The sequence below is a fragment of the Schistocerca serialis genome, chromosome 3 (genome assembly GCF_023864345.2).
Source record: "Schistocerca serialis cubense isolate TAMUIC-IGC-003099 chromosome 3, iqSchSeri2.2, whole genome shotgun sequence".
Taxonomy (NCBI): Eukaryota; Metazoa; Arthropoda; class Insecta; order Orthoptera; family Acrididae; genus Schistocerca; species Schistocerca serialis.
Window position 1 is genome coordinate 220,035,779 of NC_064640.1, and position 144,179 is coordinate 220,179,957.

The 144,179-nt window shown below is 44.3% G+C and overlaps 1 protein-coding gene across 1 annotated transcript; it reads left to right on the forward strand.

Annotated features, from left to right (window-relative positions):
• The first annotated feature begins 9,061 nt into the window (after positions 1 to 9,061).
• LOC126470755 (proline-rich protein 2-like) lies at positions 9,062 to 76,071 on the forward strand. Its single transcript, XM_050098762.1, has 3 exons — positions 9,062 to 9,134; positions 12,255 to 12,640; positions 75,997 to 76,071. The coding sequence occupies exons 1-3, from the start codon at positions 9,062 to 9,064 to the stop codon at positions 76,069 to 76,071; spliced, it is 534 nt and encodes a 177-aa protein (XP_049954719.1).
• Positions 76,072 to 144,179: the final 68,108 nt, after the last annotated feature.

The window sequence follows — 144,179 nt, forward strand, 5'->3', positions numbered from 1 at the left end:
TCCCGTGTATACGTACATTTACAGACGCCCGCACCTATAACTTTGACGCTCTGTAGTCTCGCTGGGTGACGCTTCCGGACATGGATTCCTATTCAAAATACGATGTACTCACTCCCCTCTACAAGCCCTAGAAGTCAGTAACGGGAATTTCCGACCACCTTGTACAGGCTGATTATAATTAAACTTTCGCTACTTAAACCTGTGAAGATGGAAAATTATTTAACGTATGGATACCCAACTTTAGAGGAACGGTTTTCAGACTGTGTGCTGCTGGATGTGCATTATTGGTAGTGTTAGTGTCATGACTTTCCGTTGGGCGCCGGTACTGGTGTGGCAACGTTGGGTTGAAACGCAAGCATCAGTTTACATTACAGCTGCAGACAATCAACATGGGTCCGGACAAGGTGAGCAGGGCTATACTCGTTGACTGTTTATAAAAGAGCAGCAACAGTGCTGCTATTCTTCGCGAGTATCGACGTATTGAAGTAATAAGGAGAGGTCCTTTTTCTACGACCAATTGCGCCACAAAATGTTGTGAAGTTACTGTTGACATGGTTGATAACGCTGGATGCAATGTGCGATCTTCAAGCGGCGCGTGAGCTGTGTCGCGGCAGCTGAACGTCCCATGGTCCACCATTTGAAAAGTTCTGCGAACAATCTCTGGTGTGGTGTGGTTCCAGGCTTCCGTGGATGCAGACGGTAGTTACATTGAACAACGCTTGTAACCTGGAACGTAAACGTGGTTCGCAATTCACAGATGTTACCCTCTCATGTTGAAATTAATATGTGTTTTTTCGATAGTTTATTCGCTATTTCTCTTCCGCACCTCCTTTCCAGAAAGCTTCACTGTCCTGAAATCAATAGTTCTCCATGGAGGCTCTCTCAGGTAGGGGAAGCTCAGTTATAACCACCCTGTGCGTTGGCCATTACCCCCGCCGAGACTCCGTTACTGTCGCTGCCGCGCAACCGGCGTGTTTCGCTGGAGGGCTGCGAACTGTGGCTCACACTCTTCGTGCTATCGCCGCCGGCGTACATCACTGTACGGGGACGGTTTGCTTTTTTGTTTGTTCACTGTACGATTTCATGTCTGTAGGCCACTGTCTTCGTTAATTAGACTATCTTCGACGCTAATTTCAATGACCTCTCCAATCATGCAATCGCAGAAGGAAGCAGATTAAGTATCTTGATTTTGTTGTATTCTGTACTACGGCCACTACTTATACTTCGGTCGGTCATGGCTGATTTGGTGATCTTGCTTGATTCTGTGTGGCGTCGCAGAAAGATAGTGCCTTACTTCGATTTGAAATATTTTAGTTAGTTAATATTGACGTATGGAATACATCGTAAGAGTCTAAATAGTAACGACTTAGAGCAGTAATCCTGTATGATGATTAAGGGGAACTGGGGTGAAGGAACGACCACTAGGAACTTCTTCAACTCCATAGGATTATGGTAGCTTAAGATGTAGTGAAAGCTACAACTACATTCAAAAACAGCTTACTAAATACACAAGTAAATTTAGCCATTGACTTAGATTTCAACAGCTATGAAACGAACAGTCGTGGGAAAAATGGGTTAGGCCAGCAAGCAAAATACTCAGCCTTTAAACGAATACCGTTAAGTGACAATACGGCAGATTAGACAATGCAGCAGATGACGTGTGTGAGGCAATGAGAAAATAAAAAAGGTAGACGGGCATGACTGAAATACGTGGAACAGAGAAACGAGCAGAATATGGATCTGAAAAAGGACTACAGAGACTCACTAAACAGAATACAAGACCCTACTATTCACTGAAAGAATGAAAACTGCAATATGAAGTATGCACATAATATAGCATTGCGCAATCGTTTCATAGAAATACGCCAAAATTAATGGAATGGATTGGATTCGGAGTGTTACACCAGTAGAAAAAAGTGGACCAAAGGTGGACGCTGGAAGGCCTAACGGGGGAAACAGGGAAGTGCACTCACAGATACTGAAAAATCACCAGTAAAAACCAGATAAAGGGTGGTCAGGAACAGTATGAAAAGCTTGTATGTGTGTTGAAAGGTAGCTTGTGCTGAAAAATACCTGCTCAGAAAATAATTCGAAATCTTGCGCCGTTTCTGAGTTAAACTGAAGTTAGCCAGTCAGATAGTTGCGCACGAAAATTCAAACGGCCCGCCAAATACAATTAAAGTTAGTTTTTTTTATAGCGTAGATGATAGCTCACGGGACTGCTGGGCCCTTGGGTCGGGTTCAATCCTTACTACGGTCCCATGTCCAAATTTTGTGTCGCTCTCTTCCTCGGTTTTAAGAAAGCAAAAGAAGAACACCTCTGGCGACACCGTCTCTGGCGGGCCGCTTGAATTTGCGCGCACAAATGCCTGCTTGGCTAATTTCGATGCTAATTAACTCGGAAACAGCGCAACGTATCGATTTTTTTCTCAACAATTATTTCCCAGCACAAGTTATCCTGAACACCCTTAAAAGCTGTTTACACAATTTCTGACCATCCTATATACACTCATGCTCATAAATGAAGGATAATTGCAGAATGTGGTGCCACACATCGTGGCACCACACAAAACTGGGGTTAATAGCATAGGCGCATAGGGAACACGCACGACACTGATCTGTAAGTCCACGGTATTGGTAATAAGTTGAGAAAAACCGTCCCGAAACACATGTGCTACAAAACGCCACTGCTTCCTGCGCATGTACCCCGACATTAGTATGGGATATGATCACCATGCACACGTACACAGGCCGCACAACGGGTTGGCATACTCTGGATCAGGTGGTCGAGCAGCTGCTGGGGTATAGCCTCCCATTCTTACACCAGTGCCTGTCGGAGTTCCTAAAGTGTCGTAGGGGTTTGAAGACGTGCAGCGATACGTCGACCGAGAGCATCCCAGACGTGCTCGATGGGGTTTAGGTCTGGAGAACAGGCAGGCCACTCCAATCGCCTGATATCTTCTGTTTCAAGGTACTCCTCCACGATGGCAGCTCGAGGGGTCCGTGCGTTATCATCCATCAGGAAAAAGATGGGACCCACTGCACCCCTGAAAAGGCGGACATACTGGTGCAAAATGACGTCCCGATACACCTGACCTGTTACAGTTCCTCTGTCAAAGACATGCAGGAGTGTACGTGCACCAACCATAATCCCACCCCACACCATCAAACCACGACCTCCATACAGCTCCCTTTCAAGGACATTAAGGGGTTGGTATCTGGTTCCTGGTTCACGCCATAAGAAAACCCAGCGAGAATCACTGTTCAGACTATACCTGGACTCGTCCGTGAACATAACCTGGGACCACTATTACAATGACCATGCACTGTGTTCCTGACACCAGGCTTTCCGGGCTCTCCTGTGACCAGGGGTCAGTGGAATGCACCTTGCAGGTCTCTGGACGAATAAAACATGTCTGTTCAGTCGTCTGTAGACTGTGTGCCTGGAGTCAACTGTTCCAGTGGCTGCGGTAAGGTTCCGAGCAAGGCTACCTGCAGACCTCCGTGGCCGCCTGCGGGCACTGATAGTGAGATATCGGTCTTCATGTGGTGTTTTACACTGTGAACATCCGGTACTGTAACGCCTGGACACGTTTCCTCTCTGCTGGAATCGTTGCCATAATCTTGAGATCACACTTTGTGGCACACGGAGGGCCCGTGCTATGACCTGCTATGTTTGACCAGCCTCTAGTCGCCCTAGTATTCTACCCCTCATAACGTCATCAATATGTGTTCTATGAGCTATTTTCAACACACAGTCATTATTAGCACGGCTGAAAACGTCTGCACACTTACTCGCTGCACCGTACTCTGACATGCACCAACACACATCTTCGTATGTGGACTGCTGCCAGCGTCACTGTACGACGACCATAGGTCAAATGCACCGCATGGTTATACCCCGAGGTGATTTAAACCCGCAAACCGCCCACCAGAGCGTTGTTTCACCATGTATCAGCATTATCCTTAATTTATGAGCATGCGTGTGGTCAACAAACTAATGTAGGAAAAAGGAGTGATATGTCAAATAGGGATAATCCAGGAGTAGGTTTAATAATGAATAAAAAAAATAGGAGTACGGGTAAGCTACTACAAACAGCATAGTGAACGCATTGTTGTGGCCAAGATAGATACGAAGCCCACGTCTACTACAGTAGCACAAGTTTATATGCCAACTAGCTCTGCAGATGATGAAGAAATTGATGAAATGTATGATGAGATAAAAGAAATTATTCAGGTAGTGAAGGGAGACGAAAATTTAATAGTCATAGGTGCCTGGAATTCGACAGTAGGAAAAGGGAGAGAAGGAAACATAGTAGGTGAATATGGATTGGGGCTAAGAAATGAAAGAGGAAGCCGCCTGGCAGAATTTTGCTCAGAGCATAACTTAATCATAGCTAACACTGGGTTCAAGAATCATGAAAGAAGATTGTATACATGGAAGAACCCTGGAGGTACTAAAATGTTTCAGATATATTATATGATTGTAAGACAGAGATTTAGGAACCAGGTTTTAATTTGTAAGACATTTCCAGGGGCAGATGTGGAGTCTGACCACAATCTATTGCTTATGAACTGTAGATTAAAACTGAAGAAACTGCAAAAAGGTGGGAATTTAAGGAGATGGGACCTGGATAAACTGACTAAACCAGAGGTTGCACAGAGTTTCAGGGAGAGCATAAGGGAACAATTGACAGGAATGGGGGAAAGAAATACAGTAGAAGAAGAATTGGTAGCTTTGAGCGATGAAATAGTGAAGGCAGCAGAGAATCAAATAGGTAAAAAGACGAGGGCTAGTAGAAACCCTTGGGTAACAGAAGAAATATTCAATTTAATTGATGAAAGGAGAATATATAAAAATGCAATAAATGAAGCAGTCAAAAAGGAATACAACCTTCTCAAAAATGAGATCGACAGGAAGTGCAAAATGGCTAAGCAGGGATGGCTAGAGGACAAATGTAAGGAAGTAGAGGCTTATCTCACTAGGAGTAAGATAGATACTGCCTACAGGAAAATTAAAGACCTTTGGAGGAAAGAGAACCACTTGTATGAATATCAAGAGCTTTGATGGAAACCCAGTTCTAAGCAAAGAAGGGAAAGCAGAAAGGTGGAAGGAGTATATAGAGGGTGTATACAAGGGCGATGTACTTGAGGACAATATTATGGAAATGGAAGAGGATGTAGATGAAGGTGAAATGGGAGATACGATAGTGAGTGAAGAGTTTGACAGAGCACTGAAAGACCTGAGTCGAAACAAGGCCCCCGGAGTAGACAACATTCCATTAGAACTACTAACAGCCTTGGGAGAGCCAGTCCTGACAAAACTCTACTATCTGGTGAGGAAGATCTATGAGACAGGCGAAATTCCCTCAGACTTCAAGAAGAATATAATAATTCCCATCCCAAAGAAAGCAGGTGTCGACAGATGTGAAAATTACCGAACTATCAGTTTAATAAGTCACAGCTGCAAAATACTAACGCGAATTCTTTACAGACGAATGGAAAAACTGATAGAAGGCGACCTCGGGGAAGATCAGTTTGGATTCCGTAGAAATGTTGGAACACGTGAGGCAATACTGACCCTACGACTTATCTTAGAAAATAGATTAAGGAAAGGCAAACCTACATTTCTAGCATTTGTAGACTTAGAGAAAGCTTTTGACAATGTTGACTGGAATACCCTCTTTCAAATTCTAAAGGTGGCAGGGGTAAAATACAGGGAGCGAAAGGCTATTTACAATTTGTACAGAAAGCAGATGGCAGTTATAAGAGGCGAGGGTTATGAAAGGGAAGCAGTGGTTGGGAAGGGAGTGAGACAGGGTTGTAGCCTCTCCCCGATGTTATTCAATCTGTATATTGAGCAAGCAATAAAGGAAACAAAAGAAAAGTTCGGAGTAGGTATTAAAATCCATGGAGAAGAAATAAAACTTTGAGGTTCGCCGATGACATTGTAATTATGTCAGAAACAGCAAAGGACTTGGAAGAGCAGTTGAACGGAATGGACAGTGTCTTGAAAGGAGGGTATAAGATGAACATCAACAAAAGCAAAACGAGGATAATGGAATGTAGTCGAATTAAGTCGGGTGATTCTGAGGGAATTAGATTAGGAAATGAGATACTTAAAGTAGTAAAGAAGTTTTGCTATTTGGGGAGCAAAATAACTGATGATGGTCAAAGTAGAGAGGATATCAAAAGTAGACTGGCAATGGCAAGGAAAGCGTTTCTGAAGAAGAGAAATTTGTTAACATCGAGTATAGATTTAAGCGTCAGGAAGTCGTTTCTGAAAGTATTTGTATGGAAGTGAAACGTGGACGATAAATAGTTTTTACAAGAAGAGAATAGAAGCTTTCGAAATGTGGTGCTACAGAAGAATGCTGAAGATTAGATGGGTCGACCACATAAATAATGAGGAGGTACTGAATAGAATTGAGGAGAAGAGAAGTTTGTAGCACAACTTGACTAGAAGAAGGGATCGGTTGGTAGGACATGATCTGTGACATCGGGGGATCACCAATTTAGTATCGGAGGGCAGCGTGGATGGTAAAAATCGTAGAGGGAGACCAAGAGATGAATACATTAAGCAGATTCAGAAGGATGTAGGCTGCAGTAGGTATTGGGAGATGAAGAAGCTTGCACAGGATAGTGTAGCATGGAGAGCTGCATCAAACCAGTCTCTGGACTGAAGACCACAACAAAACGACATGAACACTGTTTACAGCACTGTGTACTGTGTACAGTAGGGGAAGATTCCCGAGATGATAATTGTTTGAAACACCATGACAATGCACGTTGTCGTAAGGCAACGTCTGTGAGGCAATTGTTTGTAGACGATTACATTTCTGAAAAGGACAGCCTGCTCAGATTTCGGACCTGAACGCGATGGAACATCTCTGGGGTGACTATTTCACTCCATACTCCCTCGTCCAAAATCACTACCTCTTGCCTTATGACAACGTGCATTGTCATGCTGTTTCAAACAATTATCATCTCGGAACTCTTCCCCTACTGTTCACAGTACACAGTGCTGTAAAGAGTGTTCATGGTGTTTTGTTGTGGTCTTCAGTCCAGAGACTGGTTTGATGCAGCTCTCCATGCTACTCTATCCTGTGCAAGCTTCTTCATCTCCCAGTACCTACTGCAGCCTACATCCTTCTGAATCTGCTTAATGTATTCATCTCTTGGTCTCCCTCTACGATTTTTACCCTCCACGCTGCCATCCAATACTAAATTGGTGATCCTTTGATGCCTCAGAACATGTTCTACCAACTGATTCCGTCTTCTAGACAAGTTGTGCCAAAAATTCCTCTGCCCCCCCCCCCCCCAACTCTGTTCAGTATCTCCTCATTAGTTACGTGATCTACCCATATAATCTTTAGCATTCTTCTGTAGCACCACATTTCCAATGCTTCTATTCTCTTCTTGTCTAAACTATTTATCGTCCATGTTTCACACCCACACATGGCTACACTCCTTGCAAATACTTTGAGGAAAGACTTCCTGACACTTATATCTGTTATATCCTAGCCAGTAATGCCACCCGAGCCCGCTGCCAAAAGGTTGGCAGCATCAAAGTCCGGACGCCGTCCGCATAAGCAGCGCCAGCGAGACAGGAAATCGCCGCAAGTCTGCGCGCGCCACCGCTGGCTTCTGGTTCTTAAGCGCTGGAGTCGGGAGCGCTAGGACAGTTCTGTATTCGCCGCTCAGTTGTATACTCGCCACCGAATTGTGTACTTGCAAGTCAGTTGTGTGTTCATCGCAGCAGAGTTGTTGTTTGTCGTCAGCCGACGTTGACCTCGCCGCTCCGACTCGAACTAGACAGATTTCTGTAGACACGGAGTTCACTACTGTGTTTCTGTATCTTCGTTAATAAAGATAAGTACCGACTTTTATTTAATCAGAGTGTTTGGGTTTTCATCTTTCTGTTCACTGTTCCAGCGGACCGGTCGGCCCGCTATTAAAAGTGTGGCGGTGACTTCGTAAGCCGTTTCTACAGCGAATGGTTTGTCGCTACGAACGCCGCCACAAAACTGGCGACGAGGGCTTCCGAACTCGTGTGCAGGGCTGGTTCAACTTGTTTCTGGTTATACTAATTATAGCAATAAAATTTTGGGGGCTGGTTTAATTTGTGTTCACAATGTCTGCCGAATTACAACAGTTGATCTTGTTACAGAGTCAGCAAATACAAAGTTTGGTGGAAGCAATCGCCAAACAAGCGGCTAATCCTCCAATACAAAAGAAACAAGCACAGGCAGCTCCACCTTTCCGTGCTTTTGATGCATCAAGAGAAGAATGGCGAGAATATTTCGCGCAGTTGCAGGCGCACATGACAGTCTACAAAATCACGGGTACTGAGCGGCAGCTTTATTTAATTTCCACTGCAGGCGTGGAAGTCTATCGACTACTTTGTAAGTTGTTCCCGGAATCCAAGCCAGAAGCTTTAGACTATGACGTTGTTGTTAACAAGCTTGCTGAGTATTTCGAGTCGCGAGTTCATGTGGCAGCAGCCAGATTCAAGTTCTTCAGATTGAAGAAACTGCCACATCAATCTAATAAGCAGTGGTTAACAGATTTACGGGGCCTCACCCGTCAGTGCCGATTTAATTGTGTGTGTGGAGCTTCCTACAGTGATGTCATGTTTCGAGACGCTATTACTCAAAACATTGCAGATTCTCGTATTCGTGCTGCTATCTTAAAGTTGCCTGACCCGTCATTAGAGACTGTGATGAATATCATTGAAGCCCGAGATACTTTTGACTATGCTGAGTGTGAGTTAGATCAGCCATGTATTTCTCAAATTGCCTGTGCTAAGCAAGTTATGTCACGCCCGCGGCCCCACCGGCAGAGTCAGACTGTAAACACTAGCCGGCCGCGTCATGTTAAACACATTCGTCAGCCGCGTGTGCAAAATGATAGAGTTAAGTCTTGCCCTAAGTGTGTTCTTGCTCATCCTCGTGAGCGTTGCCCGTTGAGAAACGCGGTTTGTCACTTTTGTCAAAGGAAAGGACACATCCAGACTGTTTGTTTGCGTAAACGCAGGAACGATTCTAGTGTTGCCCAGCCCATGGATATTCAGGTTCTTCAAAGCCAGCCCGCCCAGAAGGTCGCGTTTAAAGACTCTTCCACGGTTCGTGTGGGTAATAAACTTGTTCGCAATAAGCCACCCACCCAGCCCTCTGCTATGCGACCCCGGCGTAATTCAAACGCTGTAAAAAGTAATGTACAGACTGCAAGTGAAGCGGGAGTTGTTGTTCCACCCGCCCAACCCACGAGTTGTCGTAAGCAGCGAACACGCGCTAAACGCGCTGATTTTGTGTCTTCCGCCTCCACTGCACCGATCCAGAGACAGTGTAATAAACTATTTGTGAAGCTATGCATCCAGGATAAGACCCTCAATTTTCAATTAGACACTGGTGCGTCTGTGACTCTCATAAATAGTGCTACGTATGCGGCTATCGACCGCCCTAAACTTTCAGCGGCAAAACATTCTTTGGCTACTTATAGTGGAGAACAAATTCCTGTGTTAGGTGTATGTAGCGTGCCAGCCACATTTCGTGGCAATACAAAAACAGTTTCATTCACAGTGCTCCGCGCTACAGACAGTGTAAACATTTTCGGATTAGACTGTTTTGACTTGTTTGGCCTGTCTATCCAAGACAATGTGTTGCAAATTAATTCTGTTGTTGTTCCTCAAGACAGCATAACCGATTTGTGTAAACAATACAGTGACATATTTAAAGACGAACTAGGTTGTGCTGCGAACTTTGCCGCTCATATTACGTTAAAAGATAATGCTCAGCCTCGATTTTTTCGTGCTCGTCCAGTGCCTCACGCCCTCCGGGCACCTGTAGCAGATGAACTTCGTCGTTGGCAAAACAACGGTGTTATTCAACCCGTTTCAGCGAGCCAGTGGGCTTCTCCCTTAGTTATTATAAAGAAACCGTCTGGCAAGTTACGTTTGTGTGCTGATTTTAAGTCGACAGTTAATCCTCAGACTGTCATTGATTCTTTTCCTTTGCCTAGACCGGACGAGCTGATGGATAAGTTAGGGGAAGCTCGTTTCTTTTCCAAAATTGATCTCCGTGAAGCATATTTGCAATTGCCCCTCGACGAGCAATCACAACAGTATTTTGTCATAAACACGTCGTTGGGGTTGTTCCGTTTTCTGCGTTTGCCTTTTGGTTGTGCGTCAGCTCCAGCTGTTTTTCAGCGTTTTTTGTCACAACTTCTGGCTAATGTGCCATCGTGTTGCAACTATTTAGACGATATTGTTGTGTCCGGTCGGACGCCTGCTGAACATTTCCGTAATTTGGAGTGTTTGTTTACAGTGTTGTCTCAGGCAGGCCTACGTTGCAACATCGATAAATGTTCATTTTTTCTTACGGAGATGGAGTATCTGGGACATGTTATTAATGCTCAAGGCATTCATCCCTCCCAGTCACATTTAGCAGCTATTCGTGATTTGCCCGCCCCTCGCAATCTGCATGAATTGCAAGCAGTTCTTGGCAAATTGACATATTATATTAGGTTTATACCTAATGCATCACAGATTGCTGCACCGTTGCATCGTCTCCGCCGTAAGAATGTTCCGTTTGTGTGGTCAGCTGATTGCCAATCAGCCTTTCAGCAGCTTAAAGAGGCTTTATTGAATGATCGTTGTCTGGTCCATTACGACCCTAACAAGCCTCTGGTGTTGGCTTGTGATGCCTCTTCTTTCGGCCTCGGTGCTGTGTTGTCTCACCGAGTCGGTAACACCGAACGTCCTATTGCGTTCGCATCTAAATTGCTAAACAAAGCTCAGTGTAATTATAGCCAATTGGACAAGGAAGCGTTGGCTATTGTGTTCGGTGTCACAAAATTCCATCACTACCTCTATGGTAGACCATTCTATTTAGTAACCGATCACAAGCCCCTGACGTCACTGTTTCATCCGTCTAAACCAGTTCCTCAGCGGACAGCTCAGAGACTACAACGTTGGGCTCTTTTGTTATCACAATACCAGTATGAGATACTGTATCGCCCTACAGCTCAGCATGCAAACGCTGACGCGCTTTCTAGATTGCCGATTGCTGCGGATGATGTCTTCGATTCCTCTGACGACTCTTGCCATCAGATTGACGCCGATGAGCATCAATCCCTCCGGGATTTTCCGATTGATTATCGTCAGGTGGCACGTGAGGCAGCTACGGATCCTCATCTGAGTTTACTATTACGTTTTGTTCAACGTGGTTGGCCGTCCAAGGCAAAGGACATATCGGATCCTGTGGTTCGTCGCTATTATCCGCAACGTCATCTGTTGTCTGTTTCGCACGGAGTTTTGCTGTTACGCACCGAGAATGACCAGCTTCGTGTAGTGGTTCCCCAAGTGGTCCAATCCAAGGTCCTCGACTTGTTGCATCAAGGTCATTGGGGAGTGGTCCGCACCAAGCAGCTTGCCCGCCGTCGTTGTACATGGATCGGCATTGATAAGCAGATTACGCAGATGTCTACAGATTGTTCGACGTGTGCCGAACACCAATCTGCTCCGCCTCAACGCTATTTTGAGTGGGCACGCCCTGCCGGTCCCTGGCAGCGGGTACATATTGATTTCGCTGGTCCATATTGGAATTATCGTTGGCTCATCGTGATAGATGCATTTAGTAATTTTCCGTTTGTTGTGCCCATGCAGTCTGCAACGTCTGCACAAACTATACAGGCGTTGACTTCAATTTTTTGTATTGAGGGTCTTCCAGAAGTTTTAGTGTCTGACAATGATCCACAATTTACCTCTGCTGAATTTGAAAGTTTTTGTTCTGCCAATGGCATTCGCCATGTTCTTACTCCACCGTTCCACCCTCAATCGAATGGTGCAGCGGAACGTTTTGTACGCACATTCAAGGATCATATGGACCGCCTTCGTGCTACGCACTCTCGTCAGCAGGCCCTCATCACGTTCCTGTCATCGTACCGGACTACGCCACGCGACGGCCCTTCGCCTTCGGAGCTTCTCCACGGCCGTCGTCATCGCACCCTACTACGGTTGTTGCACCCCCCGGATCGACCCGCCGCTTCTGAGCATCGCACGCGTTTTCAGCGCAACGACGCCGTTTTTTTCAGAGTTTATCACGGTCGCCGTCGTTGGGAACGTGGTTCCGTGATAAGTGTCCAGGGTCGCGGTTTTTATACTGTTCAAGGTGCTACTGGGGTGCACAGGAGGCATCAGAACCAGTTGCGCCGCGCTGGCCGCCCGGATTCTGCCGCTCGTTCTTTGTCCACAGATTTGGTCCGCGGCGGGTTCCAGCCGCGCCTTCCGACTTCGCTGCCGCCCCCAGGGCAGCAGCAGCAGCCGTCGCCGCTACCACGCCGACGGCCCGTCCCGTTGATGCCTCCCGCGCAGCTTCATCCGGGAGCGCCCCAGGTGGTCGCTCCGGCGCCTGCGGTCCCTCTTCAGTCGCCACCGCCTTCGGAGCTGATGGACGTCGACCCCTCAGCCGGGCCGCCTTCCCAAGCGGTGGCTGTGCAGCCTGTCCTGCAGCCGCTTTCCTTGGGCGCCCCCAAGGAGTCTGACACCGCAGCGCCTTGTCCGGCGCCCACTCAGCAGCTGTCGACGCAGCGTCAGGAGACGCTGCCTCTCTTCGTGGGTCCCGACGCCCCGTCGCGTCCAGTACCAGAAGCTGCGCCCGTGGTCACAGGCGTGCACCCTGACCTCGGTTTTCAGTCGGTGTTTCCCGAGGCCCCGCGCAGCCAATGCTGGGGTGCGGACCGGGGACTGCCACCGACAACAGTCTCCGCCGCGGTCTCGTCCGCTACGCCTGCGGCCAGACCCCTCCCCCGCCGTCGACGCTCGCCACGTCATTATTCAACGACGGTGCGGCGATTTGGGGGGGAGGAGTGTTATATCCTAGCCAGTAATGCCACCCGAGCCCGCTGCCAAAAGGTTGGCAGCATCAAAGTCCGGACGCCGTCCGCATAAGCAGCGCCAGCGAGACAGGAAATCGCCGCAAGTCTGCGCGCGCTACCGTTGGCTTCTGGTTCTTAAGCGCTGGAGTCGCGAGCGCTAGGACAGTTCTGTATTCGCCGCTCAGTTGTATACTCGCCACCGAATTGTGTACTTGTAAGTCAGTTGTGTGTTCATCGCAGCAGAGTTGTTGTTTGTCGTCAGCCGACGTTGACCTCGCCGCTCCGACTCGAACTAGACAGATTTCTGTAGACACGGAGTTCACTACTGTGTTTCTGTATCTTCGTTAGTAAAGATAAGTACCGACTTTTATTTAATCAGAGTGTTTGGGTTTTCATCTTTCTGTTCACTGTTCCAGCGGACCGGTCGGCCCGCTATTAAAAGTGTGGCGGTGACTTCGTAAGCCGTTTCTACAGCGAATGGTTTGTCGCTACGAACGCCTCCACAAAACTATCTATACTCGATGTTAACAAATTTCTCTTCTTCAGAAACGCTTCCCTTGCCATTGCCAGTCTACATGTTGTATCCTCTCTACTTCGACCATCATGATTCATTTTGCTCCCCAAATAGTAAAACTCATCTACTACTTTAAGTGTCTCATTTCCAAATCCAATTGCCTCAGCATCACCTGATTTAATTTAACTACACTACTGGCCATTAAAACTGCTACACCACGAAGATGACGTGCTACAGACGCGAAATTTAACTGACAGGAAGAAGATGCTGTGATATGCAAATGATTAGCTTTTCAGAGCATTCACACAAAGTTGGCGTCGGTGGCGACACCTACAACGTGCTGACATGAGAAAACTTTCCAACCGATTTCTTATACACAAACAGCAGTTGACCGGCGTTGCCTGGTCAAACGTTGTTGTGATGCCTCGTGTAAGGAGGAGAAATGCGTACCATCACGTTTCGACTTTGATAAAGGTCGGATTGTAGCTTATCGCGATTGCGGTTTATCGTATCGCGACTCTGCTGCTAGCGTTGGTCGAGATCCAATGACTGTTAGTAGAATATGGAATCGGTGGGCTCAGGAGGGTAATACGGAACGCCGTGCTGGATCCCAACGGCCACGTATCACTAGCAGTCGAGATGACAGGTAATCTTATCCGCAAGGCTGTAACGGATCGTGCAGCCACGTCTAGATCCCTGAGTCAACAGATGGGGACCTTTGCAAGACAACAACCATATTCACGAACAGTTCGACGACGTTTGCAGCAGCATGGACTATCAGCTTTGAGACGATGGCTGCGGTTACCCCTGACGCTGCATCACATACAGGAGCGCCTGCGATGATGTACTCAACGATGACCCTGGGTGCACGAATGGCAAAACGTCATTTTTTCGGATGAATCCAGGTTCTGTTTACAGCATCATGATGGTCGCATCCGTGTTTGGCGACTTCGCGGTGAACGCACATCGGAAGCGTGTATTCGTCATCGCCATACAGGCCTATCACCCGGCGTGATGGTATGGGGTGGCATTCGTTACACGTCTCAGTCACCTCTTGTTCGCACTGACGGCACTTTGAACAGTGGACGTTACATTTCAGATGTGTTACGACACGTGGCTCTACCTTTCATGCGATCCCTGCGAAACCATATATTTCAGCAGGATAATGCACGACCGCATGTTGCAGGTCCTGTAAGGGCCTTTCTGGATACAGAAAATGTTCGACTGCTGCCCTGGCCAGCACATTCTCCAGATGTCTCATCAATTGAAAACGTCTAGTCAATGATGGCCGAGCAACTGCCTCGTCACAATATGCCAGTCACTGCTCTTGATGAATGTGGTATCGTGTTGAAGCTCCATGGGCAGCTGTACCTGTACACGCCATCCAAGCTCTGTTTGACTCAATGCCCAGGCGTATCAAGGCCGCTATTACGGTCAGAGGTGGTTCTTCTGGGTACTGATTTCTCAGGATCTATGCACCCAAATTCCGTGAAAATGTAATCACATGTCAGTTCTAGTATAATATAATTGTCCAATGAATACCCGTTTATCATCTGCATTTCTTCTTGGTGTAGCAATTTTAATGGCCAGTAGTGTACATTCCATTATCCTCTTTTTGCTTTTGTTGATGTTCCTTCTAAGACACTGTCCATTCCGTTCAAATGCTTTTCCAGGTCTTTTGCTGTCTCTGATGGAACTACAATGACGTCGGCAAACCTCAAAGTTTTTATTTCTTCTCCATGGATTTTAATTTCTACTCCCAATTTTTCATTTGTTTCCTTTACTGCTTGCTCAATATACAGACTGAATAACATCGGAGATAGGCTACAACCCCGTCTCACTCCCTTCTCAACCGCTGCCTCCCTTTCGTGCCCCTCGACTCTTATAACTGCCATCTGGTTTCTGGTACAAATTGTCAGTAGCCTTTCGTCCCTGTATTTGAACCCTGCCACCTTCAGAATTTGAAAGAGTATATTCCAGTCAACTTTGTCAAAAGCTTTCGCAATGTCTACAAGTGCTAGAACCGTAGGTTTGCCTTTGCTTGCTCTACCTTCTAAGGTAAGTCGTAGGGTCAGTATTGCCTCACGTGTTCCAACGTTTCTACGGATTCCAAACAGGTCTTCCCCGAGGTCGGCTTCTACCAGTTTTTCCATTCGTCTGTAAAGAATCCGTGTTAGTATTTTGCGGCCGTGACTAATTAAACTGAGCGTGTTCTCGGCATACAGCGTTTTCTTAAGCGCAATAACCACGAAAAATATACTGTAACGTAACCTCTTTCACTGTTGGCACTACACATGATGTCAGGTAACGTTCTCCGGGCATTCGCAAAACCCATACCCTTTCATCGGATTGTCACATGGTATAGCGTAATTCATTACCCCAAATCACTCTTTTCCAGTCACACAGTTTCCAGTGGCGTTGCTGTTTACACCCGCTTAAGCGTCGCTTTACATTGACTACAGAAATACTTGGCTTATCAGGAGCTGCTCAACCATTTTGCCTCATTCTTTTTAACTTCCTGCACACAGTCATTGTGCTAGCTGAACTGTTGGTGGCACTTTGGAACTCATGTGTGATTCCTTCAGTTAATTGCATGTGATTTTTTACAGTTACCATCGGCAGTGCTCTATGGTCCCTGTGAGGCAGTACCTGAGTCTGCCTGGTCTTTGCTAACCTATGGGTGTTCTTTAGGGTTTCCACTTCATAATTACATCTCCAACAGCCGACTTGGGCAGAACTGGAAGGGTTGAAATGCCCATGATGCATTTGTTACTCAGATGACATCCAATGACAAGTTCTCTTTGAAGTCACTGAGCTTACCTGATCGACTCATTCTGCTGTTATTGATTCTCTATTGACAACACAGTACTCCCCGCCTCCTTTCATACTGGATGATTCGCCTCTCGAGACACCTAGTGGTCATATACGCATTACTTGGGATGTCTCGATACTCTTGATCAGATAGTGTAATTACGTTATATTAAACCACATTTTAGTGTTAAAAATTGGCACACTAGTAATTTTATGTGTTCTGTCATTCTATGGCCTACAGCGCTTCATTCCGTAATTACGCAACAATATTGTCGAAGCAGATTTTTTTTACATCGTTAACAAAGCTGTTTCAAAGTAGTGTGGTGATATACCCTCAGACCAAACAACGCAAGCCACTGGGCGAAACAATCGGACAACCAGGACACACTTAAAATCTGGCCGCTATTCGTTTGATTAATGTTGGTTATAATCTAGCTCATTTAGTACTGTTTTTGCAAGTCTTTCTTACGTTCCTTTCACTGTTTTAGAGAACAGACACAATGTATGCAGTATCTTTGTCTACTACTCTATAGTGTTCCAAAGCATTTGTGTAAAGTTTTCAAGAGCGCTTTAATGTTTAATCCATACAGACAGGCCAGTGATCTCATTCTCTTTTGCAGAGTGTCGTAGTGTTGGGTTTCCTGCCTCAGTCAGTAAGGACGACATTGATAAGGCGATGTTTTAGTGTGGAACAGAACTATCGAGCGTATTGCGGAATTTTGTTCTATTCAGAGCTCTAATTTTTATAAGTTGAGTGAACGTCCCGACGTGAGCCCATTTTGAGATATTCTACGCTTCCACAAGAAAGCATTATAGACCCTGTGCGGTTCCTAAGCTATAATAACAATTTAGGAAACAATCTGAGCAGACGTATTTGATTGTTTTTAGGTGATGCTATCATTTACCACCTAGTAAAGTGATCAGAAGATCAAAACAATTGCAAAATGATTTAGATATGATATCTGTATGATGCGAAAACTGTCATTTGTCTCTGAATAATGAAAAGTGTGATGTCATCCACATGAGTACTAAAAGAAATCCGTTGAATTTCTTATACGATAAATCGCACAGATCTAAATGCTGTCAGTTCAACTAAATACCTAGGAATTACAATTACGAACAGCTTAATCCTAGAAAACTAAATGGGGAAAATGTTACATTGTTACTAAACCGTCGAAAATTTTAGTATTTAGTATTTTATGCAATGTAAGTCATAATTTCTAGTTTATGGGCTAGTTAATTACAATGATAAAGTCTCGTATGGAATGATTGAAGTGTTCCTTTTCCCTACGCGCTGTTAAAATGTGTAACAATAGACAAATAGTGTGAAGGTAGTTCGAAGAACCCACAGCCAGGCAGTGTAGTGTGAAATGCAGAGTGGTCATGTAGATGCAGAAGTCATGTCCAGAATCTGTGGGATATCAGCAATTTTGCTTTCCATTAGCCATGTTAAAAATCTGTAACAGTGGATTCCTTAGTCTCCAGACTTCAGTGTATGCACGGAATAAGTAGGCAGTGGTCAAACATTTTTATTTTAATGTTATAGAGAGACGTTAAAATATAACTTTCCTTGTTGTGTAAATGGAACAAATAATTCAACTGCAGCGGGTAGTGTCTTGAGCAATGATCATGTTGCCCAAATATTGGTTGAAAAATTAAGGCGGTTAGCATTTCTTAGTGCTTAAGTTATTAAAATAAAATACTATCAAAATTTATCTTCGCATATTATTTGGAAGCAAAATAAAAAGTTTAAAACGATACATATTGGTGTATAGCGGTCTCGCAGTTGATCAGTGTTACGAACCCTGCGTACCATAAATCGACTGTGGAAGTATTCCCTTCGTCGTCAGCAGATGAACAGCTGCATTCATGGAAGCAGGAAGCGCCAGAATGCACGGCGCTGTTATCAAAATCTGGCAGCTCGCTAGGCGGAAGGCATAAACCAACTAAGCGGCCGAATTCTGTGAATTACGATAAACTATGCCAAGGACGTTCAGCGAAACTTATCGGGAGCGCCGAGCCGTCAGACAGAGTGAGGGACGAGAGAGGCAGGAAGAGCACCGGCCAACATGCATTCCCAGCCGTCAGCACAAAGCGGACAAAGCGAGTAGCAGTCCCACAAAACCAAAGACTTTTAATTCCGTATGAGAAACTGCAAAAAGGTGGGAATTTAAGGAGATGGGAGCTGGATAAACTGAGTAAACCAGAGGTTGCACAGAGTTTCAGGGAGAGCATAAGGGAACAATTGACAACAATGGGGGAAAGAAATACAGTAGAAGAAGAATGGGTAGCTCTGAGGGATGAAGTACTGAAGGCAGCAGAGGATCAAGTAGGTAAAAAGACGACGGCTAGTAGAAATCCTTGGGTAACAGAAGAAATATTCAATTTAATTGATGAAAGGAGAAAATATAAAAACGCAGTAAATGAAGCAGGCAAAAAGGAATACAAACGTCTCAAAGATGAGATCGATAGGAAGTGCAAAATGGCTAAGCAGGCATGGCTAGAGGACAAATGTAAGGATGTAGAGGCTTATCTCACTAGGGGTAAGATAGATACTGCCTACAGGAAAATTAAAGAGACCTTTGGAGAAAAGAGATCCACCTGTATGAATATCAAGAGCTCAGATGGTAACCCAGTTCTAAGCAAAGAAGGGAAAGCAGAAAGGTGGAAGGAGTATATAGAGGGTATATACAAGGGCGATGTACTTGAGGACAATATTATGGAAATGGAAGAGGATGTAGATGAATATGAAATGGGAGATACGATACTGCGTGAAGAGTTTGACAGAGCACTGAAAGACCTAAGTGGAAACAAGGCCCCGGGAGTAGACAACATTCCACTGGAACTACTGACGGCCTTGGGAGAGCCAGTCCTGACAAAACTCTACTATCTGGTGAGCAAGATGTATGACACAGGCGAAATACCCTCAGACTTCAAGAAGAATATAATAATTCCCATCCCAAAGAAAGCAGGTGTTGACAGGTGTGAAAATTGCAGAACTATCAGTTTAATAAGTCACAGCTGCAAAATACTAACGCGAATTCTTTACAGACGAATGGAAAAACTGGTAGAAGCCGACCTCGGGGAAGATCAGTTTGGATTCCGCAGAAATGTTGGAACACGTGAGACAATACTGACCCTACGACTTATCTTAGAAAATAGATTAAGAAAAGGCAAACTTACGTTTCTAGCATTTGTAGACTTAAAGAAAGTTTTCGACAGTGTTGACTGGAATACTCTCTTTCAAATTCTAAAGGTGGCAGGGGTAAAATACAGGGAGCGAAAGGCTATTTACAATTCGTACAGAGACCAGATGGCAGTTATAAGTCGAGGGGCATGAAAGGGAAGCAGTGGTTGGGAAAGGAGTGAGACAGGGTTGTAGCCTGTCCCCAATGTTATTCAATCTGTATATTGAGTAAGCAGTAAAGGAAACAAAAGAAAAACTATGAGTAGATATTAAAATCCATGGAGAAGAAATAAAAACGTTGAGGTTCGCTGATGACATTGTAATTCTGTCAGAGACAGCAAAGGACTCGGAAGAGCAGTTGAACGGAATGGACAGTGTCTTGAAAGTAGGATATAAGATGAACATCAATGAAAGCAAAACGAGGATAATGGAAAGTAGTCGAATTAAGTCGTGTGATGCTGAGGGAATTAGATTAGGAAATGAGACACTTAAAGTAGTAAAGGAGTTTTGCTATTTGGGGAGCAAAATAACTGATGATGGTCGAAGTAGGGAGGATATAAAATGTAGACTAGCAATGGCAAGGAAAGCGTTTCCGAAGAAGAGGAATTTGTTAACATCGAGTATAGATTTAAGTGTCAGGAATTCATTTCTGGAAGTATTTATATGGAGTGTAGCCATGTACGTAAGTGAAACTTGGACGATAAATAGTTTTTACAAGAAGAGAACAGAAGCTTTCGAAATGTGGTGCTACAGAAGAATGCTGAAGATTAGGTGGGTAGATCACATAACTAATGAGGAGGTACTGAATAGAATTGGGGAGAAGAGGAGTCTGTGGCACAACTTGACAAGAAGAGTGGACCGGTTGGTAGGGTATGCTCTGAGGCATCAAGGGATCACAAATTTAGCATTGGAGGGCAGTGTGGAGGGTAAAAATCGTAGAGGGAGACCAAGAGATGAATACACTAAGCAGATTCAGAAGGATGTAGGTTGGAGTAGGTACTGGGAGATAAAGAAGCTTGCACGGGATAGAGTAGCATGGAGAGCTGCATCAAACCAGTCTCAGGACTGCTATCATCACACGAAGCTGTTACAGAACAAGAATTATTTGGTTTTCTTGTCTAAGATGTATCACGAATTATCGCTAGAGCGCTACAGGGGGAAAAACGTTACATTGCTACTACAGCGTCGTAAATTTTACTATCCAGATTTTATTCAGAGGAAGTCTTAATTTTTTAGGATACGCACTAGTTAATTACAGTTATTAGATCTCCAGTGGTATGCAACATACAAAACAAGCACAAAAGGTCTTGTTATATACCATATAATGGCAATTTTACTGCCCAAAATGTTATTGGAAAAGTAGTTGTAATTTGTTAGGCACTGATTACAAGTTGTAATGAAGCGCCAAAGAAATTCGCATAGGCATGCGTATTCAAATACAGAGATGTGAAAACAGGCAGAATATGGCTCTGCGGTCGGCAACGCCTATATAAGAGAACAAGTGTCTGCCGCAGTTGTTAGATCGGTTACTGCTGCTACAATGGCAGGTTGTCAATATTTAAGTGAGTTTGAACGTGGTGTTATACTTGGCGCACGAGCGATGGGACACAGTATCTCCGAGGCAGCGATGAACTGGGGATTTTCCCGTACGATCATTTCATGAGTGTACCGTAAATATTAGGAATCCGGTAAAATATCAAATCTCCGATATCACTGCGGCCGCAGAAAGATCCTACAAGAACGAGACCGACGGCGACTGAAGAGAATCGTTTAACGTGACAGATATGGAAGCCGCCCGCAAATTGCTGCAAATTTCAATGCTCGGCCATCAACAAGCGTCAGCGTGCTAACCATTCAACGAAACAGCATCGATATGGGCTTTTGTAGCCCAAGGCCCAATCGTGTACCCTTGATGACTGCGCGTCACAAAGATTTACGCCTCGCCTAGGCCCGTCAGCACCGACATTGGACTTTTGATGACTGGAAACATATTGTCTGGTCCCATTTCAGATGGTATAGAGCGGATGGACGTGTACGGCTATCGAGACAACCTCATGAATCCATGGACCCTGCATGTTAGCAGGGGACTGTTCAAGCTGGTGGAGGCTCTGTATTGGTGTGGGAGGTGTGCAGTTGGAGTGATGTGGGACCCGTGATACGACTAGGTGTGACTCTGACAGGTGAAACGTACGTAAAATCCTGTCTGATCACCTCTCGCCGGAGGTCGAGTTTAAGTAGTGTATAAGTCTAGGGACCGATGACCTCAGCAATTTGATCCCTTAGGAATTCACACACAATCAACCTGCCTGATCACCTGCATCCATTCATGTCCGTTGTGCATTCCGACGGACTTGGACAATTCCAGCAGGACAATGCCATACCGCACACCTGCAGAATTGTTACAGAGTGGCTCCAGGAACACTCTTCTGAGTTTAAACACTTCCGCTGGCCATTAATCTCCCCAGACATGAATATTATTGAGAATATCTCTGATGGCTTGCAACCTGCCGTTCAGAAGAGATCTTCACCCTTTCGTACTCTTACGAATTTATAGATGGCCTTTCAGGATTCATGGAGTCAGTTACCCCTAGCACTACTTCAGACATTAGTCGAGTACATGGCACGTCTTGTTGCGGCACTTCCGCGTGTTCGCGGGGCCCTACACGATACTAGGCAGGTATACCAGTTTCTTTGGCTCTTCAGTGTGTTATAATTATTATACCTCCACTAGTATTTTACATACGAAATAAGTAAAGAATCTTCTGGTTTCTTCTACGGTCGCCTAGCGATTCTTTTTCTGATTCCTCGATTTCCTCATTTGCTGTTTCAAAGTTTGGTTTTACACACCGTCATTTGTATAGACAATATAAAGTTCTTCAAGAAAATCTTGCTTTTCACTAACTTCTCCATTGACCATGCCTTAATCAGGTTATTCAAACAAATCACCCAGCAGGTTAGTGTTAAAATCAAAGTCAATACACTTTCATATTGCGCTAATTTTAGCATCAAAAGATGGGATTAGCAATGAAAAGGACCAGTGCAATACAAAATAACTCTTTGCCAACTGTGAGTGTTCGATATTTCACGTAAGATGTCGCACTAAGACCGAGCGAGGTGGCGCAGTGGTTAGCACACTGGACTCGCATTCGGGAGGACGACGGTTCAATCCCGTCTCCGGCCATCCTGATTTAGGTTTTCCGTGACTTCCCTAAATCGTTTCAGGCAAATGTCGGGATGGTTCCTTTGAAAGGGCACGGCCGATTTCCTTCCCAATCCTTCCCTAACCCGAGCTTGCGCTCCGTCTCTAATGACTTCGTTGTCGACGGGACGTTAAACACTAACCACCACCACCACCACCACCACACTAGATAAATTCTAAGGGATAAAATAAATATGCCGATTATTAGAAAAAAGCCACACCATTACTAAACATTCGTAATATTTACGACAGGAGCTCGAGTGTCGTCAAGCCCATTGGAGTCAGGCAATAAATATTTCAGTCACTGCTAACAACAATGCCATGAAGGTACTCAAGAAAAGGGGTCGCTCATATGTCCAGCTTGACGGAAACCAACGTCCGCCCACGGTAGCTGAGTGGTCAGCGCGACAGAATGTCAATACGACCCCCTGGTAGCACACAATCAGCACCCCACAAACATTGAAACTGACTTACATATCCTACAAACTAGTAGCAGCCTATACCAAAAATTAACTAAAGAAGAAAACTATCACATTCAAGAATCAGTAGCCCAAGGAAAGAAAGTACTCAATGAATACACATCACTGTGCAACGAAACCCTCTTCGCCACAATAGAAGAACTATACAAATAACACCCACAATAAAACTAGTCACGAAAAAAAACCAAATAAATAAATAAATAAAAATAAAAATCATTCTACCTCTCCCTCTCTCTCTCTCTATCTCTCTCTCTCTCTCTCTATCTATATCTTTCTCTCTCTATCCATCTCTCTCTCTCTCTCTCTCTCTCTCTCTCTCTATCTATCTCTCTCTCTGCGACACTACTGAACACACACACGCAAACCCACACAAACCATACACCACTGGCGCCAAATACAATTCAAGCTCGCGCGCCTCACCCAGCAAAACACGCTACGAAACAAATGAACTCCACACAGCCACAACACGTAATGGCAGCGAAAACTCCGCCTATGTTTTGAGAAATCGAAAAAAGTGCAGTGCCAAGCGACCATAGGTTAAGAAGTAAGCCTATTTACTTCGCCAACAACACAGGAGAAAGCACCACAACTTCATAACTGTAAGTTACACACAAAAAACGTGATACAGGCTCATTTCCGTTCGTAAATGCATAACAAACAGAAAAATAAATTACGTTTTGCTGTTTGCATATGACAAGTTGTGTATTGTGTAGCAGAATAGCTACCTAAATACACTCCTGGAAATTGAAATAAGAACACCGTGAATTCATTGTCCCAGGAAGGGGAAACTTTATTGACACATTCCTGGGGTCAGATACATCACATGATCACACTGACAGAACCACAGGCACATAGACACAGGCAACAGAGCATGCACAATGTCGGCACTAGTACAGTGTATATCCACCTTTCGCAGCAATGCAGGCTGCTATTCTCCCATAGAGACGATCGTAGAGATGCTGGATGTAGTCCTGTGGAACGGCTTCCCATGCCGTTTCCACCTGGCGCCTCAGTTGGACCAGCGTTCGTGCTGGACGTGCAGACCGCGTGAGACGACGCTTCATCCAGTCCCAAACATGCTCAATGGGGGACAGATCCGGAGATCTTGCTGGCCAGGGTAGTTGACTTACACCTTCTAGAGCACGTTGGGTGGCACGGGATACATGCGGACGTGCATTGTCCTGTTGGAACAGCAAGTTCCCTTGCCGGTCTAGGAATGGTAGAACGATGGGTTCGACGACGGTTTGGATGTACCGTGGACTATTCAGTGTCCCCTCGACGATCACCAGTGGTGTACGGCCAGTGTAGGAGATCGCTCCCCACACCATGATGCCGGGTGTTGGCCCTGTGTGCCTCGGTCGTATGCAGTCCTGATTGTGGCGCTCACCTGCACGGCGCCAAACACGCATACGACCATCATTGGCACCAAGGCAGAAGCGACTCTCATCGCTGAAGACGACACGTCTCCATTCGTCCCTCCATTCACGCCTGTCGCGACACCACTGGAGGCGGGCTGCACGATGTTGGGGCGTGAGCGGAAGACGGCCTAACGGTGTGCGGGACCGTAGCCCAGCTTCATGGAGACGGTTGCGAATGGTCCTCGCCGATACCCCAGGAGCAACAGTGTCCCTAGTTTGCTGGGAAGTGGCGGTGCGGTCCCCTACGGCACTGCGTAGGATCCTACGGTCTTGGCGTGCATCCGTGCGTCGCTGCGGTCCGGTCCCAGGTCGACGGGCACGTGCACCTTCCGCCGACCACTGGCGACAACATCGATGTACTGTGGAGACCTCACGCCCCACGTGTTGCGCAATTCGGCGGTACGTCGACCCGGCCTCCCGCATGCCCACTATACGCCCTCGCTCAAAGTCCGTCAACTGCACATACGGTTCACGTCCACGCTGTCGCGGCATGCTACCAGTGTTAAAGACTGCGATGGAGCTCCGTATGCCACGGCAAACTGGCTGACACTGACGGCGGCGGTGCACAAATGCTGCGCAGCTAGCGCCATTCGACGGCCAACACCGCGGTTCCTGGTGTGTCCGCTGTGCCGTGCGTGTGATCATTGCTTGTACAGCCCTCTCGCAGTGTCCGGAGCAAGTATGGTGGGTCTGACACACCGGTGTCAATGTGTTCTTTTTTCCATTTCCAGGAGTGTATATGGACAATAACATCATGTGAGGTACGTTAACTAAAGCTTACATCCACTTTTCGGCAATTAAGCTATAAATGGAACTTTTACATAATGTTGTAAGCAACACGAATGTTAATATGTAACACCAATTTTACAGTTAAAAATAAAAACTATACCCACTGATAATAGTACAAAAGTGCTGAAACGTATATGGGTGAAACAACACAAAAAACGGTGTCTTGCATAAGGCGGAACTTCTCATCCCACTTATACCAATGCGTGATGTCTGTTCCTTCGCAGCTGTGATACATATAACGTAAACTGAAAGTGGAAGGGGTTGTAGGAATGGAAAGGAAAGGAAAGGAAAGGAAAGGAAAGGAAAGGAAAGGAAATGAAAGGAAAGGAAAGGGAAGAAAGGGAAGGCACTGATGATGTCAGCTGCATCGGGACTTAAGGAGGAAATTGGTTGCGACTGGTGAAAATGTGTGCTGGACCGGGACTCGAACCCGGGATCTCCAGCTTTTTTTTTTTTTTTTAGACACTAAATCTTTTTATTTAATTTTTCAATTTTATCTTCTGTTGTTTTTATTTTTTAAATTTCTTTATCCCTCACTTCCTGATTATAAAGGAAGCCACTCAGAAATGAATATTTGATACAGCCACTTTGACCCTTAAAATCCGCGCCGCTTCAGACGTGGTCTCCAAATTACGTAAATCCCAATGACTCTATCTAAACTAAGAAAAAAAGCGTGAGGAGATGGGTGGGGGCGAGGGGTATCACATGTACGTAACAGAAAAGCAGCTTTTTTTCTTCGAGTAATCTCATTGTGTTTGATTTATTTTAAAATTGTTTCCTTTTTTTTTTTCTTTTTTTATTAAAAACCTTGTGGAGTGAAGTCCGTGAAGCCGCCTGTAGCCGTGAGAAATCTAGGCAGGTCTTCTCGAGAAGAAAGGGGAATACCGTTGGGAATCATAGTATGAAAAATCCAAAAATAGTGCATCAGATCAGATCAACTGCTCATTGCAGGGACATTCCAACTACTTGGCGGGTCGTAGAAAGCACTTCAAAGGAAGTAGGCAAAGTATTGGCTTTATTTCGGATTACGGACAATGGAGCAATGTCGTTCGTTCACGTAAGTCCAAAAATCGAGAATACTCTCCTCATCAGTTGCAAAAAAATTCAAACTACAAGGTCACGGAACCAATTCACAGAGTGAGTCTTCGTCTGCGGGTAGTACACGTCATCTGGGAACAATATCACATTCGGTGTTATTCGGTCAGGAGCGTCACTTGTGTGGAAGGGCAGAATTCGCTGGAGCAGGTGCCAAAAAATGGCTCTGACTACTATGGGACTTAACATCTGTGGTCATCAGTCCCCTAGAACTTAGAACTACTTAAACCTAACTAACCTAAGGACATCACGCACATCCATGCCCGAGGCATGGATGTGTAGCGGTCACGCGGTCACGTGACCGTAGCGGTCACGCGGTTCCAGACTGAAGCGCCTAGAACCGCACAGCCACACCGGCCGGCAGCAGGTGCCAGACAACTATTGCCGGGACATGAAAGATGCGATGATCATCCGTGTCCGGCATCCCGCACGTGGCGCAAAGCCGAGAGTCGGCTAGGTGTACCTGATGGAGACGAGATTGGGTTGTTTCACGTTGACGGTAACATACCACGCAGAGCGTGCAGTAGTGTCAAGAAAAGGGGCGTCCACTGCCCGCTATATATAGAGCCACCTGCAGTGAGGGTACTTCTGTTCTGTCACACTGGGGGGCGGACCAGTTGCATTTCAGTATAAGCCGCCTTCGTCGACAACAAGCGCATAGGCGGCAAAGAGGCAGAAAGATAGCAATACTACAGAAAAAGAGCCCGATGTGATAGAAGGGCGCTAGGGTGTCTGACACCGTCACCTAAGGGGCCAACGAGGCGGGGCATATGCATCAAGCTGTAAGCTGGTGAGGCACACCGGGCAACGCTAACACATCATCGACTGTGAGCTAACAAGAAGGTCCCGAGCTTTATCCGGAACATGGTAAAAACCCACATCCCCTCGAACCTGAGGAAGGATGAGGGACTCATAGCAGACTTTGAAGATCATCCCATCGAAGCTAACATGTGGCGAGATAGGGTGTGCGGTACTGGAAGAGTTTGTGCCACTGAGGGATCTGCGACGCTACATGGGTGTTGGCATAGCGCGTACCTTGCAACGAGGCCCTCTGGAAAGACATTGGGAATCCTCACCGCAGGGGACACCAGTTCTCGGCAGATAATAGTCCACGTGTTCGCTAAGAGATGTCGGAGAGCACGATAAATTCGAGGAGGATTCCGTCAGGGCCAGGTGACCTGTTAGCAACTCCCGCATAGATAGCATCGAGGACTTCGTCTTCTGTGACTGGTACCTCCAATTCCATTACCACGTCCTCCGATATCGCGCCGACGTGAGCTGGGAGACTTCTTCGGTAACAACCGGTGAATGAGGATGGTAGGCGTGCATCCTAGCATAATGACGTGAAAAGCGCGTCCAAGGCCGCACTGGGTGTCGTGTTGCCTGTCTTCGTCATCAGTGATGGTGCGGAACAGTGCCCAGCGCCGTCGTCGCTTGTCGACTAGAGGTTGGTACATCGACGGAGCTTCCAAAGTCATAAGGTCACAGGTGTGGGCTTGAACCACCGTCCCTTCAAGGTGGGGAACCGTGTGGGCTGTGATATATGCTTTGACGCTGTTCACTATTGTACATCGTTCGGTCGAAAACGGAATCTTAGAGCAGTCCCTCAACACTCTGTAATAAAAGTCCAAGGATCGCCTCCTCCAAGCTGCCGAGTGTCTGCCTACACCATCAAGTCCCGGCAGAGGGCAGGTTTTGCGCAGGACAGCCACCACGACAACGTAGACGGGTAGGCGCCACGACGGCGGCATCGTGAATCCCAAGTCACCCCGATAAGCTGCCGATAGCGAGGAGTCTCCGTAGAGCCACATTCAGCTTCCAAACACCCCTTTAGTGCCACACCCTCTGGTGGTCGACGGTGATGATGGAGACATACGACACGTGGTCACTGTGACTTAGGAAGTCGGGATTAGCATGGAAGGTCAAGGCCCCTATAATGTCACTCCTTAAACACAACAACTAGCTGATCAATAAATTAACAATTTATTCGAGACCACATTTATAGAACAGCTAACACACAATCAACGTGTGGCCGTCTTAAAAACAATATCCAAAATGACAAATAGCTTCCTTCTCAAGCAAGCAGCAAATTAGAATTACTTAACGAACAATAAATTACAATCTGAAGTAATTTAAAATGATGGCTCAGATAAAATTTTTTTTTAGAAATAACACAACCAGCACAACACATTACACTTAATATAATTCATTGACAAGTAATTTTTTTTTTAAATATACATGAGAGATGTTAAATGTTTATGAAATGGGCCGTGACGCCAGGCTGCCTTGGGCAAAAGGTGACTTAGCTTAAAATGCCCGAAGGAGCAACCAGGCGTCCAATACAACACCTAAACGCCGGGCCCCAACCGTAAGTCACTTCCCATTAGACGACACGTCACAGCTTCTGTGCACCGAAGCGGAACGTGGTGCCGCTCCCACACACCCCAACTCGTAGAAAACTGGAACACCAGCAGACCGCAGAAAACACGGCAAACACCAAGCAAACATAAGTAAATATAAGTTAAGAGATCAATAAACAATATAAGTCAAAAAACCCAATAGAAACGACTTAACTTTTGCAGCAATATCAATGGTGTAAAACACTTAAACTAAGACTTGTACACAAATGCAATGCTGTAAAATAGTATCAGACTTTTACACCCTCATTGTTTACCCAACAATATTTGCACATATGATTAAGGCCAACAATGTGTACAAAGATGAAATGGGAATCATTTCAAGATAATATCACATTATTGAAATGCACAACTTCACAACAAACTAGGTTTTGTGCACTTTAATTTCGTTGCATAGGTCTGCAATGTAACTGCCAATTGTGTAAGCTTGGTATGCAGAAAATTACAACTAGACTATGACCTAATATCTCCAATACCTTACAGTTACTACGTCTTTTGGGGACGCTGACTTCCTTAAAGGAAGTAGTGACTGCTGGTCTCCATGCGATCACACACCTTGCAGGCTGCTCTTACTTCAACAACACATACGAGGGCAGTTCAATAAGTAATGCAACACATTTTTTTTCCGAAACAGGGGTTGTTTTATTCAGCATTGAAATACACCAGGTTATTCCCGAATCTTTTAGCTACACAACACTATTTTTCAACGTAATCTCCATTCAATGCTACAGCCTTACGCCACCTTGAAATGAGGGCCTGCATGCCTGCACGGTACCATTCCACTGGTCGATGTCGGAGCCAACGTCGTACTGCATCAATAACTTCTTCATCATCCGCGTAGTGCCTCCCACGGATTGCGTCCTTCATTGGGCCAAACATATGGAAATCCGTCGGTGCGAGATCGGGGCTGTAGGGTGCATGAGGAAGAACAGTCCACCGAAGTTTTGTGAGCTCCTCTCGGGTGCGAAGACTTGTGTGAGGTCTTGCGTTGTCATGAAGAAGGAGAAGTTCGTTCAGATTTTTGTGCCTACGAACACGCTGAAGTCGTTTCTTCAATTTCTGAAGAGTAGCACAATACACTTCAGAGTTGATCGTTTGACCATGGGGAAGGACATCGAACAGAATAACCCCCTTCAGCGTCCCAGAAAACTGTAACCATGACTTTACCGGCTGAGGGTATGGCTTTAAACTTTTTCTTGGTAGGGGAGTGGGTGTGGCGCCACTCCATTGATTGCCGGTTTGTTTCAGGTTCGAAGTGATGAACCCATGTTTCATCGCCTGCAACAATCTTTGACAAGAAATTGTCACCCTCAGCCACATGACGAGCAAGCAATTCCGCACAGATGGTTCTCCTTTGCTCTTTATGGTGTTCGGTTAGACAACGAGGGACCCAGCGGGAACAAACCTTTGAATATCCCAACTGGTGAACAATTGTGACAGCACTACCAACAGAGATGTCAAGTTGAGCACTGAGTTGTTTGATGGTGATCCGTCGATCATCTCGAACGAGTGTGTTCGCACGCTCCGCCATTGCAGGAGTCACAGCTGTGCACGGCCGGCCCGCACGCGGGAGATCAGACAGTCTTGCTTGACCTTGCGGCGATGATGACACACACTTTGCCCAACGACTCACCGTGCTTTTGTCCACTGCCAGATCACCGTACACATTCTACAAGCGCCTATGAATATCTGAGATGCCCTGGTTTTCCGCCAAAAGAAACTCGATCACTGCCCGTTGTTTGCAACGCACGTCCGTTACAGGCGCCATTTTAACAGCTCCGTACAGCGCTGCCACCTGTCGGAAGTCAATGAAACTATACGAGACGAAGCGGGAATGTTTGAAAATATTCCACAAGAAATTTTCGGTTTTTTCAACCAAAATTGGCCGAGAAAAAAAAAGTGTTGCATTACTTATTGAACTGCCCTCGTACATTAGGGCAACCAACCAACAAGTGACAGTCGCTAAAACGCAAAGAGTTCCACGGAAGAAGGCACCAAAACCGCTTACACCTTCGATGGAAAGCGTCGTTCGAGGTGGTCTCGAGGGATGGGTCTGTCCTAGAAAACAGGCACCAAAGCAATGCGACGAGCAACGCCCGGAGTCGACATCAGGCAGGTGCACCACAAACCCGAGACCGTCCTGCAAGGCAGACCGGCCGCGCCGCTGCTGGCCGAGCCCGCGTGTTTTGCTCCTTCGTCCCCTCAAGAGCGTCGTAGTGCTTCGTAGCGAGTCCGGCGACCAACTCGCCGTCCGCAAATACCCGCCGCCAGATCACAACAGGGGCAAAGATCTTAGTACAGCCGGGTAATTGATAGTTGTGCCAAAGAGCTGGTGTGCCAGAAAAGGCGCACCACGGCACAGTCACAAATCTCCGCCAGTCGGGTTTCTCCCACCAGCGAGCGCGAGGTATAAAAAGCAGTCAAGGCGACTGGAAGAATGGGCGTTGTAGTGCGTGAAACTGGGGCGGTCACCATGAGCGTGTTCCCACGTGCCCACAATGTGGACACGGTCGACAATCCTGGCAAGGTTTGCGCAAGGCGAATGTGATTTTTGGGGTGGAGTGTGGAATTAAAGTCACGGCGCAGCACCAATGCATCTTTCCGCCACACAAAAAGAGGAAAGACCACCTCCGCAAAGAAGGCAGAGCGTTTCCTTCGCCTCGCTGATCCTGAAGGAACGTAGACGTCAATAGTTCGGGGCCATGGCCCTCGCATCCGGAAGATATTGGACGTCGTCGACATGTAACACTTCACGGATGAGGATTGCCACATTGCTACCGATATCCGACGCATAGGAGACAAAAGGGATGTACCCGAATGGGTTAAGGAACCCCACAACATGTACTCCTTGTAAGGGGGCCACGTCTAACATGGGAACCTCCCCATCGCACCCCCCTCAGATTTAGTTATAAGTTGGCACAGTGGATAGGCCTTGAAAAACTGAACACAGATCAATCGAGAAAACAGGAAGAAGTTGTGTGGAACTCTGAAAAAAATTAATAAAATATACAAACTGAGTAGTCCATGCGCAACATAAACAACATCAAGGTAACTGTGAGCTCAGGAGCGCCGTGGTCCCGTGGTTAGCGTAAGTAGCTGCGGAACGAGTGGTCCTTGGTTGAAGCCTTACTTCGACTGAAAATTTTACTTTCTTTATTTTCGCAAAGTTATGATCTGTCCGTTCGTTCACTGACGTCTCTGTTCACTGTAATAAGTTTAATGTCTGTGTTTTGCGACCGCACCGCAAAACCGTGCGATTAGTAGACGAAAGGACGTGCCTCTCCAATGGGAACCGAAAAAATTTGATCGCAAGGTCATAGGTCAACCGATTCCTCCACAGGAAAACACGTCTGATATATTCTATACGACACTGGTGACGGCATGTGCGTCACCAGACAGGAATATGTTGTCGGCCCACCTAACTTGCACACTTAGCGAATGGTTATAAAGATTCTTCTACCTTGCCCGATTTAGGTTCTCTTGTGGATGTGATAATCACTGCCAAAAAACTGATGAAACCATAAGAGTTTGTCACATAAACTGAAAATAAAAAAAATAAACTCTTCAATCGAGGGAAGACTTGAATCTAGAACCTCTCGTTCCGTATCTGCTCTCGCTAACCACGGGACCACGGCGCTCCTGTGCTCAGAGCTTCCGTGATGTTGCCTATGTTGCGCATGGACTACTCAGTTTGTAAATTTTACTAATTTTTTTCGTAGTTCCACACAACTTCTTCCTGTTTTCTCGATTGATCTGTGTTCAGTTTTTCAAGGCCTATCCACTGTGCCAACTTATAACTAAATCTGAGGGGAGTGCGATGGGGAGGTTGTCTTGTAAGACCACCACGCGAAGTTTATCGTGGACCATCGCCAGTTTAATGGCGCACGGATATCGATGACATTAATCAAAGGTAGACAGTATGTCTGTTCCGGCGCTCTTGCTATCGAGACGTAGAGTCCACCAGTTGCATCCGGCTTAAACACACCGCGCAAAACGGTCAAAGCCGCGGCGTTTACTGTGATGAGACAGCGAGTGGCATAACCGGTGGACCGCGCCCGCCAACGGTATTCATAGGCGTTCCGATTCCTCCTGTGTGTCGTCCGCCCGAGAAACAGAAACAACTACAGTGCGTTGTTCAGGGGTAGAATCATCGAGTCACCGCTGCGTGTCGGCGTCTTCCAGAGACGCCTTGATAACAGAGGGCGCAGGCGGCGGAGGGGAAGGCGTCACGGGCCGCGGAGGACGAACTGCCGAGGTAGGTGGGGAAGGGCACGCCTTCCGAGATCGATGCGTCGCCCGACACCAGTTCGACATCCCGTGCGGCCGTCCTGAGGATACAACCGTCAGTTTGCGTACGAATACGTTTCTTCGGTGAGTTCTGTTTCCGAATGTGTTGTTCCGTGCCGCGCGGAGTAGCCGCGCGGTTTGAGGCGCTATTTCACGGACTGCGTGGCCCCTCCCGCGGAAGGTTCGAGTCCTCTCTCGAGCCATCGGTGTGTGTGTTGTTCTTACAAGGGAACATCCCCATCGCACGCCCCTCAGATTTAGTTATAAGTTGGCACAGTGGATAGGCCTTGAAAAACTGAACACAGATCAATCGAGAAAACAGGAAGAAGTTGTGTGGAACTACGAAAAAGTAAGCAAAATATACAAACTGGGTCGTCCATGCGTAAGATAGGCAACATTATGGGCATTATGAGTTGTGGAGCGCCGTGGTCCCGTGGTTAGCGTGAACAGCTGCGGAACGAGAGGTCCTTGGTTCGAAACTGCCCTCGACCGAAAATTTTAACTTTTTATTTTCAGTTTATGTGAAAAACACTTATGTTTTCCTCACTTTTTTGGAGTGATTATTACATCCGCAAGAAAACCTAAATCGGGCAAGGTAGAAGAATCTTTTCACCCATTCGCCAAGTGTACTAGTTAGGTGGGTCGTCAACATATTCCTGTCATGTGACGCACATGCTGTCACCAGTGTCGTATACAAAATATCAGACGTGTTTTCCTGTGGAGGAATCGGTTGACCTATGACCTTGCGATCAAATGTTTTCGGTTCCCATTGGAGAGGCACGTCCTTTCGTAAACTAATCACACGGTTTTGCGGTGCGGTCGCAAAACACAGACACTAAACTTATTACAGTGAACAGAGACGTCAATGAACGAACGGACAGATCATAACTTTGCGAAAATAAAGAAAGCAAGATTTTCAGTCGAGGGCAGATTTGAACCAAGGCCTCTCGTTCCGCAGCTGTTCACGCTAACCACGGGACCACGGCACTCCTAGCCGCACATTGCCCTTAATGTTGCGTATCTTACGCATGGACGACCCAGTTTGTATATTTTGCTTATTTTTTCATAGTTCCACACAGCTTCTTCCTGTTTTCTCGATTGATCTGTGTTCAGTTTTTCAAGGCCTATCCACTGTGCCAACTTATAACTAAATCTGAGGGGGGTGCGATGGGGATGTTCCCTTGTTAGCATAAGTTAGTTTAAGTAATGTGTAAGTCTAGGGACTGATGACCTCAGACGTTTGGTCCTTTAGGAATTGACACACATTTGAACATTTGTTGTTCCGTATCGGAATGGGTTCGGCCGTCATCTGACGCCGCCCCAGCTGGGAGGAAAGCAGAGGTTGGTCCGACGCCCGAGTCGATGTCCATCGCTACTGTAACATCTCTTTTAGGATTCTTATGGGCGTCCGAGGGGGTCGTTTCCGTCGCAGGCGATGAAGAGGTAATCTGAAGACTCACCACCCCGTCAGTGTCAGGCAACGATAGCTGATCGGAAGCAATGTGGGCTGGTGCATCCGACACCTTCGCAACAGGGACATAGGTGACAGGGAGCTCTGTAGGCGCCACGGGTGGACATCTCCTACCGGCGTCTGAATTAGACGGCTGCGGTTGCAATCCGACCGGACATGGCCTTCCTGACCACAACCCGCACAAGTTCGCGGCTGATCGTCGTATATGACTGTCGCTCGCACGCCACCAATCATCAAATACGATGACACATGCTTTGTGAGTTCAAGTTTTATCTGCCTCACGCCTTTTAAGACGTGGTAGGCCTCGAAGGTCTGCCACTTCTCTGCGATGTGGCTGACGAAACGTAATGAAATTGCAATGAAATCCAAACCTTTAGCTGCTTACAGGCATTGATAAATATCAACGGGGACAGTTGAAAATGTGTGCCCCAACCGGGACTCGAACCCGGGATCTCCTGCTTACATGACAGACGCTCTAACCGTTTTTTTTATCTCATTTTGTTATATATTGTTCGTTGAATTTGTTCGTGGCGAACGCCCGATGACACTCGTTCAGGTTGTTCGTTGATACGTTTACTCAGTTTTTTATTACAGTTGGTAGCTATACTCTGACCGAACGCTGAGCTACCGTGCCTGCAAACCTTTAGCTGCTTACAGGCGTTGATAAATATTAGCGGGGACAGAGGATAGTGTGACTGCAGGGACTTATCTCTGGCACGTTTCCCGTGAGACCCACATTCCCAACTTACTGTCCACAAACTACATTTGTAGTGCCCTTGCCGACTATACTCGTTACTCGCGGCAGTCAATCTATCGATTCCCGTAAGAGTTCGGGCAATGTGAGGGCATCCGCACTAAAGAAGATCATTGGCCGGTAAGCCTTATCTTATCATGTCTGAAAGAACAGATACCATCTTCATACATTTCCGTAAGGTCGAAAGGCAGAAACGGCAACGTTGAGCTGTGGTACTGCTAACCACAGCTACTCGAAGCTCCTAGGAGGCTAGGGATCTGTGTTGATCGACAACTTGTGGTTGGTACATAATTTCAATTTCAACTAAAGAACAAATTTCAGAATCTTAAAAACTTTGATTTAAATCAGTTGCTACTTGCATCAACAAATGATAAGGTCAGCTCTTAAAAACGACTGGATGAAGTTGCCTTGTAAACATATTCATGAGAAAGGTTAACAACACCAACTGAAATACAGCAATAATACAATGTTTAAGCGAATTGCTTAGTTAGCCAAGGCTCCACATGGACCCACGATGAGGTTGTTGTCAAGTAGGACGCAAGGGGAAGCAAGGGCCGCGTCCGCACGGCAAGGCATACTGACAGCCGGCCAGACCAGAAAGAGCGCTTCCGAAATCTATAAAAAACTAAAACTTAAATTGGGATACACAATGACAGACCAAATACACACAAAGGAATACTACATTAGTACAGGACCCAAAGAGGGCGTGAGAGTAAAACGGGCAGGCTCAAGTGACAATGTCTACTCCTACAAAAGGCCCTTTAAAGCTTATCAGTGGTCACAATGAAACTGACTTAACAAAAGCTCTGCCCTTCATATCAAAGAGAGTCCACAACCAAAACTGGGCGAAGAGCGCACTAACATACTTCATTAAATTGCTACTGCAAGGAACCTTCAAAACAAGCACTAAAACTCTAATTAGACTCCGCTGCGCGGAAGCAACACTTCGAAGCACTTAGACTTCGTAAGTTCCGTATAACACACTCTTATTCAGAACTATCCCTAGCGGATCTCCGGTATATGCACGGTGTTTCAAAAATGACCGGTATATTTGAAACGGCAATAAAAACTAAACGAGCAGCGATAGAAATACACCGTTTGTTGCAATATGCTTGGGACAACAGTACATTTTCAGGCGGACAAACAGATGGCGCTGCAAGTGATGTGAAAGATATAGAAGACAACGCAGTCTGTGAGTGCGCCATTCTGTACGTCGTCTTTCTGCTGTAAGCGTGTGCTGTTCACAACGTGCAAGTGTGCTGTAGACAACATGGTTTATTCCTTAGAACAGAGGATTTTTCTGGTGTTGGAATTCCACCGCCTAGAACACAGTGTTGTTGCAACAAGACGAAGTTTTCAACGGAGGTTTAATGTAACCAAAGGACCGAAAAGCGATACAATAAAGGATCTGTTTGAAAAATTTCAACGGACTGGGAACGTGACGGATGAATGTGCTGGAAAGGTAGGGCGACCGCGTACGGCAACCACAGAGGGCAACGCGCAGCTAGTACAGCAAGTGATCCAACAGCGGCCTCGGGTTTCCGTTCGCCGTGTTGCAGCTGCGGTCCAAATGACGTTAACGTCCACGTATCGTCTCATGCGCCAGAGTTTACACCTCTATCCATACAAAATTCAAACGCGGCAACCCCTCAGCGCCGCTACCATTGCTGCACGAGAGACATTCGCTAACGATATAGTGCACAGGATTGATGACGGCGATATGCATGTGGGCAGCATTTGGTTTACTGACGAAGCTTATTTTTACCTGGACGGCTTCGTCAATAAACAGAACTGGCGCATATGGGGAACCGAAAAGCCCCATGTTGCAGTCCCATCGTCCCTGCATCCTCAAAAAGTACTGGTCTGGGCCGCCATTTCTTCCAAAGGAATCATTGGCCCATTTTTCAGATCCGAAACGATTACTGCATCACGCTATCTGGACATTCTTCGTGAATTTGTGGCGGTACAAACTGCCTTAGACGACACTGCGAACACCTCGTGGTTTATGCAAGATGGTGCCCGGACACATCGCACGGCCGACGTCTTTAATTTCCTGAATGAATATTTCGATGATCGTGTGATTGCTTTGGGCTATCCGAAACATACAGGAGGCGGCGTGGATTGGCCTCCCTATTCGCCAGACATGAACCCCTGTGACTTCTTTCTGTGGGGACACTTGAAAGACCAGGTGTACCGCCAGAATCCAGAAACAATTGAACAGCTGAAGCAGTACATCTCATCTGCATGTGAAGCCATTCCGCCAGACACGTTGTCAAAGGTTTCGGGTAATTTCATTCAGAGACTACGCCATATTATTGCTACGCATGGTGGATATGTGGAAAATATCGTACTATAGAGTTTCCCAGACCGCAGCGCCATCTGTTGTTGAAAATTGTAACTACTGTAATTTCGAAAGTTTGTCCGCCTGAAAATGTACTGTTGTCCCAAGCATATTGCAACAAACGGTGTATTTCTATCGCTGCTCGTTTAGTTTTTATTGCCGTTTCAAATATACCGGTCAATTTTGAAACACCCTGTATATAACATGTCACCATAAGTTCCACAAATCTCCACAGGTTAACAGCAGAATACGAATCATACGTAACTTAATGCTTCCAGTTACGCGATGAAAAGATGTCTAGCAAGAGATGACGGACCTGCCACCGTTTCGAACGCAAAAGCGCCGACTAGTCACGCCGTCCATCCGGCGCACGGCAAAACTTCGAGGACGGCGAGGCCCAGGCACAGCGGGTAGAGACGAAGGCGTCCTTCAGAACATGCTGCCTCGTTGAACGCCGACCGGAGAGAGACCTCAGCCACACGCCAAGCCGGTAAACCAAAGACGGAACAGTCAGAGATAAAAGACCAGACGAGTGGAGCATAACTAGCGCCAGTCGCCACGGCTCAAACGTATTGCAGTACCTCAAAAAGAAATTTGTAAAGAGGCAGGTAGTGGAGGCCCAACCTTATAAACTGAAACAGTTCCGACGTGGCCATCAGGATTTTTAAATTTCAGTTCCTGGATGAAACGTCACACAACATCAGCGTAAATTTCTTCGATCTGCAGTCTTACGTACACGACGCTGATCGTGATGGAGAAGTTAATTCCTACAACATCTAAGGCGCGAGTTGAAGTTCGTCACTTATGAATAGTTCCATTTCGTGTGCTCGAGGTCGTGCATGTGTTGAAAGGTGATCCTTATATAATCGCACGGCGGTAAGAGGACGTCATTGCAGGTCAGAACGTGAACGAATATAGTGACTTAGCACTGCGCGCTAACATGTATACAACAACAAGCCCGCGGACGCGCTGCTCGGAGCGCCGAGCACGTCCGCCTCGTATCACGGCTATGAGCCGACTGCTTACTAAGCAGTTGCGCTAACCACTGCGCCTTCTGGTCACATGTTTTCCGCAAATGCACGGACTATCTCGGTGGTTACACGTTCCCACCTAGCGGCACATATTCGCAGTCGTCGTCCATGTCCACCAAGTACCCCAATTTTAGATTCCCGCCGGAGGTCGAACGATATTGTGCATCCTCATTGAAGGTTGTGAATTTATTGTCCATCGAGGTGAATCAATTATACACTGAAGCACCAAACATACTGATATAGGCATGCGTATTCAAATACACAGATATGTCAACAGGCAGAATACGGCGCTGCTGTTGGCAACGCCTATGTAAGGCAACAAGTGTCTGGCGCAGTTGTCGATCGATTATTGCTGCTACAATGGCAGGTTATCAAGATTTAAGTGAGTTTTAGCGTGATGTTACAGTCGGCGCACGAGCGATGGAATACAGCATCTCCAAGGTGGGGATTGTCCCGTACGACCATTTTACGAATGTTCCATGAATATCAGGAATTCGGTAAGACATCAAATCTCCACCATCTGCGACCGGAAAAAGATCCTGAAAGAACGGGACCATCGACGACTGAAGAGAATCGTTCAACGTGACAGAAGTGCAACCCTTCCACAAATTGCTGTAGATTTAGTGCTAGGCCATCAAGAAGTATCAACGTGCGAACCATTCAACGAAACATCATCGATATTGGCTTTCGGAGCTGAAGGCCCAGTCGTGTGCCCTTGATGACTGCACGACACAAATCTTTACGCCTCTCCTGGGCCTATCAACGGCGACATTGGACTGTTGATGACTGGAAACGTGTTGCCTGGTCGGAGGACTCTCTTTGAAATTCTATCGAGTGAAGGGATGTGTACGGGTATGGAGACAACCTCATGAATCCGTGGGCTCTGGAACCGCGCGACCGCTACGGTCGCAGGTTCGAATCCTGCCTCGGGCATGGATGTCTGTGTTGTCCTTAGGTTAGTTAGGTTTAAGTAGTCCTAAGTTCTAGGGGACTGATGACCACAGCAGTTAAGTCCCATAGTGCTCAGAGCCCTTTGAACCATGGGCTCTGCATGTTAGTAGGAGACTATTCAAGCTGGTAGAGGCTCTGTAGTGGCGCGGGTCGAGTGCAGTTGGAGTGATATGGGACCCCTGATACGTCCAGAGACGACTCTGACAGGTGACACGTACGTAAGCATCCCGTCTGATCATCTGCATCCATTCATGTCAGTTGTGCATTGCGACGAACTTGGGCAGTTCCAGCAGGACAATGCGACATGCCACACGACCAGAGTTACTACAGAGTGGCTCCAGGAACACTCTTCTGAGATTAAACACTTTCGCTTCCCACCAAACTCCCCAGACATGAACATTATTGAGCACATCTGGGATGCCTTGCAACGTGCTGTTCAGAAAAGTTCTCCACCCCCTCGTACTCTTACGGTTTTATGGACAGTCCTGCAGGATTCATGATGTCAATTTCCTCCAGCACTACTTGCGACGTTAGCCGAGTCGATGCCACGCCGTGTTGCGGCACTTCTGCGTGCTCGCGGGGGCCGCACACGGTATTAGGCAGGTGTACCAGTTCCTTTGGCTCTTCAGTGTATGAAAAGCGTAGGTAAGCGCGAGAACTATTGCGCCATGAACATATAATGTATCCGGTTTACTGACAAGAATAACGTACATAAGAATGAAAAAGGAAATTGAGTGTTTGTATCAGGACAGTCAGTTTGGCTTTAGTAAAGGTATGGGCACCAGAGAGGTATTTTCTGATGCTGCACTTGAATTTGGAAGAAATACTTACGAAACATCAAGATACGGTCTTAAGAATTTTCGATATAGAAAAAGCGTTCGACAGTGTAAAACTTGGCAGGATTCTTAATAACGTAGGTGTTAGCTATAACAAAAGACGAGTAATATACAGTACGTACAAAGGCCAAGAGAGAACAAAAAGGATGGATTACCAAAAACGAAGTGCTCGCATTAGAGCGTTCATAAGGCATGGATGTAGCAATGTGTTCCTACTGTGCGATCTACAGACCGAGGAAAAAATGACGCAAATAAAGGAAAGGTGTGCTCGCATTAGAGTGTTCATAAGGCATGGATGTAGCAGTCTGTTCCTACTGTGCGATCTACAGACCGAGGAAAAAATGACGCAAATAAAGGAAAGGTTCAGGAGTGGGATTAAAGTCCAGGGTGGATGGATGTTAACATTCGCTGGTGACATTTATATCCACATTGAAAGTGGAGAGGTATCACAGGACCTGCTGAATAGAATGAAAGGTCTAACGAGCGCACACTACCGTTTGCGAGTATTAAACATGGGCTTCATTTCAGGAGGAAATTTCTGAGAATGTGTATTTCGAGTATAGAATTGTATGGAAGTGAATCGCGGACTGTATGAAAACCGGAAGAGAGATGAATCGAAGCGTTTGAGATGTGATGCTATACGATGAAACTGAAAATTATGTGGAGTGATAAGATAAGAAAGTAGGAAGTTCCCCGCAGAGTCGGCTAGGGGAGCAACATATGAAAAACATTGTCAAGAACAAGGGGCAGGGTGATACGATATGTGTTAAGACATCAGAGAATAACTTCCATGGTGCCTGAAGGAGATATACAGGGTAAAAAATGTAGAGGACGATAGAAATTGGAAATATATTGAACAAATACGAAGGGGTGCTGAAAAGCAATGCCTTGGTAATTTCCTCAGTTCAGCGAGGAAGACAGTTGACACCTTAATTTGGGTATGCCATATCCAGCTGAAGCTATTCATTGTTGATTGGTCCCCGTTAGGCTACCACATTGTGGGGCTATTGATACACTGTTCCAAATAGTCCTAGACATTTTCTATAGGGCTAAGATCCCGTGACTTAGCGGGGCAGTCAAGGTGCTATAGAATGCATGTGTGCTCGTAAAACCAGGAACTTATACAATCAACCTTGTGAACACGGCTGTTGTCATCTTAGAAGACTGAAGTGTCCATAGCATACTCATCATGAACATGTAGAAGAAAGGAAAAATTACTTTTGACCTCAGCGCCTGTGAGGCAAACTGAGGAGCCACTTGATTGAGAAGCAGCGGCTCTGGTCTCGTTAATTGACATAACGGCCGGGAGAGCGGTGTGCTGACCACATGCCCCTCCTCATCCGCATCCAGTGGCGCCTGTGATTTGAGGATGAGACGGTGGCCGGTCGGTAACGTTGGGCCTTCATGGCCTGTTCGGGAGGAGTTTAGTTTAGTTTTAGTCTAAAACCAAAATCTTGTACACGAAACGTGTTTGGTAACTTCAAGACTTCTCCATTTTCTCCTCTTTCCCAGAAGAACTTGGAGTTCTCTGTGAAGTTATTCTCGCTTCTTCAGCCTTCGACTTATTCATCTTCTGTGAGTTCTGATACAAGACTTTTGATCATTATTGAATCGTTTTAGTTTTTGCAGCGTTGCACACAGTGAAACATTTGCCACTGATATTTCTCGCTACACGAGCATGTAAAATTTGCGAGCATAAAATGAACACCATCATGGAAGCTAAAACTTAAACAAAACCTTCTTTCTTTATATTGATGGTATTTTAAGAATTATATTCCTGTGTTTAAATGATATTCGGGCAAGTACAGTTAAGAGCCCCAGTCTTGAACAAATTTTCAGTAGTAACCATATATTCAATAGAATGCAGCTCCAATATAGCTGGACGGTTTGCACTCTCATTTCATGTCACTGCATCTTCACTGATTTCATCTCAATCAACCAGTTCATTTAATTTCAGAACATTAAATTCTCGTCATTCAATACGACTCTTTCTTCGACAGATTAAAATGGAACAAGCTGACGGTCATTTTGAAGAGAAAAGGAGTAGATTAGAAGGAGAGCCAATTGCTACAGAAAGTATATTTACAACAGAAAGTAAGAAACGCCGGAAGAACGCAGGATTGGAAGGGACGTTAGACAAGGCTGTTGTATTTCCTTTTTATTGTTCAGCTTATATCTGGGAGAGATTATTGAGCAAGGCAGAGATGGAAAAAGAGGAGAGTGTGGTGGGGAAAAAGAATATACTGTATAAGATTTGCTGATGACATGGTATTGCTGGCAGAAAGTGAACGAACTGAAAATAAAATTCTAAAAGATCTGAATGAAGCTCGTGTGAAATATGGGCTGAGAATCAATACAACAAAAACAAAAAATTTCGTGATCGGTAAAGGATTTAGACTGGCAAATATTAAGATAGGACAAAGATGGAAAAAGAGGTGAGTGTGTTGGGGAAAGAGAATAGACTGTATAAGATTTGCTGATGACATGGTATTGCTGGCAGAAAATGAACGAACTGTAACTAAAATTCTAAAAGATTTGAATGAAGCTTGTGTGAAATTGGGCTGAGAGTCAATACAACAAAAACAAAAAGTATCGTAATCGGCAAAGGTTCAGACTGGCAAATATTAAGATAGGACAATTTATTATTTGCCAGGTAAGAGCATTTAGATACTTGGAAGTACGATCACTGAAGACCTGGGATGCCTTCAAGAGGTGAAAACTCGCTCTGCCATACCGAAGAAGACATTCGATAGAAGGAGAAGTATATCATGTGACCAACTAGATAAAGGTATGAGTAAAAGAACTGGGAAATATGTTGTCTGGAATGTGGTACTCTATGGAGGAAAATGTACAATGAGACGAGAGGATGAAGAAAAGGGTAGAAGCATCTGAGATGTGGATGTAGAGGAGAATGGAGAGGATAAGCTGGAGGGAAAGAGTAAGTAACGAAAGAATGTTGAAAAGGGTTGCTGAGGGAAGAAGGCTGCTGCAGGTTATAAGAGAAAGGAAGAAGTACTGCACGGGATATTCGTTGAGACGGGAATGCTTGCTAACAGACGCCTTGGAAGGTAATTTGCCGGCGGAGATTGAGAGGAAGGAAGAGATACAAGATGGCAGACAACATAAAGGGAAGGGGAAATTACGGGGACCTGAAATGAAGATGTTCGCCTAGCAATTATGAACAGTAACCATACGAATTTTGTTATGTGCGATTGTGGCCCCTCTATTTCATCTACTAATCAGTCTTTTCCTTTCAGTTAAGATGTAGGCCACGCTTTGTGCGTTCTCGCCTTTCAGCAGAACTGGCTGGCAGAACGCCAACGTGAACTGTCTCTGGAGCCCGCCTTAACCTGTTCACGACGAGTTAACTCGTTGAACAGCTTTGTTAACCCAAGGCTAACTATGCCACTGCAGAACCTCGAAAAGTCTCGATTGCGAGTGCAGTTGCAGCACTTAATATCTACCTGGCCTTCCTCATTCAAATCCCCAGTTAATGTCTCGATGGCATCTACGGCCTGGAGAACCTAGAACTTGGCTATTCTCGAACCCTGACCCTAACTTTTCCTGCAGTTGATGGTCTACATCCCACACGATTGCTACCTAGCAGACTTCCCTTCCGATCCAGCTGAAACATTCTTCCTTGCAGTCTGCTACACTGCATTCTCTCCGACGACGGTTCAAATCCGAGTCTGGACATCCAGATTTTGGTTTTCCTTGATTCCTCTTAATCGCCCCAGGTAAACGCCAGGTTGGTTCCTTTGAAAGAGCACGGCAGATTTCCTTCCAAAGCCTTGGATCATTCCGAACGTATGCTCCATGTCTAATGATCTCGATGTCGACGGGGCGTTAAACCTTAACCTTTCTTTTATCTCGTAGTTGCAGACTCTCTTTTACCGCTCGTAACATATATATATATATATATATATATATATATATATATATATATATATATATATATATATATATCAAGTTAAAGTAAAAAGTGCTCTGCAATGTGTACATAAAGCCAAAACGTTGCTTTGTGTAGCAGTTGTTATTATTGTGACTTTATTTTCATTGGCTATAGACCTATTTCGGCTCAAAGGCCATTTTCAAGCACTCTGCAATAGATAGTACGGTATTTAGATTTAAAACATAAAAACTATTTTGATAACTTTATTGAAATCATTGATCACGGATAATTTCATAAAACGAACACCAATATACAGCTGCAAAGATTTTACTATCACACAACTCCATAGATTTATAAAAACAAATCTCTAACCATGTAACATCGCTGACATAACTCGATGCTGTCAAACTTATAAAATGTTAACAAGATCTTAACGATATTGGCGGAAAAAGAAAAATTCCACTGCTGAGACATTACTTAGCGAGTAATTTATAATTTCGCCAGTGCTTTGCTTAAAAACGCACCAAGTAAGATATGGAAGTAAGTCTTACGCCGAATGTACAAAATAATTATTTATTACGAAAACTTACAGATATGTGATCTAAATACCGCACTATATGTTGCAGAGTGCCTGAAAATGGCCTTTGAGCTGAAATAGGCCTATAGCCAATGAAAATAAAGTCACAATAATAACAACTGCTACACAAAGCAGCGTTTTGGCTTAAGGTACATATAATGTCCTTATAAGACATATATAACGCTGCAGGCCCAGAAGACTTTAAAATAGAGCTCTGCAAGTTTTTACATTTTCGTCTTATGAGTGTTGTCTTTTCCGGTCTCGAATTTTATCCTGCCCCCTTCCTTGCCCCAATACTAATTTCGCGGACTCAAGTTCTGGCTGAAGACACAAATTCTAACCTCCTATACAACAGTTTTACTGTCTGTGCTATAACGTCTACATGTATACGGTAGGACTTCATTAGTTACGTATGAAACCAAGCAAAGAAGGAACTCATGTGGCTAACTGTCGACCTACCTCATTACTCAGCATGACAGATAAATAACTAGACGATAATTCTCAACCCCATCCAAGAGGCCATTGATAAGATAATCCCAGTTCAGCACGACGGCTTTATAAAAAATCAGAGCTGAGGATCAAGTTTTTTGATGTTATTCCTTGCCAGACCCTAGTCAGTTTGTTCAACAACATTCTCTCTAATTGAAAGTCTCCAATTTTTCTTAATGGAAAAGCTAGCAGCGGAGAACTCTGATAAGTGGTCTGCCTCAAGGATCATTCGTGGCTCAATTTCTATTTAATGCGCTTGTCCATAACATTCCAGCAGATGGCCTGGCGTTCATATGTCAGATAAAAGACATCAGTGATTTTCGGTTTCATAAAGAGACACACAGGAAGTTATAATGTTACTTGACGGGATTGAAGTTTCCTACAAGTACGTCCCTAACCGTAATTTAAGCACCACTACACGAACCTGTCAAAGCAGCTTGGCCCATGGTGAATCTGTTCTACAAAATAGCCATAATCAATTGGGGAGCAATTTCACTTGTGTATTCTGCTGCTGAATATTGTGCCCCTGCATCAGAAAACAGTGCAAGTACCACTAAGATAGACGAATGCTCGAGTGAGACCATGAGGACTATTACTGGCAGTGTCAGATCTGCTCCTATTCGATGGTTGCTTGTCCAGTCCAATATTGACCCTCCGGATCTCAGAACAGCTGACAAGGTGCAACTTCTTAAGAAGATAGAGTCACATATGAATTCATTTCTAAGTAGCACTTTCCAGAATCACCTGGTGTCATTCAAGCCACCATGGATCGATCTTCGGCCCACGGACGTTTTCGATGTAACCGAGAAGTCGAAAGAAGCTGGAATAAACATCTATCCCAGAAAGCCCACCTAATTCAAAACCTAACGACGAAGGCTGCAGTATTTGATCCTCGCCCCCGAGACTGGTCGAGACTACCGCATCCGAACGGGAGAAGGGAGCTGTGGCCACATCATGAAGAAGTGGAGTTATTGTGAAAGTGCTATGTATGGCTTTTTGGTGTGGAGAGAAAGACAGTAGGAGGTATTGTTTTTGAAAGGGCTGTGTAAGACTTGAATGAAGTGCATATGAATGCTGCGATCTGGTTTCAACATTAACCTGAAAATTCGTTGTGTGCCTATTTTTATATACGGCGTAAAAAAAGTATCACCTTTTCGAAACTCAGAAATCGTCTCCCATTGCGACGCATAAGTTTGAAATTTAGCTCAAAGGTGGCTAAAAGCTTCCCTAGTGCAAACGCTTGACGCCCTGCGGCGTCATCCTCGGGGGACGCTTCGAACAACAAAGTGTCGACACATGCGAGAGAAAGGCCACAGCTCGCAAGATTATGTGACGTGTAAGGCGGGTCAGTGATGTCATTTCGGCACCAAATTTCACCGCAGTTCTGCCCAACGCCACCGTGCACGTGTCAAACGATGGGACGCTGCTCACTCCCGCTCTTACCCACATTTCGCCCCTTCATTTGACGCATCAGCAATGGAGGTCAGCCGGCCGCTGTGACCGAGCGGTTGTGGGCGCTTCAGTCCGGAACCGCGCGACCGCTACGGTCGCAGGTTCGAATCCTGCCTCGGGAATGGATGTGTGTGTGATGTCCTTAGGTTAGTTAGGTTTAAGTGGTTCTAAGTTCTAGGGGACTGCTGACCTCAGAAGTTAAGTCCCATAGTGCTCAGAGCCATTTGAACCATTTTTTAAAAGCCAGGATATTTCTATGTCGTTTTCTGGTCTTTCTACACATGAAAGTGGAAAAAAATGTTTTGAGAACTCTTGAGAATAACGGCTCCAACGCTCAAATGTCAATAACAGCAAAAACACAACAGGTACCTAAAAAAGCCTGATAGCTGCTACTACCGTTCAGTGTCAATGCAGCAAAAGTAACTAACAATTTCATTAGCTTAATAAATAGTGCAAGAGGAAATGGTACAAAATTGAAGATCGACAATGAAACTATCGTTTGGCTGGTAACAAGAATTATAATTCTTCAAGAATTATAACGTAGACTGAATGACCACCTCGGAGGTAAGTACACAATAATTTTTATTTGCACCATATTGTTTGAAACTGAGATATAATGTACGTTTGTAACTGTTTCCGCGAAGTTTTGTGATTTATTTAATGTATGTCCACAAGCCAAAACAAATATTGTATGTGTCTGTGAAGAACAAATAAATCATGGTATAAATAAAGTGTTATTATACGTCTTCTGTTATAAGTTACTATTTTTCGCTAGTAATCCGTTCGCAGAAATGCAACTGCACAGGTAATTTTCTCTCTTGGAAAGAAATCGCCGGTTGACTACCAAATGGGCAGGAAATCACTCTGCTAAGGGACGAATTGGAAGGGGAAAGGGGATGGGGAAGGGAAGGGGGGAGAGGGAGGACTTGTGACTCAATCAGTACGAAGGGTGGCCACAAAGCACGAAGCAGCTCGCAGAGCTGCTTGCTAACCTTAAGTCCTAACCTGATCTTATAAACACCAACTCTGAAATACTCCTTCAGTAGCTAGATTGCAAACATATTATTCCTAATTCAGTCTCCATTGTTAAATATTTAATTTCATGTAATTCAAATTATGTTTCGGACTCTTGGAAAATTAAAACAATCTAAAAGTTCACTGGACTTAGTAAAAATCCATCTTCTTTCCAAATTACGTAGAATATTGAGTAAGCAGTAGCACTACGTAATGAGAAGATCACGAAACCTATCAGAAACATCTTTGCTACTTTGTTCATGTAGCCATCTCATTCACTGTCCACATACGAAGTTTTCCCACAAAATATCCCAACGTGATTGGGAGCAGACATTTGAAAAGAAGCTGGCGTACCACTCGTTCAACAAACAGCCGGTCCCATATCCACTGAAGTGACAAAAGCCAAAAGTATATGTATGCACATATACACATGGCGGTAGTATCACCCGCACAAAGAATAAAAAGGTAGTGCGTTGGTGGAGCTATCATTTGTACTCGGGTGATTCGTGTGAAAAGGTTGCCTACCTAATCATGGCCGCAGGACATGAATTAACAGACGCTGAACGCGGAATAGTAGTTGGAGCTAGACGCGTGAAACGTCCCATGTCGCAAATCTTTAGGGAATTCAATATTACATTACCTCTCTCCACACACAACTTAGTAGCCGACGGTCTTCACTTAACGACCGAGAACAGTGGCGTTGGCGTAGAGTTGTCAGTGCTAACAGACAAGCAACACTGCGTGAAATAACCCCAGATGTCAATGTGGGACGTACTATGAACGCATCCGTTAGGGCAGTGCGGCGAAATTTGGCGTTAATGCGCTTATGGTAACAGACGACCAACGAGAGTGCCTTTACTAACAGCACGACATCGCCTGCAGCGCCTCCCCTGGGCTCGTGACCATATCAGTTTGACATTAGACCATGGCCATGACCATGACCTGCTGAGATGCGTCTCGATTTCAGTTGGTAAAAGCTGATGGTAGGTTTCGAGAGTGGCGCAGACGCCTCGAAGCTATGGATCCAGGTTATCAACAAGGCACTGGGCAAGCTGGTGGTGGCTCCATCTTGGTGTAGCTGTCTTTATATGGAATGGACTTGGTCCTGTGGTTCAACGTAAGCGATCATTGACTGGAAATTGTTATGTTCAGCCACCTGGAGACCATCTGCAGCCATTCACACTTCATGTTCCCAAAAAGTGATGGAATTTTTATGGATGATAATGCGCCATGTCACAATGTCATAATTGTTCGTGATTGCTTTGAAAAACATTCTGAACAATTCAAGGGAGTGATTTGTCCACCCAGACCGCCCGAAATGAATCCCATCAAGCATTTCATGGAGAGGTCACTTTGTGCACAAAATCCTGCACCGGAAAAACTTTCCCAAGTATACGAGTCATCTGCTGGTTATGGTTTTTATCGACTATAGGGCAGTGAGTATTGAGGTTAGGGTCATTATAGTACATGGGTTTGGACTGAGAGCAAGTTTGTAGATACCTAATGGTATATTGATTGATTGATTATTGGTTGAGCGACTGATCAATTGAACAGTTGTTTGGTAATTTCCTATTTTTCCTCTTCACCTCTTCTTCCTCCTCCTCGTAATATTATGCTGATGCAGTTGCTAACAGCAAGTACTGTAGAGCGCTGTAGTATCAGTGTATGCATGATCTGTGGTGCATGGTGTTTTATTCTGCTTCAATAAGTTATATTCGGCGTGTATCACATCCAGAGCTATGGAGACAATAATACATCTCGGTATCCCATTCATTAATTCAACTTTTATCTATTTAATACATATGAATGATAGTAACTGACTTGGGCACTGTGTGGATGCATAAATTTATACACTGCTCTAAGTCATCTACATGCACACTTTGTTCATGCAGGTAACACACTAAGTCATTGAATACAGCTTTAGCAGATGTCTGTGGGAGAACAAGATGAGTAATACTTTAGTGTCATATGAGCAGTGATGTATGACATCGCATCCTACTCTGTGTCCATAAATTGCTCTATGTTTAAAATTCTGAATTTCCATTGCTACATCATAGTCACTGTCTGCTTACATACAGGTTATTACAAATGATTGAAGCGATTTCACAGCTCTACAATAACTTTATTATTTGAGATATTTTCACAATGCTTTGCACACACATACAAAAACTCAAAAAGTTTTTTTTAGGCATTCACAAATGTTCGATATGTGCCCCTTTAGTGATTCGGCAGACATCAAGCCGATAATCAAGTTCCTCCCACACTCAGCGCAGCATGTCCCCATCAATGAGTTCGAAAGCATCGTTGATGCGAGGTCGCAGTTCTGGCACGTTTCTTGGTAGATGAGGTTTAAGCACTGAATCTTTCACATAACCCCACAGAAAGAAATCGCATGGGGTTAAGTCGGGAGAGCGTGGAGGTCATGACATGAATTGCTGATCATGATCTCCACCACGACCGATCCATCGGTTTTCCAATCTCCTGTTTAAGAAATGCCGAACATCATGATGGAAGTGCGGTGGAGCACCATCCTGTTGAAAGATGAAGTCGGCGCTGTCAGTCTCCAGTTGTGGCATGAGCCAATTTTCCAGCATGTCCAGATACACGTGTCGTGTAACGTCTTTTTCGCAGAAGAAAAAGGGGCCGTAAACTTTAAACCGTGAGATTGCACAAAACACGTTAACTTTTGGTGAATTGCGAATTTGCTGCGCGAATACGTGAGGATTCTCTACCGCCCATATTCCCACATTGTGTCTGTTCACTTCACCATTAAGAAAAAAATGTTGCTTCATCACTGAAAACAAGTTTCGCACTGAACGCGCCGGCCGAAGTGGCCGTGCGGTTAAAGGCGCTGCAGTCTGGAACCGCAAGACCGCTACGGTCGCAGGTTCGAAACCTGCCTCGGGCATGGATGTTTGTGATGTCCTTAGGTTAGTTAGGTTTAACTAGTTCTAAGTTCTAGGGGACTAATGACCGCAGCAGTTGAGTCCCATAGTGCTCAGAGCCATTTGAACCATTTTGAACCACTGAACGCATCCTCTTCCATGAGCTGTTGCAACCGCGCCGAAAATTCAAAGTGTTTGACTTTGTCACCGGGTGTCAGGGCTTGTAGCAATTGTAAACGGTAAGGCTTCTGCTTTAGCCTTTTCCGTAAGATTTTCCAAACCGTCGGCTGTGGTACGTTTAGCTCCCTGCTTGCTTTATTCGTCGACTTCCGCGGGCTACGCGTGAAACTTGCCCGCACGCGTTCAACCGTTTCTTCGCTCACTGCAGGCCGACTAGTTGATTTCCCCTTACAGAGGCGTCCAGAAGCTTTAAACTGCGCATACCATCGCCGAACGCAGTTAGCAGTTGGTGGATCTTTGTTGAACTTCGTCCTGAACTGTCGTTGCACTGTTATGACTGACTGATGTGAGTGCATTTCAAGCACGACATACGCTTTCTCGGCTCCTGTCGCCATTTTGTCTCACTGCGCTCTCGAGCGCTCTGGGGGCAGAAACGTGAAGTGCGGCTTCAGCCGAACAAAACTTTATGAGGTTTTCTACGTATCTGTAGTGTGTCGTGACCATATGTCAATTAATGGAGCTACAGTGAATTTATGAAATCGCTTCAATCATTTGTAATAGCCCTGTACATATTCACTCATTTGAAGCTACTGGCAGTCAAATTATAAGTAGTGCTGAACAGTAGTACACTGGGACCATGTAACTGCAGCTCTATAAGCGGTATTGCAGCAAACGATTATGTGTCCTACTCTGAAGCATCAGGTAACCTACAGTGTGGTGCCGCACCTCAACGAGTGACAATGCAGCGAACGTGTGTATGTCCTGCTCCAATGTATTAAGCAGTGCTGCGTCAGAGGGCTATTGAACTGTTGAAAAAATAAGTACATCGTAAGTACTCCTGAAATTATACATGCATACACAGTGAGAGACAGGATTATACTGTATTCATACTTATATTCAAATGGAGTCCTTTTATTCCGCGTGGGGGCCATCCTGATCTTTGATGATGCTTCATGATGCTGAATTCTCAATACAGCGAACACAAGTGACGAGACTCACAGAACTGGTTTAGACAGAGAAGAGGGAAGGGAAGGGGAAGATAAATCTGGTTGCCCTCGTACCACCTGCCAATATGAATAAGAATTTCCCACCATACTGAAGCCACATGATTGATTTTGAGGTATGTGGGAGGGGAGAGAAAGGATAACTCTGGTGTCCTCATTTCCCCTGCCAATAGGAAGAATATCCCAGGTTGACCCAAGCAATTTGTCTAGAGATATGTAAGAGAGAAGCGGGAGATAGGAAGGGGAAGAGATGATCTTGGACAGTTTCCTGATGAGTGACCTTCATTTTCTCGCAGTTTTTAAGTCATACATTTACCCTGCAGGTGTGGACAGTGACCTTGACATGCGTCATGGTGGGTGATCTTGAATTTACCCTACTCAGTTACATGGGAGACCTAGATACGTACCTGGGGTATCAGGTTACGTGGTCACCTTAATCTTGTTGCCTGAATGCCTATTGATCCACTACTAACATATATTTTGTGTTTTGTAGTTTCATTATGTGCAAGGAACCAGATATTGGAATCCTGCTTATTATTTTGTTTCTCCTATTTAACAAATTTTGAAAATTTCAGTTGATCACTTTGCTACACATCTTTTTTATAAAACTGATTTCTGTTTACTAGTTCTAACATAATACCAACTTTAAATTTAGATTGATGAGAATCAATAAGCTGACTTTTCTATAAATGGTGGATAAAGGCTTGTTATCTTTTACATCTACTGGTCGTATTTTTATCATTCTATATTTCATAAAATTATTTGATTCACTCCTTTCTTTGTCACATCAATCTGTTTATAAGTACCTAACATCAAGAAGCTTTCGAACATTTTTCTTTGAGAGACCTCTCAGAACGATCAATAAATGTAGCTGTCATACTAGAATTCATTGAATTGTGATTGTATTTATGTAATTACATCACTAATTGAACGAAGCATTCTAAAATTTATTTCCTAAGGAAGTTTGCAAATGTTCTACTTTTTAGATGTATAGCGTCTTTGCCACTTCATATTCAATTTTTGCTTTTAAATACTGCAACCCTACCCATGCATATTTAGAGTAAGTTGCACAAATAACAACAAATAGTTGTATCCTGAATTTTTTGTCGGATATTCAGTTGTATAAATTAAATATGCGTGATATAGATGGACAATTCATTTCTCAATATCAACTATGTTTATGTACTATACATACAGGGTGACGTAATTCTTCAGCAAGCGGGTATGTGCAACTAAAACAGTTGAAGAGTTCTGATTTAAATGAGATATTACAAAATAAATGTTTATATTGTTAAGTGTAAGACGCTTAAACTGGCGACTTTAATAAAACTGGTAATTATCATGAAACGTGGTTACCTAACAAGACTAGAGGAAGTTACTTTTCAACACAGGTCTACAGTGAAACTGTCCACTGTCCTGTTTTATGTTGAGACCTCTAAAGTGATGGATGTGGCATTCAAGTGATAATTTTCGATTCAAATTTTATGTCATAGACAGTGCCATTATCGGTGATGAATGGTTATGTCAAGTGTTTCGTTGTTATTGCTCACATGTTTAACTAGTAAAGTGATACATTCTTCTAAAAATGATTATGTCGAAAAACACAACATAATATATGACCTGAGAAATGCAGTCTGTACCATCAGATTGATATAACCTCTTCCATATTGTTTTCCTATCGTGTCTACAATCACACAGAGTTATGTATTCTGTTTAATGAAATTAGGATATATCAAGTATTTGCAAATTGTTATTCACATTTCGGATGTGATTTACGATCAGAGCTATGTAATACTTAAACAAGAGTAGACTTCATCTTAAACTGCTGAATGAGACACTGTCAATTCTCACAACCCTACCACAACAAAGATCAAAATTTATTAATGATTGTGGTGTTGCTCACGCTGCTAAATACTGCATTTTCGGGCAACAACAAAGTTATTATGTGGCAGGTGTCATTAGAGCACAGTTAATAAAGTCATTTCATGTAATAATGAATAAACTAGGCACCCATCTTTTCGTGTTTCCCACGCTGGTCACGTTGTAAAATCATGGCTCAATCGCTAGGTGGTGACGATTCCAAGCTCGGATACAAAGAGGCCTAGGTTTTATTCTGCGATATTCAAAAGTTTTATAGATGTGTTTTACAAACCATTCTTGAAGATTAAGCCTTTGAAAGTTTGCACAATGGTGATGTAAAAAAGTAATCAGCACTCCGAATTTAAGTTACACTTCTTTTTTATTGCTTTTGTTGCAGTATCACGTAACACACAAAACATCACTTCACAATACAAAACATACTTGAAAACATCTTCCTCACTGTTAAATTTCACATTTTATAAGCTGACTACAATATGCGTCTTTCCAACATGACGTCCAAGACTTGACTTTCTCAAGGTCCGACTCTCTAACTAACTGCTTACGCTCCCAAAAAATCTGAGTTACAAGTACGACAAAGATCATAGTCACAAAAGAAAGAATACACATAAGAATAATATCATAGCAATATAAAGATATCGATGTATCAAAAATGAAATCAAATCGGAATGTTGTCACAGACATATGTTAACTATTCTACAGAAACACAGTAGAATATTGCTGGTATCGAGAGATTCAAGTGAGCTGCCGTAATGGTTACGTAATTCAAGTACCATTACACAATGCAATGTATCTTTGTATTATTAAGAAAATATATGAGAATTTATTGAAGTGTTATGTGTTTAATGAAAATGTGTGTACTACTGTTCGCATCTTAGATACGTTTAACGCGCATGGCGACATAGCTCTTCGGCAAGAGTAGCTTTCAAAGTTAATGTGCTGAATGAGACATTATCAAAGAAATATTTCTTCATATTATTACCAATAAGACGCTTGAAGATTATTACGACACGTTATTGTACTGACTTTATAGAGACCTCTAATGGTTTTATAGAGGTATCATCATGGTTTATAGAGACACCAACAGGCTTCATAGAGACATTCTGTGGTTTTATAGACGTATCAACTGGCTTTATACAGACATCTCAACTGGATAAACTACCAAAGTACAAAGGGCAACTAAACAACTAAAAAGATTTACATGTTCAGCGGAGTAGATAAAGAGGCACTAGAGCCATATCTCAACGAGGAACTCGAAACGATCAGCGTTGTATGTAGAGGAATTGTGGCTGAGGTTCAGAAGAATAGTTAACCAAGAACTAAATGGATATTTACCTGATAGAACAGTTCATGATGGGAGTGACCCTTCAAAGTGTAGAGTCGGAGTAAAGAAACTTCTACAGAAACAGAGACTACTGAATAATAGGTGCAAAACAAAGCATAGCACTATGGATAGGGAGATGCTAGGTGACTATCAAAAAAGCATTGCGTGATGTCTTCTACGACTACCCTAGCATAATCTCATCGAAAGACCTCACGCAGAATTCAAGAAACCTCTTCTGATATGTAGGGACTGTCAGCAGGACAGTCGCTCAAATATGACGCAGAAATTTAAGCTGAAGGTAACAAAGCAGATACGATGAACTCCGTTTTCAAATATTCCTTTGCAATGAAAGATATAGAAATTTTGCTTCAGTTTTATCTTGCTCCACTACAAAAATGAGTGATACTGACATTATCGTTAGTGACGTTGAGGAACAGCTAAGATCAATCAAACTGAGCAAAGCCTCCCACCCAATGGAATCCCTACCACATTCTACACAGAAGTTATGACTCAGTTAGTCACTCTTTTTACCATGCTCCACCGTAGACTTTGCCGATAAAAACTTTTCCCAGTAGTTAGTAGATCCCCTACTTCGGCCAAACCCTTTGTGATATCCTCGTACCTTAGTCGAACACGTTAAAAATGTACCTGTCAGAGACTTCAGCATCCATTCATCTGAATAGTGCTCTGCTGCTGCTCTAGAGCATGAGGGCAAGCAACCCCTCTAACACCCCTTATGTGGGGTTGCCTGCCCTCAGGCAGTAGAGCAGCAGCGAAGCACCACTCAGCTGAATGGTTGTCGAAGTCTCTGACAGGTACATTTTACCGCGCTCAGCAGAGGTGCGTGAGTGGCACTGTCATGTTTTATTCATACACATATCAACTTTGCACCTCTCGGTGATCACGCAGCAGCAGGATGTGAAACAGAGGGGGTGAAAAAGCATACACATACTTTTCTGCTTGTAATAACTCTAAAATTTCGTAGAATGGTTTTGAATAGTCCCTCGTGATACCACCCTGTATACCAGAGCAAAAATTGCAGTCGCACTGCACTCCAGAACAGTCAGATCACATTCAATGGGGTTGCAGCCCCCCATTGTCCTTACAGCGGGGTTGAATCGTCTGGTGGGTGTTAGCAGTGTCGAACGTTGTCAAGAACCTCGTCCTATAGCACCTTGCCCTGTGAACTGTCGTTTCCGACCTCTAAACGTGTGAGAATCAATTCCCCAGGGAAATGGGTAGTTTATTAACGCTCTTTATCCCACTCCCTGAGGGTTTTTCGTGTCGGTTCTGAGCGGCGGTGTGTCTGAAATGTTTACCTCGGCCACGAATAATAAAACTGCGTGATTTCAACAACGCACGACGTGGTTCTGACCTCCATCGAAAAATGGCTCTGAGCACTATGGGACTTAACATCTGAGGTCATCAGTCCCCTAGACCTTAGAACTACCTAAACCTAACTAACCTAAGGACATCACACACATCCATGCCCGAGGCAGGATTCAAATCTGCGACCGTAACAATCACGCGGTTCCGGACTGAAGCGCCCAGAACCGCTCTGTCCCAGCGGCCGGCTGACTGTAGCGCCTAAAACCGCTCGGCCACTCCGGCCGGCGGCTTTTAAAATTCTCTGCTTTGCAAGTGAGCATAACAGTAGGATCGTTTTGGCTATTTTTCTTCATCAACTTTCATCCATGTTTCTGTCTCTGTTATTTAATTGAATGATATGGTGTTACGGGATTTGAAACTGATCATTGGACAGTTATGCTGACTCTACTCCTAAAGGTGTATCTCATGTACATTAGGTATTAGACACTAGAAATGATAACATTCGTTCTCCCTAACAGGAACAAACATTGGGAATTCCGAAGACTTGTCATAAACTCACTTTCAGCGAAAGCTATAGCAATCTATTGCGTGATTTGTTCGCTCCTCCTTTCACGTTTGGACACGGTTCTTCGCCCAGGGACACAGCGTAAATTAATATTTTCTATCCGTATAGTGTTAATTATTTTTTGACATCGATTTTGCAAATCACAAATTACTCACCTCTCTTATTTTTATCTCACTGTCATTATCTGCCTTCAAAGTATTTTACACTTATTTCACATTTTCAAATTCTGCTATTCCATTCGAGAGGTTCCCATTTGACATTGAGATCGTTAGCTTTTTATGTTTTTTGGTTTTCGTTTGAGTTTCGAGCAGTCTCTTTATAAACAGCTGCTGAGATTAATCTGAGGGTCTATTCTGCTTGAAGTTTATTTATTTCTAAATCTGTTTTTGAGAGAGGTGCCGTGCAGAAGAAAAGAGAGAGAGAGAGAGGTATAAGAGAGCTCCCTCTTCGACTTGATCGCACTAGGCACCGCATTATTATAACTATTTTTTGCCCTTTAGTGGTGACAAATAAGTCCCCAGTTCTCTCTCTTCTCCTCTACCTTGTTGATTGGTTCGTTGGTTGATTTGTGGGAGGGACCAAACAGTGAGGTCATATTTCCCGTCGGATTAGGGAAGAATGGGGATGGAAGTCGGCCGTGCCCTTTCAAAGGAACAATCCCGGCATTTGCCAGAAGCTATTTAGAGAAATCACTGAAAACCTAAATCAGGATGGACGGATGCGGGTTTCAACCGTCGTCCTCCCGAATCCGAGTCCAGTGTGTTAACCGCTGCGCCACCTCGCTCGATTCTACCTTGTTATTGGCAGTTTAAAAGAGCTTCAATATCAGGAAATGTTTAGTCTGCCACTACTTTGGCGACAGATAAAAGAGGGTTTATACTACTGGTACGCAGACAGAAAATTTTTTGCGGTTTTCGCGTCGTGACGGCGGCGAAGTCATTTGAGAGAAGCTCGGTTTGAATAAGGATGGAACAGTAAATCGACCGCTGAATGTTTGAAGGAACCGTCGCAGTATTCGCCCGAAAACCGTCGTTCTAGGTGACCAGAAGGAGAGATGAAGGCCGCTCTTCTCCAGAAGGAGCCCTGTGAGCTAACCTTACTATGGCACAGAAATAGGCATATAATGCAACCATAAAAATATTCAACAGCCTTCACAGTGAATTAATGGGATCGAAAGACAATAAGAATAAATTTAAAGACAAACCGAAATCTATTAGATCAAACATGCCAACTCCGGGCCACTACAACGACAACAGTTTCCTCACATACTAGCTCCTTATTGATGACTACGTTAAATATATTTGTTGCTAAAATTTATTTATATACTGCACTATGCGGAAATGACCTCTGGCATGGAAGATATCCCATATAACCCTGTCGTGTAGTTATCCACTGGAGTCGACAGCTTTTAATGTCGCTTTTTTGGCGTTTTTAATCAGATCTGAGGCTGCAAAGACACACAGGCCACTCCAGTGGATAGACTATTCCCTACTGGTCCTGTGCCCTGGGTGTATTTGCGGCCTCAGAACTGATTAAAAACGCCAAAAAGCGACATTAACAGCTGTCAGAAGCAGTGTACAGCTGCACAACGGGATTAAATATTTCACCTCATTTTTGCTTTATTTGTTAAAAATGTTGGTCGCTCTGTTTTCATCCAGACGAAAAGCCACAAGGAGCACAAAAGTAGTGCTAAATATTCCACTGTAGTTTTACTAGCCACAAGGCATCACTTTTTAAATAGACCCAGGATTAAGCTAGTTTTTTTCTTAATCTGGAACAACATTTCTCGATAAAACATACGCAGTGATGTAAGTATTTCGTTAGAGATGTCCGCATACAAAATTGGTATTACTCTGGCATATTAGAGATAAGTTGAGTGGCAGCCTCGCAGAAAATTTCATCACTCTTAATGAAATAAGAAATATTGTGTATTGTCCTTCGGAGGATTTGTATGATGTATGTACGTAGATCTAGTTTGTTGCCAGGTACGCCCAAGTTCATTTACCGTACGGTCTTCGTAGAACATTACACGTCAAATCGTTACGAATTTGTAAATCCTCTTCAATGACCGCCTATCACGAGCACTCAACATGCAGTTTCGTCCACGTTGTGATTTAGTGGATAATTATTTTCCGTTTTCCCTGCACGCAGTATAAATCTTCTGCACGATGCATCTTCAAAGAGCAAACACTTCGGCTCCCTCGGTTACGGAAGCATCCACCATACGAGTAGCAACGATTTTCCTACATTAGAATTCACTTCGCTCCGACATAACGCACTCAAAACTACACATAACACTATTCTAACCACAACTGATACCTGAAACTTATTGAGGATATTGCATAGGTAATGTTCGTGGTCAAATAGAACAGCGCAACCTGCAGGCCTGGTCAGCATTTTTGTTTATGTTCAAGGATGTCTTTCTTGCTGTGTTTCCATATTTTTGTGCAATCCCTGTGACGGACGAGGCGTTCCGGGTTCATTTCGATTCAGATTCAAATTGATCACATTACAAATGTATCCTCCACAAGAGTTAGTGGTATCATCGACGGAAAGCGAAATGGAGGCATCGGCAATGTCGTGCCTGATGTTCTAGATAACTTGCAGAGTGTAAGAAACCAGTGAGAAGAGAAGCTAGAATTCAGATAACTTTTTCCCAACATACATATTCAGGATATTCTATACATATTTCTGTCACATTTATGCACTCACCTCCGAACGAAAGTGGACCAAGGTACTTCTGTATTAATGTTGATTCGCTGCAAATGTTCATGTCATATATGGACTAAGTAGTGCGTAACCAACATATCGAAAAAGTATAAACGTAGTGAAAACAGAGAACCATACGATGTGCTTTTGTATTCAGAGCAATTGAAGACAAGTAACTGTAATGAGACCTATCCCGACAAGAAAAGCCAGCCGGCCGCGGTGGTCTAGCGGTTCTAGGCGCTCAGTCCGGAACCGCGCGACTGCTACGGTCGCAGGTTCGAATCCTGCCTCGGGCATGGATGTGTGTGATGTCCCTTAGGTTAGTTAGGTTTAAGTAGTTCTAAGTTCTAGGGGACTGATGACCACGGATGTTAAGTCCCATAGTGCTCAGAGCCATTTGAACCATTTGAATGAAAAGCCAAGTACAGCGTGTCTGCTATTGCATATTTACTGTTTTTAAGTTTCAAGGGTTAATTTTTAAGTGTTTATTTGTGCAGCATACATTGTATTTGTTCATATGATCTGATATGGCTACAATGAAATGTTAGTGAGAGACTCTGTGACATGCAAACTTTAATCTTGATCATTGAAATTCCAGAGCCTTTATCATGAAACAGTGTTAAAAAATGGTTCAAATGGCTCTGAGCACTATGGGCCTTAACTACTGAGGTCATCAGTCCCCTAGAACTTAGAACTACTTAAACCTAACTAACCTAAGGACATCACACACATCCATGCCCGAGGCAGGATTCGAACCTGCGAGCGCAGCGATCGCGCGGTTCCAGGCTGTAGCACCTAGAACCACTCGGCCACTCCAGCCGGCAAACAGTGTTCCTATGTATCTTCTACTTTTAAGATGTTTTCTGTTACACATGCGTATAATCTGCCCTGTGTTACCTTCAAGATGACGATGAGCTCCGCTTCATTGCGTCTTCTTTTCTTGACATTGATTCGTAGGTAAATGATTAAATGAAATCATATACGCACAGTTATTCCTTGTGAGATAACACTTACCATTTCCAGTTTGTTTTACAGCACCATCTGCTATTATATTTAACTACATTATCACTGATTGCGCCACATGTTCGCCACTTAGTTGAAATAACAATTGTTTGGTAATTTCTTATTCAGTTGTCATACCGACTTTCTGTCCTCGGTACTTTGTTATAATTGTTGATTATCTTAATATTTCTACAGCACTTTCATATCATACACCGTCGTTCAGTCTTACGTCCACCTTTCTCGATGTTTTCGGCGCCTCTGTCACCGCTGTGACGCTACCTTCGCACCACTAACAACGGTTTAGTGTCGCTGCGTTGCACGCTGTTATTTTTACCGATTGTACCACGTGGCTTCACGTGATTTTCCGATGAGTACAACAATCTTCCAAACAATTTCCTTTTATTATCGGTGCTTTTTCTTGTTAAACTTCCATATAAAATTTTTGGCGGAGCTTAAGTTGATATAACTATTCACTTACCTATACAGAAGCTTTGATTATTTTTCAATTAATAGAATGTGAGATGACACTGAAGTTCTCTGAGATGTGCTCACGTTACATAATGGATGTCCGCCTCTGTAGCTCGGTGTGCAGCGTGTCTGGCTGCTACGCGGAGGTCCCGGATTCGATTTTCGGTACAGCCAGGAAAGTTTTCTTGGTGGGAAAACGAACAGGATGCTCTCAGCCTCATGATGCGAACTTTAATTAGAAACATCGACTCCAGGATCAAAAAAGGAGACAGCGCCCTGGAGAGTAGTGTACTGATCGCATGCTCCTCCGTATCACATCTGATGACGCCACTGGCAGAGGATGACATGACAGCCGGTTGGTTCCACCTGGGGTATCAATCCAGAACGCAGAGTTGCGCTTTATTTTTCTTACACAATGGATGAACAGTGAAAGAAATAAGCGAAATAAAAAAAATTGTCATGAGTGCTATTAGTAAAGTAGAAAGAGTCTTCCAAGCTAAGCCTCCAGTGTTCCTGTAGAGGAAAAAAGTTTACAATGAATGTGAGTTATAAGTTTTGACTTACAGCGGTGAGAAATGGACTTCAGGTGCAAAAACCAATCAAAATATAAAGGTCGTTAAGCGACGGCTGGAGAAAATGAAATGGAAGATTAGCGTTTGACGCCCCGTCGACAACGAAGTCATTAGAGACGGATCACAAGCTCAGATAGTTTTAATAGGACAGGAAATCAGCTGTGTTCTTCCCAAGGAACCAACACGACACTTACCTGAGCGAGATAAGGAAATCGTCGAAAACCTAAATCGTAATCGTCCGACGCGGATTTAAACCATCGACCTCCCGAATGCAAGTCCAGGGCGCTAACAACTGCACCACCTCGCTCGGTAGCAATACTGAGAACGATCTGGGCCCTGTGGAGTTAGCCGTGGTTAAACAGTTATTTGTAAGATAATTCGCGGGTATGTATTTATTCCAAACTTCTATTACTCTATCTCCTCCTTCCATCTCTCTCTATCCACTATCGTTCCCCTTCTCTGTTTGGCTCCTCCTCTCACCTCTTCCTACCCATCTAGTCCTCCCTCTAGCTGAGGTGTTTCCACACCACAACGAGACTGCCACGCCAGAAGATCAAAGATAACCATAGCATTTATGAAAAGACTATGTAACATTAGTATAATCCTATCGTGAAATTGTTTTTGTAATGCCATTTACCATGAAGGTGAGGTATTCCCTCGAAACTTGTAGAAAAATAAATAAATAATACAATAGTTAACAAAGTTTGTGACTGGTAGTGGTAATTTAAAAAACCTTTACAGATTGTTGTAAGATATATATATGGTGTCCGAGGAGGAATGCTCAATTTTCAGGGATATGAAAGGAACGATAATTCAAAGCAAAAATATGTAGTAAACATGGTCTCTAAAATGCATACCTTAAAGTTATGAGCACTTTTTCATCTTAGATACTGTGAAATAAATGTCTTCTATTGCAAGTTCTTTGCTTTCCATATTTTCAGAGGAGGCGAACGGACCAAAACAATCGAAAGTTGTCTGCCAGACATGTGCTCTAAAATGCATAGCTCAAGACCTGTGAGCACGTGTTCAATAGAAGAGGTGTGTTTCATAGTAGTGAAGATGAACAAGTGCTCATAGCTCTTATGCCTCATTCCTGCCATCCCTGAGTATTGATCACTCCCCCTGGGACACCCAGTGCAGATTCAAGCATTACTTGCATTCCAGGGCGATTTCTTGAAGTTCAGTGGTGACAGGAATGCTGTATCAAATTTTTTTTTTCTTTTTGAGACGTCTGAATGTTCCACGTAATCTGGACTCGCTCTTTACCAGATATCTGCTGCTAATAAAACCAAAAACTATAGAATGCATAATATCCCTTAAATTACTATTTAATTTTAACAACTAAATACCTGTCGTCGATGCAAAAGTGCTCCACCCGTCACGAAAGCTGTGTCTGAATTTACCTAATGTAGCAACCAATTTCCCTTCATTACCTTTATCTTAAACATGACGCTACAGACCGTAACTGAATGTACAATGCCTTACAAATGAAAGTGGATCTCTCAGAAGATGTAGTCGGATGTCAATGTAACTTCGTATACGTACACACCATCGGTGCGTACGGAAATGATTAGAGTTGCAGTTCTCTATGACAAGAAGAGCTGGGCATCGTGTGAGACAGTGTCATTGAGGGTATAAATTTGGGCGTCTGGCTAAAGACCACAAAATCCACATTTGTGGGACATCTGGATGTGACAGTAGCTCAATGTTGGACTGCATGACAGCGTGAGGGCATGCATACTCGTTGTCAAGGTTTCGGTGGACCACGTCTGATCTCCACAAAGAAGTATCGCTGTACTGTGCACCAAACACATTGTTACTCCCTCACATCTGTGCTTCCCCTGTGGACTCCTTACAAGATTCTGGGATAACCCGCACCATTGGTAGGAGACTAGCAGCAGATGACCGTCCCATGTTTAATCTGCCACCACACAAACAGCCGGCCGCGGTGGCCCAGCCGTTCTAGGTGCTTCAGTCTGGAACCGCGCGACTGCCGGTCGCAGGTTCGAATCCTGCCTCGGGCATGGATGTGTGTGATGTCCTTAGGTTAGTTAGGTTTAAGTAGTTCTATGTTCTAGGGGCCTGATGACCTCAGATATTAAGTCCCATAATCCTTAAATGAAGCAGGCAAAAAGGAATACAAACGTCTCAAAAATGAGATCGACAGGAAGTGCAAAATGGCTAAGCAGGGATGGCTAGTGGACAAATGTAAGGATGTAGAGGCTTGTTTCAGTAGGGGTAAGATAGACACTGCCTACAGGAAAATTAAAGAGACCTTTGGAGAGAAGAGAACCACTTGTATGAATATCAAGAGCTCAGATGGCAACCCAGTTCTAAGCAAAGAAGGGAAGGCAGAAAGGTGGAAGGAGTATATAGAGGGTTTATACAAGGGCGATGTACTTGAGGACAATATTATGGAAATGGAAGAGGATGTAGATGAAGATGAAATGGGAGATAAGATACTGCGTGAAGAGTTTGACAGAGCACTGAAAGACCTGAGTCGAAACAAGGCCCCGGGAGTAGACAACATTCCATTAAAACTACTGATGGCCTTGGGAGATCCAGTCATGACAAAACTCTACCATCTGGTGAGCAAGATGTATGAGACAGGCGAAATACCCTCAGACTTCAAGAAGAATATAATTATTCCAATCCCAAAGAAATCAGGTGTTGACAGATGTGAAAATTACCGAACTATCAGTTTAATAAGTCACAGCTGCAAAATACTAACGCGAATTCTTTACAGTCGAATGGAAAAACTGGTAGAAGCGGACGTCGGGGAAGATCAGTTTGGATTCCGTAGAAATGTTGGAACACGTGAGGCAATACTAACCTTACGACTTATCTTAGAAGAAAGATTAAGAAAAGGCAAACCTACGTTTCTAGCATTTGTAGACTTAGAGAAAGCTTTTGGCAATGTTAACTGGAATACTGTCTTTCAAATTCTGAAGGTGGCAGGTATAAAATACAAGGAGCGAAAGGCTATTTACAATTTGTACAGAAATCAGATGGCAGTTATAAGAGTCGAGGGGCATGAAAGGGAAGCAGTGGTTGGGAAAGGAGTGAGACAGGGTTGTAGCCTCTCCCCGATGTTATTCAATCTGTATATTGAGCAAGCAGTAAAGGAAACAAAAGAAAAATTCGGAGTAGGTATTAAAATTAATGGAGAAGAAGTAAGAACTTTGAGGTTCGCCGATGACATTGTAATTCTGTCAGAGACAGCAAAGGACTTGGAAGAGCAGTTGAACGGAATGGACAGTGTCTTGAAAGGAGGATATAAGATGAACATCAACAAAAGCAAAACGAGGATAATGGAATGTAGTCAAATTAAATCGGGTGATGCTGAGCGAATTAGATTAGGAAATGAGACACTTGAAGTAGTTAAGGAGTTTTGCTATTTAGGGAGTAAAATAATTGATGATGGTCGAAGTAGAGAGGATATAAAAATGTAGATTGGCAATTGCAAGGAAATCGTTTCTGAAGAAGAGAAATTTGTTAACATCGAGTATAGATTTAAGTATCAGGAAGTCGTTTCTGAAAGTATTTGTATGGAGTGTAGCCATGTATGGAAGTGAAACATGGACGATAACTAGTTTGGACAAGAAGAGAATAGAAGCTTTCGAAATGTGGTGCTACAGAAGAATGCTGAAGATAAGGTGGGTAGATCACGTAACTAATGAGGAGGTATTGAATAGGATTGGGGAGAAGAGAAGTTTGTGGCACAACTTGACTAGAAGAAGGGATCGGTTGGTAGGACATGTTTTGAGGCATCAAGGGATCACAAATTTAGCATTGGAGGGCAGCATGGAGGGTAAAAATTCTAGAGGGAGACCAAGAGATGAATACACTAAACAGATTCAGAAGGATGTAGGTTGCAGTAGGTACTGGGAGATGAAGAAGCTTGCACAGGAAAGAGTAGCATGGAAAGCTGCATCAAACCAGTCTCAGGACTGAAGACCACAACAACAACAACAGTCCTTAAACAGCTGCGTTTGGAGTGGTGCTGTGACGGGGAACCATAGACGGCTGATGAATAGCATTGTATTGAATTCAGCGATGAATCGGGGTTCTAGACTACCCGGGACGACCATCTTTGGGCAGTATCTACATCCGCATCTAAATACATAATCCAAAGTCAACATACGATGCGTGGCAGAGGTCTCCCTGTACCATTACGAGTCAATTCCTTTCCTGTTCCACTCGCTAATAGAGCGAGGGAAAACAACTGTTTGTATGTCTCCGTATGAACCCTAATTTCTCGTGACTTATATTCGCGGTTCTTACGCGAGATCCATGAAAGTTGCCTCTAACTGGAAAGAAGTCGCGTTCTTAGCGTGTTTTAGTGGGCCGTTATTTCTGGCGTCATGGTGTCGAGTCATTGGCTATTTCTTTAGGTTACGGCGGGTAGTTATTGAGGGAACGCTTTACATCGCAACTGTATTTTACGCACATCATGCGATCTCATGTGTTACTTCTTCTGTGACTACATATGAGTAGGACAGCATTCCATTCTTATCACCGATAGGATAAGGGAGGTATCAGGTTACACACCTGGTGTCAAGTTACCCACTTGATTAATTTATATTCAAGGCCACTCCAACTCCCCTGCCACTGGGAAACCATCGGGAATTGATCGAGGTCAGACATAGTAGCGCCCACTCACTTCACACAGTTGTGCTATATATGTGCGAAAAGAGGGTCGCTATGTTTCCAACTACCTAATTTTAACTATTCTTCAAGTACATGCACTTACCCACGTCTCATGCATATACATCATCGTAAATAGGCGTCTTTTATGATTTTTGGCACGGCAGCAAATAATAGAGTGTAATATATTCTCGTACAAGAACTTTATTAGTTCCTGCGTATACATTTGCACACGGAAAACAACAACTTTTTTTTATTCTGCGTACTTTTAATAACATCCAGCTTAATTTTTAACTTATAATTTAAATCTACACCTGAATCAACCATTTCCTTCTCTAGCAAGTAATTTGACAAATATAAAGCAAGAAAATTTTCAAATTCTAGTACATATCTAATTTTCTTCCTGTAAAATATTTGTTGTATGGATTTAAAAATTATCTCTGTTCCTTTTTGCAGTTCTTCTAGGTAAGAGCATTTGGAGATTTTAATTTTGCCTCTTATCTAATGCGTAATACTATTGTTAAAACCCTCCACATCTTCCTGGTTGTACACTGGCAACTGTTCTGTTCTATATTCTTGTGAAATTTATGTACAGAACTTAACGTTTACAGTTTTTACAAACAAGTACTCATAAAAGTTGTTATTACATCGATTTCAGAATCTGCAAATGGCTGTTCTGTTGCTAACCCTTTATAAGCAGACCTGAATGGTAGCTGAAGTTTATAAAAAAATTTTGTGTATCTTTTGATGGAATAAACGTTCTCGATTCCATTGATTTCGGCCACTACTCGGACACGTGAGCAATTTGCATTGCTGTTTATTGTAAATGCATATTTTTATGTTCCCCAGTCGTTGGCAGATTTTGCCATGCACTGTCCTTAAAGCAATGTGTAAACCTTTCTTGCACATCCAATAGCTTCTTCCTATTCCAACTGCAGTTCGAAAAAGAACACCGAAGGGCAGCTTGTTTTGTATCATTATTAATTAGGGAGGAGAGTGTCACGAATATGATAAGCGAACTGGGATAGCAATTATTAAAACAAAGGCATTCATGGTTGTGTCGAGATCTTTTCACTAAATTTCAGTCACCAACTTTCTCCTCTGAATGTGAAAAAAAATTTATTGTCGCCAATCTACACAGGCAGATTTAATCATTATAATAAAATAAGGGAAATCAGAGCTCGAACGGAAAGACTAAAGTGTTCATTTTTCCAACATACTGTTAGAGATTGGAACGTCAGAGAAATAGTCTCAGTGTGGTTCGAAGAACCCTCTGCCAGGCTCTTAATTGTGACTTGTAGAGTAGTCGTGTGGATGTAGATATTCGTCTTCGCCATAGATTCCAGTTTTCGTTTTTTGACTTTGATCTCTTCCATCTACAGTTTTCTTTTTCATACACATAACACATTACTGCACTTAAAGATGTAATTTCTTTAACGAGGAACAGTTTAAGTGTGTTTCATACACTTACTGTTACTCTTGGGACTTGTGGGTTAACATTATTTATGCGTAATTCGGAGATACCGTTATCTGACGGTTTTATGGAGAACAATGTCCTGGTCTAAGAGAAATATGCTTTTCCTTCTTTAATATAGTACTTCTGCATAATGCGTAACACTTATGTCGTCTTTGTTGGAGTCAATATTAAGAATCTACACGTAGTATACAGGTAGATAATTAAAATTGTATGTTCTAGAATTAGATAATATTTCTATACTGTATTTGTCAAATTACTGGAGAAGGAAATGGCTGATTTAGCAGTAGATTTAAATTTTAAGTTAAAAATTAAGATGGATTGTATTAAAACTACACAAAATAAAAATAAAATTTATATGCAAGACTTAATGAGATCTTCTACAAGAATGTACAATGCTTTCTTACTCGCTAGTAGTAGGGCAAAGAGAACATCAGCGCATTTTGTTAGTGCAGGTTGCCTACATCAGGGTCCTGTATACAATCAGGGGCAAACCTATTGTTCTCCTTTGACTGATAGGTCATTAACCAATTGCTCTCCTTTAACTGACAGGTACTTAGCTTTTGTTCTGCTAAAAGGATCCTTCCTTTTGATTGACAGTTCCTTAACCTATTGTGCACCCCTCCCCACCTCCGGAAACCCCCACGCATCCCCTTGCCCTCCCAGCTACAGGTACACCTTCAGATCTAAGGTAATTGAATAGCCCCTCTCACTCTTATCAATTTGATTAACTATTTAATTAAAGTCATCAATTAAATAACCCCCCAGTAACCTCCCCTCCCAGAAATTGGTGGGAAAAGACTCAGTTGATCAGTCATTAGGAGGGAATTGATTGCAGCATATGGAATATTCTTTAAACAGTTTAGGCAATGTATAGAACATTGATTAATTATTTATGGCAGTGTATGGAATATATTCTATTTTTTAGTTAAAGAACTTGTCTAGAAATCGATTGCAGTGTATGGAATATTGTTTAACAATTTAGACAATGTGTGGAATATTGTTTGTTTAAACAATTTATGGGGTTCAAGGCAGTGTATGGAATATATCAAAATTGGTGGCTCTTTGGTGGTGAGGAAGGATCTCATAACAAGGAATTCAAGGGTATATTGTTTATTTTCAAAAAATTCAGTTTGTGGGGGTTGGATTTCTCTTGTTCATCATTCTGTGCTGTTTGGAAGGATGTAGGTCTTGTAAGAAGCAATAATATGGGGAAAACATGTTGCATAACCTTATGTTTGGCACTGTACTCTGGGTGCCTTAAACTAATGTTTGGCCCTATGTCGGCACTTAACCTATTGTTCTGTTAAGTGGTTTTCCATGTCACTCCCATTTCCTTAAACTATTGTACCGCCATTGATAAAAAATTAGGTAATTATATATGTCCTACCACCATTTTCAGGTACACATTTCGAAATTCACATGCTTTTTGAACGTCATTTCTGGTGCACTTTCTTTGTCACCCACCCCACACCCTTAAATTATTGTACTGAATTTTACATAAAAATTACGCTTATTAACTTAGTATTCTGCACCTAATCTGCTGTTCTGCTCCCAAACACCCCCCCCCCCCCCCCAACCCCTTAACTATTCTACCACTGACACCACATTGATATAAAAAATTATGCAAATTAACTATGGAAATTAATTAAATTGATAGTCTTCACATGTAGGGGGTAGTTTTTTTTTAATTCCCAGCTTCCTATTGGTCGATGAAATTGATGGAATATAGTTTAAACAAAAGATTGCTAGTAAAACACAGAACTTGCCACCTGACAGCGGACTCTGATGCCACGGACTCAGCACATGCCCCCAGGAGTTGGGATGCAGCGGCAGTCCCTGCAGAGTGCCGACGTGGATGTCAACTGCTGACGCATGCGTAGGTGTCAGTTCGGGTCCTGCAAGGATTAGGCGGCGGCATCTCTTTCAAACATGATACCCAAGACATACCTGTCAAAACAGGTGTACACCTAGGCACTGTTGCTAGAGCGATGACGCATAGCTGTGGTGTGGGTCCAGTGCCAAGAGAAATGTTTGCATAACAGCTCACCCTTGCAGATGCAGCTAAAAGGTTCTCATTGTTATACTGATGTCACGTGTCTATGTAAATAACAACCAAGTCCCCCTCTGGATGCGCTATAGAAATCTGTTGCAATGCTCCCCAGAATAGCACAGGGTGTATTCTTCCTAACAATCCTAATTAGACAGCCCATCCGTCACGTCTCTTACTGAGTTTACCCATCCAACTGCTGCTGCTGCCGGTGTGGAAGCACCATCCACCATTGTTTTCTGCAGACGTGACTTTCAGAGGCAGAACTATTTTTTACAGATCGCCATATTGCACTGACAATTAAACCCCACAAAAGTGATCTACAGATCATCAAGTAGACATAAGACTCACAGGAATATTGGGAACCAGGAACATATTTACCAGTGTAACTACAATTAATTATTACAATTGCAGCTGCAGTTTGACACTGATCAATGTACAGATAATGTCTCCTGTTGAAGGCTGTGGTTCCGGTACGAATCTCAGTATCTACAGGGTGGTCCCTTGATCGTGACCGGCTGAAATATCTCACGAAATAAGCGTCAAACGATAAAACTACAAAGAACGAAACTTGTCTAGCTTGAAGGGGGAAAAACCAGATGGCGCTATGGTTGGCCTGCTAGATGGCGCTGTCATAGGTCAAACGGATATCAACTGCGTTTTTTTAAAAATAAGAACCCCCATTTTTTTATTACATATTCGTATAGTACGTAAAGAAATACGAATGTTTTAGTTGGACCACTTTTTAGCTTTGTGATAGATGGCGCTGTAAGAGTCACAAACATATGGCTCACAATTTTAGACGAACGGTTGGTAACAGGTAGGTTTTATAAATGAAAATACAGAACGTAGATACGTTTGAACATTTTATTTCGGTTGTTCCAATGTGATACATGTACCTTGTACTTATCATTTCTGAGAACGCATGCTGTTACAGCGTGATTACCTGTAAATACCATATTAATGCAATAAATGCTCAAAATGATGTCCGTCATCCTCAATGCATTTGGAAATACGTGTAACGACATTCCTCTCAACAGCGAGCAGTTCGCCTTCCGTAATGTTCGCACATGCACTGACAATGCGCTGACGCATGTTGTCAGGCGTTGTCGGTGGATCACGATAGCAAATATCCTTCAACTTTCCCCACAGAAAGAAATCCGGGGACGTCAGATCCGGTGAACGTGCGGACCATGGTATGGTGCTTCGACGACCAATCCACCAGTCATGAAATACGCTATTCAATACCGCTTCAACCGCACGCGAGCTATGTGTCGGACACCCAGCATGTTGGAAGTACATCGGCATTCTGTCATGCAGTGAAACATCTTGTAGTAACATCGTTAGAACATTACGTAGGAAATCAGCATACATTGCACCATTTAGGCTGCCATCGATAAAATGGGGGACAATTATCCTTCCTCCCATAATGTCGCACCATACATTAACCCACCAAGGTCGCTGATGTTCCACTTGTCGCAGCCATATAGTGCATATTATGCCGGTTTACGTTACCACTGTTGGTGAATGACGCTTCATCGCTAAAATAGAACGCGTGCAAAAAATATGTCATCGTCCCGTAATTTCTCTAGTGTCCAGTGGCAAAACTGTACACGACGTTCAAAGTCGTCGCCATGCAATTCCTGGTGCATAGAAATATGGTACGGGTGCAATCGATGTTGATGTAGCATTCTCAACACCGACGTTTTTGACATTGCCGATCCTCGCGCAATGTGTCTGCTACTGATGTGCGGAATAGCCGCGACAGCAGCTGAAACACCTACTTGGGCATCATCATTTGTTGGAGGTCGTGGTTGACGTTTCACATGTGGCTGAACACTTCCTGTTTCCTTATATAACGTAACTATCCGGCGAACGGTTCGGACACTTGGATGATGTCGTCCAGGATACCGAGTAGCATACGTAGCATACGCCCGTTGGGCATCTTGGTCACAATATCCATACATCAACACGATATCGACCTTTTCCGCAATTAGTAAACGATCCATTTTAACACGGGTAATGTATCACGAAGCAAATACCGTCCGAGCTGGCGGAATGTTACGTGATACCACGCACTTATACGTTTGTGACTATTACAGCACCATCTATCACAAAGCGAAAAAAGTGGCCCAACTAAAACATTCATATTTCTTTACGTACTACACGAATATGCAATAAAAAATGGGGGTTCCTATTTAAAAAAAAATGCAGTTGATATCCGTTTGACCTATGGCAGCGCCATCTAGCGGACCAACCATAGCGCCATCTGGTTTTTCCCCCTTCACGCTAGATGAGTTTCGTTCTTTGTAGTTATTTCGTTTGATGCTTATTTCGTGAGATATTTGGCCCGGTCACTATAAATGGACCACACTGTGTAGTGCATATAATTTTCCACATAAAAATCTCTGTCATACCCTCGTGGTTATCCGAATCTATACGTCCCGCCCGATAGGACTCACACTCTTTTTGTTTGCTCATGCCACAACATAACCTGCAGTAACATCACACTGCAATATAGACACATTTTACACAAACAGTGCAGTTATCTCTTACACCTGTACAGCTCCAGAACAAATTATTTTATGCCTACACTGACACTGTCTAATTGTCTCGATTCTTCTCAGTACTAGGAAATTATGACAAAGTCTTCGAATCAGCGCTTCTGGAAGGTGCTGCATCCTGTCAAGATTCTCTCAAACAAGTGTTATGAAGGACAGGTGTCCGGCACTATGTGATAATGAATACCACACCAGCGGACATAATGCTTGGAAAGACATCATGGACACGGGTTGGTGTACTGTAATCAACACCACTATCCATAGAACAACAAGGAAAATGCGAGGATATGCTTTGGGGTACCGATGAGGGGATGTATTGTTACAGCCATATTGCTCGTCCTGTTTGTACACTATAGGAGGTCCAGTTGAACACTTGCATTGCTATATTGTGCAGCTGTTTACGAAATGAATATATCACCACTTACTTTCGGGTATAGTCGTCAGTGTGTTGAAATCACAATTCACCACGTCCTATCTATCCTTTCATTACTACTAGATATATGTAACTTTTCTTTTTTATGTGAGTAGTAGTTTGAATACTCACTACAAACGTCTGGTGATATGTCGGAACATAAGCCACGGTACCTTTACGTTCAAGCAGCAGCATTTCCGATTTTTGTGTAACGGCGGCCCAGAGATATGGCAGTCAACCGAATTATTGTACAGATCTTCAGTCTCCTTCGATATGGTCACGGGAACATTGTCGCTGTAAAGCTTGTGAACTTCCCATGAAAGTTTTTCGAGCTCAGTGAGTGGCCAAACCGTAGTATTATCCCTGACATAAGATTTTTAGTGGTTAATACTGGAATCATAGGATGATACAATTTGGTGCACTGTCACATATGGTACATGTTTTTCTGTAAAGGTGGTATGTGAGGCTGCGGGCTCACCTCACAACAGGTCACAGGAGCGAGAAGGCATTCAATGTCGGCGTACATTACAAATGGGCATCGCTCCTGGTGGTGAGCATTCTTAAACTTTATGAATTTATTTTTCCTCAGTAGGCATAATAACATGTACCGGGTCCTTGGAAGCAAAATCTACTAGATGCGCCACTAATAGTTTATCTGAGGAAAAGGCATTGAGACACCTTAAGCAAATATGCTGCTTACCATTATGATTACTCAGTTGGGTGTAAAGGAGTGGGACATATCTTTGATCCAAACATAGTGATAATTATCACCTCCAGGGAAGAGCAGCATGTTTACATGTAACTCACGCTCACCTGCACATTTTGAGAAATGGAGGGGGTCGATAACAGTATGCTTGTCTTGCTCACCTGACATGCTTTTCCTCTCCAGGCCATAAACATGAACCGATATTCCAGTATTGTGCGCCTCAAATATAGGTATGTCCTGGATCTTGATGGGGGACTCGATACCATCAAAGTTATAACACTTATGAATGTCAAGATGTCTGCCGTACTGAGTTGTGTGTTGCGGATCTTTTGTGTAATTTTTTTCAGAAGCCAGGATTGACCATGCAGAAAAAGCCTGGTCGGTTTTATTTTCGACATTAAAGCATGCTCACTTATTAGCTATATCTTTACGGAGTTTGATATAGCTAGACCCTCCATTTCCCAGATCACAGACATGTGTATGGATGCCCACGTGTAGTATTTGGCTGAGTGCTTTAGCTGACCCTCTGACTTCCATCTTGGGCCAGCATAGCACTCAAGGTGGATTTACGAAACCACTCGGCGATTGACGTGCTACGCGTTATCAGGCCATTTTCCTCCCAAAGATAATGAAGAGTTATCTCTTCAACACCAGAATAACCTTTTGGGGGGTGCGATAGTTCGATGCGGAACACCGCACTGCATTTGATGGTGGGGTGCTGCAGATCATTGAATTCCTTGAGCAGCTACGTTTCAACGACAGGAACGGACGCCCTTAGAAAACCAATTGGATCGCGTTACCCTCCTGCCAGGTTCTCGATCCCCGTCAACGAGAGTCGCTCCTCAAAGGTGTCTGCTATCACCGAGTATTCTAACTGTGGTATGGTGTCACTGATCTGATGTCCTTCACTAAACGAACTGGAGAGGGAACTGCCACTAACCACAGGATCTTCTCTATTACTAATATTGTAACTACAACTAGTCGATGGAGTTGGCGAGGTGGACAGGGGTGTATGCTGCAACTCGTGTGATCGATAAGGACGTGACGGCGAGGGAGGAGGAGGAGGAGACACTGCGAGCAGACTCGTTGTTGCAGCCTGAGGGAGGGCGGCCCATGGACGACAGGGCGGTGCTGTGGAGGCCGCGGCCGGAGGGATATGATGTGACGTCATTATGACGTATATACGCTTTAGTCGATTAACACACCTATCGACTTTTACGAACGTTCGAGATTCTAAACTGTCGTCAGCTAGTTGTTTGTTTTGACACGTGCGATTCTGAAAACAGCTCAGTGTGGCAGCGTATATGTATTTCTCCAAAATAAAAGTAAAAGAGCTGGATATTAATAGAAATATTCCCGACCGTGGCCTTGAAAACACCACGGACAACACGTTTCGTAAAAAAGTGAAGTCTTCTTATGTCCCGACCAGATTAGATTGTGTGATTGTTGTATTGAATGCTTACGCCGAAAATAATATTTATTTATTATCAACATTTTAGTATGGTTTCATACAACTGGTCATGTCAGTACATATTAGATTGTAGCAGCATACTCTTGCTGACTTTTTTTTCTTAATTTATATAGCTGAAAGAGAACTCGTGCAAGTTCGTTAGCCAAGTAATTTATATGTCCATCCCAAGATAGTCTTTTATCAACCATAATTCCAAGTAATTTTACACTCGGACCGCAGAGACAGGTACCTTAGTGTCTAGTAACGACTGGTGTGCAGAATGATTGAATTTCGAACTTAAAAAGAAAAATATGAGGCATTGTTGAAGAAAAACCGTCGACCGGAGATGAAATACGAGGGGAAGTGGATTTCTCAATGTAATCTTAACCGAAGGTTAGTGTCTAGTACTGATTGACGTATGAAATGATTGAATGCAGTGTCAAAGCATCCCATGGTGGTATGACAAACCAGGCGTTACTGTATATTATGTCATGTATACAACCACAATAGTCTTAGCATGTACCTGGCCATGTCAATGTGGTTTATGTCAGCAGTATAATTTGCTAAGACAAGATTATGCAAAATACGAATTGCATCACAACATGAGCGGATACCTTAAACTATGCAGAAGTCTCGTTACTTTTGCTGGATGCAGCTTGCAGAAGATGGCACCAGTAAAGGTCTCTTACTCGGAGAACCAATGTGTTTGGTCATCGTATACTCAGTTCAGCTTTGGAGTCTACTGTTCACAAAGGAATGGCGCAGAGCACAGCGCTACCCTGTCACAACCTCTCGAAAGTTCACAAAAGTCGAATAGTCGATATACGGTTTCTATCGTTTTCGATGTAGCGTGTATACGTCATAATGACGTCACATCGTATCCAAGCCCGGTGAACTTAGCATCCTCCGGCCGGTGGTGGGGGCGGAGGCGGGGGCGGGGGCGGTGACGGCAACGGTTTCCCGTGCAGCGACTAGCGGCGCTCTTCCGGCAAAGCACGCCGCACAGAACATCGAGTTCGCCACAACAGCAGGCGACAAGAAGAATCGCATTCCAGTGAAGAGTGTTGCTACTACTGCACTTGTCGACGGACCTTGTGTTTTCTGTGGTTGTAGACTCAATTTTAGTATTGATATTAATGATACATTCTCACATGGTAATGGTTGGCTCGCTGTAGCCATTGTACGTGGAGGTTCAGGAGTACCTACTGTTCCTGGACTTGAAAGTTTCGTTGATAGAGACATTATTGCCTATCGTACTTACCATATGGCAGAACTTGCAAATAAAGACTTTGGTAAATCTGCTTATATTTCTACTTCAGCACTTTCATTTGTATACTCGTAATAAGAGAAAAATATCTGTAAATGAGTCTGTATTCATTTGGGTTAAAGGTAAAGGAGTATGTGAATATGTAAAGTTTGTTGGTGACTGTACTTTGTATTTTCATAAATAAATTCATCTCCATGCAACTGATCTGTAGCGTTAGCCATTAACCGGACATGGGTACATCTAGAACCGGGGGCTCAAGGATGCCACCCCCCGTACCCGAGCCACGGCGTATTGCGGGGAATGTTCCCCTACTGCAACCGCTGTAGAATAAAGAAACAAAATTAAGCACAACGCTCTAGACATCGCCTGCCCCCACTACTGCTGCAGGGTAAGAAAGAATACTGATTATTTGTAAGCAGAGGGGGTATATATATTACCTGTTTCGCTCTGGATCCTTCGCATCTTCTTCATCCCCTCACGACGACGAAGGTCTCTCGCCATCTCCTCCACCCACTGTGGCATTTCGCCCTCGCCTGAATTTGGGAAGATCCATCGATTCATTTCCCCTATATCACCTGCAACATAATGATCTAATAATAAAATCATACAAACACGGAAATTACAGGAAACAAAAAAATATACTTTTTTAGAATATACACTTACATGAGATGTGAGATGGCTCCCGCATATCTTCTTCGTATGCCAGGAAATCATCTACACCAACAAAGAATATGCACCATATAACATATACGATGAAACGCAATTACATATGCACAGTACTATGGAAATGGAAAAAAAATTAATGGATATATATACTCAAACAATACGAAATCCGTAGTGAAAAGAAAAGAAGTAACGTTTTATCGTTTTTGATCCTCGAAATTATCTACAACAACACCATATTACGTAAACGATGATTTTTTGTTTTTAGGAAGAAACTACTTATACACGACATATACTGCAACAATACGAAACTCTTAGTGGAGAAGTAACATTTTCCACGCGGAATTAGCCTAGCGGTCTAAGGCGCTGCAGTCATGGATTGTGCGGCTGGTCCCGGCGGATGTTCGAGTCCTCCCTCGGGCATGTGTGTGTGTGTTGGCCCTTAGGATAATTTAGGTTAAGTAGTGTGTAAGCTTAGGGACTGGTGACCTTACCAGTTAAGTGCCATAAGATTTCACACGCATTTGAACATTTTTTTTAAGTAACATTTATCGATTTTGGTCCCTCTAAATCATCTACAACAACCTCAGACTCATTGGTCACAACACATTACGTATGCGATGGGGATGATATGATGATGATTAGGACAACACAGCACCCAGACCTTGAGCGGAGAAAATCTCCGACCCAGCCGTGAATCGAACCCGGGCCGTTAGGTATGACATTCCGTCTTTGCTGAGCACTCAGCTACCAGGGGCGGACTTACGATGATACTGCTGCTGCTGTAGTTCATGCCAGTGCTGCTGCTGGTGCATCTGATGCCATTGCTGTTGCTGCTGGCGCTGCTCCAGCTGCTGTTTTGCTGATGCAGCTGCAGCGACTGTTGTTGCTGCCACTACTGTTCCTGTTGCCTCTCAGCTTCTTCAGTTACCCCCTGAATACATGCTGAAACAATAGGATATGTATTCAGTACGAAATTCTTAGTGCAAAAAAGTTGCAATTATCGATTTGTATCTGTCGAAATCATCTACAGACTAGCTGGTCACACCAGTACCACAAAGATGGAATATATACTTACAATGCTGCCGATGCTGCTGCTGCTGCTGAAGCTGCATCTGCTGCCACTGTCTCTGCTGTTGCAGCACAGGGCTCATTTCAGCCTCTCTTTGATGTTGGTGAATATGCGCTGAAACAATAAGAAGGAGGAATATATTCAATAGTCAGAAATTCTTAGTGGAAGAGAAAAGTTACACGTACCGATTTCAATCTCTACTTACCAGGTAATTCCCCATCATGCTCTAACGGTCTCTGCCATTTGCCGCCACTAGCACAACCGACGGTGCTTGATGCCGCTGTTGAACGCTTCATTTTTTGTACCTGAACCGATAACACGCACTCAAGAAAGGAGCAAACTGACGCGCTCGAGCGAGAACAAGACGATCGACTTCACACTACGGGAGCCAATAGGAAAGCAGCATTCTACCCTAGCAGCAGCTGAATGCGTGTCCGAGCGCGCTGGACAGGCTGGTGCCAGTCTGACCACGCTGGACAAGTCTGTGCCGGTATGCCGGCACTGCCTGTGTCCTGCGGGTTGTGGAATTTTTGCTATTCGATAAAACCGAATGTAAGGTTGAATGTAGGTAATGTTCCCCCCCCCCCCCCATTTCGCTATAAATTCACGTTTAGCTTCCTGTGTATCTAGAGTTTCCACAATTACTATCTGACAAACCGGAACATTTCTCTCAAATTGAAAATCGGGGCAAAGTGGGCTACTTCTCTTAAGCTTAAAAACGTGAAAGTTTGGAAGAAATGCTGCTTTTTGTTTGACAGTGTAGGGCGCTAAGAATTATTTCACAACTGCTGTCGATTTTGTTATGCTCAACATCACGCTTGTTGCGGCTCTTTGGGAACGTTAAACGGTATGGAGCTTAGCGTGAAAGTACAGTTCGCTGATTTCAAAGACATGATGATGCTTAACGGTATGACAGCACATTGCTAATTTCGCTGCTGTTACTAATTGCCCCTGTTTGAATGAATATGAAACAAAGTAACTGTCCATTTCTTTAAGTGCTTCCAGATTGTGCTTTACGTCAACTAAAAGATCCTTAATATCTGCTGTCCTCCCATCCGCATTCTGCTTCATAGTCACGCCTCCCGAGTTTTATGAACCATAAGTCTGAATATTTTTCTTGGAATGAACACTTCCTCTTACGCACTTCGAGTTCACTTGGTGCAATAAAACACCTTATTAACAAATTAACCGGTATACAACTCAGAGAAACAGAGAATCACGTTGCTGTAAAGCTTAAACTAAAGTGAAATAAGGGACGCTGATGGTGGCCCATGAGTGTAGCATCGCTCATTCGAGTCATAGTGCTTAAAGCGGGGCTCATACCCTGAAATACGTTAGGTGGCAAATAAAATATATATTACATAGTAATGGTGCAAGTTGTGTAGGGGACATGTAATAATGAAAAGCGTTGACGTGATGAGGGAGGTCAGTTTCATATAAATATCCGAGAGCGCATTACACACATTTCTTGATTTCACCCGCTCAAACATGCTGTAAGCAGTACCATTCTCTTCTCCCGCGAATCCGTAGTCCTCAAAGTTAATTGTCGTAACATATAATAAACTAAGCCGGTCGTTGTGGCCGAGCGGTTCTAGGCGCTTCAGTCTTGAACCGCGCGACCGCTACGGTCGCAGGTTCGAATCCTGCCTCGGGCATGGATGTGTGTGATGTCCTTAGGTTAGTTAGGTTTAAGTAGTTCTAAGTTCTAGGGGACTGATGAACCTCAGATGTTAAGTCCCATAGTGCTCAGAGCCATTTGAACCATTTGTAATGAAGTAAGAGCTCTAGAATATTTTTTCTAATGTGTGACTACAGCTCTGTTGCTGCACAAGCAGAGTTGCGCAGTCACTATCCCCCTTTAATAGCAATAACTAAAGCATGACCATATTTTGCACAATACATTCACTATCACGCCTCAGAACTACAGCAATACCTTATTCACAGACATCCAGGACACATTTGAAGTCGAATAACTGAATGACGAAGGATTCATAGTGATTATTCAGTTACATACAGCTGGAACACTGAAACAGACAAACAGAAGTCTATTGTACGCTTATAATAGAGCATTATTTGCATCCAGGCCTATAGGAGGCTTCTACATAACATGGTATTCCTTTTTAAAAATTCAGCTTCTGCACACACGTCATAGGATACAGACAGGTCTGTATCATTAAGTCACCGTTTCTCGCACATGCAACAAACAAAATCTTTGTATGATGCTCTAACAGGCTCTTCTGTTATTTTCTTAGCAAACTCAATTTTCCAGGCTGAAACAACAGATCCGTCTCGCGGTGATCCTACTCCTGCTTCAAAGTGTTATACATGTACGGTGCTCAGCAACAGGAACTTATAAATGTGATTAGAATACAACAGTTTTGCGGTTTTTCCACCCATCTTCTCCGTCCGTGAAAATTAACTCCGAATGAATGTACTCTAGTATATTTTGCACTCACAAAGATTTCTTAGTGAGGGGAAAATTTTGTGATCTGGGTGGTGGAAGCTATGCATGGAAAGTACTGACACAACCCCTGACATGGTGGTCTGAACATACACTCCTGGAAATGGAAAAAAGAACACATTGACACCGGTGTGTCAGATCCACCATACTTGCTCCGGACACTGCGAGAGGGCTGTACAAGCAATGATCACACGCACGGCACAGCGGACACACCAGGAACCGCGGTGTTGGCCGTCGAATGGCGCTAGCTGCGCAGCATTTGTGCACCGCCGCCGTCAGTGTCAGCCAGTTTGCCGTGGCATACGGAGCTCCATCGCAGTCTTTAACACTGGTAGCATGCCGCGACAGCGTGGACGTGAACCGTATGTGCAGTTGACGGACTTTGAGCGAGGGCGTATAGTGGGCATGCGGGAGGCCGGGTGGACGTACCGCCGAATTGCTCAACACGTGGGGCGTGAGGTCTCCACAGTACATCGATGTTGTCGCCAGTGGTCGGCGGAAGGTGCACGTGCCCGTCGACCTGGGACCGGACCGAAGCGACGCACGGATGCACGCCAAGACCGTAGGATCCTACGCAGTGCCGTAGGGGACCGCACCGCCATTTCCCAGCAAATTAGGGACACTGTTGCTCTTGGGGTATCGGCGAGGACCATTCGCAACCGTCTCCATGAAGCTGGGCTACGGTCCCGCACACCGTTAGGCCGTCTTCCGCTCACGCCCCAACATCGTGCAGCCCGCCTCCAGTGGTGTCGCGACAGGCGTGAATGGAGCGACGAATGGAGACGTGTCGTCTTCAGCGATGAGAGTCGCTTCTGCCTTGGTGCCAATGATGGTCGTATGCGTGTTTGGCGCCGTGCAGGTGAGCGCCACAATCAGGACTGCATACGACCGAGGCACACAGGGCCAACACCCGGCATCATGGTGTGGGGAGCGATCTCCTACACTGGCCGTACACCATTGGTGATCGTCGAGGGGACACTGAATAGTGCACGGTACATCCAAACCGTCATCGAACCCATCGTTCTACCATTCCTAGACCGGCAAGGGAACTTGCTGTTCCAACAGGACAATGCACGTCCGCATGTATCCCGTGCCACCCAACGTGCTCTAGAAGGTGTAAGTCAACTACCCTGGCCAGCAAGATCTCCGGATCTGTCCCCCATTGAGCATGTTTGGGACTGGATGAAGCGTCGTCTCACGCGGTCTGCACGTCCAGCACGAACGCTGGTCCAACTGAGGCGCCAGGTGGAAATGGCATGGCAAGCCGTTCCACAGGACTACATCCAGTATCTCTACGATCGTCTCCATGGGAGAATAGCAGCCTGCATTGCTGCGAAAGGTGGATATACACTGTACTAGTGCCGACATTGTGCATGCTCTGTTGCCTGTGTCTATGTGCCTGTGGTTCTGTCAGTGTGATCATGTGATGTATCTGACCCCAGGAATGTGTCAATAAAGTTTCCCCTTCCTGGGACAATGAATTCACGGTGTTCTTATTTCAATTTCCAGGAGTGTATAAAATACGCCACTGTGTGTTGGCCGGATACACAAGTATCGAAAATACGGAAAGGTTTCGTGGAAGCAGTAAAATCGAAAAACCGGGAAAATTCTATAGCGTATTTCAATTTGTAATAGCATCTTTCATTCATCGACAAACATGTGATGGCGGGAGCCTTTTTTGCAATGTGAAAACGACACCCAGATGGTGCGAGTGTGGACATTTCATAATTTTTCTATACACCCATAATTAACAATCAGAAATGTTATGCTGCTACTTGAACGTAAAAGTGCCATGGCTTATGTTCCGACATATAACCAGACGTTTGTGGGGAGTAATCAAACTACTATGCACGTAAAAAAAGAAAAGTTAGATATGTCTAGTCATAATGGAAGGACAGATCGGGCATGATGAATTGTGATTTCAACACACTGAGGAGTATATCCGAACGTAAGTGGTGATACATTCATTTCGTAAACAGCTGCACAATACAGGAATACAGGTGTTCAACTGGGCCTGCTATAGTGTACAAACAGGATGCACAATACGGCTGTAACAATACGTCCCCTCATCGGTACCCTTAAGTGTATACTCGCATTTTCCTTGTTGTTCTATCGATAGTGGTGTAGATTACAGTACTCCAACCTGCGCTGCTGATGTCTTTACAAGCATTATGTCTGCGGGTGTGGTATTCATTTCACATAGTGCCGGACACCTGTCCTTCATATCACTTGTTTGAGAGAATCTTGGCAGGATGCAGCACCTTCCAGAAGCGCTGATTCGAAGACTTTGTCAGATAATTTCCTAGGACTGAGGAGAATCGAGACATATAGCCGGTGTGAGTGTAGGCATGCAATAATTTCTTTGGGCACTGTACAGATATAAGAGATAACTGCACTGTTTGTGTAAAATGTCTATATATTGCAGTGTGATGTTACTGCAGCTTATGTTGTGGCATGACCAGAGAAAATGAGTGTGAGTCCTATTGTGAGGGACGTATAGATTCAGCACATTGATAACCGTGAGGGTATGAGAGAGATTTTTACGTGAAAAATTATGTGCACTATAGTTACTGAGATTCGCTCCAGAACCACAGCCCTAAAGAGGAGAGATTACCTGTACATTGACCAGTGTCAGACTGCAGCAGCAGTCCTAGTATTTAATTATAGTTACACCGGTAAATGTGTTCCTGGTTCCCAATATTCTTGTGAGTCTTGTATGTATTTGATGATCTGTAGACCACTTTTGTGGGGTTTAACTGTCAGTGCAATATGGTGATCTATACAAAATAGTTTTGCCACAGAAAGTCTCGTCTGCAGAAAACAATGGTGGACGGTGCTCCCACACCGGCAGCAGCAGCAGTTTAATGGATAAACTCAGTAAGAGACATGTTGGATGGGTTTTCCCATTAGGATTGCTAGGAAGTATGCACCCCGTGCTATTCTCCGAAGAATTGCTTCAGATCCCTATAGTGCATCCAGAGGGGGTACTTGTCTGTTATTTACATAGACATGTGACATCAGTGTAACATTGAGAACCTTTTAGTTGCGTCTGCGAGGGTGAGCCGCTATGCAAACATCTCTCTTGGCACTGGACCTGCACTGCAGCCTTGCGTCATCGTGCTAGCAATGGTGCCTAGCTGGACACCTGTTTTGACAGGTATTTCTCGGGTGTCATGAATGAAAGAGATGCCACCACCTCATCCTTGCAGGACCCGAACTGACACTTACGCATGGTTTGGTAGCTGACAGCTGCATCGCCACTTCGCGGGGACCGCCGGTGTATTCCAGCTCCTGGGTGTGTGTGTGTGTGTGTGTGAAGTCCACAGCATCGGCGTCAGGCTTCGGGTGGCGGGATGTCTTTTTTACTCGTGATCTTGTGTTTAAACTATATTCCATCGATTTCACCGACCAATAGGATGCTGGATATTAAAAAATCTACCTTGTACATGTGAAGGATATCGATTTAATTAATTTGCATAACTTTTTATATATCAACATGGTGTTAGCAGTACAATAGTTAAGGGGGGGTGTCGGTGTGTGGGTGACATGGAGCAAAACAGTAGGTTAATTGGAGAACACTAGGTTAATTTGCATAATTTCTATGTAAAATGCAGTACAATAATTTAAGGAGAGTGGGTAATGTATCACGAAGCAAATACCGTCCCCACTAGTGGAATGTTACGTGATACCACGTACTTATACGTTTGTGACTATTACAGCGCCATCTATCACAAAGCGAAAAAAGTGGTCCAACTAAAACATTTATATTTCTTTCCGTACTACACGAATATGTAATAAAAATGGGGATTCCTATTTTAAAAAACGCAGTTGATATACGTTTGACCTATGGCTGCGCCATTTAGCGGGCCAACCATAGCGCCATCTGGTTTCCTCCTTCAAGCTAGATGAGTTTCGTTCTTTGTAGTTTTTTCGTTTGATGCTTACTTCGTGAGATATTTGGCCCCCTCACTATGAATGGACCACCCCGTATAAACCGTATTGACAACGTGACATGCCAGTGCATATTTCTGCGCTGTTCCCCTGCAACGTTCACTCGCTGTCAGCAATGTTGTTGGAACATATTCTCACAGCTGGCGACTTTCGTGGAACAGAGAGTGCATACATCTCCAAGAACAGAAGTTTAAGTATTTAATGTAAACAATTTATTGCACGAAGTGTGCTGTAGACTGTCGACTAAGATGGGAATCGTACATATACTGATTCCATGAGACATTGTGGAGTAAGCTGTTGGATTCTGCTCACCAAACTCAGCGTCCATCAGAAGAAACTGTCGCTCATTTGTATGATTCATGTTGTGCCAAAATGGAGGTGGAAAAGTGTAAGCCAAATGTGTCAGATATAGGTACCGAACTGTGCTCTTATGTAAGTCTGCTCAAATACCTTGCAATGTTTAAGTGTTTATAAAAGTCTAGGAGACACAAGTACGTTTGCTATAAAATATCGTGGGCATATAGTTGTCGTCATGGTGAAGTGGACGAAATGTTCCCTTTACAAGAGTTTTGTGGTAACCGACTGGACCCGCAGTGATTATGCTGGAAACCAGAGGAGGAAGAGGAGAAGGAAGAAGAAGAAGAAGAAGAAGAAGAAGAAGAAAAAAAAGAAGAATAGTTCATTACTTCCCAGTAAAATACCTGCTTTACTTGTAGGCTTTTGGATTCTGGAAAGGGCGTCGCTCAGGTATGTATACATTTTTTCAAAAACCTGTTTCAGCCAAAATACCAGATACTGCAGGAGTTATTACACAGCGTTGACCGGGTAACATATCAGATGCTTAGTGAAAACAGCGATATACTACCAACTGAAAAAGAGAAGCCGGACAGTATATTCACTTTTGAAGACATCGCAGTGGAAAACCAGTATGAGATCATGATATATTTTTGTTTGATCCCCATTTTTATGTCAATACATTTAATGTGAGCCAGACTGATTCAAGCCCGCATCTCGTGGTCGTGCGGTAGCGTTCTCGCTTCCCACGCCCGGGTTCCCGGGTTCGATTCCCGGCGGGGTCAGGGATTTTCTCTGCCTCGTGATGGCTGGGTGTTGTGTGCTGTCCTTAGGTTAGTTAGGTTTACTTAGTTCTAAGTTCTAGGCGACTAATAACCTCAGCAGTTGAGTCGCGTAGTGCTCAAGGCCATTTGAACCATTTGAACTGATTCAAGGTTCCCGTAGCAGTTGGCTCGTAGTAATGTGCACCTTATAGTAGTTTTCAAACAGGAAAATCTGAATTTAAAGTTTATTTGCCAAGCACATGTAGGTACGGCCATGTCATGCGATGAATTCATCACCACCTGTGATGATCGCTGGAATAATTCGCAGTACTTTTTTCTAGTTATTGATAAAAAGGAGAAACTGAATGAAAGTCGATATAGGAGAAACTTCGATGAGATTCTGCATAAAAGAGAGTGTACAAAGACGTAATCCTGTCAGTATATTGTAGGCTACGGACAAATGTAGTCGAATTAAGTCAGGTGATGCTGAGGGAATTAGATTAGGAAATGAGACACTTAAAGTAGTAAAGGTGTTTTGCTATTTGGGGAGCAAAATAACTGATGATGGTCGAAGTAGAGAGGATATAAAATGTAGACTGGCAATGGCAAGGAAAGCGTTTCGGAAAGAAGAGAAATTTGTTAACATCGAGTATAGATTTAAGTGTCAGGAAGTCGTTTCTGAAAGTATTTGTATGGAGTGTAGCCATGTATGGAAGTGAAACATGGACAATAAATAGTTTGGACAAGAAGAGAATAGAAGCTTTTGAAATGTGGTGCTACAGAAGAATATTGAAGATTAGGTGGGTAGATCACGTAACTAATGAGGAGGTATTGAATAGGATTGGGGAGAAGAGAAGTTTGAGGCGCAACTTGACTAGAAGAAGGGATCGGTTGGTTCAAAAATGGCTCTGAGCACTATGGGACTTAACATCTATGGTCATCAGTCCCCTAGAACTGAGAACTACTTAAACCTAACTAACCTAAGGACATCACACAACACCCAGCCATCACGAGGCAGAGAAAATCCCTGACCCCGCCGGGAATCGAACCCGGGAACCCGGGCGTGGGAAGCGAGAACTCTGGACCAGTCAGTTTCCTTTCTGTCGGGAAAGAGTGGCTTTCGGTATGAAAGCACGATATTGGGCAACTTTCCTCCGCAGCTGGGAACGATGAATCGATATCCACAAAGTTTCTGCCGCCCCAGGTTTCGCTGCTGAGTGCAATAAGCTCTGCAGGAATTCCGCATCACGTCCAGCACAGCCTAGTTCTGGAGACACTGGCACATTTAATTCCACGTTGAGGCTTCTGCTTATAGACAGAGTGATCAGCCTGTCGATATCTCACCTTACACGCTCAAACATTTCTTGCGTGCATGGGTAATCCTTTCAAATTAACACTGTTTGTTCAATTTACTTATCACTTTCCTTCCTTCAATCGTCTCTCAAATTTCTGTTCAAAATGGTTCAAATGACTCTGAGCACTATGGGACTTAACATCTATGGTCATCAGTCCCCTAGAACTTAGAACTACTTAAACCTAACTAACCTAAGGACATCACACAACACCCAGCCATCACGAGGCAGAGAAAATCCCTGACCCCGCCGGGAATCGAACCCGGGAACCCGGGCGTGGGAAGCGAGAACGCTACCGCACGACCACGAGATGCGGGCGGATCGGTTGGTAGGACATGGTTGTTGGTTGGTTGTTTTTGGGGATGGAGACCAGACAGCGAGGTCATCGGTCTCATCGGATTAGGGAAGGACGGGGAAGGAAGTCGGCCGTGCCCTGTGAAAGGAACCATCCCGGCATTTGCCTGGAGCGATTTAGGGAAATCACGGAAAACCTAAATCAGGATGGCCGGACGCGGGATTGAACCGTCGTCCTCCCGAATGCGAGTCCAGTGTCTAACCACTGCGCCACCTCGCTCGGTGGTAGGACATGTCCTGAGGCATCAAGGGATCACAAATTTAGCATTGGAGGGCAGCGTGGAGGGTAAAAATCGTAGAGGGAGACCAAGAGATGAATACACTAAGCGATTCAGAAGGATGTAGGTTGCAATAAGTACTGGGAGATGAAGGAGCTTGCACAGGATAGACTAGCATGGAGAGCTGCATCAAACCAGTCTCAGGACTGAAGACAACAACAACAACAACATGGACAAATGCACGAAGATGCTGCGTGCTCAACCCATAAGCCAAACACATGTTCATACGTCGACAGAAAATTCGACACAACACAAGATTCATGGAATTGGATAGTGGCATCAAGGCAGCAGCTGCGAAAGGTGAATCTCAGCTAAATGACAGATTACACTGAAGTGAGAAAATTATCAACACAAGGCTAACAGAATTGGAAGGCATTATTAATGCAGCAGATACGAAAGGTGAATCTGGGATGCAGCAGTTGAGTGATAGAATACAATCATATATCGAGACTGTGCAACACAAAGATCAAGGAGGCTTTTTCAATGACTGTAAAGGTTCATAAAACATTAGAAGAGATAAAAAATCCCCTCCTGTAAATATTGCGGAAAGAAAAGCTCGGGAAGAAACGAATGAAACCCTTCTAAAGTTACTCAGTGTAACAAATGGAAAGGCTGACGAGGCTGAGAAAGCCGTGTATAAGACTAAATAAGATGCGTACTACCTGAAAGTGTGATTAGTATGCGACAGAAAGTCAACAAAAAGGCAACGTAATAGAGGCGCAGATAGCCACTTGTCGCAAACTGCGAACCTTAAAACTCTGAGAAAGGCTTAGACGCTTAACAAAGAGTGTTAAACAGCTTTCAAACTCAGTGGCAGCGTCAGATGGCCGCAGAAGAAGGGAAGATGATGAAGAAGAAGAAGGATATACAATCTCCGATTTCATTAACCGTCACAGTGCTAGAGAATTAGATACCACACATGGGTCAGTTTCGATGAAATGTATGTGCTGGGAAAGCTATCAGTACGCTTAACGATGGACATCATCCACGTTGGGATACAGATTTCGAGTTGTCACCTGGTTCAGTGGAGCTAATAATCCTAAGGACATCGAACACTCAAAAGTATTTGCCGAAAGAGAAGAATTTGTATGCTGACATATTAGATACGGCTATCACGCATAGACGAGACAACACTCAAAATGGACATGTAAGGGTATGGAGGTAACCTCATGAATCCACGGACCCTGCATGTCAGCAAGGGACTGTTCAAGCTGGTGGAGGCTCTGTAATGGTGTGGGGCGTGTCGAATTGGAGTGATATGGGACCCCTGATACGTCTAGATACGACTCTGGCAGGTGACACGTACGTAGGCATCCTGTCTGATCACCTGCATCCATTCATGCCCATTGTGCATTACGATGGACTTGGGAAATTCCAGCAGGACAAAACGACACCCCACAGGGAATTGCTACAGAGTGGCTCCAGGAACACTCTTCTGGGCTTAAACACTTCCGCTGGCTACCAATCTCCCCAGACATGAACATTCTTGAGCGTATCTGGTATACTTTACAAGGTGCCTTTCAGAAGAGATTTACACCCCCTCGTACTCTTACGGATTTATGGATAGCTCTGCAGGATTCATGGTGTCAATTCCCTTCAGCACTACTTCAGAGGTTAGTCGAGTCCATGCCACGTCGTGTTGCGGCACTTCTGCGTGCTCGCGGGGGCCCTACACGATATTAGGCAGGTGTACCAGTTTCTTTGGCTCTTCAGTGTATAATGACTGCAGTAGAAGACAGTTCGATTACTAAATTAGGTTACGGAGCGCAAACAAAATTTTCTGTTCCGTTTAGAAACTTCTATATTCCAAACTCCTGACCAGGGAAACCAAGCTGAAACTCTACAACACAATAATCAGGCCAGTTCTGTTGCATGGGGCGGAATTGGAGCGTGACCAGAGGTGAAGAGCACCAACTCTCGGTCTTCGAAAATAAAATGTGCAGAAAACATTTTTAGCCAAAATTAGACCAAGCTACACAATTATGAATTTGGTGATCAATGAAGAATAATTAAGCTAGCCGACTAAACCTCGGTTGTGAAAATCATCAAGGCGAAACATTTGCAAAATGCGGGCCATGTTGTCAGAATGGAGCCGGGCAGAATAGACCGTCAGATTTATGACAGGAAGATGGTAGGCTCAAGAACTCCTGAACGACAAAAATGAGGTGAGCTCAGACTGCAGAGTAATGGTACCACTGAATCGAAGGAAGCGGCTTGACAGAAAGAGAACTAGAGGCAGATAGTGAGAGCGGCACGGTGTCGCCACGTTCCAAAGAAGCCAGCGAAGTGAATGAGTGTTATCACTAAATACGTATTTAAGTATTACGAAGTATTTTATGAAAATATTTGTTTGTGGTGTAGCTTTATACAGAAGTTAAACCTGGATGGATGAAGAAAAAAAAGAATAAAGCAGACAAGTAGAGAAAGAAGTTTTTGAAATGTGGTTCCAGTGAAGAATGCTAAAGTTTAGTTGGCTAGCTCGAGTACCTAATGAGCAGGTAGTCAATCGAACTGGGAAGAAAACAGCTTTTGTGACACAACTTGTCTGAACGAAGGGATTCGTTGAAAAGGACACATCTAAAAGCGTCTAGGAGTAGTTAGTTTGATAACAGCGGGAAAAGGGAGGAGGGTAAAAGTTATAGAAGGACACCACAGGTAGATTACAATAATCGGGTTCAAATGGATGTAGAGTGCGGTAGCTATGCACAAATCAAAAGACTTTTAGAAGACAGGTTAGAGGAGAGAACTGCATCAAACGTATACGAACTGAAGACTGCGACGAGAGAAATTTTTGACATAACGTGTAACCTTCCACTGCACCACCTCCCCCCCCCCCCTCCCCCCCCCCCCCCCTCCCCCGCCCCACACACACTCACCAGCTGCAAATCGGTTAATGCAAAGTTTGGACCGTGATGACGTGCGAGTAGTAGAAATAATGAATTTTGACGAGGCAGTTGTTTCCGAAGAAAAATTAGCGCTTAATGGGGAGAAATGGGGAGAAATATACAACATGCACAAATTTTCTGGAATTTTCAAGCTAAATATGTTGAAATATTATAATCAATGTGAAAACCGCTCAAATCAATAAGTAAACATTAATCTTCTGCACATATGCAACGGCGGATAGTGAATCAAGCCAACATACATTAGCACTTTGACAGTTAACCTGAAATGAAATGTGCAAAAATTTTCAGCTTTAGTTTAAGATGCTGTTTTGCCAGTAATATAGTGTTTAAATTTACTTTGTTTTTACTTCAGTTTAGATTTAAAGACTGAAGTTTGCCTCTGATTACTATTATAGGACAGAACAATTAGCTTACTCAGGCGTCATTAATAATTAATTTCAGTTATATTTCCAGATCAATAGAAAACAACCTGGCGTTAGTATTCTTCCTTAGTAATGTTCTTTTAGATTTAAACAACGACACTAATACACTCCTGGAAATGGAAAAAAGAACACATTGACACCGGTGTGTCAGACCCACCATACTTGCTCCGGACACTGCGAGAGGGCTGTACAAGCAATGATCACACGCACGGCACAGCGGACACACCAGGAACCGCGGTGTTGGCCGTCGAATGGCACTAGCTGCGCAGCATTTGTGCACCGCCGCCGTCAGTGTCAGCCAGTTTGCCGTGGCATACGGAGCTCCATCGCAGTCTTTAACACTGGTAGCATGCCGCGACAGCGTGGACGTGAACCGCATGTGCAGTTGACGGACTTTGAGCGAGGGCGTATAGTGGACATGCGGGTGGCCGGGTGGACGTACCGCCGAATTGCTCAACACGTGGGGCGTGAGGTCTCCACAGTACATCGATGTTGTCGCCAGTGGTCGGCGGAAGGTGCACGTGCCCGTCGACCTGGGACCGGACCGCAGCGACGCCTCCAGTGGTGTCGCGACAGGCGTGAATGGAGGGACGAATGGAGACGTGTCGTCTTCAGCGATGAGAGTCGCTTCTGCCTTGGTGCCAATGATGGTCGTATGCGTGTTTGGCGCCGTGCAGGTGAGCGCCACAATCAGGACTGCATACGACCGAGGCACACAGGGCCAACACCCGGCATCATGGTGTGGGGAGCGATCTCCTACACTGGCCGTACACCACTGGTGATCGTCGAGGGGACACTGAATAGTGCACGGTACATCCAAACCGTCATCGAACCCATCGTTCTACCATTCCTAGACCGGCAAGGGAACTTGCTGTTCCAACAGGACAATGCACGTCCGCATGTATCCCGTGCCACCCAACGTGCTCTAGAAGGTGTAAGTCAACTACCCTGGCCAGCAAGATCTCCGGATCTGTTCCCCATTGAGCATGTTTGGGACTGGATGAAGCGTCGTCTCACGCGGTCTGCACGTCCAGCACGAACGCTGGTCCAACTGAGGCGCCAGGTGGAAATGGCATGGCAAGCCGTTCCACAGGACTACATCCAGCATCTCTGCGATCGTCTCCATGGGAGAATAGCAGCCTGCATTGCTGCGAAAGGTGGATATACACTGTACTAGTGCCGACATTGTGCATGCTCTGTTGCCTGTGTCTATGTGCCTGTGGTTCTGTCAGTGTGATCATGTGATGTATCTGACCCCAGGAATGTGTCAATAAAGTTTCCCCTTCCTGGGACAATGAATTCACGGTGTCCTTATTTCAATTTCCAGGAGTGTATATTCAATAACAGTATTGGACCTTATGTAGGTGCCAATTACATAGAATGGTAAACAGATTGGGGTTCTTGAGTTTTACATACAACACTTACAGAAATCAAGTTTACTTAAAGTCACCAGGTAATGCCTCACAATGATTCAAACGTAAATAGAAATAAAACGTTCGTCCCAGATGTTGTGACACTGTCCTCGCTGTCGTCGAGAATGATCCTGTTGCTCCATTACAAGGTGTATCATATTTAATGGTGTAAACGCATACAGTTGAAAATATAAAAAACTAGAAGCAAAAATATCTCCTTAAACGTGGGCTCTAAACTGGGTACCGTAGGAGCTATGAGCACTATTTCATCTTCGATACTGTGAAACAAATCTCTTCTGCTGCAAGCTCCCTGTTTTCCATATTTTGAGAGGAGCAAGTGTGGACCAAAACAAGAACAAATTACGTGATAAACATGGGCTCTAAAGAGCATACGTTAAGAGCTGTGAGCACTTCTTCATCTATGCTGCTGTGAAACACATCACGTCAATGGGACAATGGCTCGTATCTACATCTACATCCCTACTCCGCAAGCCACCTGATGGTGTATGGTGGAGGGCACTTTGAGTATCTCTATCGGTTCTCCCTTCCATTCCAGTCTCGTATTGTTCGTGGAAAGAAAGATTGTCGGTATGCCTCTGTGTGGGCTCTAATCTCTCTGGTTTTATCCTCATGGTCTCTTCGCGAGATATACGAGGTCCATTCAAGTTCTAAGGCCTCCGCTTTTTTTCTAATTACCTACTCACCCGAAATCGATGAAACTGGCGTTACTTCTCGACGTAATCGCCCTGCAGACGTACACATTTTTCACAACGCTGACGCCATGATTCCATAGCAGCGGCGAAGGCTTCTTTAGGAGTCTGTTTTGACCACTGGAAAATCGCTGAGGCAATAGCAACACGGCTGGTGAATGTGCGGCCACGGAGAGTGTCTTTCATTGTTGGAAAAAGCCAAAAGTCACTAGGAGCCAGGCCAGGTGAGTAGGGAGCATGAGGAATCACTTCAAAGTATGAAACGTCCCCTTTTGAAAAATTATATACGTGACTGGGCTTAAACTGACACACAATATTTTTTTTAGCGCAACGCAATCTGACTTTCAAAAATCTCTACAAAAGAATGGCCCTGACTAACATTAATCTATACCTTTCACAAATCACTTACCTCACCAAAAATCTTCGTTACTCGAACTACTGCAATACAGCGAGCGCCACTACTGCCAGCTAAATAAAAGATTCAAACTACTGAAGGCACTAACTACTGATAGGCATAGTTAGCAAATGAAAGATTTTAATAGAGAACAAACAATGTATTTACCTTAATAGTCATAATATATATAGCAGTTCATGACATCCAGTCTTACAAATTTCAAAACTCCGCCTTTTCTCTCCCCACATCCACCACTGCTGGCGGCTCACCTCCTACTGCGCAACGCTACGCGCTGTTCACATCCAGCTGCCCAACACTACAATGGCAGACAACAATGCAAACTAGCCACAGACTGCACACAGCACAGCCAGTGATTTTCATACAGGGCGCTACGTGGCTTTACCAATATAAGAAACTAAACAGCCTACTTACAAAAGTTGTTATCACGAAGAAACTGTTGCGTAACGTTAGCTCGATGTGCGGGTGCGTTGTCTTGATGAAACAGCACACGCGCAGCCCTTCCCGGACGTTTTTGTTGCAGTGCAGGAAGGAATTTGTTGGCGTATGATGCACCTGTTACCGTAGTGCTCTTTGGAACTCAGTGGGTAAGGATTACGCCCTCGCTGTCCCAGAACATGGACACCAACATTTTTTCAGCACTGGCGGTTACCCGAAATTTTTTTGGTGGCGGTGAATCTGTGTGCTTCCATTGAGCTGACTGGCGCTTGGTTTCTGGATTGAAAAATGGCATCCACGTCTCATCCATTGTCACAACCGACGAAAAGAAAGTCCCATTCATGCTGTCATTGCACGTCAGCATTGCTTGGCACCATGCCGCACGGGCAGCCATGTGGTCGTCCGTCAGCATTCGTGGCACCCACCTGGATGACACTTTTCGCATTTTCAGGTCGTCATGCAGTGTGCACAGAACCCACAGAAATGCCAACTCTGGAGGCGATCTGTTCGACAGTCATTCGGCGATCCCCCAAAACAATTCTCTCCACTTTCTCGATCATGTCGTCAGACCGTCTTGTGCTAGCCCGAGGTTGTTTCGGTTTGTTGTCACACGATGTTCTGCCTTCATTAAACTGTCGCACCCACGAACGCACTTTCGACACATCCATAACTCCATCACCACAAGACTCCTTCAACTGTCAATGAATTTCAATTGGTTTCACACCACGCAAATTCAGAAAACGAATGATTGCACGCTGTTCAAGTAAGGAAAACGTCGCCATTTTAAGTATTTAAAACAGTTCTCATTCTAGCCGCTGGCGGTAAAATTCCATCTGCCGTACGGTGCTACCATCTCTGGGATGTATTGACAATGAACGCGGCCTCATTTTAAAACAATGCGAATGTTTCTATCTCTTTCCAGTCTGGAGAAAAAAAATTGGAGGCCTTAGAACTTGAATGCACCTCGTACGTGGGAGGGAGCAATATACTGCTTGACTCCTCGGTGAAGGTATGTTCTCGAAACTTCAACTGAAGCCCGTACCGAGCTACTGAGCGTCTCTCCTGCAAAGTCTTCCACTGGAGTTTATCTATCATCTCCGTAACGCTTTCGCGATTACTAAATGGTCCTGTAACGAAGCGCGCTGCTCTCTGTTGTATCTTCTCTATCTCTTCTATCAACCCTATCTGGTACGGATACCACACCGGTGAGCAGTATTCAAGCAGTGGGTGAACAAGTGTACTGTAACCTACTTCCTTTGTTTTCGGATTGCATTTCCTTAGGATTCTTCCAATGAATCTCAGTCTGGCATCTGCATTCCCGTAGCTCCTAAGGTATGCACTTCACAGCCCATGTTTTCTACACAATTTTTTTTATTGTTTTAGTCAGTACTAACTCCTCCCATAATATGGAAAGCAAAGAGCTAGCAGAAGAAGAAATTTGTCTCACAGCATTGAAGATGAAGTGACAATAGCTCGTAAGGTATGCGTTTTAGAGCCCACGATAGTGAGACTTTCTGTTTCTAGTATCGTGTTCTTTCAACTGTATGCGTTTACGCCATTGATTATGATACACCCTGCATAACAGGCACATTTTAATTAGCAATGACCAAATACAGGGCAGGATTTTGATGTTTCTGTAGTCTCGTGCATCTGTCCACATTTGTTACGCTCTTGTGCCTCGCAGTTAACAACTTCGCCTTACATAAGCTTGTTTTCCACTAGACACACAACTCGCGCGTCCACTCACTCTCGTGTGTCACAGCCCAGTCCTTCTGCCACACAGTTGCTCTGACGACACGTTACTCACGTTGGGGCCCACGAGAAATACGGACCCCGCAACGAACATGACATGTCACAGTAGTCGCCCTGCCCGCCATACTTCGCGAACGCTCAGTTCCATGGAAGGCCCACGGAAAATCAATATTGTCACGTAGAGGAAGGTGTAAGTAGATGAATGACGAACACTAACTTCACTTAACGAAGGTTTATTCAGCATTTGCACGTACAAGAGCGCTGAGCGAACTGCCTCCGGCCAGAACACATACGCTATATATACAGCCACAGAACATACCAGTACAATGACTCTTGCCATTTGTGGATACTTCAAGAATGTATTCGAACCGAATATAGAAATTAAATTTTTTTAGTTCAGGTGAGCTTTGAACTCACAACCCTCCATGCAAGAATCTACTATCATAATAACTTTTTTTTCGGTATTTTTCGTTGCGTGTGGTCTAGGTGGACGTCACAAGACACCCGTTGAAGTCGATCTTTGGATTCCTTTACTCAGGTTTTTTATTACAGAGCGCGAACAGCCCTCTGACCGAACACGCTGAGCTACGGGGCCATCTAATCACTAGACTACGGCGACTGCGCTACTCGGCTTCTTCGGCGACACACCCCAGTCCTCCTGCCACGCATTTGCTCTGACGTCACGTTACTCACGTCAGGGCCCACGAGAAATACAGACACCGCAACGAACCTGACATGACGCACTAGTCTCCCTGTCCGCCATACTTCGCGAACGCTCAGTTCCATGAACGGCCCATGGAAAATCAATATATCAGTGAAAAGGTACCCACTTAAGGCCTTAAATTTGTCGTGCGCCATCTAGAGCTTGGGTGCATTTGAACGAGCGGTCAAGAAACAGTTACTCGCTCCGCTCCGGAGACGGCTGCTGGAACTCGTTTCACTCTCTGACAAACGAAACTGTACTTCCCTAAATTTCCCTAACAGCATTAACGCAGTAAAATTGCATCATATTACAGAAATAATTTAAATAGATTACCAAAAACATGTTCCATTTTCAATTTACAAACGACATTTTAAGGTTTATAGAGAAAATATTTAGATCATATTTACAGTAGTCATATTTGGTGAAAATTTTTTCGTAGCACATCTGTATTATAACCGGTGTAGGTACACAAACGAAAAATGCAAAATTAACATTCATTTTATAGACAGCATTTGAGAATACTATAACTTCAACGGACAAACTACCCTGAAATGCTTCCGTAACTACTAGCTGAATTTTCTTTAAAGAAACTATAAGAAAGAGTAACGACACCAATTCGCGAGTTTCGTGTAGGTGGTTGTTCAAGTGTCTCGAAATTCAGTCCTGCACATATATTCCTCCGTGTGATGTGTCGCTAATAGTACTGATTCCTTCAAGTGGAACTTCTGCATTAATTCTGCGAACACTAGAGAGAAAAATATTATCTCTGCTGTAGGCTGCAGAAAATTAGACGTTAGACTGTAGGCTTCAGTTTCAATAAACTTCCGGCAGAACTGAAATGTGGAGAAGGGAGGCTGTGAATTGGAACGAACTGCGGTACGGAAGAAGGAAGATCATGGTTTAATGTGCCATCGATATCGAGATCATTAGAGACGGAGCACAAGCTCCGAATGTTTTAAGGAAGGAGAAGGAAATCAGCCGCGCCGTTTCAGAGGAACGATCGCGGCGTTTGCGTGGAGCAATTTAGGGGAATTACGGAAAACTTAAATCAGAATGACTTGACGCGGATTTGAACGGTCGTCCTCCCGAATGCCAGTTTGGGACACAGAGGATTGGTAAGAAGTAGAGCACTCATCATGGGCAGCTAACTGTTACGTTGTAGTTTTAGGACACACAGATTTTTAGTTGCCTTTCATGTAACATACACTGCCTGACGAAGAAAAAGAAGTGAAGCACCCAGAAGGAGAGGAGAAAATGTAGTGGAACTTCATGAACCGAGAGGGTATCTGACGTTAGTTCAGTGATTACAAAAACGAGTAAAAATTTATAAATAACTTGACAGTATGAGTCCACTTATCAGTATAATGTTGCACGCCAGCTAGCTTGGATACATGTGCTGATTTGGTTGGGAGGGGTGTCACAAAGCTGTTGTATCCTCTCCTGGGGCAAGTTACCCAGCAACTGTTGTACAGCCGCGCGGTCTAGGGCGCGTTGTCACGGTCCGCGCGGCTCTCCCCGTCGGAGGTTCGAGTCTTCCCTCGGGCATGGGTGTGCGTGTCGTCCTTAGAGTAAGATAGTTTCAGTTAGATTAAGTAGTGTGTAAGCTTAGGTTCCGATGACCTCAACAGTTTGGTCCCATAAGACCTAACCACAAATTTCAAAAATTTCCAACTGTTGCAACTGACCCTTGACATCGTAGATAACAGCAGTAGGGCGGAGTTAACGTCCGAGCTGTTTCCACACGTTTTACAGAAGACACCTTTGTGAATCTTTCTGGGCACGGGAGTTCGTCAACATCACCCAGACAGTTGACAGTCATGTGCCATGTGTAGATTAACACTGTCCAAAACGGCACCACGGTAGTCACAAATGAGGAAGCAGGATGTCAGTGACGTACTCTTATGCTGTCAGAGTTCCCTTGGCCATCAACAGCCGTGACCTGAAGTCAAACCTCGTGGTTCTCCAGTTCCTGAGTCCAAGAGTAAACACCAAGGTGCCTCTCGGAAACATTGGAAGAGTGGGCACACTACCCAGGTCGCCGCCGTACTCGTTGACGACGTTCTTCCGGGGCAGTGCAGAACCGCGATTGATCACTGAACACAGTGTGACTCCATTTTTTTTATCAGCCGTCCTTGCTTCCCGGTCACGGGACCACTCCAAACGCATCCGTTCAAATGACAGTGTTGACGGCAGTCCACCCATGGAACAGCAGTTCTCTAGTCTGGCTGCTGCTAGTGTCCAATGGTGGTCAACTAATGATTATTACTTATAAGACGCAATTTATGTTTTGTATGGTTGTAAAATACACAATGGAATAACGCTGAACAAATTGCGGTTCTAATTATGTGCAAACAAACAAATGGTTCAAATGGCTCTGAGCACTATGGGACCCAACTGATGAGGTCATAAGTCCCCTAGAACTTAGAACTACTTAAACCTAACTAACCTAAGGACATCACACACACCCATGCCCGAGGCAGGATTCGAACCTGCGACCGTAGCGGTCGCGCGGTTCCAGACTGGAGCGCCTAGAGCCGCTCGGCCACTCCGGCCGGCTGCAAACAAACAAACAGACAACAAAGAGAGGTCGTCGGCTCTCAGTTTGTCTCTCACACGTTCATTTGTGTTTCTTTTCCTATTAATTCTACCAATACTACCGGTAATCTTACTATTTACTTAGTCATTTATGCACTGTACAAAAACTGTTCTGGTAGAACGGAACTCTAATAAGGCGGTTAGCCACACTTCAGTTACTACTAACACTACTAGTATAATAAATAAATAATCCCATACTCACGGAATGAGCATAGGGGGAGAAGATGCAGGGATCCTGCACCGCCGCGCGGGATTAGCCGAGCGGTCTATGGCACTACAGAAAATGGTTCAAATGGCTCTGAGCACTATGGGACTTAACTTCTGAGGTCATCAGTCCCCTAGAACTTAGAACTACTTACCCTAACTAACCTATGGACATCACACACATCCATGCCCGAGGCAGGATTCGGACCTGCGACCGTGACGGTCGCGCGGCTCCAGACTGTAGCGCCTAGAACCGCTCGGCCACTCTGGCCGGCTAAGGCGCTGCAGTCATGGACTGCGCGGCTTGTCCCGGCGGAGGTTCGAGTCCTCTCTCGGGCATGGGTGTGTGTGTTTGTCTTTAGGATAATTTAGGTGAAGTAGTGTGTAAGCTTAGGGACTGATGACCTTAGCAGTTAAGTCCCATAAGATTTCACACACATTTGAACTGGTTTTCTTTTTATCCTGTACCGCCGATCATGGCAAGGTCCTAGTGGAGGTAGTTTGCTATTGCCTTCCTCCGACCTGTTATCAAGTGCCAAGTGGAAGAGTCGTTTGGATGACCGCTATGTGTGCTTGTATAATGTAATGTTGGGTTTGTATTGTTATTTATGAAGGGAGGGAAGAGGATGAAAACTGGTGCCACTACACAGCTGACTCCTCTGAAAAAGCCCGAACGGTGATGCTGAGTTCCGTTCCCAGCCGACGCACGGATTACCACAAAGAGTGTCGCATAGCATCACTTCATGAGACCCTGTCGAGCGGTTTGGAATTTAATTCAGGACACTGGTGCAATGACTGGTGATCAGAAACTTCACGCCATCCACTCCTCTCATCTCGGCGGCCAAATATTGCCATTGAAAACTTCATCTTCCACCAGTATTCGAACTGGCTTACATCCAAATCGAGCGCCATTGCACACGCGTGCGTTAGCGACCTCACTTACGGAGGCGGGAAACACGACTATTAAAAACAAACACAGTCAGAACAGGCCTGGAAGTCTCAACGGTACTGACCGGCCGTCGTGTCATCCTCAGCCCTTAGGTGTCACCGGATGCGGACACGGAGGGGTTCTGCCGGTCGTTGTCAGTTCTGATGACCGGTGTAACACGACTATCACCATGGTAAAACTTCCGGTTTGTTACATGAGATTTCTTAATTTTTTAGATTGTATGCATTTCGATAGTTCATGCTGTTCGACATTTTCTACTCCCATGCTAAGGGCGATTACACTGAAATACGAAGCCATCAACAAACTGTATTAAGAATTACCGTCTCGCTTCCCGCGGTCGTGTTCCCGGGTTCGATTCCCGGCGGGGTCAGGGATTTTCTCTGCCTCGTGATGACTGGGTGTTGTGTCCTGTTCTTAGGTTAGTTAGGTTTAAGTAGTTCTAAGTTCTAGGGGACTAATGACTATAGATGGTAAGTCCCATAGTGCTCAGAGCCAGTTGCTGTCTTCACCCACTGGTGCTACATCACTTCAAGTTATTTCAATCAACGTGTTTTGCCCGTGTGTATCTAATGTATATGTATTTTAGTGCACAAAAGATATCTTTTTGTCTATCCGTCACTTCCAATTATATTTAAGCACACATTTTGTGACATGCTTTTGTAACATTGCATCAGAAATCCATGAACTCTTTTCTTCTCTGTCTCCCTAAATGCAGCTGTGTCATTTCACTGCAGTGCGGTTTTTCAAAATTATGGTTCCGGAAACTCTTTCCATGGTTTCCGATCAACATTTGACAATAATAAATTCGCATTGTTGAAGACAGCATTTATTATCGATTCTATTTTCCTTCAAATGTTCTCACTTCAGTAACTAAGAGTGATTTACATTTACACACTCAAAATTTTATTTCTCTTCTTGATTTAGGCCTTCATAACTTTAGTATTTCTCGTGTTTTTGTTTAGAAAGCACAAAATACATTTTAGTTAATAATTAGTTTGGAGAACCGTACATTCAGTGAGAACAGACGTGTCCTTGACTGATCCATTAGTGATGATTTGAAACATTACTGACTAACCCGTGAACCTGTTACTGATTTTTCGTGGTTTCCCTGCATCGCTACAGGTGGACGCCGCGTTGGCCTCTTCAGCAAGCCACGATCGATCCTTCCGCTTGTGTAAACTGGGCTAATGCTCTGCTCCTAATGAATCCGCTGTCAGTGCGAGATTAAAAGGAGTAACAGAAGACACCTTCTTGACACGACATGCGGTATAAACAAAACTGGTGATAAGTCAGTTCTCTGCCTTACTTCCTTTCAAATTAACGTCTTTCTTCCCTTTTAATAGCCATTCGGTTTTCGTAATGGCAGGAAATAACTCGCCCAAGACTATACTCCATTGTAAAATCTTTACAGATCACACACTCTGTTATCAACACGATCTTTATAGGCTTCTCCTCTTAGTCAGTCTTTGCTTCGTTGAAAGCACAATGATGACGATGAAATATTACGGGAAATCTGATAATACTTCACTTATTGTACAAAGCTTTGCTCAGGGACTAAGTTATCCGCTGGCTTCTACGTCACAAGCCGGTTATAGCATTATATCGACGATTACCAAGGTATTTTCTTTTAAATTTTAAGTTTAATTCTTCAGTCACACTAATAAATACTTCTCCCTTCTTGTAAGTTCCCGCAGAATTACTTCCGTCAGTGTGCTTAACGTCAGATTTGCGTTCATACGATCTGTACTGATAGTCATAAGTCTTAGTTCCAAAGATTGTGCTTGCTACCCATGCGTTTGGCACTGATTCTTTCTTCAGTCTTCCTTTTTTCACTTTTAGTGTAGTATTTTCGATGTTAACGTTTTGTAACCCCTGTTAATTTTTTTTTCTAAGCGAACCTTGCCACAGTCTTTTTCCTCAGTCTATGAAAATTATATTTTCATCATGAGAAAGACGAGTTATCTGTCCTTTGACCCAGTGTTCCACTAACAATACCTCTCTGATATTTTCAATTCTTTCTCTAATATCGAGAATTTTTCGTAGAACGTTGTGAAAGACGTTAACCGAGTTACAGGTGCCTTCTGACAACCACTATGATCTGCATCAGTTGCACTTTTCAAGAGACAGATAACTCCCCATGGTCTCAGATGTGGTAATGAAAACTTTTGCACAACCTAATAACCTGATGAAGAGGGTGACTGACCCTGACAAACGAGTTCTGGATGTCTTTCTTTCGAAAAGCATCAATGATCTCAATAAAAAGGGGGTTCATCTACCTACTGAAATAGTGTGACTCAAATTTATTACAGAACATCTGTATCAACTACACAACACGAAATTTCTGACAAACTGATACAGCGAGGAATAACCACAGAGGAAATAAAACAGCTAATGTTAATGGATAATGAGCAACATAAACTAATGACTGATTCACTTGACAAAGACCGCGAGAAATAGGAAAAAGAGAATAGTCATCATCTTATTTATTTATTTATTTTTTAAAAAGAGATAGCTGTATCCGCACACACACAGTGATTGCTTCTTCGACAGTTCCAGAGAGCACAGTATTTCATGTGCACTTAACAGGGTCTTTCTTGAGCCTCGGAACACCTAATGAAACATATCGTGATTCCGGAATCTAGCCGGCTGATGTGGCCGAGCGGTTCTAGGCGCTTCAGTCTGGAACCGCGCGACCGCTACGGTCGCAGGTTCGAATCCTGCCTCGGGCATGGATGTGTGTGTTGTCCTTAGGTTAGTAAGGTTTAAGTAGTTCTAAGTTCTGGGGACTGATGACCTCCGATGTTAAGTCCCATAGTGCTCAGAGCCATTTGAACCATTTTGAACCGAAATCTAGCTTAGTCAATGTGGTGTCACCGCCAGACACCACACTTGCTAGGTGGTAGCCTTTAAATCGCCCGCGGTCCGTTAGTATACGTCGGACCCGCGTGTCGCCACTATCAGTGATTGCAGACCGAGCGCCGCCACACGGCAGGTCTAGAGAGACTTCCTAGCACTCGCCCCAGTTGTACAACCGACTTTGCTAGCGATGGTTCACTGACAAAATACGCTCTCATTTGCCGAGACGATAGTTAGCATAGCCTTCAGCTATGTCATTTGCTACGACCTAGCAAGGCGCCATTACCAGTTACTATTGATACTGTAAAACATGTACCGTCAAGAGCGACGTTCACCATTTATGGATTAAAGTTAAGTATTCCACAGCTACGTCCTTTTTTGCTAAAGTCTAATTCCCTTGTCCTGTTCCAGACCTCATGCCAGCCTGCGTGAGCTAAAACGCGTGCCTTTCAGCTTCCTCTCATACCGGTGTTGGCTCTCCTGCCAACCCACAACAGTCAAAACCATGCTCCTACCGACCAATTGGTAAACTCCTGCTTCCAGTCCCCTGGGCTGCAGATTCTCGCCATTATTTAAGATGTAGGATGGAGTAGTGTGGACGGATCCCGACAGATTGGCCACTGGATCCCATCTCCTCCCTTAGAAGGAAGCCCATTTCCATTCAGTCACGGATGGTGGTACAGAATCACAGTGCTCCCGAGGAGATGTCGAACTCGTCTGTTTTCTAAAGTTGTCGAACCAGAGTGCCCTTGGCAGAGTGTATCCACTCTGCTCTCCCCATAGTTCACTTGAACTATCTTTCGACTACAGAAATGCTTCGTTAAATTATTGGCAACGAAAACATTTGTAACGAAACTACGAAACTACCATCCTATGGAAAGTTTGATCAGCCAGTCAGTGACTTGTGTTTCCGTGAGCACAATTCCTAAAATTTAAACAGAAAATTTCCACTCTTCACGGATGTTTTTTTTCAGCCAGTCGCTAGCTATCCTGTCTGTAATTCTCAAAACGCGGCATGCCACCTTACACTCTCCAGTAATTTTTAGGGGCAGCCAATGGGCCTCTTTCCCACGTTTTCTACAAAACGACAGATCATTTATCCTGGGTGGAGAAGGTGTCTGGCTGACAGCATCTCGTCTCCACAAAGGGAGAAAAGCAAATCTGCGACGGACTCAATTACACTGCGCAACGCAATTAAAGGATCATTTTTGGAAACCCTGTAACTGTCTCCCAGAGCAGCTTAGAAGTTTGAAATGCGACTCAAAGGTGCCTATAAGCTCTCTCTGTAATGGTGCAAGAGCGTTGTGGCCTGCGACGTTACCCTGGGTCCCGGCGACAATTCAGACGCAAGAAGTCAACCCATGCGAAAAGAAGGCCAGAGCACAAAATGTCATTAGAGGCGTAAGGTGTGTTAGTAAAGTCATATTGGCATCACGTTTCACCACAATTCCTCCCAACGCCACCATGGACGTTTCACACGATGGGAAGGTCGTCACACCTCCTCTTACCCACATTTCACCCCTTTCTTTAACACCCTTTCGATGGAGGTCAGAACCAGCACGCCCAGCGTTGAAATCAAACGGTTTCCTTATGGGTAGCCGAGCAAAACAATACAGACACACTGCCTCTCAAAACAGACACGGAAAGACCTTAGGATGTTGCACGAACCACCTATTTCCTTGAGGCGTTGATTCCTGCACATGCAACGGTCAGAAATGACATTTCGAAGGCAGTGCGATGACCAACAGGAAGATGTTCTTGACAACCTTTGACACTGCTGATATCCCCCCTGCCGACTGAGCCCTTCTCTAAGGACATCATGGTTGTACCACATTGAACATGATCGTATCGGTTTCGAGTGCAGTGAGACTGCAGTTATTGCTCTGGTGTACAGGGACCGTTAAAAACCATTCGACGAAATTTGAACGTGATCTGAAAGAGCAAAACGTGCTTATACTTTTTCAGCCCTTCTGTTTCGAGTCCTCCTGTAGCGAGATCGTGGGAGGTGGTGTGACATTGACACATGCATGAATAAAACGCCAAAGTGTTCCTCTAAGACCAACCGGTTTGGCAACTCCGTCGGTACCACCGACCCATCTTTGTAGAGCGCTTTAAAAATGTGCCTGTTGAGGGGCCTGCAGACAAGCTACACTACTGCTGTGTCCCCTGCTAGTGAGCAGGCAGAATCGGAGTGGTGTTATGGATTTTCCTGCCTGAAGGCGCCTAGGACTCCATCACGAATTATCTGTATACAGGCACATTTTTAAAGTGCTCAATAATGATGGTCGGAGGGCACCGAGGATGTTGCCAAACGTAGTAGTCTTACAGGACAGGAACTGTTTGCCATTGTATTCACACATGTGTCAATGTCGAAGCCCCCTCCCTCCCCCTCCCATGATCACGCCACAGAAGGGCACAAAACAGAAAGGCTGAAAAAGTGTAAACACCCTATGGTATTTCAGATTACTTTCAAATTTCGTCGAATGGTTTAGAACGGACTAGTGGTTCCACCCTGTACACCAGAGCAAGAATTGCAGAAGCACTGCACTCCAAAGGGCTGTGATCACTTTCAGTGAGTTGCAGATCCACGATGTCCTTAGAGAAGGACTGAATCATCCGGGTGGTGTTACCAGTGTCAAACGTTGCCGAGAACCTCGTCCTGTTGCTCGTCTAACTGAGAACTGTCGTATTCGTCTGGGAGATGTGTACGAATCAAGCCACCTCCCCAAAAATAGAGAGTGGTTTCGTTGACACCTTGTAGATAGAGAGATGCTGAATGAAGTGCGTTTGGCGATGGAGATAGCAGTGCGTAGCAGAATATCGTCAAAAGATCATTCACAAAAACTAAGGAAATCCCGGTCGTATGTAAGGTACCAAAGTTAGTGTCCAGGCATTCACTGACAAGACAGTAACTCAAATTGAGCGTAGCAAAGCAAAATCAGAAATGTTTACCTCGTTTTCAAAAGTTCCTTTACAAAGGAAAACAAGAATATTACCCCAATTTTATTCTAGTACCACTGAAAAGGTGAGTGAGATCGATGTTAGTCTCAGTGGCGTTGAGCAACAGCTGCAGTGGTTAAATTGGACAAAGTCCGAGGACCCAGGGGAATCCCAACAGATTGTATACCTAGTCTGCGGCTCTCTGACAACTGTAATCTGTCGTAGATCCCTCGAACAAAAAACCGTGCCCAGTAACTGAAAGAAAGCACAGGACACATTTGTCTACAAGAACTACCACCCAGTATCCTTGACATCGATTTGTTGTAGAATCTTAGAACATATTCTGAGCTCAATCATAATGTGGTATTCGAACAGAACGAACTCCTCTATTATAATATTGTTGTATTAATTTGTTCTGAAAGCGGTGCTGATATTCAAGACCATAAAAGTGGGTTAAAAGCTGTGAGCTATCTCAGGAAGTTAACCTTGCATTACTGCGCAACTGTTTCATCAGGTATCCAGTCTAGCTTACCAAATTCCCAACCAGACTAACATTAATTATAATCCTTTAGAACTCATCTTACGATAACCGGTGATATATATATATATATATATATATATATATATATATATATATATATATATATATATATACTCCTGGAAATGGAAAAAAGAACACTGCGAGAGGGCTGTACAAGCAATGATCACACGCACGGCACAGCGGACACACCAGGAACCGCGGTGTTGGCCGTCGAATGGCGCTAGCTGCGCAGCATTTGTGCACCGCCGCCGTCAGTGTCAGCCAGTTTGCCGTGGCATACGGAGCTCCATCGCAGTCTTTAACACTGGTAGCATGCCGCGACAGCGTGGACGTGAACCGTATGTGCAGTTGACGGACTTTGAGCGAGGGCGTATAGTGGGCATGCGGGAGGCTGGCTGGACGTACCACCGAATTGCTCAACACGTGGGGCGTGAGGTCTCCACAGTACATCGATGTTGTCGCCAGTGGTCGGCGGAAGGTGCACGTGCCCGTCGACCTGGGACCGGACCGCAGCGACGCACGGATGCACGCCAAGACCGTAGGATCCTACGCAGTGCCGTAGGGGACCGCACCGCCACTTCCCAGCAAATTAGGGACACTGTTGCTCCTGGGGTATCGGCGAGGACCATTCGCAACCGTCTCCATGAAGCTGGGCTACGGTCCCGCACACCGTTAGGCCGTCTTCCGCTCACGCCCCAACATCGTGCAGCCCGCCTCCAGTGGTGTCGCGACAGGCGTGAATGGAGGGACAAATGGAGACGTGTCGTCTTCAGCGATGAGAGTCGCTTCTGCCTTGGTGCCAATGATGGTCGTATGCGTGTTTGGCGCCGTGCAGGTGAGCGCCACAATCAGGACTGCATACGACCGAGGCACACAGGGCCAACACCCGGCATCATGGTGTGGGGAGCGATCTCCTACACTGGCCGTACACCACTGGTGATCGTCGAGGGGACACTGAATAGTGCACGGTACATCCAAACCGTCATCGAACCCATCGTTCTACCATTCCTAGACCGGCAAGGGAACTTGCTGTTCCAACAGGACAATGCACGTCCGCATGTATCCCGTGCCACCCAACGTGCTCTACAAGGTGTAAGTCAACTACCCTGGCCAGCAAGATCTCCGGATCTGTCCCCCAATGAGCATGTTTGGGACTGGATGAAGCGTCGTCTCACGCGGTCTGCACGTCCAGCACGAACGCTGGTCCAACTGAGGCGCCAGGTGGAAATGGCATGGCAAGCCGTTCCACAGGACTACATCCAGCATCTCTACGATCGTCTCCATGGGAGAATAGCAGCCTGCATTGCTGCGAAAGGTGGATATACACTGTACTAGTGCCGACATTGTGCATGCTCTGTTGCCTGTGTCTATGTGCGTGTGGTTCTGTCAGTGTGATCATGTGATGTATCTGACCCCAGGAATGTGTCAATAAAGTTTCCCCTTCCTGGGACAATGAATTCACGGTGTTCTTATTTCAATTTCCAGGAGTGTATATAAAGACAACTCAAATAAAAAGAAATAAATCAGTTTATATTTGGACATTTATTTTAACATTGATCATTGTTCCGTTAAAATTTCAGCATATCAAACTTGATTCATAACTAAACTGGTGTCTTATTTATGATTGTGTAAACGTGAGTTTGTAATCTTACGGAAAACATCAAATAGGGAGCCATATTGGGAGACTAGATACAACACTGCATTCATGAAATAACACACGAAGAATGTTGAAACATGTGCAAGCGGAAATTAACGACAACCAACTGATTCAATTTTCACCCTAAGAAGTTACGTTCGTAGCGCAATCCTGTCCGTCATGAAATTACCACACACTGGTATGCTAAATTCATACTAACTCTCTGTGAAATCTTCCCGAAAAGAATAGTTGAGGGCTACTTTGATGCTTACACCACATGCTTCACGTGGTCAACTTGGTTTACACAAAGAGTGTAACTCCACAATAATTTTGATAGTTAAAATAAATTACATCGAAACGCAATTTACAAAAGAAAAACCTCGAACTGGTTACTATCGTCTTACTATTAACCTGATGGGTCAAACAATTGTATAAGCACGTGGTACTGGTCTCACAACGTACACCCCACGTGGGTTGAACATAAAGAAAAGTCGCTATATTGAAAAATATTGTCAAGACGAGACGTTATAATCTCACGCACATTCGCATTTAAGATTGAAGATATTAGTTAGAGTTACTGATCAACGCGTGGTTCCACTTTACTCACAAAGTAGTGACAAAGCAACTACCGGAAGATATTCTGAACTTCACACTCGAATTACACTGCGTTGCAATTTAAGATAACATTAGATATTTTAGAGCCAAACCTGAAATAAAGCTGATTAAATTTTCAGTTAGGCTGAACTTAAGAAATCCATCGTCCTACGGACTTAGCAGACACGCGCTTAGCCAGAGATCTTACCACTTCAGACGCTCGCCGCGGACAGACTGACTGGGCCCGTACCGAGGGTGCTTAACCGATACAAACGGAAGTGACCAGGGAGGCAGCTACCTATACCAACATGACAAGGGACGGACAGGACCATACTAAGAATAGAAACCTCTCTGCTTTTAGAAAGCGTAGCTACCTGTTCCGACGTTGGTCCTACTGTTCTCTAGCAGACAGGCTTGTCTGCTACCATCAAACGTGCAACTAGAAATACATTTGCTCATTCATCCTCTCACACAGAAGGGAAGGGGGATGACAGTATCTTACCATATACAGTATATAAAAGAAAGCGGATGTAGGTTCCGTATGAGACTGTGTGACATGAATTACATATAAACTGTGTTTTAAAGTGTAGTAGTGTGACAGATCGTTCTTGTTCATGTGTAAAAGTAACACGTTCCACTGCTCAGTCTCCTCTCAGATAGTCAGAAACGGCACAATAAATTTAGAAGAGGAATTTATGCGATAAATGACAACATATTTAAGAAATTAACATGAAAGGAATCCAACAGAGACCTTTCATAACCCCAACGCTCCGGGAAAAGACTGTGCAGGGAATTTTCTGGCCATGCTAGGACATTCCCAAGCAGGCTTCTCACACCCAACTTAAACCAAAAATGTAAAGAAAAGGCAAAAGGTCGCCAGCTACTTTCTAAAACACAATAATTTCAACACAGCTTTAGAATATACCAATTTCAAAGAGAAAAAAAAACAAATTGCGACACCTATTTAAAAGATAGTGTAGACCTAATTCGGTCTGCAAGTAAAAACAAAGGTTCCTTTGTCATTAATATGAAAACAATTTCTGGTTGTTACCCTTATTGAGTTCACCAGTATTTGCTCATTGCAAGAGCCGACTGATCATTTATGACTGTTTATTAACAAGTAAAATTTATGAAAATAGCAAAGGTGCCACAGCAATAAAAAAACATGAAAATAACATCAGTATTATAAAGCAGAACATTACAATGCACAATCCGCAAAAGCTAGAAAAAGATAAGAGAAAAACATGTTTTACAAAGTGGTTATAACAAAAAAATTCTATATCTTATAAAACTAATAATTTGTAGAATTAAAATAACTTTGTGGCACTAATTTAATCACTCCACTATATTTCAGTTAGTTAGCAAACAATGATGACTGTGTCGTCATACTGAAACTACAATTAATTATGTGATTGTTACCCTTATGGGGTTCCTCACTATAAATATGCCCCATGCAAAGGCTAATCGATCACAGTCCAATGAGAATGAAAAGCTATCTGACTGATAAACGAAGCAATGACACAAGAATGAATTTCCAAAACAAAATATCACAAATCTAATACAACACACAAAAACAAACATTGAGAAAAAAAACAGCTCTGAGAGTACAGTAGTCAACCACTAAAAAAAACACAAATAAATAAAACACCTGCAAAATACAAGTCAGTCTAATAAAAAAAACACCAATAAATCGAACCCCTGCAAAACACACGATCAAAGTTTCTCTGAAAAAACACACGTATATGCATTGGACTAAGAACCGTATAATGACTGTTCACTGGCACACTCAATAGTTCCACTGTTCCGAGGCACAATATAAGATTGGGGGGGGGGGGGGGGGGGAGGGGTTCGTCGCCGCAGCTGTCAGTAGGGATTTTTGTCCATCTGTTGCATGCAATCCCGCCGTCTCTGCCCTCTCATGAAGTTTCTCTTGGTGGCCTGTGTCACGTACATCTCGGTTTGGTTCCATGTATGTGTTGTCAAATTCGTGCGGTATCCTCGTTTGACACGCCAGGTTGATATTCCTGGGCAAGGATGACACTTAATGGCTCTTCTTTTTGCCACCCTTGGCTACCAGAGAACATCGAACATGATTTACTGTCGCTTGACAGTGGGCATCCGCCAGGAAATGTTGATAGGCGTCGTTGAAGTCTACCAGTTTAACTGGACAGTATGTGTCAAAATGCTCCACACCCCTTGTGTTGTTACATTCTTGAGTTATCCTCAATTGTCTCGCTGGTTTGATATTCCTGGGCAAGGATGACACTTAATGGCTCTTCTTTGTGCCACCCTTAGCAACCAGAGAACACCGAACCATGATTTACTGTCGCTTGACAATGGGCTTCTGCCAAGAAATGTTGATAGTCGTCGTTGACGTCTGCAAGTTTCTCTGGACAGTACCTGTCAAAAGGCTCCACGCCCCTTTATCCCCTGTCTTCTGTCGTTTCACCGCGGCCGTATCGTCACGGTCGCGTGCGTGTGGTGCGTTGCCAGCGGATGGATTTCCGCACGGTGGACCGCTCTGCCATCTCAGGTCATCGCCTCCACGAAGGGTCGCACTGGTACGGCTGGCCATTAGCTCTGGGTGCAAGGGAAAGTGTTTGCCGCGTGCCCTTCTTTTGTTGCCGACCGCGCTCCCGAATTGGCCCGGTTGACAGTGTGTCCTGCTGGGAAACCCGCCTGTTTACAGCTAGTCCTCCTCCTCGCTGCTCCCGCTGTCTCGTAAGAGTTTAGCCGGTTTGATTTCACGTTCTCAACTGCATTCACAGAAATTGTTCATCACAGTTATGTGATTACAAAATGTCATACGTAATACCACTTAGTATTGTCTTTCACAATTTTTAAGAACAAAAGTGAGACTTAATTTTTTTTAAATAAAAAAGTTAGGTGAATCGACAATACAAAAATAAAAGTTAAATGACTTGACAGTATAAAAATAAAAGTGAAATGACTTGACAGTATAAAAATAAAAATTAAATGAACTGACAATATAATACCTAAATCCACATCACTAATGTGGTTCACTTGCGTTTTAATAAATAAAATGCTACTTATTAATTCACTAAAATGAATAGGATTATGCCTTGTGCAAGTATAGGTCAGGGCAGCATAGGGTTCACGTGTTATTTACACACACACACGCACACCTGTTGTCTATACTACAAACTTACTACCCATAAACATGTATTACTCAAAATTCTACTTCAATCCACTACTAGTTAATCCAACAAGCTACTTCAATGCTACTTCAACAGTGTTTATACCACTACAACATTGTTCTAATCCGTCCTCTTCTTGATGCTCGTGGCATATGTCTTGTCACATGATAAATATGGAGAAACTTTCCTTAAATATACATAGTAAAAAGAACAATGGTTATTTGCACGCCGCCGGCCGCGGTGGTCTAGCGGTTCTAGGCGCTCAGTCCGGAGCCGCGCGGCCGCTACGGTCGCAGGTTCGAATCCTGCCTCGGGCATGGATGTGTGTGATGTCCTTAGGTTAGTTAGGTTTAAGTATTTCTAAGTTCTAGGGGACTGATGACCACAGATGTTAAGTCCCATAGTGCTCAGAGCCATATTTGCACGCCAAAACATTTACACCAGTTGACACACCTGATAAGAGACTCGCAATTATGCATTTATCATACTCATATGTTTATACGTAAAACAGTAAGACAATTTCATCTAAAATTACGTTATCATAAGAATTAATCACGCAGATGACTCTGAGAAGGGTAAAAATATTTTCATCCTACAGGTTATATTACATTTTCTTACCCATTTTGCTCCAATTTTGTTCGTTCTTTTAAGTTACCTTTCGCTTCCAAATCAGTTATTTCGCCTGTGGTGGTTATTCTGGATTAATTTCTCATGAATGGAAAAATTGTGGTCTCCTCTATTCTGTAAAACAGTTTCATCTTAACATATTAAACTTACAACAGACACAAAAGATCCGAATCCTCCTGTAGTTTAAATGACAAATGTTTTGCTTCATCCTTATTACATTAAACCAAGCTTTCCTTCGGTCCCATAATCAAAATTATTTAATCTTCCTCTACCTTCAAGAGGGACATTTCTTCAGTTCAACTCATATAGGCTGCAGTGCATCCCGCACCAGCGAAAACAGTAAGCTGTAATGCTCACAGCATCAGCAAAACACATAAACGTCACTTTTCAGGGACAAGTATTAAAGCAGAATAATTTTTCAGGCTCTGGCTCAACATCAGTCAAGACTACAAAAAGGATCCATATTTCCGTTCCATTCTCCATTTGCTGGAAAACTGCTCGTCATTTGACTGCCATAATACTATTTCAGCCCACGTAAATTACACAAACCACAACTCTTCTTTCACCTTGAAGGAATCAGACTACTTACGAAATCCACAGACGGCACTTTACGTACTCAGCTATAAAGAACAAAAAGGATATATCATCAATATTAACATATTGGCGTGCATTGGGAAGCCATTATCGTATTATCGTATCCTGTTTTCAAGATTCCAAACTTACTCACTCCTTTCTCAGAGTTCTCATATCTTAAAATATTCATACAGCACGCATACTATAGTAAGAGATCCTCATTTATACTGACAGATATAGAATAGTAATAGATAGATAGTAGCACTGAAAGCAGAAAATCGGAAACAAGGCTACTAACAGCTGGGGACCTGGGTTTGCCAGACCCATAATACCCACAGATCGGATATTCCCCTGCGTTTTGCATTAATTCAACACAGATCTTGCTTATCTCAGGAGCGACTCTTTTCAATTTACACAAAAAAACATAAACAGCAGTTCACTCGTTCACAAAGAAACCTTTTATCTTCACATTTGAACCAACCTAAATCCTAATTGCACAAGGAAAGAAAAAAAACTAAAAAAATCACTTCAATCAATCACATAGAAACATCTTTATCATTGTTTTTACCAACATATTATTCAAAATGCATTTATCACAAATGTAAACTAATCAATTGTTTCTCTTCACCGTCCTCTCTACTCCTCACTGTCCTTTCTACTCAATGTATGGTTTTACGTTTGACACATGGTGTAGCCCTTTTGATTTCTTCGATCGAAGAGTTTCAACTTCTATGGCGTTTTCATGGGGAATCTTCCTTATCCGACACGGGCCGTTAAAGAGATTAAAATTTTTTTTGCAGACACCTGACCGTTTGTTAGACACCTTGTGTGATCTGATAAGAACTTTTTGTCCTACATGAAACACTGTTTTTCTCACGTTTTTCTTATACGCCTTGACTCTGGCTTCTGCTGCACGCTTGATGTTGCGTAAAGCTAAGTCAACAATTGCGTTCCGGCGTAGTCTCGGCTCTAGTGGCCAAGGCACCACCTCTTTGATTTTGCTCGGGGGCTCCTTGTTTTTTAACACAGTGATTGGCGGAAGCTTTGTTGACGTATTAGGCAACTCATTAATTATGTTCTGAAGTGCTTTTAGGTGTATGTCCCACGATCGGTGATCACTACTGCAGTATAACCTACATAATTTTCCTAATTCACTTATAATACGCCCACTGGGGTTCGAGCTGGGGTGAAATAGAGATATATATATATAGGTTTAATTCTTCTCCTTCGAAGCATCCGCTGCCAATATTGCGATCTAAATTGTGGTCCATTATCCGAGATAACCCTTTTCACACGCCCAACTTCATGCAGAAACTGCTTTGCAAATGCAGTTGCCACTGCCCTTCCCGTGGCTCGCCTCAATGGAGTCAGACACACAAACTTGGAGGTTAGCTCCACCGCTACAAAAACATATGCAAAACCTGCTTTAGATCGTATTAGTGGCCCAAATAGATCCACGACCGCGAGGTCACAAAGTTTGCTTGGTATTATCGGGTGCAATGATGCAGCATACGTCACTGTGGCCGCCTTTGCTCGCTGACAAGGTCCGCACACACTAAGTACACAACAAATACGCCGTAGCATGTTATTAAAATAGCATGTCTCCTTCAGTTTTTCACAACATTTCTGTGCTCCGAAGTGACCATAACTCAAATGTATGTACCATATAATTTTGTTTACGAGTTCCTCCGGAATCACCAACACCCATCTGGGGTCGTCCGGGGCTCGTACCTTGAATAGTATTCTATTGCGCACTAAGTAGTACTGGCGTATTCCTACATTCTCCTTGTCCTCCCACTTCTTCTTTATATCTTTCAATACTGCGTCCTTATCCTGTTCGTCCGCTATACTCCCTAAAGAGGTGGTAACGAAGCTCTCGAACGCTACATTCTGTAAGTATAGGATGCTAAAATTATTTTCACCGAGTTCCCCTTCTTCTGTGAGAACCACACCTATAGGAATGCGCGATAAAGCGTCAGAAATTACATTTTTCTGTCCCGGAATGTATTCTACAGTGAAATTATATGCCTGTAGGTATAGTGCCCAGCGTCCTAGTCTCCCATGCGTGATTTTTGTGCTCATAAGAAATTGGAGTGCACGATGGTCGGTGTACACCCTGGTGGTCCTCCCAAATAAGAAATACCTAAATTTTGAGAATGCCCAAACTATCGCGAGTGCTTCGAGTTCTGTCACGGAATAATTTTTTTCCACATCGAGAGAGCACCCTGCTCCCAAACGAGATTGTTTTCCAAGTTGTAATATCATCATTTCCTTCCGTTTGAAACAGTACCGCACCTAATCCTGACAAGGAACTGTCCGTCATTAAACAGAATTCTTGTGTCAGGTCGGGATGCACGAGGATTGGAGCCTTTACCAATGCCTTTTTCAATTTATAAAATTCATCCTGTGCCTCTTGATCCCATATCCACAAAGCGTTCTTCCCTGTTAGTCCACATAGACGGGGTGTACAAAGTACACTAAAATTTATAGGTCGCTTATAAAAATTACACAGGCCTAAGAATGCTCGCAACTGTTTTTTATTTGTCGGCATTGCACACTCAGCTATCGCCGCAATTTTCTCCGGGTCAGGTTGTATTCCATTTGCTGAGACAATATAGCCTAAGAATTTTATGTTCTCTCGTCCGAACTGTGACTTATCTAAGTTGACTGTTACACTTGCCTTCTGAAAAACATCCAGTAGTCTGTTCAGAACGTCATTATGATCCTCCCACGACTTTTCCGCAATTAATACACTCCTGGAAATGGAAAAAAGAACACATTGACACCGGTGTGTCAGACCCACCATACTTGCTCCGGACACTGCGAGAGGGCTGTACAAGCAATGATCACACGCACGGCACAGCGGACACACCAGGAACCGCGGTGTTGGCCGTCGAATGGCGCTAGCTGCGCAGCATTTGTGCACCGCCGCCGTCAGTGTCAGCCAGTTTGCCGTGGCATACGAAGCTCCATCGCAGTCTTTAACACTGGTAGCATGCCGCGACAGCGTGGACGTGAACCGTATGTGCAGTTGACGGACTTTGAGCGAGGGCGTATAGTGGGCATGCGGGAGGCCGGGTGGACGTACCGCCGAATTGCTCAACACGTGGGGCGTGAGGTCTCCACAGTACATCGATGTTGTCGCCAGTGGTCGGCGGAAGGTGCACGTGCCCGTCGACCTGGGACCGGACCGCAGCGACGCACGGATGCACGCCAAGACCGTAGGATCCTACGCAGTGCCGTAGGGGACCGCACCGCCACTTCCCAGCAAATTAGGGACACTGTTGCTCCTGGGGTATCGGCGAGGACCATTCGCAACCGTCTCCATGAAGCTGGGCTACGGTCCCGCACACCGTTAGGCCGTCTTCCACTCACGCCCCAACATCGTGCAGCCCGCCTCCAGTGGTGTCGCGACAGGCGTGAATGGAGGGACGAATGGAGACGTGTCGTCTTCAGCGATGAGAGTCGCTTCCGCCTTGGTGCCAATGATGGTCGTATGCGTGTTTGGTGCCGTGCAGGTGAGCGCCACAATCAGGACTGCATACGACCGAGGCACACAGGGCCAACACCCGGCATCATGGTGTGGGGAGCGATCTCCTACACTGGCCGTACACCACTGGTGATCGTCGAGGGGACACTGAATAGTGCACGGTACATCCAAACCGTCATCGAACCCATCGTTCTACCATTCCTAGACCGGCAAGGGAACTTGCTGTTCCAACAGGACAATGCACGTCCGCATGTATCCCGTGCCACCCAACGTGCTCTAGAAGGTGTAAGTCGACTACCCTGGCCAGCAAGATCTCCGGATCTGTCCCCCATTGAGCAAGTTTGGGACTGGATGAAGCGTCGTCTCACGCGGTCTGCACGTCCAGCACGAACGCTGGTCCAACTGAGGCGCCAGGTGGAAATGGCATGGCAAGCCGTTCCACAGGACTACATCCAGCATCTCTACGATCGTCTCCATGGGAGAATAGCAGCCTGCATTGCTGCGAAAGGTGGATATACACTGTACTAGTGCCGACGTTGTGCATGCTCTGTTGCCTGTGTCTATGTGCCTGTGGTTCTGTCAGTGTGATCATGTGATGTATCTGACCCCAGGAATGTGTCAATAAAGTTTCCCCTTCCTGGGACAATGAATTCACGTTGTTCTTATTTCAATTTCCAGGAGTGTATGTCATCCACGTAAATTGTCACTCGCTGTTTCAAATCATCAGGCAAAATGCTATTTAACCCCCGTATAAAAGCAGCTGATGAGACGTTTAGTCCGAACGGGAGACGCCGGAATTGGAAACAATTTCCATAACACAGGAACGCTGTATATAATCTGCAAGATGGGTGTAGCACGATTTGCTAAAAACTCGAACGGAGGTCGACAGATGATAGTACCTTTACCCCGTGGAAACGTTGTAAGAGTTCCTCAAGGCTCTCAGGCCTGTGCGTTTCCGACATAATAATTGTGTTTATCTGTTTCGAGTCTAGTACCAAACGAACCGAGTTGTCGCGTTTTGGTACGACAAGCAAGGGTGAGTTGTACGAGCTTACTGCCCGCTCAATTATTCCTTGTTCTAAGATCCTGTTTATTTCCTTCTCCACCTGGGCTTTATACGCCACGGGAATAGGGTATGGTCTAACAGAAAACTTCTGATGGTCACGTACTCTGAATTGGTAAGTAAAACCCTTAATCGCCCCCGGAGTCTCAGAAAGTACCCGTTCATGATTCCTAAGTAGGCAATACAATTTCTCCTTTTCCCTGTCCGTGGTTCTGACACCCGCGATGCTCTTTCTCAGTGCATCAGCCAAAACAACATCTTTCCCCTGCTCACCAGACGTAGAGCACGACTCACTTACATAGTTCACGAGTAGCTCCAGTCTGGGTTGCGACTCGGTTTGAGCTTGAAATTTTAGGTAACTAATTTCTGACTCGGCACGTAATATGCATTCATCAAATACTAAATTAATTGGCTGATCCCCAACTTGAACTGTCATTACTCCTCCACCCATGTCAATTACTGCATGGTGGGCATTCATGAAGTCATTTCCTAAAATCATTGCCACATTCAGCATTGGGAGCACAAAGAAGTTGTACTCAAACTCTCTTCCCTGGCAGGTAAAATTAAGCCGAGTCTGCCTTCCGATTTCTACGCTCTTGCCGTAGATTGCGCCCTTCACCTTTATTCCTCGCACTTGAAAAACGGGCCAAGTCCCAGTCCCTTCGCATTTTTGAAATACTGCCTCGCTCACCATCGAAAAAGGGCTTCCAGTGTCAATGACACACTTAAAACATATTTCGTTTACTGCAACTGTCACGACTGGATTTATTCCCGAAATTTTAGCAATCGTAGTTTCTTGCAACAAATCCTCCCTAATATCTTCCCTCTCTATATACCCTATGCACTCATTTGCCATATTGCTCATCTGTTCCGATTGGGCGCCTTCTGCGCTGATCGTTTGTCATTGCCGGTTTTGTTCATTTTCATTTGCTGGATTATGTCTAGGGTTAGCAGGCCGAATTTCAACATCATGAGGTGCTCCGCCTACAGTCCTATTCCCACCGTGTTCACCGTAGTATCGATTCTGGTTGCCGTAACTGTTGCGTTCACGATCCTGTCCACGTCCTCGATCATTTCCGTTGTTCCACCTGTGTTCGCGACTGTTACCCCAGCTTCTATACGGCCGGTCCCGATTATTGTTCCGTTCGCGTCGCGACGACCAATCACGCCGTTGATTAGTACTACGGCCACGACTGCGATCGCGCTGCTGTGCCCCGTAATAACTTTTTGCCTGATTAGGCGGGCATTCTCCTGTATTGTATTCCAACTCTTGGAGATGTGTCTTAAACGTTTGCACGTCCTCTTTGCATCGTCCCGCAAGAATGACGTGGCGTAAGTGCATCGGCAATTTGGTGATGCATATCCTAATTAGTTCCGCAGGCCCGTATGGGTCGTATAGAAATTGATTTGCCTGCAGCATGTGGTCGAATAGGCGTGCTGGGCTGCCGAAACCAGACTGGTTCAAATTTGGCAGCATAATTATGCCATGCTTGACCCTATCTTGTGCCGCTTCCGACCAATAGGCGGACAGAAAGGCTTGTCGAAACTCCCGAGTGGAGTTGCAGTGACGCGCTGCCGACCTCTTGCGAATCGCCGGTTCGCCTTCCAAATAGCCACACATATATTCTATCTTATGTGAACCTGCCCAGTCGGGGGGAAGACAGAATTCAAATTGCTCGAGCCATACTCGTGGATGTATTCCTTTTTGCGAATTTCGAAATATCTCAAACCTTCTCACCATAAGGAAATGTTTGAAATCAAATTCCTGCATTTCCTCCTGGCGAGGCCCTTGAATGTTTCTATTTTTCTCATGCCTGCCCCTCAAAATACATTCTTCCCTGTCGTCGAAATCTCCCTCGTGGCCGGAGTCCCTCTCTGCACTGTTCGTACAGCTATTTTTAGTGCTATTGGCGAGTTCGGAAAACACCCCATGCGGCTTTCCAGATGCGCCACGCGTTTTTGTAATTCGCCTGTTACAGCTTTGTGCCACCTGTTCACTTCGGACTGTCTCTTCTGAAATCTAAGAAGCGAACGCACTTCTTCAGTCTCTACGGCCGCTACCAGTGTAGTATTGTTATCGCTCTCCGTCACCTTCATCGTGCCTACGATGTCCGCTAATGCCGCAATCTTATCATGTATTTGTCTGTTGTCCTCCGCCCCAGTATGCTTCAATTGTTCTACTTGCTCTTCGCGTGCGTGAATCGCTTGACTGTTGTCCGCTACTGTGTTGCTAACGCACGCGGGACAATGCGTTTCCGCCTCCTGGACCCTGGAGAGTACCTGCTGGTATTCCCTTTGGCATTCTTCTCTCAGAGCTTGGAAATTCCTAAGTAGCTGTTCCTCGCTCTCTTTCGATTCCGCATCGCGACTCCGCTTGCCATGTTCTAAGGCTTGCAGACGATCATTGATTTGTTCAAATCTACGGCCTAATTCCTTCATAATATCACTTTTTATTTCACTTGCCAGATTGTTTATTCTTTGTGAGATATCATCGGACACTCTCTGCATCGACTTGTCGACTTTATTTGTCTGCTGGATTAGTGTTTCGTCTATTTGTTCACCTAGCTTGCGGATCGATTTTTCAGATTTCTGCGTCATTTGTTCGCCTAGCTCGCGGATCGATTTTTCAGATTTCTGCGTCATTTGTTCGCCTAGCTCGCTGATCGATTTTTCAGATTTCTGCGTCATTTGTTCGCCTAGCTCTCGGATCGATTTTTCGAATGATTCTTTTTGTTCTCTGAACGATTTTTCTGATTTCTCTGCGTTTTCTTTATTTTGATGCAATAAGGCTTTTGTGACTTCTGCCAAATCAATTTGGTTAGTTGGAGGCAAATTAATTTCTGGCTCTGCTGTGAGCCCGTTCGTCCTGTTTTGCATTTCCTCTGAAGTATTCCCCATTGCATTTTCGGAACCGTCCGACGTGTTAATATTCGAAATCAAATTATCCCCTTGGTCCACGTTGCTTAAGTTGTTGGACCACCTACTTTTAGCTTGGTTACGTGTCTGCATTAGTTCAATTTATACCCGGTACGCAACACACTAATCAGAATAAATGTATCCCCCAAAAATTACAACAGTCACACGAAAGGTACACAACCTAGTACGCACTTTTTCACACGCAAAACAAATTTATATCTTTGATCGAAGTCAGTGCAATTTACAAGCGAGAAAAAAACACATACATATAAAACACACAAATATAGAAAACAAAACAAGACAAACAACACAACGCCGCTCAACAACGCCGTGAATCATTTGAAAGACTGCTCAGAAACAACGCAGAAGTTGTTTGAGCGCTACAGGGGAAAAAATTAAGATTATACATCGCTCGCAATCTAACGTTTCAGAGATTCCAGAGTCTAGCAGAATCACAGAACAGGGTCGCCATGTGTAATGTTGTTGCATTAATTTCTTCTGAAAGCGGTGCTAATGTTCAAGACCATAAAAGTGGGTTAAAAGCTGTTAGCTATCTGAGGAAGTTAACCTTGCATTACTGCGCAACTGTTTCATCAGGTATCCAGTCTAGCTTACCAAATTCCCAACCAGACTAACATAAATTATAATCTTTTAGTACTCATCTTACGATAACCGGTGATATATATATATATATATATATATATATATATATATATATATATATATATATATATATAAAGACAACTCAAATAAAAAGAAATAAACCAGTTTATATTTGGACATTTATTTTAACATTGATCATTGTTCCGTTAAAATTTCGGCATATCAAACCTGATTCATAACTAAACTGGTGCCTTATTTATGATTGTGTAAGCGTGAGTTTGTAATCTTACGGAACACATCAAATAGGGAGCCAAGATTGGGAGACTACATACAACACTGCATTCATGAAATAACGCACGAAGAACGTTGAAACAAATGCAAGAGGAAATTAACCACAACCAACCGATTCAATTTTCACCCAAAGAAGTTACGTTCGTAGCGCAATCCTGTCCGTCATGAAATTACCACACACTGGTATACTAAATTCATACTAACTCTCTGTGAAATCTTGCCGAAAAGAATAGTTGAGGGCTACTTTGATGCTTACACCACATGCTTCACGTGGTCAACTTGGTTTACACAAAGAGTGTAACTCCACAATAATTTTGATAGCTAAAATAAATTACATCGAAACGCAATTTACAAAAGAAAAACCTCGAACTGATTACTATCGTCTTACTATTAACCTGATGGGTCAAACAATTGTATAAGCACGTGGTACTGGTCTCACAACGTACACCCCACGTGGGTTGAACATAAAGAAAAGTCGCTATATTGAAAAATATTGTCAAGACGAGACGTTATAATCTCACGCACATTCGCATTTAAGATTGAAGATCTTAGTTAGAGTTACTGATCAACACGTGGTTCCACTTTACTCACAAAGTAGTGACAAAGCAACTACCGGAAGATATTCTGAACTTCACACTCGAATTACACTGCGTTGCAATTTAAGATAACATTAGATATTTTAGAGCCAAACCTGAAATAAAGCTGATTAAATTTTCAGTTAGGCTGAACTTAAGAAATACATTGTCCTACGGACTTAGCAGACACGCGCTTAGCCGGAGATCTTACCACTTCAGACGCTCGCCGCGGACAGACTGACTGGGCCCGTACCGAGGGTGCTTAACCGATACAAACGGAAGTGACCAGGGAGGCAGCTTCCTATACCAACATGACAAGGGACGGACAGGACCATACTAAGAATAGAAACCTCTCTGCTTTTAGAAAGCGTAGCTACCTGTTCCGACGTTGGTCCTACTGTTCTCTAGCAGACAGGCTTGTCTGCTACCATCAAGCATGCAACTAGAAATACATTTGCTCATTCATCCTCTCACACAGAAGGGAAGGGGGATGACAGTATCTTACCATATACAGTATATAAAAGAAAGCGGATGTAGGTTCCGTATGAGACTGTGTGACATGAATTACATATAAACTGTGTTTTAAAGTGTAGTAGTGTGACAGATCGTTCTTGTTCATGTGTAAAAGTAACACGTTCCACTGCTCAGTCTCCTCCCAGATAGTCAGAAACAGCGCAGTAACTTTAGAAGAGGAATGTGTGCCGTAAATGACAACATATTTAAGAAATTAACATGAAATGAATCCAACAGAGACCTTTCACTATGACAGCCAGCATAGATTTCGAAAACATTGATTATGTGAAACTCAACTCACACTTTTCTCACATGACATGCTGAAGGCCATGGATCAACACAATCAGGTAGAAGCAGTATTTCTCGACTTCCGAAACACATTCGACTCAGTACCACACCTGCGCTTATTATCAAAGGTAAGACGCAGCGTGTTATCTTGGATGGAGGGTCATTGGCAGATGTAGAAGTAACATCTGATGTACCTCAGAGAACTGTGTTGGGTCTCTTGCTGTTCGTGTTGTATATCAATGACATTGCGAGCAATATGAATATTAGCCGCAGACTTTTCGCAGATGATGCAGTTAGCTACAATGAACTACAGTCTGAATGAAGCAGCACAAATATTCAGTCAGACTCGATAAAATTTCAAAGTGGTGCACCGATTGGCAACGTGGTTTAAATATTCAGAAATGTAAAATTCTGCGCTTCACAAAACGAAAAAAACGTAGTACCATATGACTACAGTATCAACGAGTCACGGTTGGAATCTGTAAACACTTTGTAGGAACATGAAATGGAATGATCACATAGGCTAAGACGTAGGTTAGCAAACATCGGTTTATTGGTAGAATACCAGGGAAATGCAGTCTGTATACAAAAGAAACTGCTTACACATCAGTCATGCGATACATCCAGGGATATGCTCAAGTTTGTGGGACTCATACCAAAGAGGACTGGTAGGGGATATTGAACATATACTGAGAAGGGCAGCACGAATGTTCACAGGTTTTTTTCACCTGCGGGAGAGTGCCACAGTGATGTTGAAAAAACTAAACTGGCAAATTCATTAAGATAGAAGGATACTATCCCGAGAAAGTCTACTAGCAAAGTGTCAAGATCCAGCTTAAAAAGATAATTGTAGGCACATACACACATTAAAAAAAGCTTTGCGTCACCCCAGTGTCCAGAACTCCTGAAGATAGACGTTGACTGTGGATATTCTATCACAAACACAGTCCCTTTGACTGTTCAGAGACGTCACTAAACCCGCCTAAAGATGTAAACAACCAAGCACGAGCAGCGCCTATTACACAGAAGGGGTCAGACAGCCGATCAGTTCCAGTCATTCCACCAGGAAGGAGGTACACGGCTCGTGTTGTCTGTAGTTCAGCCATGCCTAGACGGTCAATACCGCGGGTCGATCGCGACCGCATTGTTACTTTGTGACAGGAAGGGCTCTCAAAGAGGGAAGTGTCCAGGCATCTAAGAGCGAACCAAAGCGATGTTGTTCGGACGTGGAGGAGATACAGAGAGACAGGAACTGTCGATGACAAGCCTCGCTCCGGCTGCCCAAGGGACACTAATGCAGTGGATGCCCGCTACCTATGGATTACGGCTCGGAGGAACCGTGACAGCAACGCCGCCATGTTGAGTAATGCTTTTCGTGCAGCCACAGGACGTCGTGATACGACTCAACTGTGCGCAATAGGCTGCATGATGCCCAACCTCACTCCCGACGTCCATGGCGAGGTCCACCTTTGCAACCACGACACAATGCAGCGTGGTACTGATGGGCCCAACAACATGCCGAATGGACCGCTCAGGATTAGCATCGCGCTTTCTTCACTGATCAGTGTGGCATATGTCTTCAACCAGACAATCGTTGGAGACTTGTCTGGAGGCAACCCGGTCAAACTGAACGCCTTATACACACTGTCCAGCGAGTACGGCTTGGTGGAGGTTCCCTGCTGTTTTGGGGTGGCATTACGTTGTGCCGATGTACGCCACTGGTGGTCACGGAAGGCACCACAACGGTTGTACGGTACGTGAGTGCCATCCTCCGACCGATAGTGCAACCATATCGGCAGCATATTGGCGAGGCATTCGTCTTCATGGACGATAATTCGCGCCCCCATCGTGCACATCTTGTGAATGACTTCCTTCAGGATAACGATATCACTCGACTAGAGTGGCCAGCATATTCTCCAGACATGAACCCTGTCGAACATGCCTGAGATAGAATGAAAAGGGCTGTTTATGGACGACGTGACCCACCAACCACTCTGAGGGATCTACGCCGAATCGCCGTTGAAGAGTGGGACAATCTGGACCAACAGTGCCTTGATCAACTTATGGATAGTACACCACGACGAATACGGGCATGCATCAATGCAAGAGGACGTACTACTGGGTATTAGAGATACCGGTGTGTACACCAGTCTGGACCAGCACCTCCGAAGGCCTCGCTGTGTGGTGGTACAACATGCAATGTGTGGTTTTCGTGAGCAATAAAAAGGGCGGAAATGATGTTTATGTTCATTTCTATTCCAGTTTTCTGTACAGGTTCCGGAACTCTCAGAACCGAGTTAATGCAAAACTTTTTATATGTGTGTACTACTAACCCATGCATATCGCTTCCATAGGGATCGTGAGGACAAGATTAGATTAATTACAGCACGCACAATGACATTTCAACAGTCATTCTGTGATTTCAGGAGTGCCGCAGGGCAGTGTCGTAGGAACGTTGCTATTCGCAATATATATAAATGACCTTGTGGATAACATCGGAAGTTCACCGAGGCTTTTTGCGGATGATGCTGTGGTATATCGAGAGGTTTTAAAAATGGAAAATTGTACTGAAATACAGGAGGATCTGCAACGAGTTGACGCATGGTGCAGGGAATGGCAGTTGAATCTCAATGTAGACAAGTTTAATGTGCTGCGAATACATAGAAAGAAAGATCCTTTACCATTTAGCTACAATATAGCAGGTCAGCAACTGGAATCAGTTAATTCCATAAATTATCTGGGAGTAGGCATTAGGAGTGATTTAAAATGGAATGACCATATAAAATAAACCGTCGGTAAAGCAGATGCCAGACTGAGATTCATTGGAAGAATCCTAAGGAAATGCAGTCCGAGAACAAAGGAAGCAGGTTACAGTACACTTGTTCGCCCACTGCCTGAATACTGCTCACCGGTGTGGGATCCGTACCAGATAGGGCTGATAGAAGTGATAGAGAAGATCCAACGGAGAGCAGTGCGCTTCGTTACAGGATCATTTAGTAATCGCGAAAGCGTTACGGAGATGATAGATAAACTCAAGTGGAAGACTCTGCAAGAGAGACGCTCAGTGGCTCGATACGTGCTTTTGTTGAAGTTTCGAGAACATACCTTCACCGAGGAGTCAAGCAGTATATTGCTCCCTTCTACGTATATCTCGCGAAAAGACCATGAGGATAAAATCAGAGAGATTAGAGCCCACACAGAGGCATACCGACAGTCTTTCTTTCCACGAACAATACGAGACTGGAATAGAAGGGAAACCCGATAGAGATACTCAAGGCACCCTCCGCCACACACCGTCAGGTGGCTTGCGGAGTACGGATGTAGATGTAGATTCTTCTCGTGCTCCAGCTGTGAACGGAACGAGAAAAATACTAGTAAATACGAGTACTGTAAGGTGTCAGGCAAATCCAACACCTTCCATGAAAACCCTGACATGATAAGCAAATCCAGTAGTATGTCACATAGCTCCGAATAAATCGTGACATTAAATTAACCAAAGTAATTCGAGTAACGAGTGAGCAAATGGAATACCACAGACTAACACAAGAATGCCTAAATGCATGTCGTACCTTCCCACCGTGAGACAGAAGCAGTTGCGAGGGGAGAAACGAGAACAGAAGCCGAGAGCAGAACCGTGTTAAGCTAGAAGGCCCTACGGTAAGGGACGGACACCCACGTCGCCAGCTAACCGACAGGACCACTCCCCAGCCCATGTTAAAAGCTAGAGCCCTCCAGAAGAACAGTATAGCTCTTACAATAACACTAAAAGGGCCACACCAGCCGCAAGTTTTAGCGTGAGACTTTTTCGCGTCTCTGTTACGTTGCAAATGTTAAAAAAATTGCCCCACCACGAAAAGTAACCGACAGGACCAAACCCCAGCCCACGTTAAAAGATAGAGCCATCCATAAGAACAGTATAGATCTTACGATAACACTAAAAGGGCTACACCAGCTGCAAGTTTTAGCGTGAGACTTTTTCGCGTCTCTGTTACGTTGCAAACTTTAAAAACATTGCTCCACCACGAAAAGTATAACGTTTCTCATTGGACAGACAGAATTTTTGCAGGCGGAGCTTAAGGTTAACATTGAGACCTGACTGCTCATATGAAAACACAGCCAGATAGTTTTTTTTTAAACCAAGTTCGGTAAATTGTAGTAACGAGAAGTTAGGAGAGAGTTGCTTCCGAGACGGCGAGGTGAGCGGAGCTGTGCTGCCCGCCGCCCCATGACAAACTCTGACGAGGTAATGAATGCACGCGATGCCGCATTTTTGAGCGCATAAGGCTTCACTCAGAACTGCAGAAGTCTCATATGTTACATCCCCTTTTTACGTAATACTAGTGTCGATCGTCAATTAAAGCTCATGGTATTCACATTTGCTACGTAAGTTAAAATCTGAAACGCGATGATTTTTCTGTTATATAATTATTGAGAAGCCACATCAGCCACTGTAATTTACGACAAGTTAGATAAGTAATTAAAGATAATTGAGGGTCACTGTAGACCATTTTGATAGTTTTCTCTTTTGTGAAACTTAATTTAAACCTAGATTATAGATGTGATATGGCATAGGTCATCCTTCGGTCCATTGTAGAACTTGGAAACCCATGCAGGGAATATTCTTTCACATTTTTGTTGAACGCAGTTGGTTTTTATCATCCTGTATTAAAACATTTCCTTTTATCAATAGTGCAATTTATAAACAATGTTTTGTGAGTTGAATAAAATTTCCAATGGTAAACTTAACTTCTTTTTCGACGTTATTTTACCAGCTAACTAAAAATAGGAAAGCCTTGAACCCCTTCCACTAAATTTAGTTATTATTAAGATTCTTCTACAGAGAGTGCAGTGGAGCTGACGCTGAAATCATTAAGGATTTTATTATATCATCGCTAGTCTCACTGAACTCTTCTGAACTCTACATGTCATGTGTGGTCTGGCATCTCCTTACCAGCAACAGGTCCCAGGTTCAAACTAGTCAGTTCCCTAAAAACACGCTCAGAGCGTCGTTGCGCGAAAGTGGTAGGGAGACACGACTTAGAACAAACAGAAACCACGCTGAATGTTAGAGTAATACTACTACCACTGCTACTACTCCTCTCTGCCATGCGCATGCAGAGCATAGATATAGATGTAGATTTCAACTCTAGGCTTCGCGGTTCTGACCTCCATCGCAGAGGTGTCAAAGAAAGGGGTGAAATGTGATTAAGACGAGGTGTCACGACCTTTCCATGTTGTGACACAACCACCGTGGCATTGAGCAGAATTGTGGTGAAATTTGATGCCAATGTGACGTCATTAAGCCATCTTACAAAGTCACATGAACTTTTGAGACCCGACCTTTTGCGCACGTGTCGGCACCTATCTGCTTGAAGCGACTCCGAGGACTAGAGTTACGCCGCGGAGCGCCACACTTTTGCACCATTGCAAAGGAATGCTGTAGGCACCTTTGAACTAAATTTTATACTTCTATGTTTCAGTGGGAGATAACTACGGAGTTTCAAAGAAGTGGTTCTATAATTGTGTTGTACAGTTTATTTCTCTTCCCGCGAAAAATACAGAAATCTTTGGCGTCCCACTCTTTTGCTTTCTAGGAAGACTGTCGGCTATGGCAAACAAGATTCTGTAGAGCCTTGCTCTGACTGAATGGATTTGGCTTGTAAAAATTCGCAGCATGGAGCACATTGCCAAGTTTTCGTCACGACTCATTATACTAGCGTTTTGATGTAGAGTTGATGGACTACTATGCTGTACTGACCACCGTATTCAGGCAAAATGTATGGGCTAAAGAAAACAGGTGACGGCCTACCTGCCCTTTGTCCCATCGAAGCTTGGCGGCATTCTCTTAGAAATGGAACTGGCTCTCCAGGGAATAATCCTGAGTCACCTAGCCTCGCCTATTCCCTCCTCATTACGTTACCCAGACATTCACCCCCAGAAAAATTTCACAGTCATTAGCTATCTAGTCTGGAGAGAATACTAAAGCAGCAGTTGACGGCTTATTCGTTGCTATCACTCATACTGTCCATTAACAGCACTGACGTATTTAATCGGTACAAGAGTGTCTCACATGCGAAAATGAATTAAAGAAGGGTAATAAATATGAGACGAGTCGGTCCACAAGAGACTGACACGTTTCCGTTGAACAACGAAGGGTACCAAGCGAGTGGAAATAAGTGGAAATCTTTCACATTTTCAAGGAGGGAGTTCAGACATATGCCCATAATTACAGCCCTGTATCACTGACGTCAAGCTGTAGCCGAATTATGGAACATTTTGATATTAACGTTATCGGAGAACGAAAACGTCTTTTGTAGCAAACAACATGGATTCTATAAGCAGAGATCCTGAGGAACGCTGCTGCCTCTGTTCGGAAATGAAATGCAGCTCTCTATAGAAAAAGGCATCTTGGTTGATGCCATGTTCTGTGTTTCGGAAAGGCATTAGATACAATTCCATACTGTCGCTTTATGAAAGAAATACGATTGTGAGAGCAGATTTATAGTTAGATTCAGGACGTCCTAGCAGGCAGAAGTTAGCACATTGCTCCTGATGTGACGAAGTCTACAGACGTAATTGTAATTTCGGGAGTACCACAAGGGTTTGTTATATGCCCGATTCTGTTTGTGACGTATATAAATGATATAGTCTATAATTAGGAAGCTCCACGAGGCAATGTTGTTGTCTACAGACAACGCCAGGTGACTACAACGAAATGCTGGAAGGCCTAAGGAGGATCGATGATTGGCATTCGATCCTGAATGTAAAAAAGTGTTATTTTGTGTAAATACACTACTGTTCGGTTACACTGTAGATGATAACCCACAGGAAGTAGTAATACCCGTAAAATACCGTGGAGTAACCGTCCGGAGAGACGTCAAGTGGAATGGAGACATGAAACCAATTGTGGAAAGGGCATATGCTTGACTGAGATTCCCGGGAAGAATGTTAAGGGAATTTAATTCATTCACGAAAGCAGTAGCTTAAAGGCCACTTGTAGGAAGGATTCTTGTGTATTATTAACTAGTCAGGAACTGTTACCAATTTCGAGTAACGGAAGTGATAGAGAAGGTCCAACGAAGAGGAGTACATTTCGTCACGAGATGGTTTAGTAAACGGGAGAGCGCTACGAAATTGCTCAACAAAGTCCAGTGGCAGACGTTATGAGATTTGTGTTTTGTGTCACGCAGACGTTTACAGTTGAAATTCCGAGTATGCACCTTCGAAGAAGAGCGGGTGAACATACACTACTGGCCTTAAAATTGCTACATCAAGAAGAAATGCAGATGATAAACGGGTATTCATTGGACAAATATATTATACTAGAACTGACATGTGATTACATTTTCACGCGATTTGAGTGCATAGATCCTGAGAAATCAGTACCCAGAACAACCCCCTCTGGCCGTAATAACGGCCTTGATACGCCTGGGCATTGAATCAAAGAGAGCTTGGATGGCATGTACAGATACAGCTGCCCATGCAGCTTCAACACGATACCACAGTTCACCAAGAGTAGTGACTGGCGTATTGTGACGAGCCAGTTGCTCGGCCACCATTGACCAGACGTTTTCAATTGGTGAGAGATCTGGAGAATGTGTTGGCCAGGGCAGCAGTCGAACATTTTCTGTATCCAGAAAGGCCCCTACAGGACCTGCAACATGCGGTCGTGCATTATCCTGCTGAAATGTAGGGTTTCGCAGGGATCGAATGAAGGGTGGAGCCACGGGTCGCAACACATCTGAAACGTAACGTCCACTGTTCAAAGCGCCGTCAATGTGAACAAGAGGTGACCGAGACGTGTAACCAATGGCACCCCGTACCACCACGCCGGGTGATACGCCAGTATGGCGATGGCGAATACACGCTTCCAATGTGCGTTCACCGCGATGTCGCCAAATACGGATGCGACCATCATGATGCTGTAAACAGAACCTGGATTCATCCGAAAAAATGACGTACGTCGTTGAGTACACCATCGCAGGCGCTCCTGTCTGTGATGCAGCGTCAAGGGTAACCGCAGCCATGGTCTCCTAGCTGATAGTCCATGCTGCTGCAACGTCGTCGAACTGTTCGTGCAGATGGTTGTTGTCTTGCAAACGTACCCATCTGTTGACTCAGTGATCGAGACGTGGCTGCACGATCCGTTACAGCAATGCGGATAATATGCCTGTCATCTCGACTGCTAGTGATACGAGGCCGTTGGGATCCAGCACGGCGTTCCGTATTACCCTCCTGAACGCACCGAATCCATATTCTGCTAACAGTCATTGGATCTCGACCAACGCGAGCAACAATGTCGCGATACGATAAACCGCAATCGTGATAGGCTACAATCCGACCTTTATCAAAGTCGGAAACGTGATGGTACGCATTTCTCCTCCATACACGAGGCATCACAACAACGTTTCACCAGGCAACGCCGGTCAACTGCTGATTGTGTATGAGAAATCGGTTGGAAGCTTTCCTCGTGTCAGCACGTTGTAGGTGTCGCCATCGGCGCCAGCCCTGTGTGAATGTTCTGAAAAGCTAATCATTTGCATATCACAGCATCTTCTTCCTGTCGGTTAAATTTCGTGTCTGTAGCACGTCATCTTCGTGGTGTAGCAATTTTAATGGCCAGTAGTGTATTATTTTCTCACATGTATGTCTCGCAAAATGAGCATGACGAGAAAATGAAAGAAACAAATGCTCGTCATCATCATGAATATTTTCGACTTGGACATCTTTGCCTGTACCGAAATCAAACAATTTACGGCTGATCGCACCATCTACTTCGTGGTCGACGTTGTCATCTCTCTACCTTTGGGTCTGCAGCCATGGGTTTTCCTTCGTACCCGGCTTTCCTCCACACGTAGTAGATGGGCACGTCATTCCTTTCCATTCTGTTGGATCTATTCTACTATTCCTAGAACATGGAACTGTTCTCTTATCCCTCTGTTTTTCTGACGATTCTTTAATTGTTTGGCTCAAATGGCTCTGAGCACTATGGGACTTAACATCTGTGGTCATCAGTCCCCTAGAACTTAGAACTACTTAAACCTAACCAACCTAAGGACATCACACACATCCATGTCCGAGGCAGGACTCGAACCTGCGACCGTAGCGGTCACACGGTTCCAGACTGAAGCGCCTAGAACCGCACGGCCACACCGGCCGGCCTTTAATTGTTTATCGACAGAAGTTCTTAGCAAGCACTATTCGTGAAAGAACAAGGGATGAGGGAATCGAGAGTTATATCAGAAGTGCCCTACATCACGTTCCGTAGGGTGGTTTGAGGAGTGTAGGTGTGGATGTAGAATCTCTGTGCTATGTTCCGCCAATAGTGTATACCACTTAACTTACGCACACAATACTCTTCAAACAGCCAGTGACGCAGTTCCAAAGACGCAACCCAAGTAACTGTAAGGAGCAGTCAAATGAAAACGAGACATATGTAGGAAAAGTAAGTAAACGGGTTAAGGCAATAGCCATAAATGGGAATACATTTTTCCCGCTGTGAGACAAAACGGACAATGCCTTCGTGGATAAATTCTTGCGGTTCCCTACGTAACGATTACTGTACCTGGGCGTATATCTCTTCGTCCGAAGCAATTCGACGACCACGAATGTCTTTCTTCAGGATTGCAAAAATGCGTAAATTGTATGGGCAGAGATCGGGATTGTATGGAGGATGTATAAAGGCTTTCCAGCGATACTTCCTCTGCGTAGTCGAAATAAACTTGGCGACGCGACGGTACGTAGAATATCATCGATGTACCGCTGTAGTGTAAGGGTGCTGCCGATGGCAACCAAAGGGATTCTGCTACGAAAAAATGGCACCCCAGACCATCACTCTTGGCTGGCGGGCAGTATGGCGGGCGACAAGTCATTCTGGTATCCCACCATTTTCCGGGGAGCCTCCAGACACGTCTTCGGTGTGGAATCTCATTGACTGGAGTAGAATGATCTTCAGTGATTACTACCGCTTCTCTGGAATACCAACCTGAGTGTCGCCCGCCGTATGGTGCGACAACCAGGAGTGGTGGTCTGCAGTTTCGCGGCAGCCTTACAGCACAGAAGTACGTCGACTATGTCCTACACCCCATTTTGTACCCTTCATGGCAAACCATCCTGGGCTTATATTTCAGCACGATATTGCCCATCCGCACGTGAACAGAGATTCTACTGCTTATCTCTGATCTTCATACTCCCCTCCCCCCTCCCCCCCCCCCTCGTGAACCATGACCCTTGCCGTTGGTGGGGAGGCTTGCGTGCCTCAGCGATACAGACAGCTGCACCGTAGGTGCAACCTCAACGGAGGGGTATCTGTTGAGAGGCCAGACAAACGTGTGGTTCCTGAAGAGGGGCAGCAGCCTTTTCAGTAGTTGCAAGGGCAACAGTCTGGATGATTGACTGATCTGGCCTTGTAACACTAACCAAAACGGCCTTGCTGTGCCGGTACTGCTGACGGCTGAAAGCAAGGGCAAACTACAGCCATAATTCTTCCCGAGGGCATGCAGCTTTACTGTAAGATTAAATGATGATGGCGTCCTCTTGACTAAAATATTCCAGAGGAAAAATAGTCCCTCATTCGGATCTCCGGGTGGGGACTACTCAAGAGGACATCGTTATCAGGAGAAAGAAAACTGGCGTTCTACCGATTGGTGTGTGGAATGTCAGATCCCTGAATCGGGCAGGTAGATTAGAAATTTTAAAAAGGGAAATGGACAGGTTAAAGTTAGATATAGTGGGAATTAGTGAAGTTCGTTGGCAGGAGGAACACGACTTCGGGTCAGGTGAATACAGGGTTATAAATACAAAATCAAATAGGGGTAATGCAGGAGTAGGTTTAATAATGAGTAAAAAAACAGCAGTGCGGGTAACCTACTACAAGCAGCATAGTGAACGCATTATTGTGGCCAAGATAGACACGAAGCCCACGCCTACTACAGTAATACAAGTTTATATGCCAACTAGCTCTGGAGATGACGAAGAAATTGATGAAGTGTATGATGAGATAAAAGAAATTATTCAGATAGTTAAGGGAGACGAAAATTTAATAGTCATGGGTGACTGGAATTCGATAGTAGAAAAAGGGAGAGAAGGAAACGTAGTAGGAGAATATGGAAATGAAAGAGGAAGCCACTTGGTAGAATTTTGCACAGAGCATAACTTAATCATAGCTAACACTTGGTTCAAGAATCATGAAAGAAGATTGTATACATGGAAGAAGCCTGGATATACTAGAAGGTATCAGATAGATTATATAATAGTAAGACAGATATTCAGGTTCAAAATGGTTCAAATGGCTCTGAGCACTATGCGACTTAACTTCTGTGGTCATCAGTCGCCTAGAACTTAGAACTAATTAAACCTAACTAACCTAAGGACATCACACACATCCATGCCCGAGGCAGGATTCGAACCTGCGACCGCAGCGGTCACGCGGTTCCAGACTGAAGCGCCTTTAACCGCACGGCCACACCGGCCGGCTAGATATTCAGGAACCAGGTTTTAAATTGTAAGACATTTCCAGGGGCAGATGTGGACTCTGACCACAATCTGTTGGTTATGAACTGTAGATTAAAACTGAAGAAACTGCAAAAAGGTGGGAATTTAAGGAGATGGGACCTGGATAAACTGACTAAACCAGCAGTTGTACAGAGTTTCAGGGAGAGCGTAAGGGAACAATTGACAAGAATGGGGGAAAGAAATACAGTAGAAGAAGAATGGGTAGCTTTGAGGGATGAAGTAGTGAAGGCAGCAGAGGATCAAGTAGGTAAAAAGACGAGGGCTACTAGAAATCCTGGGGTAACAGAAGAAATATTGAATTTAATTGATGAAAGAAGAAAATATAAAAATACAGTAAGTGAAGCAGGCAGAAAGGAATGCAAACGTCTCAAAATTGAGATTGACAGGAAGTGCAAAATGGCTAAGCAGGGATGGCTAGAGGACAAATGTAAGGATGTAGAGGCCTATCTCACTAGGGGTAAGATAGATACTGCCTACAGGAAAATTAAAGGGACCTTTGGAGAAAAGAGAACCACTTGTATGAATATCAAGAGCTCAGATGGAAACCCAGTTCTCAGCAAAGAAGGGAAAGCAGAAAAGTGGAAGGAGTATGTGGAGGGTCTATACAAGAGCGATGTACTTGAGGATAATATTATGAAAATGGAAGGGGATGTAGATGAATGATTCAAATGGTTCAAATGGCTCTGAGCACTATGGGTCTCAATTGCTGTGGTCGTAAGTCCCCTAGAACTTAGAACTACTTAAACCTAACTAACCTAAGGACATCACACACATCCATGCCCGAGGCAGGATTCGAACCTGCGACCGTAGTGGTCGTGCGGTTCCAGACTGTAGCGCCTTTAATCGCTCGGCGATGTAGATGACGATGAAATAGGAGATATGATACTGCGTGAAGAGTTTGACAGAGCACTGAAAGACCTGAGTCGAAACAAGGCCCCTGGGGTAGACAACATTCCATTAGAACTACTGACAGCCTTGGGAGAGCCAGTCCTGACAAAACTCTACCATCTGGTGAGCAAGATGTATGAGACAGGCGAAATACCCGCAGACTTCAAGAAGAATATAATAATTCCAATCCCAAAGAAAGCAGGTGTTGAAAGATGCGAAAATTACCGAACTATCAGTTTAATACGTCACGGCTGCAAAATACTAACACGAATTCTTTACAGACGAATGGAAAAACTGGTAGAAGCCGACCTCTGGGAAGACCAGTTTGGATTCCGTAGAAATACTGCAAAACGTGAGGCAATACTGACCCTACGACTTATCTTAGAAGCTAGATTAAGGAAAGGTAAACCTACGTTTCTAGCATTTGTAGACTTAGAAAGCTTTTGACAATATTGAATGGAATACTCTCTTTCAAATTCTGAGGGTGGCAGGGGTAAAATACAGGGAGCGAAAGGCTATTTACAATTTGTACAGAAAAGGGATGCAGTGGTTGGGAAGGGAGTGAGACAGGGTTGTAGCCTATCCCCGATGTTATTCAATTTGTATATTGAGCAAGCAGTAAAGGAAACACAAGAAAAATTCGGAGTAGGAATTAAAATCCATGGAGAAGAAATAAAAATTTTGAGGTTCGCCGACGACATTGTAATTCTGTCAGACAGCAAAGGAGCTGGAAGAGCAGTTGAACGGAATGGACAGTGTCTTGGAAGGAGGGAATAAGATGAACATCAACAAAAGCAAAACGAGGATAATGGAATGTAGTCGAATTAAGTTTGGTGATGCTGAGGGAATTAGATTAGGAAATGAGACACTAAAGTAGTAAAGGAGTTTTGCTATTTAGGGAGTAAAATAACTGATGATGGTCGAAGTAGAGAGGATATAAAATGTAGACTGGCAATGGCAAGAAAAGCGTTTCTGAAGAAGAGAAATTTGTTAACATCGAGTGTTGATTTAAGTGTCAGGAAGTCGTTTTTGAAAGTATTTGTATGGAGTGTAGCCATGTATGGAAGTGGAACATGGACGATAAATAGTTTAGACAATAAGAGAATAGAAGCTTTCGAAATGTGGTGCTACAGAAGAATGCTGAAGATCAGATGGGTAGATCACATAACTAATGAGGAGGTATTGAATAGAATTGGGGAGAAGAGGAGTTTGTGGCACAGCTTGACTAGAAGAAGGGATCCGTTGGTGGGACATGTGTGAGGCATCAAGGGATCACCAATTTAGTATTGGAGGGCAGCGTGGATGGTAAAAATCGTAGAGGGAGACCAAGAGATGAATACACTAAGCGATTCAAAAGGATGTTGGTTGCAGTAGGTACTCGGACATGAAGAAGCTTGCACAGGGTAGAGTAGCATGGAGAGCTGCATCAAACCCGTCTCTGGACTGAAGACCACAACAACAACAACAACAAGAACAACATCTTCATACTTACCAAACCCATCCATCCTTGGCTAGCAAGTTCGCCAGATCTCTCCCCAATTGAGAACTTTTGGAACATTATAGGCAGGGCTCACCGACAATCTTCGAAGTTTAACGTTGTAATGCGCCAGTTGGACAGAAGTTTGTACGATATGCCCCAGGAGGATATCCAACACCTCTATCAATCAGTGCCAAGCCGAATGACTGCTCGTATAAGGGCCAGAAGTGAACCCAAGCGTTACTGACTTGCTCAGGATGTGAACTGCTTGTCTTGAATTTCTTTAATTGTAATAATGTATCTGTCTGTACGTGTACATAACAACTACCGATTTCCGTCAGTAAGTTAATCAACAATATGAATTCAAATATTTTTTAGTATGCCCGCGCCCGCCATTTAGTGTTATACGTCCCCTCTAGAGGGCCGCACCCCACAGCTTGAGAATCATTGGCATCAGAGGTTCGCCACTAGACTTTATCAGCTAGAAAAGAATGAAAGATAGTTTGGCTAGTCGTCATTCGAAATCTGAACACTGAAGCTGCACATCTAGTAACGTGGCAGGATGACGGTTGTACCGTCATTCACAGGAAAAACTAAAGAAATTTTTCTAATACACGGTGAGAGAAATAAAAGTGGTCTGGTCTGCAGAACAGAGTTCGAGGAAATAAAGAAACGCAGCGGAGGAAAGGAAATACAGTACAAACCTGACTATAGCAAATGTTGAAAGTGACCACCATTCATCTTTTGGCACTTTTGGGCCATGGTCAGCAACTTGCTGAAGGCGGATCGAAGATGGACTGCTGAAGTTGCTGCAGCCTCAACCGAAATGTTCTGCTGCAGTTCTTGAAGACTATGAGAGTTGTTGCGATACATCTTAGATTGAGGGCTGCGCAAACAAAGTAATGGACGCTGTCGGATCAGGTGACCTGGGCGATCAGACTGACCTCTCCTAACAGCTTTGTGAAGCGTGAAGATTGTGTAAATGTGCTCCAAGGTTCGACCGGCTGTATAGGGAGTTGCTTCATCCTGTTGGAAGTAACTGTAGGTCTTTTGCTCCTCCTTTAATGCTGCCACAAATGGTTTCGAAATGTTGGCAACGTAACATGCCGATTTCAGCGTCTGGTGAAGGACGATGGAAATCATAACGCGGTGTGCGGACACTACACACCAAACCCCAGTCTTCTGATCATGCAATGGTGTTTCACGGAAGTTATGCGGATTCTCCACTACCCAGAACCTATGATTCCGTGAGTTGACATAATCACTCAGCTGAAACCAGGCTTCATTAGACATTAAGAACAGAACAATGTCCAAGCCATTCATTGAAATCTCAGTGGAGAGCCACTCACAATATTGGAGGCGCTGAGGAGCACCTGCTGGTTTTCATTCGTGAGCAACAGATACTCGGTAGGGATGCATGTGCACGTACAGGTGGAGTATTCGTCCACATTATCGACGTGATATGCCGGTCTCTTGGGACAGGGGTCGGGTTGATTTGGTGGGACTCTGAAGTATTTTCTGGTGAACTGCAACCACATTTTCTGATGTGCAGTCACGTTTAGGAGTGTTTTTTGATTTGTTCGATACAGATCCTGTCTGATGCCAGTTTCTCACTAAGCCTTTCATGGTACTCTTTCCCGGGGCATTGACACCATTAAACTCCTAAGCAAATAACTGACCTCACCGTTTCTATGACTTTATTGTCACGTCACTCTCCGCAACGAACAGTCGCTGCTCCACTGTGAGTACCATTATCCCTTTTGCACTGCTCTACTCGCACTGACACAGCCCACTCTATACTCTGAATAGGTGTGGATCACGTCGCGGGCGTAAACGTCGTGTGCTCGTCATGGTATGTAGTTATATGCATACTTTCACGTCCAATCTTATCCATTCGTCTGAGCGACTTTTATTTGCCCTACCCTGTACTTTCACACTTACTCACATACACTACTGGCCATTAAAATTGCTACACCAAGAAGAAATGCAGATGATAAACGGGTATTCATTGGACAAATATATTATATTAGAACTGATATGTGATTACATTTTCACACAATTTGGGTGCATAGATGCTGATAAATCAGTACCCAGAACAACCATCTCCGCCCGTAATAACGGCCTTGATACACCTGGGCATTGAGTCAAACAGAGCTTGGATGGCGTGTACAGGTACAGCTGCCCATGCAGCTTCAACACGATACCACAGTTCATCAGGAGTGGTTCCTGGCGTATTGCGACGAGCCAGTTGCTCGGCCACCATTGACCAGACGTTTTCAATTGGTGAGAGATCTGGAGAGTGTGCTAGCCAGGGCAGCAGTCGAACATTTTCTGTATCCAGAAAGGCCCGTACACGACCTGCAACATGCGGTCGTGCATTATCCTATTGAAATGTAGGGTTTCGCAGTGATCGAATGAAGGGTAGAGCTACGGGTCGTAACACATCTGAAATGTAGCGTCCACTGTTCAAAGTGCCGTCAATGCGAACAAGAGGTGACCGAGACATGTAACCAATGGCACACCATACCAGCACGCCGGGTGATACACCAGTATGGCGATTACGAATACACGCTTCCAATGTGCGTTCACCGCGATGTCGCCAAACACGGATGTGACCATCATGATGCTGTAAACAGAACCTGGATTCATCCGAAAAAATGACGTTTTGGCATTCGTGCACCCAGGTTCGTCGTTGAGTACAACGTCGCATGCGCTACTGTCTGTGATGCAGCGTCAAGGGTAACCGCAGCCACGGTCTCCGAGCTGATAGTCTATGCTGCTGCAAACGTCGTCGAACTGTTCGTGGCCGGTCGCGGTGGCCGTGCGCTCCTAGGCGCTGCAGTCCGGTACCACGGGGCTGCTACGGTCGCAGGTTTGAATCCTGCCTCGGGCATGGATGTGTGTGATGTCCTTAGGTTAGTTAGGTTTAAGTAGTTCTAAGTTCTAGGGGACTGATGACCTAAGACGTTAAGTCCCATAGTGCTCAGAGCCATTTGAAAAAGTTCTTTTGAACTGTTCGTGCAGATGGTTATTGTCTTGCAAACATCCCCATCTGTTGACTTGGGGATCGAGACGTGGCTGCGCGATCCGTTACAACCATGCGGATAAGATGCCTGTTATTTTGACTGCTAGTGATACGAGGCTGTTGGGATCCAGTACGGCGTTTCGTATTACCCTCCTGAACCCACCGATTCCATATTCTGCTAACAGTCATTGGATCTCGATCAACGCGAGCAGCAATGTCGCGATACGATAAACCGCAATCGCGACAGGCTACAATCCGACCTTTATCAAAGTCGGAAACGTGATGGTACGCATTTCTTCTTCTTGCACGAGGCATCACAACAACGTTTCACCAGGCAACACTGGTCAACTGCTGTTTGTGTATGAGAAATCGATTGGAAACATTCCTCATGTCAGTACATTGTAGGTGTCGCCATCGGCGCCATCCATGTTTGAATGCTCTGAAAAACTAATCATATGCATACGGCAGCATCGTCTTCTTGTCAGTGAAATTTCGCGTCTGTAGCACGTCATCTTCGTGGTGTAGCAATTTTAATGGCCAGTAGTGTATTACTCCTATAACTAATTACTGTACTGGAAAAAGCATCCTACAAATAATTCACATGCTAACGAATCTCTACACTGTGTCTCTAGTAAGAGCCGTCCGGCGCATTTTCTCTGATGTGTCGGCAGATGTTTGCTATTTTGTTTTCGCAATGTTTAGCTGGAATCGGCCCAAACATATACTGGTTATAAAGTGCGTCATGCGGCGCCCATTGTCTACGGAAAGCGTCGGTTTGTTCCCCATTACAAACAAAATGAATTATAATGTGGAATTTTACGTGCCCACTCGATAGAGTGGTCCCAAATTAGTCTAGTGTGATATTCGTTACATCGATATGGATTAAGAGGGGCAGTAAACGGCAAAGACTAGTCAGCAGTCCAGCAGCGGCTGAGCAGCGCTTCTGCATGCCGGTCGTCGGGACCCAGTTCGAAGCAGGACTCATCGCTGAAAACAGCTCTACTCCAGTCAGTGAGATCCCAGGCCGAAGACGTGTCTGGAGACCACCGGATAGCCGTGGGATACTTGTCTGACTGTCGCCTGCCAAACAGCCCGACAACCAGGAGTGATGGTCTGGGCTGCCGTTTCTTTTCACAGCTGGACCCCTATCGTTGTCACCCGTGGCACCCTTACAGCACAGCGGTACGTCGATGATATTCTGCGGCCCGTTTTGTTGCCCTTCATGGCAAACCATCCTGCACTTACATTTCACTAACAAGGGGACCCTCCATACTGTAAATCGCGGATTTTTACGCGCTTCAAATATGTTGTAGAGGCACGTACCCTGAGTACCTGGCATCCGGTTTTTTAGCGACGGGCCTTGGTTTTTGAGAAAATAGATTTTGACGTTCATTAAGTGTTTCGTATATTTGTTACTTAATAAACAGCTCGAGTAAGTCGGCGTAGCGCAGCGGTAAAGGTTCAGGGCTACTGTGCTGGAGGTACTGTGTTCGAATCCTACTCGTGCACTTTTTATTTTCAAAATCGACCGATTTTTTCAATTTGATGTCAAAGATTATCAAAAAACAGTGTAAGGTGTGCGAAATTATTAAGATGTATTCAGTTACTAATTTTTTCAAATATTCATTCCATTTGTAGTTCGCATTATATTCTCCCAATTCATCGTCTTCGTTTAACTCTATCAATTCATCAACAATAATGATTTGTCTTTCGACCAAGAGATCATGTATTGCGACACATATCTCTTCGCCAATTGCAATGGAATTGGCAGAGATCCGCTAGGCGGTGTATTCGTTACGAGATTCAAATCGCGAAGTAGATTTTCGGCGTATTTAATGGCACTTGTGATTTCGCCATTTGATTCTTCGTTCGACTCCTCTACTTGTGGATCTTCTTCTAGGTACACTACACTTGGTTCTTCCATTTCACAGAATTTTTCTAACTCACGGCACTAGAGACGCTTTGCGATTAACTGACGCTGTAGTTAGAAGCGAACGTAAAGGATACAACACGCATCCTCATTGGCCTAGGAGCTGGTGTTCGCGTTACGGCTAACGGTATTCACGGGAGAGGGGACGATAATGGGTGGAGATCGATTTCAGGTAATACAAGAAGCGACCGTTGTACGAACATTTGGAATTCCAACTGCGAACCACAAACGGAATGAATATTTGAAAAAGTTAATAACTGAATACTTCTTTATAATTTCGCACACCTTACACTGTTTTTTGATATTCTTTGACATAAATTTGAAAAAAATCTGTCGATTTCGAAAAAAAAGTACACGAGCAGGGTTAAACACAGTTCCTCCAGCGTAGTACCCTGAACCTTTACCGCTGCTCGATGCTGACTTACTCGATCTACTTCTTGTGTAACGAATATACAAAACACGTAAGGAACTTCAAAATCGATTTTCTCAAAAACCAAGGCCTGTCGCTAAAAAATCGGATAGCCAGGTACTCAGGGTAAGTGCCTCTACAACATATTTGAAGCGTATCAAAATCCGTGATTTACAGTATGGAGGGTCCCCTTGTAAGACAATGCCCGCCCGCACACTGTGACAGATTCTATTGTTTTTTTCGTTCTTAACAAACCCAAACTTCAAAAGAAAGTTCGCCGGATCTCTGCCCAAATGAGAACTATTGGAGAATTATGGACAGGGCCCTCTAACCGTCTCCAAAATCTGACGATCTGACGCGCCAATTGGACCGAATCTGGCACGATATCTATCAAGAGGACATTCAGCAACCCTATCAATGAGCCAAGTCGAATAAGTGCTTGGATAAGGGCCACAGACGGATGAACACGTCAATGACTTGTTCAGTGTGTGAACCTTTTTCTCTAAAAAAAATCATTAATTTTTTTCTGGAATGGTAATCATTTGTTTGTCTGCATATGTAAGGCACATCTACCGATTTCCGTCCGATTTGGATAATTCATTCGTCGTATGTCTTTTTTTATTTTCATCATCTCCCACTTCTTCGAGGAGACGAGCATATACAGGGTGGTCCATTGATCGTGACCGGGCCAAATATCTCACGAAATAAACATCAAAAGAAAAACTACAAAGAACGAAAATTGTCTAGCTTGAAGGGGGAAACCAGATGGCGCTATTGTTGGACCGCTAGATGGCGCTGCCATAGGTCAAACGGATATCAACTGCGTTTTTTTTTAAATAGAAACCCCCACTTTTTATTACATATTCGTGTAGTACGTAAAGAAATATGAATGTTTTAGTTGGACCATTTTTTCGCTTTGTGATAGATGGCGTTGTAATAGTCACAAACGTGTAAGTATGTGATATCACATAACATTCCGCCAGTGTGGACGGTATTTGCTTCGTGATACACTGCCCGTGTTAAAATGGACCGTTTACCAATTATGGAAAAGGTCGATATCGTGTTGATGTATGGCTACTGTGATCAAAATGCCCAACAGGCGTGTGCTATGTATGCTGCTCGATATCCTGGACGACATCATCAAAGTGTCCGGACCGTTCGCCGGATAGTTACGTTATTTAAGGAAACAGGAAGTGTTGAGCCACATGTGAAACGTCAACCACGACCTGTAACAAAAGATGATGCCCAAGTAGGTGTCTTAGCTGCTGTCGCGGCTAATCCGCACATCAGTAGCAGAAAAATTGCGCGAGAATCGGGAATCTCAAAAACGTCGGTGTTGAGAATGCTACATCAACATCGATTGCACCCGTACCATATTTCTATGAACCAGGAATTGCATGGCAACGACTTTGAACGTCGTGTACAGTTCTGCCACTGGGCACAAGAGAAATTCCGGGACGATGACAGATTTTTCGCACGCGTTCTGTTTAGCGACGAAGCGTCATTCACCAACAGCGACAACGGAAAACCGGTATAATATGCACTATTGGGCAACGGAAAATCCACGATGACTGTGACAAGTGGAACATCAGCGATCTTGGTGGGTTAATGTATGGTTCGGCATTATGGGAGTAAGGATAATTGCGGCCCCCATTTTATCGATGGCAATCTAAATGGTGCAATGTATCCTGATTTCCTACGTAATGTTCTACCGATGTTACTACAAAATGTTTCACTGCATAACAGAATGGCGATGTACTTCCAACATGATGGATGTCCGGCACATAGCTCACGTGCGGTTGAAGCGGTCTTGAATAGCATATTTTGGAATGGATTGGTCGTCGAAACACCATACCATGGCCCGCACGTTCACCGGATCTGACGTCCCCGGATTTCTTTCTGTGGGGAAAGTTGAAGGATATTTGCTATCGTGATCCACCGACAACGCCTGGCAACATGCGTCAGCGCATTGTCAATGCATGTGCGAACATTACGGTAGGCGAACTACTCGCTGTTGAGAGGAATGTCGTTACACGAATTGCCAAATGCATTGAGGTTGACGGACATCATTTTGAGCAATTATTGCATTAATGTGGTATTTACAGGTAGTCACGCTGTAACAGCATGCGTTCTCAGAAATGATAAGTTCATAAATGTACATGTATCACATTGGAACAACCGTAATAAAATGTTCAAACGTACCTACGTTCTGTATTT

Excerpts from the sequence above, each read along its gene's own strand:
- LOC126470755 (XM_050098762.1), top strand. The coding sequence starts at position 9,062 with ATGGATATTCAGGTTCTTCAAAGCCAGCCCGCCCAGAAGGTCGCGTTT. Across the intron at positions 9,135-12,254 it reads CTCTTCCACGGTTCGTGTGG|ATTTGGTCCGCGGCGGGTTC; the intron begins GTAATAAACTTG and ends CTTTGTCCACAG. Across the intron at positions 12,641-75,996 it reads CCGACGCCCCGTCGCGTCCA|CATCCTCCGGCCGGTGGTGG; the intron begins GTACCAGAAGCT and ends CGGTGAACTTAG.